This window comes from Bubalus kerabau, chromosome 2 (genome assembly GCF_029407905.1).
Source record: "Bubalus kerabau isolate K-KA32 ecotype Philippines breed swamp buffalo chromosome 2, PCC_UOA_SB_1v2, whole genome shotgun sequence".
In the NCBI taxonomy this organism is placed as follows: domain Eukaryota; kingdom Metazoa; phylum Chordata; class Mammalia; order Artiodactyla; family Bovidae; genus Bubalus; species Bubalus kerabau.
The window spans coordinates 134,286,278-134,430,456 of record NC_073625.1 but is presented as its reverse complement, the minus strand read 5'-3'; the positions used below and the strand labels follow the sequence as shown (position 1 = coordinate 134,430,456).

The 144,179-nt window shown below is 37.4% G+C and overlaps 2 protein-coding genes, 1 non-coding gene and 1 pseudogene across 3 annotated transcripts; 3 read left to right on the top strand and 1 right to left on the bottom strand.

The window, feature by feature from the left end:
* Positions 1-32,915: 32,915 nt before the first annotated feature.
* Positions 32,916-119,025, top strand: PIK3CA (phosphatidylinositol-4,5-bisphosphate 3-kinase catalytic subunit alpha). Its single transcript, XM_055568990.1, has 21 exons — positions 32,916-33,197; positions 85,956-86,383; positions 86,892-87,101; positions 88,813-89,063; positions 91,019-91,264; positions 91,923-92,008; positions 95,430-95,535; positions 96,002-96,154; positions 96,251-96,385; positions 103,317-103,441; positions 104,327-104,408; positions 105,169-105,333; positions 105,546-105,649; positions 106,660-106,831; positions 108,533-108,639; positions 109,163-109,284; positions 110,112-110,190; positions 113,618-113,788; positions 114,377-114,494; positions 114,600-114,751; positions 115,543-119,025. The coding sequence occupies exons 2-21, from the start codon at positions 86,032-86,034 to the stop codon at positions 115,811-115,813; spliced, it is 3,207 nt and encodes a 1,068-aa protein (XP_055424965.1). The 5' UTR covers positions 32,916-33,197; positions 85,956-86,031; the 3' UTR covers positions 115,814-119,025.
* On the top strand, positions 69,915-70,044 carry LOC129645156 (small nucleolar RNA SNORA20). The gene has a single exon (XR_008711244.1). It is a non-coding gene; the product is annotated as a small nucleolar RNA SNORA20 (small nucleolar RNA).
* Positions 119,026-122,108: 3,083 nt separating the features above from the next.
* KCNMB3 (potassium calcium-activated channel subfamily M regulatory beta subunit 3) lies at positions 122,109-137,317 on the bottom strand. Its single transcript, XM_055568996.1, has 4 exons — positions 136,699-137,317; positions 128,028-128,219; positions 126,079-126,277; positions 122,109-125,124 (listed from the first exon to the last, which is right to left on the bottom strand). Exons 1-4 carry the CDS (start codon positions 136,758-136,760, stop codon positions 124,726-124,728), a joined length of 852 nt encoding a protein of 283 aa, XP_055424971.1. The 5' UTR covers positions 136,761-137,317; the 3' UTR covers positions 122,109-124,725.
* LOC129644482 (60S ribosomal protein L7-like) lies at positions 136,935-138,645 on the top strand (annotated as a pseudogene).
* The last annotated feature ends 5,534 nt before the right edge of the window (positions 138,646-144,179 follow it).

Below are 144,179 nucleotides of genomic sequence, written 5' to 3'. Positions count from 1 at the left end.
ATCATTAACAATAGCCAAGACATGGAAACAACCTCAATGTCCACTGATAGATGAATGGATGTTTTACATATATACACTGTGGAATATTATCCAGCCATAACGGTGGGGGTGGGGGGTAATTGTCCAATTTGTGACAAAATGGATGGACCATGAAGGTGTTATACTAAGTAAAATAAGTCAGACAAAGACAAATACTGTACAATCTTCCTTCTATGTGGTATCTTCAAAAAACAAATAAAAGCCCAAACTCCTAGAAAAAGAGATCAGACTTTAATAACCATAGGTGGAGGTGAATGGGGAAGGGAAATTGGAAGAAGGTGGTCAAAAGGTACAAACTTCCAGTTACAAATAAGTACTAAGTGTGTAATATATTATACAACAGGATGATTTTAGCTAACATTGCTGTTCAATATATGACAGTTGTTTAGATAGTAAATCCTAAGAGTTCTCATCACAAGCAGACTCTTTTTCCTTTTTTATTTTCTTCTTTCTTTCCTTTTTATTGATTCTGTACGAGAAGATGATTCACTGAACCTATTGTGGTAATTATTTTACAATATATGTAGATTAAACCATCATGCTGTACGCCTTAAACTTACACACTGATGTATGTCAATTATTTTTTCAATAATTTGGGGAAAAGAAACATTACAACATCAACTTTATTACACTAGATGGCAGCAAATAATTAGAAGGGCCAAATAAAAAACATTTGAGTATCACACAATCACTGAAGCACAGGAATGAGTGTAGACATAATGGTAATATTTGAGAAAGAAAAACAAAACCTGGCTGACTCATAAACATTTTTCAAGATTCATCATTTACTTATTCCTTCATTCAAAAAACATTAACAAATTATTATACAAATACTTATACTACAACAAAATACTGTGGGAGGACTTCCTCTCTGCTGATTTTATAATTCTTAGAAACCAAAGAGAATTTACTTTGTTACTCTTGCACAAAGAGCTATGTTTTTGGTGTTTGAAGACTCCCTGTGTGCTACAACTTTGATACATAGTATGTTCTCAGATTTTACTTCAGTTACTTGCTAGTTTCCAGTCACAACACACTCTCTCTTATGGATGTAGTCTTTCATATGTTGTTCTCTACATCTGGAATTATGCCCAACTCCCCACCACACATACACACACACCCCTTTGAAATGCTTTCTCTTTTCCTAACCTTCAGTGACCATAATACACGTATCAGAGTTCACTCTTCTAAGTCCCCCAGCATTCTGAGAATGTCTATAATAGTGGGGAGTTCTGTGTTATACTTGACTGTCTTCACCACTAGACTGAGCGGTGTGTCATAGTTTTATACAATCTCTCACTGTCCAGCACAAACTTCTCTCAGACTTCTGTAAAATTTTGTTGAGTGATTTAGCTGTGTTACAGGGAATCAAACTTCTATGTTAGAGGTCTGTTTATGACTTACAAATGTAGATGCCAATATCTTATAATTCAGTGTGGTAGCATATGAATGGAGAAGACGATGGCACCCTACTCCAGTACTCTTGCCTGGAAAATCTCTGGTAGGCTGCAGTCCATTGGGTCGCAAAGAGTTGGACACAACTGAGCAACTTCACTTTCACTTTTCACTTTCATACATTGGAGAAGGAAATGGCAACCCACTCCAGTGTTCTTCCCTGGAGAATCCCAGGGACGGGGGAGCCTGGTAGGCTGCCGTCTGTGGGGTCGCACAGTCAGACACGACTGAAGCGAATTAGCAGCAGCAGCAACAGAGTAAATGGCAACCCACTCCAGTGTTCTTGCCTGGAGAATCCCAGGGACGGGGGAGCCTGGTGGGCTGCCGTCTATGGGGTCACACAGACAGCAACATATGGATAAGACTTTGTAAAAGTGGTCTATACACCAGAATTCTCTCCAAAATAGATTCAAGGTTCATGATGATACGTTGTTATATAATCCTAATACAAGCACATGTCTGAGATATTGTGGCTTCAGTTCTAGACCAGTGCAATAAAGCAAGTATCACAATAAAATGAGTCACCTGAAATTTTTAGTTTTCCAGCACATGTGAAATTTAGTTTACACATAATGCAATATTATGAGGGCAATAGCATTATGCCTAAAAAAGCAATATGCATATCTTGGGACTTCCCTGGTGGTCTAGTGGCTAAGACTCCACACTCTCAGTGGAGGGGGCCCGGGTTCAATCCCTGGTCAGGGAACTAGATCCCACATGCTGCAATTAAGAGTTCGCATGTCACAGCTAAGGGTTCCACATAAAGATTCCACATGCTGCAATATAAATATCCCTCGTGTTGCAACTAAAGATCTTGCATGCCTCACCATAGATAGAAGATCCCAGAATTAATACCTGATGCAGCCCAATACATAAGAAAATATTTAAGTAATATTCATAACTTAATTTTAAAATTATTTATCCCTAAAAATTGCTAACCATCATCTGATCCTTCAATGAGTAGTAATCTTTTTTGCTGGTGGAGGGGCTTGCCCTGATTTTTTTTTTTAATTTATGGCTGTGCTGCGTCTTCATTGCTGTGCACGGGCTTTCTCTAGTTGCGGCGTGCGGGGCTACTCTCTAGTTACAGTCCACAGCCTTCTTGTGGCAGTGGCTTCTCTTGTTGCAGAGCACAGGCTCTAGGGCACTTGGGCTTCAGTATTTGTGGTCCGTGGGCTCAGTAGTGGCATTTTCCACTACTAGTCTCTAGAGCATAGGCTCAATATTTGTGGTGCAGGGGCTTAGTTGCTCTGTGGCATGTGGGAGCTTCTCAGACAGGGGATCGAACCTATGTCTCTGACACTGGCAGGGGGATTCTTTACCATTGAGCCACCAGAGAAGCCCCTTGTCCTGATGTTTTGATGGCTGCTGACTGATCAGGGTGGTGATAGCTGAAAGTTTCTATGGTTGTGGCAGTTTCTTAAAATAAGACAATAATGAAGTTTGCCACATCTATTGACTCTTCCTTTCACAGATAATTTCTCTGCACCAGACAATGCTATTTGACAGCATTTTTTCCCACGGTAGAATTTCTTTAAAAATTGGACAATCCTTTCAAACCCTGCCAGTGGTTTATCAACTAAAGTTATGCAATACCCTAAATCTCTTGTTGTTATTTCAACAATCTTCATAGCATTTTCACTAGGGAGTAGACTCCATCTCAAGAAGCCACTTTCTTTGCTTATCCATAAAAGGCAGCTCCTCATCCTTTAAGTTTTATCATAACGTTGTAGCGATGCAGTCACATGTTTAGGCTCTACCTCCAATTCAGTTCTCTTGCTATTTTCATCACATCTGTAAATAATTCCTCCTCTGACGTCCAGGGTTCCTCCTTGACCCCTCAAAGTCATCCGTAAGAGTTGGAATCAACTTTTTCCAAACTGCTACTAACGTTGATATTTTGATCTCTTCTGATGAATCACAAATGTTCTTAATGGCATCTAGAATGATGAATCTTTCTCAGAAGATTTTCCATTTATTTTGTTCAGATCCATCAGAGGAATCGCTATCTATGGCAGCTATAGCCTTTAAAAAATATATTTTTTAAATAATAGGATTTGAAAGCTGAAATTACTCCTTGATCCAAGAGCTGCAGAACAGATGTTGTATTAACAGGCATGGAAACACTACTCTGTTGTACATCTCCACTGGAGTGCTTGGGTGATCAGGTGCATTGCCAATGAGCAGCAATATTTTGAAAGAATTTTTTTTTTCTGAACAGGATGTCTAAGAAGTAGGTTTAAAATATTCAGCAAACCACGTCATAAACAGAGCTGCAGTCATGCAGGCTTTCTTGTTCTACTTATAGAGCTCAGGCAAAGTAGATTTAGCATAATTTTTAAGGGCCCGAGGATTTTGGGAATGGTAAATGAGCATTAGCTTCAATTTAAAGTTATTAACTACATAGTCCCTAACAAGAGAGTCACCCTGTCATTTGACGCTTTGAAGCCCGGCACTGACTTCTCCTCTTATGCCTTGAAAGTCCTAGCTGGCATCATCTTTCAATATAAGACTGTGTGATCTATGAACCAACCTCTTTTAGCTTCAGACTTTTCTTCTGCAGCTTCCTCACCTCTCTCAGCCTTCATGGAATTGAAAAGAGTTAGGGCCTTGCTCTGGATTAACCTTTGGCTTAAGGGAATGTTGTGGCTGTTTTGATCTTCTGTCCATACTGCTCAAACTCTCCCCATATCAGCAGTAAGACTGTTTTCCTTTCTAATTATTCATGTGTTCACTGGAGTAACACTTTTAATTTCCTTCAAGAACCTTTTTGCAACTTGGCTAACTGGCCCAGGAGGCCTAGCTTTTGACCTATCTTGGCTGTCAACATGCCTCTCTCACTGAGCTTAATCATTTCTAGCTTTTGACTTAGTATGAGAGATGTGCAACTCTTCCTTTCATTTGAACACTTAGAGACCTTTGTAGGGTTATTAATTGGCTTAATTTCAATATTATTGTGTCTCAGAGAATAGAGATGCCTAAGGAGAGAGAGAGTGGCTAGGAAATGGTCAGTGCATGGAACAGTCAGAATACACACGATATTTATGCATTAAGTTTGCCATCTTATACAGGCATTTTGGTTTGTGGCCCTCCAAAGCAATTACAATAACATCAAAGATCACAGATTACAGATCACTGCAACAAATATAATAATAATAAAAATAAAATTTCAAATATTGTAAGGATTACCAAAATAACACAGAGACACAGAGTGGACCACTGTCGTTGGAAAAACAGTGCTAAGAGACTTGCTCAACACAGAGTGTCACAAACCTTCAATTTGTAAAACAAACAAACAAAAAAACATAATGTCTGAAAAGTGCAATAAAATGAGATATGCCTGTAATAAAGAGAAATATAAAGTGGAAAAGGAGAAGCAGAGAAGGAAAAAAAAAAGTGAGAATAAAGAGGAGAAGTAGGGGAAGCAGATGGAGAAGAAAAGGATGAAAGACAGGGAGGAACTTCCCTTGGTGGTCCAGTGGTTAAGACTGCACTTCCAATGCAAAGCAGGCAGGTTTAATCCCTGGTCTGGGAGCTAAGATCCCGCATGCCTTGTGGCATGACCCACTCCCCACCCCCTCCAAAAAAAAGGGAACACAGTGCCAGGCATTATTCTAAGAAATTTATCTCATTAAATCTTTATAACAACCCCAAGTGGAAAGTTGTAGTCACACAGTCATGTCCAACTCTTTGTGACCCCATGGACTGAAGCCCACCAGGTTCCTCTGTCCATGGGATTCTCCAAGCAAGAATACTGCAGTGGGTTGCCAGGCTCTTCTCCAATAACCCCAAGGTAGGGTCTATTGCGTGTGTGTGTGCATGCTCAGTCACTCATTCATGCCCAACTCCTTGTGACCCTATGGACTGCTATGATCTTTTGTCCATGGAATTTTCCTGGCAAGAATACTGGAGTGGGTTTCCATTTCCTCTTCCAGGGGATCTTCCTGACCCAGGGATTGAAACTGTGTCTCTTACGTTCCCTGCATTGGCAGGGAGATTCCTTACCACAGGCATCATTTGGAAAGGCCAGAGTCTATTATTATTCTCATTTTACAAAAGAGCTTCTTACCATTTGAAAAGCATACTCAAAATGACAAACAGTAGACAAGGCGATGGGGCCTACAATGATTCCATTGACCTTTAGCTTTGTCTGAAAACTACCATCAGATAGAAGTTACACATATCTACTATTACACAAGCAACATGTAGGTGTCCTTAACACAGCTGTGTAACACCCTGGTTTGTGGAAATGGCAACCCACTCCAGTATTCTTGCCTGGAAAATCCCATGGACAGAGGAGCTTGGTAGGCTACAGTCCACGGGGCCTCAAAGAGTTGGACACAACTGAGCGACTTCACTTTCACTTTGTCTATCGTGCAGCTTTAGGAACAGAAGAATTCAATTCAAGTGAAATAGTATAGAGGCACCATTGAGTACTTCTAACATACTATATTAGAAATCTTTGTGAAAGATGGTGTGGATTAAGGAACTTGAGTACTAATGATAATTGATAATATGATGAGCAAAACAAACTTCTCTAAAATATATTCTTACATCTTGTTCTCTTATAGGCTATTTAGTTTTTTTCCTTTTCCTTTATTTTTGATTCCTACAGCAGACATTGTGATGGTGGTTTAGTCCCTAAGTCATGTCCGACTCTTGTGACCCCATAGACGGTAGCCTGCCAGGCTCCTCTGTCCATGGGATTCTCCAGGCAAGAATACTGAAGTGGGGTGCCATTTCCTTCTCCAGGGGATCCACCCAACCCAGAAATCAAACCCGGATCTCCTGCATTGCACGTAGATTCTTTTACCGGCTGAGATACAAGAACATTAGCCACTTGTTTACCTCTTCTCCCCGACCTCGTGTCCAGAATCTGTATCCTCCTCATTCTTTTTGGCAATTTGTCACCTATGCTGAATCCAGAAAATAAAATTCAAAGGCATTAGAGACAATGAGGGACTTCCCAGGCGGCACTAATGATAAAGAACCTGCCTGCCAATACAGGAGACACAAGACATGCTGGTTCGATCCCTGGGTCCAGAAGACCCCCCTGGAGAAGGGCATGGCAACCCATCCCAGTATTCTCACCTGGAGAATCCCTATGGACTGAGGAGCCTGGCGGGCTACAGTCCATGGGGCCACAAAGAGTTGGACACCACTGAAGCGACTGAGCACTCAGGCAGAGACAATGAAGTGAGGGAAAAAAAAAAGCAAATAAAATTTAATAGTCTCCTGTGAAATTACAGGAGATAAGGCATCTGAAACAAGAATAGGATGCAATAAAAAGGAACATTCAGAAGCAAGATATGTTAGTTATCTATTGCTGCATGGACTGCAGCCCACCAGGCTCCTCCATCCATGGGATTTTCCAGGCAAGAATACTGGAGTGGGTTGCCATTTCCTTCTCCAGGGGATCTTCCCTACCCAGGGATCAAACCCAGGTCTCCCGCATTGCAGGCAGACATTTTACCATCTGAGCCACCAGGGAAGCCCGCATGACAAATTACCCACAAGCTAAGCAACTTACAAGAAACCTTTACTATCTTACACAATTTCTGTGGGTCTTGGAGCAAATTAGCTGCATGGTTCAAATACCAAGCGGGGCTGTGGGGCTTCTGGGCACAAAGCCTTTCTGTACTCCTCTATTTCTTTGATCATATGAAACAGCCTTCATTCAGCCTCCATGACCTTCCCTGACTTCCAGTGGGCAGATTCAAGCACTTGTTAATTAAGGGAGGGGATACCAGACAAGGGAGAAACAATCAAGAGCAGCCCTGGGGGGAGGACCTGTTTCCCCATCAACAGATACACACAACAATGTCTTTGAGCTGTTTTGCAGATACTGAAACCCCTTGCAGGTGGGAGAAGTTGAAATGGTGTGCCCATAAGCATGTAGACCCCAGACCATTTGGAACAGAAGGTTGATGATGTTGACTCTTACTTACCTCACCACCAACCCATCAGAAGAATGTCCATGAGCTGATCACACCTTCTTTGAACATTTACTATAAAACTTCTCACAATCTTCTCCAAGTTGGGACACACAGTTTTGAAGGCATTAGCCTGCTGTGGCCCCCTTTGCCTGGCAAAGTAATAAAGCTATCCTTTTCTACTTCACCCAAAACTCTGTCCTAAGATTCAATGTGGCACTGGTACACAGAGAAGCTGAGCTTTTGGCATCAGTTCTGGCTCAGAGTCTTTCATGAGATTGTAGTCTAACTATCAGCTAGGGTTGCAGTTTTCTGAAGATTTGACTGGGGCTAGAGGATCCTCTTTCACATGATTTGTTACATAGCTGTTGGCAGGAGCCTTTAGTTTCTCAGTCCATAGAATTCTCCATAACACTATTGTGTGTTCTCACAAATGGCAACTGGCTTTCCCTAGAGCAAGTAATCCAAAGAAAGAGCAATAAGAAAGCTACACTGCCCTTTATGAACTGGCATCCAAAAGTCACACATTGTCACCTGCACCTGTTTTCTTATTCATTAGAAGCATGTCACAAAGTCCCGCACATACTCAAAGGGAGGATTCTTACACATTACTTTTAGATGGCTGCATCAAGGAATTTGTGGAAATACTTTAACCCACCACAAAAGAAGAAAAATAACTCTAGGAAATTATAAACATGATCAAAGCATGACCATCAGAATAAAAATTTAATATCCAAGTTAAAAGGTTAAGTTGAGAATAGTTGACAAAAAGTCAGGGACGGTTACTCTCAAAAAAGGAAAAAAACATAATAAAGCTTTAATCCAGGTGCTCAAATTCCCAACTAAGTGGAATTTCAGGAAGAGAAAACATAAAAAAGTAAAAGGGGAGATAATTAAAATTTTTCCTAGAATTGAAGGACACACATCTCTAACTTTATGAAAGTTAAGAGTGGAAAGTTATGTCCACTGCCTAGCACAAAGCATGAAAAATGACCAAACCAAAACATGATAACACTAGAAATAAAGAGAAGATTCTAAAAGCTCCCACAGTGGATTTTTTTTTTTAGTTACAAGTTTCCAAGCACCACCCATGTGGTAATCAAATTTCAGTTTTTATTATTTGCATGGGACCAAAAGTCTTTGTATCTATTTAGCTCCCCAAGTGTTTTTTAAATATTAGTCAAATTTAGGGCTTCCCTGGTGGATCAGGGGTGAAGAATCCGCCTGCCAATGCATGAGACATGGGTTCAATCCTTCATCATGGAGGATTCCACAGGCCTCAGAGCAACTAAACCCATGCGCCACAAGTATTGAGCCTGTGCTCTAGAGCCTGGGAACCACCACTACTGAAGCCTGCATGCCCTAGAGTCTGTGCTCAGCAACAAGAGAAGACACTGCAGTGAGAAGCCTGCACACCGCAAGAGAGTAGCCTCCCCACCCTGCTCTCTGCAACTAGAGAAAAGCCCCCACAGCAATGAAGACTCTGCAGAGCCAAAAAATTTAATAATAAGTAAATTATTTTTTAAAATTAGTCAAGTTTGGAAATCATTGGTTTAAAGCGTTTTGAGGAGAGTGAGATAAATATTTTCATATTGAAGTATTATTTTTCTCTAAAGTAGTTGGATATATTTTCCCATTATTCTTCTATAAATGAATCCAGTTTTTTGTGGGTAGTAGAATTATCCTCATTTTATAGTATCATGGTGGAAAGAGGGGGAAAAAAATTTCTAAAGCACACCTACAACTAAATTTTAGTTCCATGTAAACTTTTTAGATTTACACACTAGAAACGGAAACCTCTTTTCTAACAGCATTAAAAAAGAATAAAAGGAAATGACTTAAACTAAACTACAGCAAAATAGCCTTTAGAGTAAAGAAGTTTCCTGACATTTGGAGATTTGTCAAACACTAACATGGGTTTCTAGGGATGTTATGAAATACTCACTTTGGAGAGTTTTTAGAAAATACTTCTCATCTGTCTGAGTTTAGAGGATAAACCTGAAGAGAAGGAGACAGCCAGGAAGACTAAATAAATTTGTTTACTCAATAAGTTCTTATTGAACTACCACTAAGTGTCTGGTACTATGCTAAATGTGGGGGGTATTTTTAAGATAGCATTTTTCAAATTTATTTGATCATAGAATACTCCAATGAAAATGTGCAAATAGATCTCCACCAAGAGGAACTTCTAATATATAATGCTTATTTGTATAAAAAGAAAACAAAAAAAGAGTCTCACAGATTAATTGCTACAAGAAAATAAAAAATAATATTTATTCACAAAATTAATCAAGCTTAAAACAGTTTTCATTTCATATTCTTATTATAAAATGATACACATTTATAAATTACATTTACATAAAATTACCAACTATACTCTTTCAGAACTTGCAGTTCATCAATGTGATCAGTATAAGATAAATATACAAATCTGTTCTTTTCTATAAACAGTTAGAAATATATCTTGTACTGATCACTTTGATAAATGGAGAATGGAAGTTCCAGTATTGTAAAATATCAGTTCCTCTCAATTTAACCTATAAATTCAAAGCAATTTTATTGCATATGGATGAGCAGGTGACTTTGTACAATATGGAAAACTGATTATAAGTTCATCAAGAAGAATAAATGAATCAAAATAGACACAAATGGATGACACATTGATCATAGAAATTAAAGTTCTCTTCTTCCAAAGTCCCACCTAAAAATGACATTAAATGAATTCTTGAAAAAGATTATAAATAAAATTCCAGGGAAAAGGAGGGCAATAGGGAAAAGGAGAGTGGCAAATGATACCAGCAAATTATTGGAAGATGGAAAACAATAGAGATGATAACAGAGAAGAGGATACCATAAGTTAAGATGCCTCTCAAAGAGAAGCATGTCAATTTACCTTACTGAATTCCTGACAGGCTCAAAATATGGATGAATCAGACACTGGTTATGGGGATGAAAGTCAGGGATGAAAACAGAGAAACTGGTCAAATATTTGTACGCAGAATAACTAGAATAGCAGGTTCTCTACGTCTGTGTCTCTACTTCTGTTTTGTAAATAGGATTGTCTATACCAATTTTTCGGATTTCACATATATGCATTAATATACAGTATTTATTTTTTCTCATTCTGATTCACTTCACCCAGTATGACAGTCTCAAGTTCCATCCACACCTTTACAAATGACCCAGTTTCACTCCTTTTATGGCTGGTAATATTCCATTGTATACATGTACCAAATCTTTTCTATCCATTTCTCTGCTGATGGACATTTAGGTTATTACCATGTCCTGGCTATTGTGAATTGTTCTGCAATGAACAGTGGTATGCGTGTGTCATTTGAATTATGGTTTTCTCTGGGTATATGCCCAGTAGTTGGATTGTTGAGTCATATAGTAGTTCTATTTTTAGTTTTTTAAGAAACTTCCATACTGTTCTTCATAGTGGTTGCACCAATTTATATTCCCTCCAACAGTGCAAGAGGGTTTCCTTTTCTCCACAACCTCTCCAGCATTTATTATTTGTAGATTTCAGGAGCAAGAGAAGTATGGGATGAATTGGGAGACTGGGATTGACATATATATGCTAATGATACTATGCATAAAATAGATAACTAATGAGAACCCACTGTATAGAACAGAGAACTCAATGTTTTGCAATGACCTAAATGGGAAGAAAATTCAAAATAAAAAACGAGGGGATGTATGTATATGTATAGCTGATTCACTTTGCTGTACAGTAGAAACTAATACAACATTGTAAAACAACTATACTCAATAAAATTTTTTTTAGAAAAAAGGTTATTTCCTCACTTCAGCACAGCCAAATCACTATCGTCCCAGAAGAAATTGGAATCAGAAAGTCTCTATGCTTAGACAAAGCAAGTACAGTGCAGTTGTAAAAACCTCAATTCTGAGTAGTGAGGAGCCAGGATCTTTCCTTCATCATAGGAATTCCAAGAATCGGACACATATCTCACAAGCAGAAGATTAGAGGATCCTTTTTTTTTTTTTAAGGAACTAAATAACTCTGGGGACAATTACTTACTAATACTAATGCTAATATCTAGGAACTCTAATAGCTGAATTACCCTACTCTGAAGCCTGCCACTCAGCTTTTTTAGCATCTCATTCTAAAATATAAATTTTATATACTTATATATAAATATATGAGAGAACTCCCCTGGTGGTCCAGTGGTTGGGACTTCACCTCCTGGGTGTGTGGGGTATGGGTTCAGGCCCTGGTCAGGCAGCTAAGATCCCACATGCCTTATAGCCAGGGAATCGAGGCATAGAGCAGAAGCAGTATTGTGGCAGTTTCAATAAAGACTTTAAAAATAGTCCACAACAAAAAAATTAAACATAAAGACTTCCCTGGTAGTACAGAGGTTAAGAATCCGCCTTGCAGTGCAAGGGACATGGATTCAATCCCTGGCCAGGAAACTAAGGTCCCACATGCTACCAAGCAACTAAGTCTGCCTGTTGCAACTACTGACCCCATGAGCCACAATTAGAGAGGCCATAGGCGCAACAAAAGAGCCTGCAGGATGCAACAAAGATCCCGAGTGCTGCAACGAAGACTCAACATGGCCAAATAAATAAATGTTTAATTAAAATACGAATGGATACTCTGGGTCACTGAACATTTGAGGACACTTTTTCAGGTCAGTTCAGTTCAGTCACTCAGTCATGTCCAACTCTTTGCAACCCCATGAACCGCAGCACACCAGGCCTCCCTGTCCATCACCAACTCCCGGAGTTTACCCAAACTCATGTCCATTGAGTCAGTGATGCCATCCAACCATCTCATCCTCTGTCGTCTCCTTCTCCTCCTGCCCTCAATCTTTCCCAGCATCAGGGTCTTTTCAAATGAGTCAACTCTTTGCATCAGGTGGTCAAAGTATTGGAGTTTCAGCTTCAACATCAGTCCTTTCAATGAACAGCCAGGACTGATCTCCTTTAGGATGGACTGGTTGGATCTCCTTTCAGTCCAAGTGACTCTCAAGAGGATACTTTCTAACAGGTAATAAATACTGAAATGAACAATACATAGAGGTGGGGAGTGAGTGTAAGGGGAAGGAACCCCAATTTAGATGCAAGAAAACATTCAGGCAATTTGTTGTGATCACTGATGGGTAAAGGGACAGCATTGTGTGTGTGTGTGTGTGTGTGTGATTTAAAAAAAACTTTCTCATTGGAGTAAGTTGATTTACAATGTTGTGTTAATTTCAGGTGTACAGCAAAGTGAATCAGTTATGCATATACATATATCCACTCTTTTTTAGATTCTTTTCCCATATAGGCCATTAGAGTATTGAGTAGAGTTGCCTGTGCTATATAGTAGGTCCTTATTAGTTATCTATTTTATATATAGTAATGTGTATATGTCAATCCCAATCTTCCAATTTATCCCTTCCTCCTCCCCACTTACTCCCTGATAATCAGAAGTTTATGAACAGGGTTTTTTTGTTTTTTGGTTTTTTTTTAGTAACAATCACAGGACAAGAAATAACTCTGCGGAATTTTAAACATAATCATAAAAACTAAAAATTCAATACAGGGATCAGATTGATACATTCCAGATGGCGCAGGAAGGCAAAGATTAAAGAGTCAGACTATAGTACAGATAATATTAAAAATATCAGATCAGATCAGTCACTCAGTCACGTCCGACTCTTTGCGACCCCATGAATTGCAGCACACCAGGCCTCCCTGTCCATCACCAACTCCCGGAGTTCACTCAGACTCACGTCCATCGAGTCAGTGATGCCATCCAGCCATCTCATCCTCTGTCATCCCCTTCTCCTCCTGCCGCCAATCCCTCCCAGCATCAGAGTCTTTTCCAATGAGTCAACTCTTCGCATGAGGTGGCCAAAGGACTGGAGTTTCAGCTTTAGCATCATTCCTTCCAAAGAAATCCCAGGGTTGATCTCCTTCAGAATGGACTGGTTGGATCTCCTTGCAGTCCAAGGGACTCTCAAGAGTCTTCTCCAACACCACAGTTCAGAGACATTACTTTACCAACAAAAGCCTATATTGTCAAAACTATATTTTTTCCAGTAGTCATGTACGGATGTGATGAGAGTTGGATGTAAAGAAAGCTGAGCACTGAAGAACTGATGCTTTTGAACTGTGGTATTGGAGAAGGCTCTTGAGAGTCCCTTGGACAGCAAGATCAATCCAGTCAATCCTAAAGGAAATCAATCCTGAATATTCACTGGGAGGACTGATGCTGAAGCTGAAGCTCCAATAGTTTGGCCGCTTGATGCAAAGAGCTGACTCACTGGAAAAGACCCTGATGTAGGGAAATATAGAAGGCAGGAGGAGAAGGGGGCAACAGAGCACAAGATGGTTGGATGGCATCATCGATTCAATGGGCAAGAGTTTGAGCAAGCTCTGGGAAATGGTGAAGGACAGGGAAGCCTGGCATGCTGCAGTCCATGGGGTCATAAAGAGTTGGACATGACTGACTGAACAATAAGAAATATTAACAAAACCAAAACAGTAGAATGATACAGAAGGTATAAATATCTGACTGAAAAAGAATTCCAAAGGAAGAAAATTGAAAAAAGAAAATAATCAAAATAAGTTTTTCCAATGGACAAGAATTCTCAGATTAAAAGAAGCTACTGAGTACCCAGGAGTATGAATAAAGGAAGATTACCCCAGTATCATTGAACTCTAGAACAAAAAATCATAAATTATGGTACATTTAGAACAAAGAGTTTAGAGGATCTCAGGGAGAAAAACAGATCACTTAAACAAAAATGAAACTATTAATTTAGATCATATTTTTAAATGGTGACAATTGAATCAGGCAAGAATTGACAAAAATTCTAAAGCTAGCAACCTAGATGTCCATCAGCAGATGAATGGATAAGAAAGCTATGGTACATATACACAATGGAGTATTACTCAGCCATTAAAAAGAATACATTTGAATCAGTTCTAATGAGGTGGATGAAACTGGAGCCTATTATACAGAGTGAAGTAAGCCAGAAAGAAAAACACCAATACAGTTTACTAACGCATATATACGGAATTTAGAAAGATGGTAACAATAACCCTGTGTACGAGACAGCAAAAGAGACACTGATGTATAGAACAGTCTTATGGACTCTGCGGGAGAGGGAGAGGGTGGGAAGATTTGGGAGAATGGCATTGAAACATGTGTAATATCATGTATGAAACAAGTTGCCAGTCCAGGTTCGATGCACAATACTGGATGCTTGGGGCTGGTGCACTGGGACGACCCAGAGGGATGGTATGGGGAGGGAGGAGGGAGGAGGGTTCAGGATGGGGAACACATGTATACCTGTGGCGGATTCATTTTGATATTTGGCAAAACTAATACAATTATGTAAAGTTTAAAAAATAAAATTAAATTAAAAAAAATTCTAAAGCTAGTAGGTGAAGTAATTTGAGAACAGAATAATTATATAGTCAAAATTTTTCACATATATTGTTTATTGATTATAAAAGGAAAAATAGTAAGTTTTAGTGGAGAGATTTGAAAGATACCATTTTAACCAAGCAACCAAAGTTAACATCACATGGTAGTTGCCAGGCAGGAGGGGATCGGGAAAAGGATGGAGTGGGAGGTTGGGGTTAGCAGATGTAAGCTTTTATATAGAGACTGGACAAATAACAAGGTACTTCTGTATAGCACAGAGAACTACCTTCAATATCCTATGGTAAACCATAATGGGAAAGGATATTTTTAAATGTGTGCATATATATATATTATACATATATATATGTCAGAGGTGCCTCAGTGGTAAAGAATCCTCCTGCAGTGCAGAAGACTCAGGTTCAGTCCCTGGGTCAGGAAGATCCGCTGGAGAAGGAAATGGCAATTCACTCTGGTATTCTTGCCTGAGAAATCGCATGGATGGAGGAGCCTGGTGGGCTACAGTCCATGGGGTCACGAGAATCAGACATGACTTATTAACTAAACCACCACCACCACTGTGTGTGTGTGTGTGTGTGTGTGTAACTGAATCACATTGTTGTACAGCAGTATTTAATACAACATTGTTAACCAACTGTACTTCAATTTTAAAATGTTAATATCACAAATAATAGGGCAAATTGACAACACATACCTCTTGATGAAATGTATTAAAAAGAACATTTATGTATTAGGTTGGTACAAAAGTAATTGTGGTTTTGCACTGTTGAAATTTGCTGTTTGATATTGGAATACATTCTTAAAAGTGGCTGTCATACATCATTTTAATGCACATTTCCCACTTTACATTTTTTTTTGCTAATGACTTATTACTTGCTGTTTATTTTATATTTATTTGGGACTATGGAAATGATGTTAGACAAAATGAAAATTCAAGTGATTTTCTTATTTGAGTTCAAAATGGGTCATAAAACAGCAGAGACAAGTTGCAACATCATCAGTGCATTTGGCCCAGTAACTGCTAACCTACATACAGTTAAGTTGTTCAAGAAGTTTTGCAAAGGAGACAAGAACCTTGAAAATGAGGAGGAGTCTAGTGGCCAGCCATTGGAGGTTGACAATGACCAACTGAGATGATCATTGAAGCTGATTCTCTTACAACTAAACGAAAACTTGTTGAAGAACTCAATGTTGGCTATTCTATGGTCATTCAGCATTTGAAGCAAATTGGAAAGGTCAAAAAGATCAATAAGTAGGTGCCTCATGAGCTGACCACAAATCAAAAAAAGTCATTTTGAAATGTCATCTTCTCTTATTGTATGCAACAACAATGAACTATTTCTCAATTGGATTGTGATGTGCAATGAAAAGTGGATTTCATATGACAACCATCAATAACCAGCTCAGTCGTTGGGCAGAGAAGAAGCTCCAAAGCACTTCCCAAAGGCAAACTTGCTCCAAAAAAAGATCATGGTCACTGTTTGGGGGTCTGCTGTGGTTAGTCACTGGTGGTCAGTCTAATCCAGTATAGTTTTCTGAATCTCGGTGAAACCATTACATCTGAGAAGTATGCTCAGCAAGTCGATGAGATACACCGAAAACTGCAACACCTGCAGCCGGCCTTGATCAACAGAATTCTTCTCCACAACAACATCCAATTGCAAATTGCACAACCAACACTTCAAAAGTTGAACGAATTGGACCACTAAGCTTTGCCTCTTCTGCCATATTTACCTAACCTCTTGCCAACACACTACCACTTCAGGCATCTCAACAACTTTTTGCAGGGAAAATGCTTCCACAACCAGCAGGAGCCAGAAAATGCCTTCCAAGAGTTCATTGAAACCCGAAGCATGGATTTTTATGTTACAGGAATAAACAAACTTATTTCTCATTAGCAAAAATGTGTTGATTAAAACGGTTGCTATTTTGATTAATATAGTTGTGTTTGAGCCTAGTTATAAGGATTTAAAATTCATGCTCAGAAACCACAATTATGTTTGCATCAAACTAACAGTATTCCTGCCAAAAATGTATAACCTGAATCAAAGTATGATGAAACATCAGACAACCCCAAATTGAGGGACATTCTACAAAACAACTGACCTGTTGTTTAAAAAAATGTCATAAAATACAATGTCAATTTCAATGTCATAAAATAAAAAGAAATGCTAAGGAACTGTTCATTATTAAAGAGAGATTAAAAACTTGGAAATCAAATGCAATGTGTAACCCTGGGTTGGATCCTGGTCACTTTTTAAAATGTTACAAAGGACATTAATAGGAATAATTGGTGAAATTTTAATAAAATCTGTAGATAAAAGTATTGTGACAAAGGGAAATTTCTAGATTTTCATAACTTCACTGCTGCTATTTAAGTGAATGTCTTTGTTTTTATGACACACACACTTCAGTATTTAATGGTAAAGGGATGTATTCTGTGAAATATACTCACACATGACTCCAAAAGAATGGAGATTAGAATGGTATCTAATTTCATGACAGCAATGTAGTTAGAAACAAATGGAGCATCCTCCTAAAATTCACAGGGAACGTGATTTCCCTCCCAGAATACTGTATGCAGCTGTATCATCAGTTTTCTATTGCTGCAGAGCAAACTGCCATAATCTCAGTCACCCATTTATTATCTCATTGTTTATGTAGGTGAAAAGTCTGAGCACAGAGTAGTTGGGTTTCTTGTTCAGGGTCTTATAAAGCTGTAATGAAAGAGTCAGCTGAAGCTCTGCTGTCACCTGAAACTTAAAAGTCCTCTTCCAATCTCATTTGAGCAATAGGCAGAAGTCAGTTCCTTGACATTATAGGACCAACGTCCTTGTTTTGTTACCAGCTGTCAGCCTGGGACTGCTCTTAGCTCCTAATAGCTTTCCCCCATGTCATGCTATGTGGCTCCCTCCTCTCCCAGTATAACAATTTGCTTCATCTTCAAGGCCAGTAGGAGAACATCTCTCTGAACCTTCTCTTAAAGAACTCACCTAATTAGGTAAGACTCAGTCAGGATAATCCCTCTTTTTATTCACTCAAAGTCAATTTATGAGTAAGTTATTCACAGGAATACTACCCCATCATATGTAGTAGTACCTTCCACACTCAACAGAAGGGTACTATGCATCGGGGGGGAGGAAATCTCGAGGACCATCTTAGAATTCAGCCTGCCACATCCACCTAAACCTTCATTTGGAGTTTAAGGGTTTTCAACCCTAGCATCACAATAGAATCTTCTGGGGAAATATTCAGTCTTAGTATCAGAAGTCTCATTTAGTTGGTCTGAGGCACAACCTGAAAAGATGCTGCTTTTGTTTTTTAAGGCTCTCCCATGTAATTCCAATATGCAACCAGGGATGAAAACCATTATGGTAGAATGAAAACCTTTTCAGATATCCGAGATCTCAAAGAATTTACTTCCCATTTGCCTTTTCTCAGGAAGCTCTGAAACAAGGCTGTAATCAAGGAAAGCACGGGATCCAGGAAACAAGGACTCTAAAACAGGAAATTACAGAGGGAAGTCCCCAGATGACAGACTGCAGGAGCCTAGGAAGTAACCAGTGTGAACTGGAAAAGGAGGATGAAGGACTCCAGGATGAGGTCTCAGAAAAAAACAAGTAGAGTTAGTAGATTATCCAGATTTTTTTTTTAAAGACTTTAAAAATGTGGACCGTTTGTTTAAAAGCTTTACTGCACTTGTTACAGTATTACCTGTGTTTTATGTTTTGGTTTTTTGGCCTTGAGTCATGTAGGATCTTAGTTCCCCAAACAGGGATTGAACCTCCATCCTCTGCCTTGAAAGGCGAAGCCCTAACCACTGGACCACCAGGGAAGTCCAAGTCATCAGATGTTTCTGATCACTAGATGAAGAGAACTAGTATTAGGCATATGACAGAACTGATATATAATTGGAAAAAATTGTAAAAATAGGTGCAAAGAAAATTTATACATTTGATAAATGATGTAATTATTTTCTTCAAGAAAAATTATAAGCTTTTCAAGACAGAAAAGTATGTACTACTTGGCAATGCAGTTAACAATATTAATGTGGCCAGCAATGGCAATCCACTCCAGTATTCTTGTCTGGAAAATCCCATGGACGGAGGAGCCTGGTAGGCTGCAGTCCATGGGGTCACAGAGTCGGACACGACTGAGCGACTTCACTTTCACTTTTCACTTTCATGCATTGGAGAAGGAAATGGCAACCCCCTCCAGTGTTCTTGCCTGGAGAATCCCAGGGACAGAGGAGCCTGGTGGGCTGCCGTCGATGGGGTCGCACAGAGTCAGACACGATTGAAGTGACTTAGCAGCAGCAATGTAAATATTGATCCTTAAGTTAAAATTATAATTACCTCGAGTGTATGAAGAGGGGAAGAAAGGATGTATGTATATCTATGTAAAAGAGCTAAATCAATAAATGGCAAAAAAAAAAAGAAAGAAATTTCAAAATAGAACTATAATACTAATTACAAGGTAGAAGGCATGGGGAACTACTGTTTTATATATAATCTTTTCAATATTACATTTTTTAAACTATGTGCATGTTTAAATTGCTAAATGTTTTAAAAAATAGGAGCAAAAGAAAGCTCGTGAATAATAATGTTAAAAGAAAATAAATTGATGTTTTTATTCAATTTTTTACTCAGTTCTTACTAAATACATTAGTAAAAGTTAAAACTTCTTACATGAAAAAACTTATGTGAAAAATTGTTACAAAAGGCAAAGGGTAATTTGCAACTGGTAGGATTGGAGAAGACTCTTGAGAGTCCTTTGGACTGCAAGGAGATCCAACCAGTCCATTCTAAAGGAGATCAGCCCTGGGTGTTCTTTGGAAGGAATGATGCTGAAGCTGAAACTCCAGTACTTTGGCCAACTCATGCAAAGAGTTGACTCTGATGCTGGGAGGGATTGGGGGCAGGAGGAGAAGGGGACAACAGAGGATGAGATGTCTGGATGGCATCACTGACTTGATGGATGTGAGTCTGAGTGAACTCCAGGAGTTGGTGATGGACAGGGAGGCCTGGAGTGCTGTGATTCATGGGGTCGCAAAGAGTCAGACACGACTGAGCGACTGAACTGAACTGAGAATGGTAAATTGGTATAGCAACTGGGGAAAGCAATTTAGCAGTTCAGCAAAATCAAAAACATAGGCACACTACTACCTAGAAATTTACATTCATGTATGAGCCTTAGAAGGATATCCAAAGCAGTATTTCTTATAATTTGGAAAAATTGAAAATAATTTGAACATTTATTGACATATCACTAAAATTCATTGGTTCATTCAGCACATGCTTTATGAAGTGGCTGCTATGTGCCAAGCACTGTTCTTAAAACTAGAAACATAGCAGTAATGGATACAGACTAAAATAGTTTACATTCTAGTAGAAGGAGGCATATAATAAACAAAAAAAGTACATAATTTGTTGGATGGCAATAAGAGCTATGGAAAAAAACAAAGCTTGGAAGGGTAACAGAAGCCCCGGGAAGGAGTGTGTGTTTAACTTTTAAAGGGGCGTTCAAGGAAATAAATTTTTGAATAAAGACTTGAAAGTGATCAAGCAAGTCAAATGAATACAGGAGTTGGGAGTGTGTCAGGCCTTTAAAATAAATAAGCTAGGTTGCTATATACCAAGGCAGACAGACAGATCTCAAAAAGATAAAGTTGAGTAAAAATGGCTATGAATGTACCAAAACACTATTGTTCAAAATAATTTTAAGATAATAATACTATTCCTTGTTCCCAGGTATAGGTAAGTAAAGTATAAAAATATAGAATTTTAGAATAAAACTAAGAAAAAAATACCAATTTAAAAATAGCAGTTGGAAAAAAAAATAGCAGTTGGCAGAAAAACAAACAACCCAATCAAAAAGTGGGCAGAAAACCTTAACAGACATTTCTCCAAAGAAGACATACAGATGGCTAATAAACACACGAAAAGATGCTCAACATCACTCCATATTAGAGAAATGCAAATCAAAACTACAATGAGGTATCACATCACACCGGTAAGAATGGCCATTAACAAAAAAAAATCTACAAACAATAAATGCTGGAGAGAATGTGGAGAAAAGAGAACCCTCCTTGCGCTGTTGGTGGGAATTCAAAATGATACAGCCACCTTGGAGAACAGTATGGAAAGTGAAAGTCACTCAGTAGTGTTCAACTCTACGAACCCCTGGTCTATACAGTCCATGGAATTCTCCAGGCCAGAATACTGGAGTGGGTAGCCTTTTCCTTCTCCAGGGGATCTTCCCAACCCAGGGATCAAGCCCAGGTCTCCCACATTACAGGGGGATTCTTTAACAACTGAGCTATCAGGGAACAGTATGGAGATTCCTTTAAAAGCTAGGAATAAAACTACCATATGACCCAACAATCCCACTACTGGGCATATATCCTATGGAAACCATAATTGAAAAAGATACATGTACCCCAGTGTTTGAGGTTTCCCAGGTGGCACTAGTGGTAAATAATCCACCTGCCAATGCAACAGACATAAGAGACATGGGTTCAATCCTGGGTTAGGAAGATCCCCTGCAGGAGGCCATGGCAACCCACTCCAGTATTCTTAAGTGGAGGATCTCATGGACAGAGGAACCTATCAGGCTACAGTCCATAGGGTCACAAAAAGTCAGACACAACTGAAGCAATTTAGCACAGATGCACTCCAGTGTTTATTACAGCATTATTTGCAATGCTGCTGAACCTAGAGCCTATTATACAGAGTGAAGTAAGTCAGAAAGAAAAAAAACAAATATCATATATTAACTCATATATAGAATCTAGAAAGATGATACTGATGAACATATCTGCAGGACAGCAATGGAGACACAGACAGAGAACAGACTTGTGGACACAGGTGGGGAAGGAGAGGTGGGATGAATCGAGAGAGCAGCATTGAAACATATATTTGTTGTTGTTGTTCAGTAACTAAGTCATGTCCAACTCTTTGCGACTCCATAGACTGCAGCATGCCAGTCTTCCCTGTCCATCACCAACTCCCAGAGCTTGCTCACACTCATGTCCATCAAGTCCGTGATGCCATCCAACCATCTCATCCTCTGTCACCCTCTTGCCTCTTGCCACATCTCATCCTCCTGCCTTCAATCTTTCCCAACATCAGGGTCTTTTCTAAGGAGTCAGTTCTTCACATCAGGTGGCCAAAGTATTGGAGCTGCAGTTTTGGAATCAGTCCTTCCCATGAATATTCAGGTTGATTTCCTTCAGGATTGACTGGATTGATCTTTTTGCAGTCCAAGGGACTCTCAAGAGTCTTCTCCAGCACCACAATTTGAAAGCATCAGTTCTTTGGTACTCAGCCTTCTTTATGGTCCAACTCTCACATCTGTACATGACTATTGGAAAACCATAGCTTTGACCAAACAGATCTTTGTCAGCAATGTGTTTCATGCCTTCATGGACCACGGCCTTGTTGTGGTGAAGGAACTTGAGTAACTCAATGAAGCTATGAGCCATGCTGTGCAGGGCCACCCAAGGCAGATGGATCATTATGGTGACTTCTGATAAAATGTGATCCATTGGACGAGGGAATGGCAAACCACACCAGCATTCTTGCCTTGAGAACCCCATGAACAGTACTGAAACATATACATTTCCATATGTAAAATTATACAGCTGGTAGAAATTTGTTGTATGACACAGGAAGCTCAAATCTGGTGCTATGTGACAACCTAGAGGGGTGGGTTGGGGTGGGAGGTGGAAGGGAGGTTCAAGAGGGAGGAAATACATGTCTACCTATGAGTGATTCATGTTGATATATGGTAGAAACCAATACAATATTGTAAAGCAATTATCTTCCAATTAAAAATAAATTTAAATTAAAAAAGAATGGCTTTCCAGTAATCATATGGCCTTTCCCATTGTTTGTTTAAAATATTCTGAAATATATAATCATTTTCCAGTTTTAAAAAATAAAATAAAAATAGTGCTGGTTCTAGGGATGAAAGAATTAAGCTTGGATAGAGGATCAATAATACTTATCTTTATTATAGTATTTTATTTATTAGATGTGAAACAATAAATTTCACTCAGATAAAACAGACTGTTAAATAACTGTTAATTCTGGGTAGAAGGAAAATGGGTGTTATATAATTTTTTTGTACTTTTCTGAATTTAAAATTTCTCAAAAAGATTAGCCAATACATTTTTGGAGAGAATAATGAGAGAAAAATTGATCTTTCAGATAACAAAATGAATAATAAAACTATAATGATTCAAATACTTCCATGCTAGCGTAGACAGAGAGATTAATGGAACAGAGTAAAGTTCAGAAATAGATTCAGAGGTATACAGGAATTTTTTATATGATAAATACGGCATTTCAAATAAGTGAAGAGACTAGAAAAATGACTAAGAGGTAGAATAAGTCATTTACCAAAGAACATGAACCTCAATCTTCATTCAAGTTGTGTGTATCAGCAGTTTGTTCCTTTTTATTGTTGATTCATATTACATGTCATGGGTGTACCAGTTTCTTTAACCATGCATTTATTGAAGGACATCTATGGTATTCTGATTTTTGACTATTTATTTTATACAAATTTTAAAACAAGTTTTGTGTATAAATATATCACACAAAAAAAAGACTAAAAGACAAAATGCTGGGAGGTATACCAAAGTAAAAATGACCTTTCTTAATCTTTTAGGGAGACTTAATTTTTTTCCTTTACACATTTCTTTATTATCATTTTTTGTTGTTTGTTTTTGGCCATGTAACATGGCAGGCATGTGGGATTTTAGTTCTCCCACCACGGGTTGATCCATGCATGGCCCCCTGCAGTAGAAATATGGAGTCTTAACCACTGGACTGCCAGGGAAGTCCTATTTTTATGTATTATTTTTAAAGAGTAAAAATAATATTTGAGTGAAGCAGTCTTTCAAAAATTACAATTGCCAACATTTAAGTGAGAACAGTAGTTTTTGCCTTATTATCATATAGCACCTATGTACTATCAGGAATGATGTCATTTAAATGGATGCTCTTACAGCAAAATTGAATCTATTCCTATAATTTGTTTTTATTGTGGCACGATATAAAAATTTTGTTTCACATGAGAATGGCACACCGAAGTGAAGAAGAAAATGAACTGCATGTCTTTCAACATTCAGGTATTCCTGAGTTAGGGTGCATTGAAAATCACTTAGCTATATTAAAAGATTTGTCTTACTCAATATTTTAATGTCCCTTCTATTAGAACCTCATGATACTATCCTTCTAATACAACTGCTTTAACTAATATAAGGGATTCCCAATACAAACATTCCTGTTGTTTCTTAGGTAGAAACATTTAAACAAAGTAGTGTTCAAATAGTAGATTCTACAATCTGGTCCCATCACTTCATGGGAAATAGATGGGGAAACAGTGGCAACAGTGTCAGACTTTATTTTGGGGGGCTCCAAAATCACTGCAGATGGTGACTGCAGCCATGAAATTAAAAGACGCTTACTCCTTGGAAGGAAAGTTATGACCAACCTAGACAGCATATTCAAAAGCAGAGACATTATTTTGCCAACAAAGGTCCATCTAGTCAAGGCTATGGTTTTTTCAGTGGTCACGTATGGATGTGAGAGTTGGACTGTGAAGAAAGCTGAGTGCTGTAGAACTGATGCTTTTGAACTGTGGTATTGGAGAAGACTCATGAGAACCCCCTGGACTGCAAGGAGATCCAACTAGTCCATCCCAAAGGAGATCAGCCCTGGGTGTTTATTGGAAGTACTAATGCTGAGGCTGAAACTCCAATACTTTGGCCACCTCATGCAAAGAGTTGACTCATTGGAAAAGACCCTGATGTTGGGAGGGATTGGGGTTAGGAGGAGAAGGGGACGACAGAGGATGAGCTGGCTGGATGGCATCACCGACTCGATGGACACGAGTTTGGGTAAACTCCGGGAGATGGTGATGGACAGGGAGGCCTGGCGTGCTGCGATTCATGGGGTCGCAAAGAGTCGGACACGACTGAGCGACTGAACTGAACTGAACTGAACTGAACGATGGCACTGAAAGTATCTTTGCAGCTGCAGAATTAATTTTAATCATAGCTATTCAGTATAAGAAAATTGTTATTCTTTGTGGTCTACATGCAAAATTTGTCTTTCTAACAATGTTTAATTTTTTAATACTGTAAAACTGATTATTTTTCCCTGAAGAGCTGTTTCTCACCATTGAACTTCATAAAAATACCTGCAAGGCATATTAGTAACTATGCTCTTTAAGCTAAAGACAAAAATTTGAAATGAATGAGAAAATACAGGTTCTTAGCAGAGAAAGCAGAGAAGGCAATGGCACCCCACTCCAGTACTCTTGCCTGGAAAATCCCATGGACGGAGGAGCCTGGTGGGCCGCAGTCCATGGGGTTGCTAAAAATCGGACAAGACTCAGCGACTTCACTTTCACTTTTCACTTTCATGCATTGGAGAAGGAAATGGCAACCCACTCCAGTGTTCTTGCCTGGAGAATCCCAGGGATGGGGGAGCCTCTTGGGCTGCCATCTCTGGGGTCGCACAGAGTCGGACACGACTGAAGTGACTTAGCAGCAGCAGCAGCAGCAGAGAAAGAGAAACCATAAAAAAGAGCCAATTAGAAAACTAAAAATTGAAAAATATAATATCAGAAACTTTAAAATTTCCTTGGTGGGCTCAAAAACAGAAATGAATATAAAAGAGATAAAAGTAAGTGAACTGAAAGACAGGTCAATAGAAATTATCCTGTATGGACAAGAGAGAGAAAATAGATCAAAACAAGGAACAGAGTCTTAGAGAGATGGAGGACAACTTCAAAATGTCTAACATTCTCATCACTGGATTCCCAGAAAAGGAGAAGGAAATTGGCAGGAAAATACATGAAGAAATAACTGCTGAAAACATCCCAAATTTAGTGAAATACATAAATTTTCAAACTCAAGATCTCAGCAAACCCAAATAGAATAAACTCAAACAAAACCAAAACAAACAAGAAAACCCTTCAGCACATCATAATCAAACCGTTGGACTCAAAAAATGTAAAATCTTGAAATAATCTAGAGAAAATTTTCTAGACAAATTACATATAAGGGGGAAACAATGGGTATCTGAATGACCACAGTCATAAGGGGAAAAATCCTGTTAAATCAGAATTCTATAACCAATGAGTATATTCCTCAGGGATTAAAAAAAAAAAAATATTCTCTAGTGAAGGAAAACTAAGAGAGTGTGTCAAATGGCAGGCCTGCTCTAAAAGAAATACTAAAGTAAATTCTTCAGGCTAAAAGTAAAAATTCCAATCCCAAAGAAAGGCAATGCCAAAGAATGCTCAAACTACCACACAATTGCATTTATTTCATATGCTAGCACTTTTCAGTTTCATGCACTGGAAAAGGAAATGGCAACCCACTCCAGTGTTCTTGCCTGGAGAATCCCAGGGACGGGGGAGCCTGGTGGACTGCCATCTATGGGGTCACATGACTGAAGCGACTTAGCAGCAGCAGCAGCAGCAACAGCAGAGTAATGCTCAAAATTCTCCAACCCAGGCTTCAATAATACGTGAACTGTGAAATTCCAGATGTTCAAGCTGGATTTAGAAAAGGCAGAGGAACCAGAGATCAAATTGCCAACATCCATTGGATCATATAAAAAGCCAAAGAGTTTCAGAAAAACATCTACTTCTGCTTTGTTGACTATGACAAAGCCTTTGACTGTGTGGACCATGACAAACTATGGAAAATTCTGAAAGAGATGGGAATACCAGACCACTGACCTGCCTCTTGAGAAACCTGTATGCAGGTCAGGAAGGAACAGTTAGAACTGGACATGGAACAACAGACAGGTTCCAAATTGGGAAAGGAGTATGTCAAGGCTGTATATTGTCACCCTGCTTATTTAACTTATATGCATAGTACATCATGTGAAATGCTGGGCTGGATGAAGCACAAGCTGGAATCAAGATTGCCAGGAGAAATATCAATAACCTCAGATCTGCAGATGACACCACCCTTATGGCAGAAAGCGAAGAAGAACTAAAGAGCCTCCCGATGAAAGTGAAAAAGGAGAGCAAAAAATTGGCTTAAAGCTCAACATTCAGAAAACGAAGATCATGGCATCCGGTCCCATCACTTCATGGGCAATAGATGGGGAAACAGTGGCAACAGTGTCAGACTTTATTTTTTTGGGCTCCAAAATCACTACAGATGGTGATTGCAGCCATGAAATTAAAAGACGCTTACTCCTTGGAAGGAAAGTTATGACCAACCTAGACAGCATATTAAAAAGTAGAGACATTACTTTGCCAAAAAAAGGTCCGTCTCTAGTCAAAGCTATGGTTTTTCCAGTAGTTATGTATGGATGTGAGGGTTGGACGATAAAGAAAGTTGAGTGCCGAAGAATTGATGCTTTTGAACTGTGGTGTTGGAAAAGACTCTTGAGAATTCCTTGGACTGCAAGGAGATCAAACCAGTTAATCCTAAAGAAAATCAGTCCTGAATATTCTTTGGAGGGACTGATGCTGAAGCTGAAACTCCAATACTATGGCCACCTGATGTGAAGAACTGACTCATTTGAAAAGACCCTGGTGCTGGGAAGGACTGCAGGCAGGACGAGAAGGGGACAACAGAGGACGCAATGGTTGGATGGCATCACCGACTCAATGGACATTACTTTGAGTAAACTCTGGGAGTTGGTGATGGACAGGTAGGCCTGGCGTGCTGCAGTCCATGGGGTCGGAAAGAGTCGGATACAACTGAGCGACTGAACTGACTGAAAAGTGAATAATACCAGAAGGAAACATGGGTTTTCAGGAATGAAAGAAGAGAAATGGAAATGGATGGGTAAGTCAAAAAGGTTATTTTTTTTTCCACACAGGCTCTCTAAAATATGTACAGAAATGTCTTAGAGATATTGTAGGTTCAGTTCTAAACCACCTCAATAAAGCAAATATCACAATAAAGCAAGTCAAATCAATTTTTTGGTTTCCCACTGCATATTAAAGTTCTGTTTACATGAAATATTATAGTTTATTAAATGTGCAATAGCATATCAAAAATGTACTAATGCATAGCTTAATTTTAAAATACTTTATTACTAAAATATGCTAACCATCATCTAAGCCTTCCATGAGAGCAGTAACAACAAAGATCACAGAACACAGATCGCAATATACTAATATTGAAAAAATTTGAAATATGAGAATTACCAAAATGCGACACAGAGACATGGAGTAAGCAAATGCTATTGTAAAAATGGCACCAATATACTTGTTAACTCATGGTTATCACAAACCTTCTATTTGTAAAAAAAAAAAAAAAAGGATATATTTGCAAAGTACAATAAAATGAAACATGATAAAATACAGTATGCCTGGCTAACTGTTGAAAGCAAAACTTATAAAATTATCTAATGGGGTTTCCACATATATAAATTTATACATATACCAATTATACCTTAAAGATCAGCGAGTGAGGCAAAGAGGGACCTCTGTGACTGCAAGGAGTCTTTCCACATTTTACTTGAAGTGATGTAATACACTCAGTGGACTGTGAAAGCTTATGTATATATATTGTAAGCCACAGAGCAACTATTAAAAAAAATACAAAGAGATATTTGTATCCAAAAAGGCAATATCCCAACTAATTAAAATGTACTATTAAAAATATTCAAATAATCCATAAAAAGGTAGGAAAGTAGGAATAGAAAAATATAGAGAACAAACAGAAAATAAACAATAAAATAGTAGGCCTAAATACAATCTTATCAACAATTATATTAATATTAAATGTAAATAATCTAAATACAGAAATTACAGAGATTATCAGACTGGATTAAAAAGAGAGTCTTATGTGTTGTCTACAAATAATTCATTTTAAATATAACAATATAGATAAATAAAAGATAGGAAATACATATATCATGCAAATGCTAACCAAAGAAGGTGGAGTGACTACATTAATATTAGAAAAAATAGATTTCAGATCAAGGATATTACAAGGGATTAAGATAGCACATAATGATAAAGAGTCAATTCATCAAAAACACATAAGTCTAAATGTATATACAGCTAACAAGAGAGCTTTAAGATATGTAAAGCAAAAATACACAGAAGCGAAAGGAGAGATAGACAAAGCCACAATTATAGCTGGAGACATCAATGCTCTTCTCTCAGAAACTGATAGAACTACTGCAGAAATCCAGTAAGGATATAGAAGACCTAACATTATCAACTAAGTTGCCATGATTGACGTAGAACATTGCACCCAATAACACACATAAAATGTTCTGTTATAGGGGTACAAACTTGTGTGCAGATCAAGAAACAACAGTTAGAACCAGATATGAAATAACCGACTGGTACAAAATTGGGAAAGGAGTTTGTCAAGACTGTATATTGTCACCCTCCTCATTTAACTTAGATGTAGAGTACATCATGTGAAATGCCAGGCTGGATGAATCACAAGCAGGAATCGAGATTGCCAGGAGAAATATCAGCAACCTCAGATATGCAGATGACACCACCATAATGGCAGAAAGAGAAGAACTAAAGAGCCTCTTGATGAAACTGAAAAAGGAGAGCAAAAAAGCTGGCTTCAAAACATAACCAAGATCATGGCATCTGGTCCCATCACTTCATGGCAAATAGATGGGGAAAAATGGAAACAGTGGCAGATTTTATTTTCTTGGGCTCTAATATCACTGTGGATGGTGCCTGCAGCCATGGAATTAAAAGATACTTGCTTCTTGGATGAAAAGCTATGACAAACCTAGACATCATATTAAAAGACAGAGCTATCACTTTGCCAATAAAGTCCATATAGTCAAAACTATGGTTTTTCCAGTAGTCATGTAAAGATATGAGAGTTGTAGCATAAAGAAGGTTGAGGGCTGAAGAACTGATGCTTTTGAACTGCAGCGCTGGAGAAGACTCAGGAATCCCTTGGACAGCAAGGAGATCAAACCCTTAATATTCATTGGAAGGACAGATGCTGAAGCTGAAGCTCCAATACTTTGGCAACCTGATGCAAAGAACTGCCTCATTGGAAAAGACCCTGATGCTGGGAAAGATTGAGGGCAGGAGGAGAAGGGGGTGATGGAGGATGAGACCGCTGGATAGTATCACTGACTCAATGGACATGAATTTGAGCAAATTCCCAGAGACAGTTAAAGACGGAAGCCTGACGTGCTGCAGTCCAAGGAGTTTCAAGAGTCAGACACGACTTAGCGAGTAAGCAACAAAAGGACATTTACCAGGATACGCAAGCAAAATAAATCTTAACAAATAGAAAAGAACTGAAATCTTAAAAGTATGTTTTCTGATCATAACCAAACTAGTAAGTGCTACATGGTAGTTCATTTTTGTTTTCCTTTGGTGTGTTTTTATTGTTTGACTTGTCAATTTTATAAATCCAGAGTATATTGCTTCATAATCAAGTTGACTCTTGTTTCCAAATGACTTCAAAGCTTAGCTGTAATTTCAGTGTTTGTTACGAGTATGTTTCAGTGCACAATACACATTTGAGTATCAGTTATCTTTATTTTCAATGGAAAAAAACCAAAAGGCAAGTAACTATTATTAAATACCTCCAATGTGTTAGAATGGAACAACAGTGTCACCTTGGACATTCTACCTCTTTACTTTAGAAAACAGCTCTTTAATTCTAAAGTATTCCATTTTTTTGTCTTACAGTCTGAGAATCACAATTTCAATTATTCCTGTAAAACATTCTTCTTTCAGTCTCAAGACCTTAAGCAACACATTTGATCATATAGAGGCCTAACATAAACACTGAAGAACAGTGCAGACACCTTCAGAAGCAAGATAAAGCAGACAACATATCAATGATCACCATATAAACCAAATACAGCAATTGTGACTTCAGCAGTAAACGTTAATCCTGTACCATTGCGTAATCACACAAGTACCAGGTATAACATTTTCTGTTGTGACCTGCATGCGTTCTAAGTTGCTTTAGTTGTGTCCGACTCTTTGCGACGCCATGGACTGCAATCCACCAGGCTCCTTTGTCCATGTGATTCTTCAGGCAAGAATACTGGACTGGATTGCCATGCCTTCCTCCAGGGGATTTCCCCAACCCAGGGATGGAACCTGAGTCTCAAGTCTTCTGCACTGGCAAGCAGGTTCTTTACCGCCAGCGCCACCTGGGAAGCATGACACATGTTGTGACACGTAATTTCTTAAAGGCAGATTGAAAAGCGGAAGAAAGTGAAAGTCACTCAGTCCTCTCGGACTCTTTGTGACCCCATGCACTAAACAGTCTGTGGAATTCTCTGGGCCAGAATACTGGAGAGGGTAGCCTTTCCAGTCTCCAGGGGATCTTCCCAACCCAGGGATCGAACCCAGGTTTTCCACATTGCAAGTAGATTCTTTACCAGCTGAGCAACAGGGAAGCCCAAGAATACTGGAGTGGGTAGCCTATCCCTTCTCCAGTGGATTTTTCTGACCAAGGAATCTAACCAGTGTCTCCTGCATTGCAGGCGGATTCTTTACCAACTGAGGTATCAGGGAAGCCCAAAAGGCAGGTTATCACATAACAAAAATCATATAACACATGTACCATCTTTCTATTAAAATAAATTTTAGAAAAAAACATGTATTTACCGCAATTTTTCCCCACTAAGGACCACCTATTAAAATCTCACTAAACTCTGGGCCTGGGAACACAAATTTGGGAAATGCTGCCTTAATGTTTCCTTTGACTAGTAATTCAATATCATTGCTTTTTGTTTGTTTAAATTCCTTTCTCTTCAGTAACACAGTGTTCTGAAAGTGCTGAAAAACACTGGTTCAAGAAAAATATTTAGAAACTTAGACCCCTGAAATATGAGATGAAAACCAGAGCTTAAGAAAAGACAGAAAGCACAGGAAATACAGAAACAGTCAAACGAAACTATGACCACATAAAGGAATGGTTCTTTTTTAGGATTGGTAAGCATGTGTGGTGTTTGAACAAAACTGGTTATCGGTCAGCTTTCTGCACTGAATGACAAGCTGGACCGTAACATCTCCAGGGCGGGTCACTTTCAAGTCCTCCACTTAAAATGCAAGAGAGGGCCCGAGTTTGAGGACTTGTATTGCAGATTTCTGCTAATCACTGTTTCTACGTCTTTTTAATACAATGAAAGGCCGCTAGGGGGAGAAACACGCCTAAAACCTGACCCTTATCAGTAGTGATCTCAAAACGTAACAGATTCTATAACTCTCCAGCAAAAAGAAGCTTCTATGGCACGCAGTATCAAACCACCACCCTGCATCGAATCTGGAACCAAAATGGTTTTTTTAAAGTCTCCGTGGGCACTACGCGAGAAAAGCACGTGTTCTGAATGGTCAGAATGGAATCCTACAAGCTGATTCAGATCTGAAAAAAGGACATTGCAAAAGGTCTCCCTGAGTGAGTCAAAGTATTGCAGAGGGCTATGGCAGCGCATTCCTCTTTCGGGACGGGCTACAACTTAACCTTACGTTGGCAAAAGGACGCGAAGCAACGTTTTGTAAAAGGCCTTCTTTCTAGTATCGATATCCATTTCTGGTTAGCCACTGACAGAGGCGGTTAGCCACTACGTCCCCTTCCCTCGCCCCTAGACGAGAGTAAGTCTCATTTCCTCTATGGGCGTAAAAGTGAATGGACCCGCTTGCTCCCGATACGCATCCCTGCTGTTCGTACACCTATGCCTCCACAAGATGGCAAAACAGCCTCGCCACTGCAAAAGACGACAGCGTTAAATACCAGCGCGGCACGAAAATGAGCCACAAAGCCACTCAAACTTCGGGCACAAAACCAAAGCGCAGGCGCACTAGCACACTGTTACCCGATTTGCCCACTTCCCCCTCCTGGTCTCCGCAGTTTCACTTCCCCTCGTTTGGTCCTCTGCTTCCGGGGCACAGTAGGCTCGGCCCCTCCTCAGCTCTTACCCTCCTCTACCCGAGGAGGGGGGAGTCGAGGGGGTGGGGAAGAGTTCGTTGTTTGTTTACACGATGTGAGCGGAAAAAGAGACCAATAAAGTTTATTCTGGAAACAAAAGGAAAAAAAAACAGGGGTGACAGAGAAAGGAGACGGGGGCGGGGGCGTGTGGCGGGGGCTAGCTAGGAGAGGCAGCGAGAAGGAGAAAGCGGCAGTTCCGGTGCCGCCGCTGCGGCCGCTGAGGTCTCGGGCTGCTGCCGCCGCGGCCGCTGGGGCTGGGGCCGCCGGCGAGGCAGGGCTCGGGCCCGGCCGGGCAGCTCCGGAGCGGCGGGGGAGAGGGGCCGGGAGGCGGGGGCTGTGCCGCCCGCTCTCCTCTCCCTCGGCGCCGCCGCCGCCGCCGCCCGCGGGGCTGGGACCCGATGCGGTTAGAGCCGCGGAGCTTCGAGGAGCCCCGAGCGTGAGTAGAACGCGGACAGGCCGGGAGCGGGCGCGGTCGGGATGGGGCCGGGTGGGTGCCGGGGACTCTCGGGCGCGCCCGCCGTCTTGGGCGGGGGCTGCCCGCCCGTCGTCTCTTCCAGCTTCGGCCCGCAGGAGAGTTCGCCTGCGATCCCCGCTCTCCTCCGCCTGCCGCTGGCCTCACCCAGATGCAGAGGCGAGGGCTCGCCGCTCCCTCTTTTCTCCCTCTGGCCGCCGCCTCGCTCTTCGTTTCCTTCCTCTCCCATTTTTGGGGATGGGGCGGCTAGAGACTGAGGAAGTGCGCCCAGGGCCGCCGCCCCGGCCGCGATGGCTAGGTCCCCCGCGCCCTTGCACATCCACCCGACCCGCGAGCACCGCGGCGTGAGCGATCCCGGGTGCCAAACCGTGAGCTCTTCCTGAGGGGCTGTCACGCCCGAGGACTCCGACCGCGCCAGCCCGGCGACCCTGCGTTTGCCTCATACTGGGTTTAAATCGCCCGGCTGGGGCTTGGAAGGCTACATCCCCGTAGCCCATAGTTCCTCTCCCACCCTTCCTCTCGAAGTTGTTTTTTTCCTTTTAACTGAGACAATCAAACGTATAAACGTATTGGATATTTCATTCATAGACCTGAGACATTGTCTCGCGATTTGTGTCTTTAGTAAGTCTAGTATGTGATGCCTGCTTCATAGCTCCTAAGTGGCTCGGAAAGGTAGGGTAGCGCCCAGAATTGGACTGTGTAAACACCAGACGTTCAGCCAGTGTGTTTTGATCGCGGCTTGAGGGGTTTATTTTAGGATGCTAAAGGAATAGTGGTGATGATGGCTAGTTACCAGGCTTAGGAATCGAAAGCTGTTTTGGATGTCAGTAATTGGGAAGCTGTTTACGTAGTTATATAAAGGGTAAGGGGAGCGCAATAAGAGGGGCTTCTGTGAAAAACAGCCTTCGTATTTTTTAATGAAGTAGAGTTGTGATTTCGTTTGGTGAAGCTTCCTCATTCCAGCACTGCGCCTTTGGGCATATGCAGTACATTGGTTTGCTAGATGATGTTTTGAATCGTAGTTTGTGAGGCCTGGGAGAACCCCTGGAAAACTTGGGTAGGTAAACTTCTGTTAACTCAAGTCATCGGGTAATTACTATGGCCACATTTGAACCACTGTGGGCAATACCGGTCGCATGTTTTCCTGCTCAGAAGCTGGTTCTCTGGGTATTTGCTTACATTGCACTGTACAAAATTTGTTTATGTACTGGATTGCGTGTTGTTAAGGAAAGACCTACAAAATACTTAAGATACCACGTTGCTAATTTAATTTGTATAAATCACAGCACGTCTTTATTAATGGATCCTAGAAGCAACTGTAGTGTAAGAATTTGTTAATATGTCTGTATTCAAGTTTTAACATTTTTCAAGACTGAATCATTGAATTCTGGTTGACAGCATAGATCTCTATCTAAACATCACATGTTCTGGAAAATTTTAATTATCAGATTAACTGTTCTGCAGTGTCATCAGCCAGAATTATCTGAAGAGGGCCCTGTGGGGGGGTGGGTAGGGTGGGGGGTATTTTGTTTGGTTTTCTGAGTTTTCTCATCTCACCTTTTTGGATAAAATTAAATTTCATCTAAGTTTTTTCAAAAGTTTCTTATAGGTTTTTCCATCATTGTAAAATAGAGTGTTTTCCTATTAAAATCACGAAATAGATGATTGAAAGAAGTGATAGCACATGCTAACAGTCATAGCATCATGGGGGAAATAAAAAGAAAATGAATGAATATTAACTTAATATTTTATCATTGATTTTATGAATATAAAGTTTGAAAGACATTCCAATCAGTTTAGTTCAAGAATTAAAAATGAACCACATATAAATGCAGAACAGTGTTTTTATATGTCTAAAGTTTTTTTTCTCAATTTTTAGTAAGTTAGATGTAACATTAAGGAGATGTCACTAAATACAAATGCTGTAAACCCAAGAATTACTGCGAGAGTGTATCTTCTCATGGGCTAGATATATGTGAAAGGAGGACTGTAAAAGAGCAATCAATGGCTTTGCCTGGGAACAACCTCATCTTAAAGCAGAGTTTCCTTCCTGTCAGTATAAGAGCCTCTCCATCCCAAATAAGTATTGCCTTAAAAAAAAAAAAGGTAAATTTACAAGTAAAATACTTAAATGGTAAAATAGGTCATACATTTCCTAAAAGAGTTCGCTTGTTTCCTTTATTGAATTAAGAATTTTTAACATTTACTATTACCATTTAAAAGTCATTTGCTCTGTTGATCTGTTTATTTGAAAAGGGCTAACTTAATCCTGTTTGATCTCTTTAGCAACAAAAATAGCATTAAAAGGATCACTTCTCTATTTTATTATTTAAATATCTTGAATTTCAAAGGAGGGGTGATTCTGTAAATGAAATGTGTTTCTTAAGCATCATAAAAGATTTTATCTCTGAAAATATTTATGATCCTTAAATTTGTGCAAGTTTAGAAGCATGCATCTTAGAAAATCAAGGTTTATATTAGTATAGTTATTGAGCTGTTTTTTTAAGTATGTTTATCTTGAGCTACAAAACAATCCTGTAGAGAAGGCATTATTGCTGTCTCTGAGAAATGACATTTTAATCTAAGGTCAGACAAGTATCAGGTGACAGACTCATTGACAAAATGAATGCTTTGTGACTCCTTTCGTTTTATTATGCTACCTCTAACTTGCTCCAGCCTGCTTTTTTTTTTTCAGCCTGCTTTTTTATAAAGAAACTAGAGCCCATAGATCACCTTTTCCCTTATTTGTAGTAATAAATGGATGTGTTTAATTCCCCCTATAGCTTAAACAGTGGTTTTTGATCCTGGCCACATATTAGAATCATCTAGTTAGCTTTTTAAAAATATCAGTGCCAGGGTCTCCTTCCTGGAGATTCTGGTTTAATTGGTCTGAGATGGAGCCCAGACATCTGTTTAAGTTCCCCAGGTAATTCTAATAGACACGATTGTAAAGCCCTTGCTTTCTAAGACCTGTATGATTTGTTTCTTTTCTTCTAATTTCATCTCTCCTTTTTCTTCCTACAGCTCCCTTGGCCTTTTCCTGCTTCACGTGCCAGTGCTATTTGCTTTTCATGAGACATTTGCACACTCCATACCCCTTGTTTAACTGGCTGACTCCTCATTTTTCATATCAATTCCTTTGAAAAGTCTAGTCTGGGTCAGGTGCCCTTGCTTCCTGTTCCCATAACATCTTGTGCTCCTACTGTCAGAGCATTGACTCAGTGCATTGGCAATTGCCAATTTATTTGTCTGTATCTTCCACCAAGATATAAATTTCATGAGAACGCTAGGGGTTTTATCTTACACAGTTATGTTCTCATTGTCAAGCACAGTAGCCAGTACATAATAGAGTTATTCACTGAATAAATATATTCACAACAGACTTCTTTACAACAATAATTTACAAATGCCTATTGAGTTTTTATACTATATTTGTTCACTAAAAATATACACCCCTAACCTGCCACACACATGTATTTTAATTGGAGACATTTGGGATGTTCTAAAGAACATATAAATTATATCAAGAGTGACACTCAAACTCCCCCCCACACACACACACCCCTCCACACAAATAATTAAACACAGAACTGTACTAGAAATCAGGAGATGAGAATTCAGATCCTAACCTCACCACAAGAGTGTGTCCTTGGGCAAGTCTCAATCTTTTGGGGCCTCAGTTTCCTCACCTGTAATAGAGAAATTGTACTGAATGCTCTACATGGTACTGCTCAGTGCTTTAGCCTTAAAAACCTGTGAGTACTAAAAATACTGACTTTGGAAAATCTGCACCTCCTGCTGGGCTGCCGTCTATGGGGTCGCACAGAGTCGGACACGACTGACGCGACTTAGCAGCAGCAGCAGCAGAACCTCCTTGGTTCAAACCCTGGCTTCTATGCTTACTGGCAGAATTACTTTGGACAGATTTCTTAATATGTATAATGAGAGTAATTACTACTCAACAGAGTTGTTATTGTTTTTGTTTTTGTTGAATTAAATGAGTGTAGATCCTGGAAAGTTTTGGCCAGGATCAGATGCCTAATACATGTTCATTTCCTTTCCCCTTTGAAAGTGTTAGATCTCATGAGTGGACTTATCTAAGATAAGAAAAAAGATAGTTTATGTAATATATCCTGTTTTCCACTTTGCTGACTGCTAACTTTACAGGTGTGACTAGGGACCAAGAACCACGTGGCTTTTAGTTTCATTTTCTTAGAACCTTATTCCACTGTCAAACACCCAGGTGTTAGTTAACCAGCCTGGGAAGTAATTATGCCTTGAAGTTTGAACCATGACAGGGGTGTCCCTGGTAGCTCAGTCAGTAAAGAATCTCCCTGTAGTTCAGGAGACCCAGGTTTGATCCCTGGGTGGGGAAGATCCCCTGGAGAAGGAAATGATAAACCACTCCAGTATTCTTGCCTGGAAAAATCCCATGGACAGAGGAGCCTGGTGGGCTACAGTCCATGGGTCCCAAGAGTCGGACATGACTTAGTGACTAAGCCACCATGACAGGATAGCAAGTATCAAGCTATTTATATATCATAATACATAATATGGAGGAAGGGAGAATCTGAACTGATGACCTTATACCATCGCCAAAGATCAGTAAAATCAGACTTGGCCATTCCAAAAAAATGGAACAGATTAAAACTAAGGATAATTTACAAAAAAGACTCAGATTTTGGTGAAGTCTCTGTTTGCCAGACCTTAAAATTCAGGGAGTTTTTTTATTTAGTAAATTTTAGTAAAAATTATTTAGTAAGTAGTAATTTTATTTAGTAATTTCCAGGAGATATAGGAAGTTTACCTCTGGTCAGGACCAATTGCAGAAGATTGTTCTCGACATCAGATTAGCAGTTACAGGTATCAGTTAGCAAACTGAAGTTATTGATATTTTTCTCTGGGAGCATTGTATCTTAATTTTATGTGTTTATTTTAACCTTTATTTATTTGGTAACCTTTATTTATTTGGTGACACAGTGTAACAATATCTCTGCTGAAGTTTCTTGATGCCAATCTTATTTTTGTATAAATCAAATTGACTTGTCTGAGTTTTCCCTTAAGTTTATGTCTTTGTTTTGTTTTTAATTTTTTAATGACATTAGCGTATCATTTATATATATATATATATATATATATATATATATATTTTTTTTTTGGCCACACCGCAGGGCATGTGGGATCTCAGTACCCCAATCAGGGATCAAACCCACACCCCCTGCAGTGGAAGCACAGAATCTTAATCACTGGACCACCGGGGAAGTCCCTTAAGCTTATGTTTAAAGTGAACTTTATTAATTATCTTTTAAGAAAAGATACTGTAATAAAAATTAAAAATAGTGGTTAGGAGAAACTGAAGTCCTAAGGGTGTAAAAAAGAAGCATGAGGCAACACACAGTGAAGTCTAAGGATTCGACTTAAAGGCTTGTGGTTTCCATTGTTCAGAAAGGTTATTCAGCCTTAGATAAACTGATAATGTTTTATAGCCACGTACGTTATTTGTATTTAATCCTTTATTAATATGAATCAGTTGATACTGGTTAACAAATTTTTATGTGTTCTCTCTCCCTGTCCTCAACTATACAGTTTGAGGAGTTTAATGTCAAAATAATAAAAAGTTTCTAAGTTTATAATAGAAGTGGTGGCTTAGAGCTTTTTCTTCAAGTTTAATGTTTCTTACAGTGAAACTGTTTTTAGAATGGATTATAATGCTTTGGTTTGGATGGCTGAAAGACCAAATTCCAATCCCAAACTGCTACTTTGTATTTGTCTATAGGGGAAAGGAGGCAGACCATATCACATCTTTGCCGCTCTTTAATATGCTACTTTATAGTAACTCATATAATTAATGAGATAATTTAAGTAATCCAAGTTCTATACAATTATTTAAAAGAAAATATATACATACTAATTATTTTAAATTTATACCTAGTTACAGGAATAACACACTTCAGCGTTTGGTCTGACATATCATTTTGCTAGTTAGCTTGATAGTTTATCTAAATTACAGTCATTTATAAGAGGTTAAGTTTTAGTATCTTTTAGTATTAATATTAATTGGAATTGTTACAAAGGAATCGCTGTGTTAGGGCCAGCATTACCATTTGAAATAAGTGTGGGATTTTAAAAAAGGTAGAAGTTAAGTATTCTTACAGACCATGCTTATCTGGTACACTTTATCTGGTACACTTCAGATTTTAAATATTTGTGTAGTGGAAACCAAGGAAGTCAGTGTTGTGATGTAAAAATAGCTGCATTAGGATAGAAACATTCTGTTCTGATGATATTCTCTTGCCAAACTCACCAGGGGTTAGTAAAATTCTGTAGAGAGATGCATCTTATAAAGCATTATAGAGATTTAAAGCAATATTATGAGGATAATTTTAAGCATAAAATTTTTTTTAACAGGAGGAGACTGTGTTCATTCTTGTATCCTTAGCACCTAGCATAGTACCCAAAAGTTGCTGCTGCTAAGTTGCTTCAGTCATGTCCGACTCTCTGCCACCCCTTAGACGGCAGCCCACCAGGCTCCCCCGTCCCTGGGATTCTCCAGGCAAGAACACTGGAGTAGGTTGCCATTTCCTTCTCCAATGCATGAAAGTGAAAAGTGAAAGTGAAGTAGCTCAGTTGTGTCCAACTCTTAGTGACCCCATGAACTGCAGCCTACCAGGCTCCTCCATCCATGGGATTCTCCAGGCAAGAATACTGGAGTGGGGTGCCATTGCCTTCTCCAAAGTGTGAAAGAGAAAAGTGAAAGTGAAGTCGCTCAGTCATGTCTGACTCCTGGCAACCCCATGGACTGCAGCCTATCAGGCTCATCGTCCATGGGATTTTCTAGGCAAGAGTACTGGAGTGGCTTGCCATTACCCAAAAGTAGGTGATCAGTAAGTGATATTTTTGCAGTGGAATCATAATTGGGGATCAAAACACTTATCTATCAGTTAGTAGCTGTATACTTTAAACTATCTGAAAATTAATAAATTGCTGTGTGTCAGTCTTAGTTGATCATTTACTGTGTAGAGATTCAAATTATAGGAGATATTTTTCTATAAGTAAACTAGTTGCATATTTCTATTGATGTTTGTAGACATGTTTAACAAAGATTGATAGGTTAGGAATAGCTATTTCCTAGAAGAACGCTGAATCAGGAGTCTGAGAATCTAGGTTCTATCTAGCTCTTTGGCCTTAGATCTTGACCTCTTAGCACTTGTTTGATTCCTAGCATTTTAAAGCCTATTTTTTATTTCAGAGAAGAGTAAGTAAGCCATTCCCTAGAGGGAAGATGGCCTATCTCAGTTTATTATTATCTTCAGAAGAGAAAATCTCTTTTATCTACTTGTTTACAAATTTGCACGTATTTGAAGGCCCTTCTGTGAAATTCTGACAGGAAAAAACTGCCATCAGAAAAGAATGGACTGGAAAGATTTTTTGCTTTCTCTCCAAAACTGTCAGGGACTTGGGAGGATCAAACTTACAGCAGGCGTGCCCTTTTTGGTTGCTGGCACTGAGAGCAGTTAAGTTTCTGACAGACATTGAGAGTAGATCATCCGTTGCACTCCAGTTGCCAGGGTTTTGAAGGCTCGCAAACCTGTCTCAGCACCCTTAATAGCCATTGGCAATCTTCCTTACTTTAGTTAAAGACTTCTAGGAAAATATGTCCCATAATTTCCTTTGGTAACCCATCCCACTAGTTGGTTTTCAGAAAATACATTCTAATCTTAGAAACATAATTCTAGAGGCATAGTAAGGCTCTTTTTTCTAGATGTGTCTGTCCTCTGTTGTGCGTAAAAATATATGAAAAGATGACAAAACTAATTGTCCTTAATCAGGAAACAGTGGTGTTTCCTGATGTGTATGCTATTGATTTGTTGTTTCTATAAATGTTCAAATCACTCACTTCCAACTTTTGAATAGGTTTTAACCAGCAAACCGTTCAGGTAACGAGATATTATGTAGAATTATTTTGATTATGTATTTCCTTTTTCAGCAAGCTAAGCAGATTTCTGTTGTTCTTCTTTGACAGATCATGCTTTTCCAAGTGCTTTTCTGATGGACTTACTGCAGGTCTAGACCTGAAAGTACTATTGCATTTTGAAACAATTGATTGCCTTTAGCCTGAAAGCAAGTGAATTGTGTGTGTGTTGGGTTTTTTCCTTAGGAGGTTAACCTCTTGACAGGTACAAAATCCTTCGAGTTTTCTGCCAAATAACCTACTATTTTGGAATATAGATTTATGGAACATGTCATCAAAAGTAAATCAGCATTAAAGGTAAAAATTATTGGGAAAAAGATTGAAATTAGGCACTATTGTAAAGTCAGTATGAAATCAAACTACATATGACAGCAAAGAAAGGAAAAATTATATTTTCACATTGTCCTTTTATACTTATTGCGAAGATTAATAGTAACATCATTTTATTTTCCATATGAAGATTTCCTTAAAATCTAGTGGCTTCTTTTTTTTTTTTTGCAATTGATACCTTGATAGGCAGCATCTTAAAGTATTTTATGAAAGTGATATTTGTATTCTTTTTCTATATACCAATTGTAAAAGTTGGACATGACTTTATCAAAGCAGTTTCTGTAACTGACAATTAACAGTGGTAGTAAAATTCAAAGCAGTCTATAATATTAGTAATGTTATGGTTCAGAGACTGGTAGTTTGTTTTCTCTTCAGTATAAGGGACCAACTTTCAACTTTCTTAGTGATATTGTAGGACTTAAGATTTACTCAAAATCACTGTGAATAATTTTGACTGTTTCTATGCAATGAGAGCCTAAAGCCTTGTGTTGTTCACAGACACTACTTATATACAGCTAAATGATCAACTGATGTGCAGTGACTAAAGCACAGCTAAATGGGTCGTGTGATGGTGTTTTGTTAAGTTTAAATATCAGATACATAAATCTGTTGAGTACATTCCTCTTGCAGATAATATTTTTCCCCAGTCACAATGGGGTCAAGTAGTCTTAACAACTGTACAGAATATTTAAAGTCAGAACAGTCTTAGAAAATCCATAAAATATGGTCAGTGTATGTAGGCTTGTTTAATTTTTCTTTTCCTAAATACATGTCACAATGGCTAAGAGCATGTGCTCTGAAACCAGACTATCAAAATTACTAGTTTTGTAATAGCAAAATTATTTACCTGTCTAGGTTAAATAGTGTCTTGTTCATTCACCAAGTTGTGTCTGACTCTTTGCAACTTCATGGACTGCAGCATGCCGGGCCTCTCTGGGTTAATACATAATTCCTTGTTTGTAGAAGAGGGATAATAACAGTACCTACATCATAATACTATAATGAAGGTTAAATGCCAAATACATGAAGGCATTTAGAACAATGCCTACTATCAGCCTACCAGGTTCCTCCATCCATGGGGTTTTCTAGGCAAGAGTACTGGAGTGGGTTGCCATTGCCTTCTCCGAGTACATAGTAAGCACTCAGCAAATATCTGTATACTACTTGAGAGCACTAACCATGTCATGCTCATTGGTTCATTTTGGAGTTTTAACATTTTGTAGTGAATTGAATCCTGGCCATTTTGAGAATTTACTAATGGAATCTATCTCTGAAGAATGAATGATAAGGTTCCTCTCTAACAAACGTCCAGAGAGGGCAATGGCACCGCACTCCAGTACTCTTGCCTGGAAAATCCCATGGACAGAGGAACCTGGTGGGCTGCAGTCCATGGGGTAGTCCAAGAGTCGGACACTACTGAGCGACTTCACTTTCACTTTCATGCATTGGAGAAGGAAATGGCAACCCACTCCAGTGTTCTTGCCTAGAAAATCCCAGGGATGGGGGAGGCTGGTGGGCTGCCATCTATGGGGTCGCACAGAGTCAGACACGACTGAAGCAACTTAGCAGCAGCCGCAGCAGCAGCTAACAAACTTCTTGACATTACTGCTTGCTTTTTTTTCTACTACCGTTTTTTAAAGTTTCATACTCACTCTGAGAATTTGAATTCAGTTTCATACCTAAGAGAAGTTAGCATATAGAGATTTAGCGTGATGGGAATGAGGGATTTGTAGACAGAAAGGAATTAAGTAAATGGACGTACATTTTTCACATCTAATCTCAGCTTCCTATGGATTAATTTTCCCTGTCCATTCTTAGAATCTCAGAATCCCCAACAGATAGCTTTTTTCTTTTTTTTATTGAAGTATGACTGATATACAATATTAAATTAGTTTCAGGTGAACAACATAGAAATTCAATGTTTTTCTAGATTATACCCCATTAAAAGTTTTTATAAAATATTGGCTATCTTCATATGCTGAACAGTATGTCCTTATAGCCTGTTTATTTTATATTTATTAATTTGTAGCTCTTGACTTCCTACTCCTATATTTCTCCTCCACTTCCTTCCTCCACACTGCAAGCCGCTAGTTCTCAATATTTGTGAGTCTGTTTCTGTTCTGTTATATTCTGGCGTTTATTTTTTAGATTCCATGTGTAAGTGATAACATAGAATATTTCTTACTCTTGATGACTTATTTCACCAAGCATAATACTCTTGAGGTTCATCCATGTTGTTGCAGATAGCAAAATTTCATTCTTTCTATGGCTGAGTAATATTCCATTGTAGGCATACATACCACATCTTCATCCGTTTTCATCTGTTGGTGGACACTTAAGTTGCTTCCATCTCTTGGCAGTTATAAATAATGTTGGTATGACCCTGATGGCTCAGCTGGTAAAGAATCCGCCTGCAATGCAGGAGACACAGGAGATGTGGGTTCAGTCCCTGAGTTGGGAAGATCTCCTGGAGGAGGAAAATGGCAATACACTCCAGTATTCTTGCCTGAAAAGTCCCATGGACAGAGGATACTGGCAGGCTATAGTCCAAAGGGTCCCAAAGAGTCAGACGTGACTGAGTGACTAAGCATGCAATAGTCATGAACATTAGGGTACATGTATATTTTTGAATTATAGTTTTGTTTTCTTTGGATATTATACCCAGGAGAAAAGGAATTGCTGGATCACATAACAATTCTATTTTTAGTTTTTTGAGGAACCTCCATACTGTTTTCCACAGTGGCCACACCAATTAACAGTCCCACCAACAGTGTACAAAGGTTCCCTTTATTCCACATTTGCACAAACATTTGTTATTTGTGGTGTTTTGATGATAGCCATTCCTCACAGGTGTGAGGTAGTATCTCAGTTGTGGTTTTAATTTGCATCTCTCTAACGATTAACAAGCTTGAACGTCTTTCTGTGTGCCTGGTGGCCGTCTGTGTGTCGTCTTTGGGAAATTGTCTGTTCAGGTCTTCTGCACACTTCTCATTTGGGTTTGTTTGTTTGTTTTTATTTTTTGGTGTTGGGTTATGTGAGCTCTTTATATGTTTTGGATGTTACCCCTTATCGGTCATATCATTTGCAGATATTTTCTCCTATTCTTTAGGTTGTCTTTTTGTTTTGTTGATGGTTTGCTCTGCTATGCAAAAGCTTTTAAGCTTAATTAGGTTTCACTTTTGCTTTTCTTTTCTTTGACTTTAGGAGACAGATCTGGAAAACGCTGTTACAATTTATGTCAGAGATTGTTCTTCCTATGTGTTCTTCTAGGAGTTTTATGTTTTCCAGTCTTACAGTTAGGTCTTTAATTCATCTTAAGTTTATTTTTGCTTATGGTGTGAGAAAATGTTCTAATTTCATTCTTTTGCTGTTCATTTTTCCCAGCACCACTTATTGAAGAGACTGTCTTTTCTCTGTTCTATATTCTTGTCTCCTTTGTTGTAGATTAATTAACCATAGGTGCATGAATTTATTTCTGGGCTCTTTATTTTCTTCCATGAACCTGTCTGTTTTTGTGCCAATACCTTGATGATTTGATAACTGTAACTTTGTAGTGTAATCTTAATAACTTCAGCTCTGTTCTTTTTTCTCAAAATGGTATTGGTTATTTGGGATCTTTTGTGGTTCAATATAAATTTTAAGATTGTTTGTTCTAGTTCTGTAGATGTCTTGGATATTTCGACAGGAATTGCATTATCTTCAATATCCTTCACCAGTGTTTTATAGTTTTCGGAATATAGGTCCTTCATCTCCTTGGTTAAGTATATTCCTTGATAATTTATTCTTTTTGACGTAATTTTAAATGGGGTTGTTTTCTTACTTTACAGTAGCTCATTATTCAGTTCAGTTCAGTTCAGTCGCTCAGTTGTGTCCGACTCTTTGCGACCCCATGAATTGCAGCACACCAGGCCTCCCTGTCCATCACCAACTCCTGGAGTTCACTCAGACTCATGTCCATTGAGTCAGTGATGCCATCCAGCCATCTCATCCTCTGTCGTCCCCTTCTCCTCCTGCCGCCAATCCCTCCCAGCATCAGAGTCTTTTCCAATGAGTCAATTCTTTACATGAGGTGGCCAAAGGACTGGAGTTTCAGCTTTAGCATCATTCCTTTCAAAGAACACCCAGGGCTGATCTCCTTCAGAATGGACTGGTTGGATCTCCTTGCAGTCCAAGGGACTCTCAAGAGTCTTCTCCAACACCACAGTTCAAAAGCACCAATTCTTCGGCGCTCAGCCTTCTTCACGGTCCAACTCTCACATCCATACATGACCACAGGAAAAACCATAGCCTTGACTAGATGAACCTTTGTTGGCAAAGTAATGTCTCTGCTTTTCAATATGCTATCTAGGTTGGTCATAACTTTCCTTCCAAGGAGTAAGCATCTTTTAATTTCATGGCTGCAATCACCATCTGCAGTGATTTTGGAGCCCCCAAAAAATAAAGTCTGACACTGTTTCCACTGTTTCCCCATCTATTTCCCATGAAGTGATGGGACCAGATGCCATGATCTTCATTTTCTGAATGTTGAGCTTTAAGCCAACTTTTTCACTCTCCACTTTCACTTTCATCAGGAGGCTTTTGAGTTCCTCTTCACTTTCTGCCATAAGGGTGGTGTCATCTGCAGATCTGAGGTTATTGATATTTCTCCCGGCAATCTTGATTCCAGCTTGTGTTTCTTCCAGTCCAGCGTTTCTCATGATGTACTCTGCATGTAAGTTAAATAAGCAGGCTGACAATATACAGCCTTGACGTACTCCTTTCCCAATTTGGAACCAGTCTGTTGTTCCATGTCCAGTTCTAACTGTTGCTTCCTGACCTGCATACAGGTTTCTCAAGAGGCAGGTCAGGTGGTCTGGTATTCCCATCTCTTTCAGAATTTTCCACAGTTTATTGTGATCCACACAGTCAAAGGCTTTGACATAGTCAATAAAGCAGAAATAGATGTTTTTCTGGAACTCTCTTGCTTAGTGTATTAAAAAAGCAACCGACTCATATAAACTAATCTTGTATCCTGCAGCTTTACTGAATTCATGTTCTAATAATTTTTGTGTAGAAACTTTAGAGTTTTCTATATATAGTATCGTATCGTCTACAAATTGGAGAAGGCAATGGCACCCCACTCCAGTACTCTTGCCTGGAAAATCCCATGGGCGGAGGAGCCTGGTAGGCTGCAGTCCATATGGTCGCTAGGAGTCAGACATGACTGAGTGACTTCACTTTCACTTTTCATTTTCATGCACTAAAGAAGGAAATGGCAGCCCATTCCAGTGTTCTTGCCTGGAGAAGCCCAGGGACGGCGGAGCCTGGTGGGCTGCCGTCTATGGGGTCATACAGAGTCGGACACGACTGAAGCGACTTAGCAGCAGCAGTGGCATCTACAAATAGTGAGTTTTACTTCTTTCCTTGCTTCTAGTTCTTTCTCTTGCCTGATTTCTGTGGCTAGGACTTCCAGTACTGTGTTAAATAGAAGTGGCAAGAGTGGGCATCCTTGTCTTGTTCCTGGTTTTAGAGGAAAAGCTCAAACAAAGCTTTTCAGCATTGAGTATGATATTACTGTGGGTTTATCATGCTGCTGCTGCTGTTTTGTCAGTAAGTCATGTCCAGTCCTTTGCGATCTCATGGACTATATCCTGCCAGGCAAGAATACTGGAGTGGGTTGGCATTTCCTTCTCCATGGGATCTTCCCAAACCAGGGATCAAACCCATGTCTCCTGCTTGGCAGGTGGATCCTTTACAACTGAACCACCTGGGAAGCCCTGGGTTTGTCGTAGATGCCCTTTATTATGTTGAGATATGCTCCCACTATACCAACTTTGCTGAGAGTTTTTATCGTGAATGGATGCCAGATTTTGTCAGATGCTTTTTCTCCATCTATTGAAATGATCATGTGGTTTTATCCTTTCGTTAATGTGGGATATCACACTGATCTGCAGATATTAATTATCCTTGCATCCCTTGAATAAAACGCACTGGATCATGGTATATGATCCTTTTGATATATTTGTAAATTCTGTTGCTAATATTTTGTCAAGGATTTTTGCATATATATTCATCAGAGATATTGACCTGTAATTTTCTTTTTTCGCAGTATTATTAGTTTGATTTTGGTTTCAGGGTAATGGTGGCCTCATAGAATGAATTTGAGAGTGTTACTCCTCTTCAGTTTTTTTGGAATAGTTTGAGAAGTAAGGATATTAGCTCTTCTTTATATAATTGATAGAATTCCTCTGAAGCCACTGGTTCTGGACTTTCGTTTGCCCCCCCAGCAACTATCTTAATAGCACTCTACCACAGGGCTTCCCTGGTGTCTCAGTGGTAAATAATTTGCCTGCCAGTGCAGGAGACGTGGATTTGATCTCTGGGTCAGGAAGATCCCCTGGGGAAGAAAATGGCAACCCACTCCAGTGTTTTTGCCTGGGAAATTCCATGGACAGCAGAGTCTGGGGGGCTACAGTCCATGGGGTCGCAAACAGTTGGACACGACTTAACAAATAAACAACAAATTGAAGCAGTAATTGTTACATGCTACTGGGTATTTCCTTTCCCTGTCTTTCTTCATGCACTAGATGGTGATTGTGTCATATTGTCACATAGCTGTTGTGTTGCATGGCTTTTGTAGAATTCTCATGTTGTGTTTTAAAGCTTCTCCATTATACTTCCTGTGAAGTCTTAATGAATACAGATTTAACTCTTGTGAATCATTCTGTTCGTTACCTAGTTTACACTGACTGGACATTGTGTAAACCTTACAAGTCATTTACATGAAAATAAGGATAGTGGTCATGTGTTCTGAATATTTTCATCAGTTTATCTCTTAAGTCTTTGCCTTAATCACTAAGGTAACTAGTTACCTGGCATCATGGATGGAAGTTTATGTGGCATCACCTACCTGGTTTCAGTACCATGGTTGGCACCGTATATAAATGAGACAGTTAGTATTTATGTTTTTGGTAACTTAACTCTGTGTGAATTTGTTTTCTTACCTCTTTTAGCTTTTAACAGTTTTAACTAGACTGCTCTTGATGGTCATACAACGTAATTTATTTTTCTCAAGTTGATGATCCCATAGTCGGTCTATCATATAACAGGAAAATAATAGCAGTAAAACCTGCACACTTTAAAAAACTTCATATATTATTGTAATTAATTTATATGGAGATTGCTTAAGAAAGTGTCTATCATTTTTGGCATAATTGTTCAACATTTTCCATTATTATTTGCTCTTAAAGAATTGTTAGCATACTCCCAAGCATTTTTTATGCATGTAAAACTGTATAGAATTTTGTGTCTCTGGGGAGGGGAGGAAATGATATGCATAATGAAGAGTTGTTTTTTTTTTAAATGGCAGTGGACTGCCCTTGTACTGACAAAGAATTAATTGACAGTCTGTGGGAGAAAATTTCTTTTATTTTCTAAATGTACCTATTAATATGTAAATTTTTTTAGTTACCTCAAACCCAGCAGCAGCAAACTTTAATATCATGAATCCGGGAAAGGGCAATGTTACGGACTTTATGCATGTTACTCCCTTAATCTTCACAGTAGCACTTCAATACACATCCTCTCTTCATTTCACAGGTTAGGAAACTGAAGTTCCACATCTAATCAGTACAGTGGAGTTGCATCACGTTCAATTTACAAGAATTCAGCTATACATATTAATACTAAGCCAAAAGTAAAAGCATGATGAAAGCAATCATTTAAATATTGCAGTCACATTCCACTACTGAGCTTCTGCTTAAAGTAGACATGAAATTAAAGATGTGAATTTGCTGTTACCTCAAACTGGTTTCAGTGTGTAGGTATGGACTCACTGTGTTGAGTGTGATTCTGTTATTCAGACATGTGTGATGTTCATGCAGTATAGCCTCTAATACCAGTTCTCTAGTGCAGAACTAAAGAAACAGCAACATGTTCCAGTGTTGAAAGAGAAACTTTTGTTTTAGACTTGCTGAGCAATTGTGTTGATTTCTAAGGTGGCCTGTAGACATGACCACAATAAATTTTCATCTCTCTGGTACATGCATGGACATGTGGAAATCCACACCATTTTAAATACTAGATATATTTTATATATTTTGTATATAATTTTGTGTTCTAAATTGATGTATATATTAATATATTATTATCTTTACACAAAACATATTTTTGTACAAGGTGGTATACAAAAAACATACGTTGTAATTTATGGGGGATTTAAGAGACTTTTTTTCAGGAAAGTGTTGACTCTAAATCCACAGACTATGTATGTGATGTTTGCTGCTATACACCCAGGACCTAGCATGTTACCAAGCACAAGGTTTATTGAATAAATGGGGAAAAAATGTTTAATCATTCAGCAACTTATGTTTTTTTAAATAAAAATATACATATGGTGATCACATTTTCTCAGCCCAGATTTTGAAGGCACTTTTGAAAAATCTGCTTTATCCCCCAGATGGATTAGTCTTAAATCATATTAGAACAATAAGAAAATAGAATATTAGAAATTACAACTGTCTCACAACATCTGGTCCTAATATGACCACTAGACTTACTGTTATTTATGTTTCTTTCCTTTCTCCCATCTGTTCTTTTACATGCATATGAATTTGCTGAAGGAAGTATAACCATACTAGACAGAATTTATTTTATGAAAACCTAAATGGGTTTCTGCTCTTTCACCTAGAAAAATGGAAAGACCAGAGGATAGAAAATATAAATAAGGTGACAAATCTATGTGTTATTCTTACCTCCTTATGTAATATTTATTCCCCTTGTACAACCCCTTCTTGAATTCCCATCTGGTTTGTGAAGGGAAGAAGAACTTCCCCTCAGTCCCTTGAAAGAGCTGAGCTGCCAGATATTATTCTTTTTTAGCTGGTCCAGAAGACATGTCTCCTGGGCCATGAAGACATGATCTCTTTCTTACATTGGCAGGGGAGGAAAGGCTTGATATAGTGAAATAGGACATTTGCTTGTAATGCTAGATCAGAACCAGAATATCTAACCTGCCTGCTAACTGCATGACATTGAATAAGCCACTAACGTTTCATAAGCCTGAAAAGTTGATGCTGTGTGGCTAGTGACTGAAGAGATATTTTCAGGGTAGTACTATGTTCCAGACGGAGAAGGAAATGGCAACCCACTCCAGTGTTCTTGCCTGGAGAATCCCATGGACGGAGGGGCCTGGCGGGCTGCGACTAAGCAACTAACACACACACACACACAATGTTCCAGAAGTGAGCTTATGCAAACAAACTTTAAGGATGTAGAAGTAGCTCAGTCATGTCCGGCTCTTTGCAATCCCATAGACTGTTGCCTACCAGGCTCCTCCATTCAAGTAGGTTTCCATTTCCTTCTCCAGGGGATCTTCCTGACCCAGGGATCAAACCCGGGACTCCTGCATTGCAGGCAGACATTTTACCATCTGAGCCACCAGGGAAGCCCCAAGGATGTAGAACTCAAATGAAATAGCAACTGTAAATAAAATAGGAGGGAAAATAAGTCAACAATATATTAAGTCTATTTTATGATTACCAAATAGAAATTATTCTAAAAATGAAGAGGTGGCTTAATATGAAATTTTATAATTCATAGATCAATAAATCCAATAAGGGAAGTAAAGATCATATCAATAAATATGGAAAAGAAAGTAATAATTTCCTTTTGTTTCTTTAAAAAGCAGGAACAAAGAGAAGTTTTAACAAAATACATCAAACTGAAAGCTGAAATAATGGTTTATGGTGAAACACTAGAGAAGTAAACATTTTTTAAAATTTGGAAACCCATTATCACTATATTATTATATAACATTGTTCTGGAACTTCTGACCAATACAGTGAGACTTGAAATAGAAACAAGAGGAGTAAATACTAAAAAAGAAGCCATACTGGATGCTTGAGGCTGGTGCACTGGGATGACCCAGAGGGAGGGTATGGGGAGGGAGGAGGGAGGAGGGTTCAGGATGGGGAGCATGGGTATACCTGTGGCGGATGCATTTCGATGTTTGGCAAAACTAATACAATATTGTAAAGTTTAAAAATAAAATTAAATAAGCCAAAAAAAAAAAAAAAAGAAGCCACACAGTCCCATTTTCAGTATGATGTAGTTGCATTTGTAGGAAAACTAATTGAGAAATTACTAGACTTAATAAGAAAAGAATATAGAGTAACTAGATTTAAGACAAATAGTTTAAAATTAGTGGTTCTTCTTTATGGTAGCAATAATTGTTTAGAAAATAATATAAAAGAAATAATTTTTAACAATATACCGAAGAGAGTTAAACTATGTTCATAAGAAATATATGCACTCATGTGAAGAAACCTAAAAACTAGTGAAATACAGAGTATGGGCACAATGAGGAGAGTGTCATTGCATCTGTTATAAGTACCAGTTTGTCTCAAGCACACCTATGAATTTAACATAATTCTAATTCTTCAAAATGTCAGAAATTTGAACAAGAGACTAAAACAGGTAAAATAAATTCTAAGTGAAAAATGAAGAAAAATGTCAGAGAGCTAATCCTATTGCCCTATCAGATATGAAAGTATACTATAAAATGCTAATAGTAAATCAAGGACTTGGATACTGGTATAAGCATTGATAGTGAAGTTGGTAAAGGAAATAAAGATCCCAGAAACATTCTGAATGTAAAAAGGGAGTTCAGAAATCAATAGAAAAAGGAAGACATTCAATAATTGTTTTTGAGAGGATTAATTGAAGGGTTAAGTGAAATAAATATTTTTATGCTAAGATCTTAATGACCCAGATAACCACGATGGTGTGATCACTCACCTAGAGCCAGACATCCTGGAGTGTGAAGTCAAGTGGGCTTTAGGAAGCATCACTACAAACAAAGCTAGTGGAGGTGATGGAATTCCAGCTGAGCTATTTCAGATCCTAAAAGATAATGCTATGAAAATGCTGCAGTTGGTATGCCAGCAAATTTGGAAAACTCAGCAGTGGCCACAGGACTGGAAAAGGTCAGTTTTCATTCCAAACCCAAAGAAAGGCAATGCCAAAGAATGTTCAAACTACCACAGAAATGCACTTATCTCACACACTAGCGGAGTAATGCTCAAAATTCTCCAAGCCAGGCTTCAACAGTATGTGAACCGTGAACTTCCTGATGTTCAAGCTGGTTTTAGAAAAGGCAGAGGAACCAGAGATAAAATTGCCAACATCCATTGGATCGTTGAAAAAACAAGAAAGTTCCAGAAAAACATCTACTTCTGTTTTATTGACCATGACAAAGCCTTTTGACTGTGTGGATCACCACAAACTGTGGAAAATTCTGAAAAGAGATGGGACTACCAGACCACCTGACCTGCCTCCTGAGAAATCTGTATATAGGTCAAGAGGCAACAGTTAGAACTGGACATGGACAATGGACTGGTTCATAAGTGGGAAAGGAGTACATTAGGGCTGTATGTATATGTCTCCCTCCTTATTTAACTTCTATGAAAAGTACATCATGCAAAATGGTAAGGCTGGATGAATCACAAGCTGGATTCAAGATTGCCAGGAAAATATCAATAACCTCAGATATGCAGATGATGCTACCATTCTGGCAGAAAATGAAGAGGAACTAAAGAGCCTTTTGATGAAGAAAATGAAAAAGCTGGCTTAAAATTCAGCATTCAGAAAACTGAGATCATGGCATCTGGTCCCATCACTTCATGGCAAATAGATGGGGAAACAATGGAAACAGTGACAAACTTTTATTTTCTTGGGCTTCAAAATCACTGCCAATGGTGATTGCAGCCATGAAATTAAAAGACACTTGCTCCTTGGAAGAAAAGCTGTGACAAACCTATACAGCATTAAAAAGTAGAGACATTACTTTGCCGACAGAGGTCTGTATAGTCAAAGCTATGGCTTTTCCAGTAGTCATGTATGGAAGTGAGAGTAGGATCATAAAGAAGGCTGAGTGTTGAAGAATTGATGCTTTTGAACTGTGGTGTTGGAGAAGATGCGAGAGTCCCTTGGATTGCAAGGAGATCAAACCAGTTTCAGTCCTGAATATTCATTGGAAGGACTGATGCTGAAACTGAAGCTCGAATACTTTGACCACCTGATGCAAAGAGTCAACTCATTGGAAAAGACCCTGATGCTGGGAAAGATGGAAGGCAGGAGGAGAAGGGGACAACAGAGGATGAGATGGCTAGGTAGTAGCACCAATTCAATGGACATGAGTTGGAGCAAGTTCCAGGAGATGGTGGACAGGGAAGCCTGGCAGAGTCGGACACCACTGAGTGACTGAACAACAATAACAAATCTCATTTAAGAAAGGTATTTATCTGGATGGGGAAGTAACTTCCAAACATACAAGAATGAGAGACTCTCAAAGAGAAAGTTTATTACGTTTGACTCTCATGTAAAACATTGGCATTTATTCTGTCTTTATCTCCCACCCCCACCCCCACTCCTATTCCACTTCCCAATACAAACAAACAAACTAAAAGAAGTACAAACTAGAATTAGAAATTTGCAAAAATGTAACATACAGATGTTTAATCTTCAAGATATTCATACAAATACTTTCAAAAACACCAAGATCCGTATAAATGAGCAAAGAACTTGAGAAAACAGGTTTGTTTACTAAAGAGAAAATAAAAACATATGGGAAAATTTTTTTCCCAGAAAGATAAAGAAGTGAAACTGTAAGATACAGTGATATATTTTTACTTTTTGAATTAGCAAGAAGTTTCTTGTTGCTGGTGAAGATGCTGGGAAATGTGCTTGTTCATGTATTTCTGTTGGCAGCCTACATTGATTCAACCCTTTCTGAAAGGAAGTCAGCGATGTTTTTTTCTTTTCCATTAAAATTAACATACCTTTTGATCCCTTAATTCCATTTGGGGCATTATGACAATAATGTCAATTTTAAAACAGTTGAAGTATTCAAGTAAGCTGTGCTATATCTTCCATAGAAATAGGCAGTGAGAAGAAGACTGTTGTTCATGAAGAATTTACAGTAATTTGAAGGAATGTTTTCAAAGTGGGGAAAAAGGCAAGATACAAAATTATTAGGCTATTTGAGCACAACTATATAAGCCATGAAGTAAACTACAAAATATGCATATTAAGAAATCTGTAAGAGACTGCATTGAAAAATGGTAATAATGGTTGTCTCGGTGTATTTTTTACTGTTGTGTTTTCCTCCTTGATTCATGTACCACTGTATTTTGCATAGATACAGAGCACAGTCCCATGGTCTTAATAGACATTTGTCAGTATTTAAGTGAATGAATATCTCTAATATGCATGGGTTACTTTTACTTTGACAGAAATATGAACACAATCCACATCTAAGTTAAAGACAATGTGGAAGGTGTTTTAGAAAGGAACTTGGTTCTATTTTGTGTGATCCTTTTCTGTTAATAACATCACTACTGCCCAAATTAGGAATTTCTATTCATTTTGGACTCATCGATAATATGTGACCTGTTAAATCCAACTGATGACCAAAATCTTGAATTTTTTTTTTTAGAAATGCCTCTTGGATTCATCTCCATGTGTTCTCATAGTCACTGCCTTAGTTTAGTCCTTTTCTTTACCACTGAAGTATCCCAACAAGTCTCTCCACTTTACTACTCCTCTTTTACCGTTACTGCCGCCAGAATTGTCAGACATGTAAATAATCAGCAGAATTTTGTGTATGTGGTATAATAGGTTGTATGGGGGAAAAGCAGGGGAGATTAACACTGTCAAATACACCATAAAATACAAAATTGATCTGCTTAAAACTTATTCCTTGTGACTTACATTGTTGCTTCTCAGACTTTAGGTGTATTAGGATCACCAGGGGGAACTTGTTAAAATATGAATTACCCAAGCCTAGAAATTCTGGTTAGATGGTTTTTTGGGCCTGGGAACATGCATTTTAAACAAGGCTTCCTGCTCTTGAGCCTCATCCATGTGATCCCAAGACTAGATATTGAGGAACACTGATCTTAAAGGGCTGTCTTATACATTTACTATAATTCTCACAACTTGGCACCAGCACACTTTCTGTACATTTTCTACGCTATCCCTTAAGAACACTTTTCAATCTAGCCATCTAGAACTGCCTCAGGGTCACCTAGGCCCTTCTGGACTCCTGCGCTTGTGCTCATACTGTTTCTGCTGCTCAGAGCCTCTTTTGCTATGGCTGCTCCTACCCAGTAACTTGTTAACCTGGCACACTGTCTTCAGCTTCTCTATGAAGTACTCCTGGTCTCAACTCTCCTAGGCAGAGTAGAGCTCTCCCTCCTTTATAGCCTCTACTTAGGGCTTTCATGCATTGCAGAAGGAAATGGCAACCCACTCCAGTATTCTTGCCTGGAAAATCCCGGGGACGGGGGAGCCTGGTGGACTGCCATCTATGGGGTCACAGAGAGTCAGACATGACTGAAGCAACTTAGCAGCAGCAGCAGCAGGGCTTCCCAGGTAATGCAGTGGTAAAGAATCCACCTGCCAGTGAATGAGGCGCAAGAGACATGAGTTCAGTCCCTGGGTTGGGAATATCCCCTGGAGTAAGATATGCACCCCACTCCAGTATTTTTGCCTGGGAATCTCATGGACAGAGGAGCCTAGGGGGCTACAGTCCAAAGAGTCAGACACAGCTGAGCACAGCAAAGCCTCTACTTATTGTAATACATACATGCTAAGTTATGCTTGCTTATTTATGTATCTGTCTTCCTCAGTAGACTGTGAGCCTCTTGAGGTCAGGGATGTCATTTTACTCATCTTGTACCTTTAGCATAAGCCTGGCACATAATTGCTTAATAAATGTTTGTCATATCAATAACAGCTCAATAAAGAAGGCAGGGAAGGAGTGGTTAGTCCCACTTTTCAGTGAGGAAGATGAGGTCTTAAAAAATTAAGTATTTGCTTAAAATTACCCAGCTTGTAAGTACCATACACTTGAGATTTGCCCCTAAGATACCTGGCTGCTTTTCTGGTTTTAGTCTACAGGAAAAGTAGACAGATTATCACTGTAAAACTACACACACACACACACACACAGCCTTTTAAGCATTTTTTCCTGTTTATGTATTTGTCATGTTTGGGGGAGGGGTGTTTTAATAAACTTTTTTATTGTATTCACAATTTATAAATAATACATATTCCTCTAGGGCAAGACCAGATTACTGGATATTCAGCTGTTATTGCTTGGTGTTATCCTCTGCTTTGTATCCCTTTCAGAAACCATAATATAGTACCTAGTGGGGTATCCACAAATACTTGTGTAATTAAATTCAGCCAGCACTTAATGTACTTACCATTTATTCTGCAGTAATTAAGGTAAAAATTATATATATATATGTATAAATATATACACACACGTATAGTACATATATAAGTATTCAAGTGGTTTTGCATTGTGTTTTTTTCAAGTTCAATTTCCAGAGTTTGGTTGTGTTCAGTGTTGGTACTTCAGTCTTGATGTGTTGATGGAAATCAACGACCAGCTGCAAAGTTCAGATCCAGTGTGCCATAGAATACATCTAGCTATGGCTTAAACCAAATGTTAGCAATGAAATATTTAGTAGCAACTGTTCTTTTAAAAGAAACATTTTAGATAATTAGAGTCATCTTGTAATATCCTTGCACCCCAGCTGTCAGCTTTTTACTTTTTCTGCCAGTATTTCTGGAACTAAAATCAAGAAAATGGAAATTAGGGTACCACACTTTGAAGTACACTAAATACTTGACAAACTGTTACATCTTATAAAGATTTCCAAGTAGAGTTCTTCAGTCAGTGTCTCAAAAGATTTTGTAAAAAGCAAATATCTAAATTAACCTCCAATATTAAGCTGAAACACATTAGTAAATATTAGCATTTGAGAAATTGAGCAGTTCCCTCTCTTAATAGTCACTGGACATGGAAATTATTAAATTTGAGCATTTAATTTTAAAAATTTCCTGTTACTGTTAATTTTGTTACCATGTTTAATCAGCATCTCACTATCCTTTTGTTCTCCCTTTCTTTAGCTTTTGTTGTTACTTTCTGCTTTTAATACAGTCAAATGTCCATTTTCTGTTGCATCAACTTATAATAATATTCCTCATATCCCACTGTTATACAGTGATAATAGTACCTTATCTTTCCTTTAAATTCTTGTCCCACCTTCCCTAACACAGTATACATGCAGCTACTTAGTACATTGTCAAGTAATGGGTAACTTTTACATTCTATTCTGTGACCATACTTAAAACTTCTTATGTTTTGACTCTAGGTAGATTGTAATACCTGATATTAATAGTATTTACATTAATTTGCATGCATGCTAAGTTGCTTCAGTCATGTCTAACTCTGCAACCCTATGGACTGTAGCCCACTGGGCTTCTCTATCCATGGGATTCGCCAGGCAAGAATACTGGAATGGGTTGCCATTCTCTTCTCAGAGGATCTTCCTAACTGAGGAATCAAACCCCAGTTTCTTTGTATCTCCTGTATTGGCAGGAAGATTCTCTACCACTTGTACCACCTGGTATGATTATATAAAAACGTTTCACTCCACAACCAAATAATAGATTTCTTTTTACATTCAACATGATGAACCACACAAAGAATATCTTTAGTACTTAGATCACATGGTTACTCTTTTTATACACGCCACAAGTTGCTCAAAATTGTGCTGTTTTCCTTCTTATTTTGAGCTTGATTTTATTATTGTTTTTTCCTCCCTAAAGTTTTTTCCTCCCTTTTATTTCCTATTGTGAAAATAAGCATGTATATTCTTCAATATGCCATTAATACTTTTTGACGCCTCATTTATCTGTTGTTTAAAAGCTGTGAGATTGTTTTTTCTGAATACTTTTTACTTTGGCCACATAGATTTCATTCTAGTTTGGGCTTATTACTATTTATGATTGGTGTAAAACTTTTCCTGGCATTGCTTTTTCTTAATATAAATAAGATTATGTGATTCAGCCTGTAAGTCAGTTCTATCATCTCTAGCATGTATCTTCCTCCTTTTTGGCTTTCATTTTTGGTTGGCTTGAGTAATAACTCATGTGCCTTAGGACTGGGTCATGGGAGGTAAAATCCATGGAAATACTTTATATTTTCTTTACATATGATAATTTGCTGGGTATAAAATTCATGGTCAGAACATTTTCCAACAGATTTTAATTGCTGCCTAGTTTTCGCTCCCTTTTTGCCTCCACTCCACAAACCTTAGTAAAATAGTAATAGAAAGCTGTTCCTTGATATATTAAATAGTAGCTATCTCAAGCCAGAAGCTTCACACAGGCTTAATTACAAAGGATTCACATTCTATTCATGTTATGAATAACATAAGGAACAGTAAGCTATTTTCTCACTTTTTTTGTATTGTATACGATACTGGTACAGTTAAATGAGGGAAAGGAGACAAGTATGATAAAAGAGGATGTAAATTATTATTTGCAAATTTTACTTTCTGTATTCATTTCTGTCTGTCCTAACCACCCACTCGTATCCTGCTCTCCAAAGTGTAGCCATTGTTAGTAACATATGATTAATTTTAAGGGGGAAATGGGAGGGAATACAGGAATATATATTTATATAAAAAAGATATATTTAAGCCAGAGTTTTAGTCTTATTAGTATAGAATTATAATCAACATTTTCTTGTTCAAATATCTTCTGAGTTTGTCATTGTATTCCCTTTTAAATTTTTAATTTTCATCATCAAAATAAATGTATCCTCTAGTAATGACAGTGTGAGGAGGTTGGGTGATTCCCCTTTGTGGAAAACAAGTATAAGAATGCTGAAGTAACTATATTAATATATCACCCAATATATTTTAAAGCAAAGAATAATACTAGAGATAAATTAGAAAGGAATGAACATAGCAGGGAAATGTGAAATTCTAGATACACGTGCACTTACAACAGACACAAAATACATGAAGTAACACTGCCAGAATTGAAAGTAGAAATAGGCAGTTAAATATTTAGAGTTGCAATTTTCTGTATTCTTCTTTCAACAACTGGTAGAATAAGTAGACAGAAAAGCAGGATATAGAAGACTTGAATAAGGCAGTCAACCAATTTAACCTGACGTCTACAGAATACAGTACCCAACAGCACATTCAAAGTGCATATGAAACATTCATCAGGATGAGCCATATAATGGCCCACAAACATAAAGTTTGTTAATAAATATAAAAAGATTGAAATTACACAATGTGTTGAAATTACATAGTGGCGATTTAATTTAAAGGAATTAAATTAAAAGTCAATACAAAAAGAAGGACAATTCCCAATATGTGGAAATTGAATCACATATTTCTGAGTAATCTGTGGATGAAAGAAGAATTCACAGGGGAAATTGGAGAATATTTTTAACTGAAGTAGGAAAATATTTTTAGCTGCATGAAAATAAAAATACAGTATATAAAATTTTTGGTATATAGCTAAAGCAGTGCTAAGAAATTAATTTATAGCTTTAAATGCTTAATACTAGAAAAGAAGAAAGGTCTAAAATCAGTTATCTAAGCTTCTTCTTTAAAGAGCTAAAAAAGAAATAGTTAAGATCAAAGTAAACAGAAGAAAGGCAATAATAAAGATCAGAGAGGAACTCAAGTAAATAGAAAACAGGAAAACAATGAGATGAAAATCTCATTCTTTAAAAGGGTCAGTAAAATTGATAAACCTTTAACTAGAATAATCAATAAAAAAGTAAATTAACAATATTAGGAATGAAGGAATAGATATCATTACAGATCTATAGGTACTTAAAAAGATAATGAAAGAATGTTATGAACAACATTTATACCAATCAGTTTGACAGCTTGGGTGAAATGGGCAAGTTCCCTGAAAAATACAAATGACTAAAACTGACTCAAGAAGAAATAGAAAATCTAAATACACTTATATAGAATAAGGAAATTCAGTTAGTAATTAAAAACCTTCCAACAACAACCATATTCAGGCCCCAATGCCATAACTGGTAATTCTGACAAACACTGAAGAAAGAAAAATTACAATTCCTACCCAGATTTTCAGAAAATACAGATGTAAGGAGAACATCACAACTCATTTTATGACGCCAGTATTACCCAGATATCAAAGTCAAACAAAGACATCACAAGAAAACTAGCAGTGAACATTGCTCACAAATATAGACACAGAAATCTATAACAAAATATTAGCATATTAAATCTAACAGTATATTGATATGAAAAGGAAACTGTATCATGACTATGTGGGATTTATCCCAACAATGAAAGACTGTTAACTTCTAGAATTCAATTCAATTCCGTGTAATACACAGTGCTAATAAAATAAAATTGAAAAACTGTATGATTATCTCAATGGATGCAAAAAAAGTATCTGACGAAAATTCAACACAAATGCATAAAAAGGTCAGCAGGCTGGGAATTGCAGGCAACTTTTCCATTCTGATAAAGAATATCTATGAAAACACAACCAAAATCATACCTCATAGTAAATGCATATGATTATGTCTTTTCTGGTACAGTTTTTGTTCTTGTTGCTGTTTTAATTAAATAATTAACTTATTTAAAAATTTTGCTTAGTTGAGGTTGCATCTGAGTCTGTCTTCCCAGAGGCGTCAAACCATCTTTGTAATAATAACTTTCACCCATAGGGTAATTAGTTTGATTACTTTTGTAAGATACCCTCCTGTGCATACTAAGTCACTTTAGTCATGTCCAACTCTTTGCAACACCATGGTCTGTGTCTGCCAGGCTCCTCTGTCCATGGGATTCTCTAAGCAAGAGTACTGGAGTGGGTTGCCATGCCCTCCTCCAGGAGATCTTCCCAACCCAGAGATCAAACCTGCATCTCCTATGTCTCCTGCATTGTCAGATGGTTTCTTTACCAGTAGTCCCACCTGGGAAATGTTCCTAGAGCCTTCAGTTTTTCTGATTTAATCTTGACCACCCCCTAGGTCTGTTTCACAGCTGTTGTCTTATGACTTTTTGCTCTTATCCTGGAAATTCCCTTCATCTGCTTCCTGTGTTGGAGCCTTGATTTCCCATGTCCCATACCTTCATGGTAGAGAAGGCAATGGCACCCCACTCCAGTACTCTTGCCTGGAAAATCCCATGGATGGAGGAGCCTGGAAGGCTGCAGTCCATGGGGTCGCTGGGAGTCGGACACGACTGAACGATTTCCCTTTCACTTTCCACTTTCATGCATTGGAGAAGGAAATGGCAACCCACTCCAGTGTTCTTGCCTGGAGAATCCCAGGGATGGGGAAGCCTGGTGGGCTGCCGTCTATGGGGTCACACAGAGTCGGACACGACTGAAGTGACTTAGCAATAGCAGTACCTTCATGGTGTACTCTCATTTATAAGAGCGTATTCTCTAGTGGTTTCTTGAAAAAGGATAGTTCAGTTCAGTTCAGTTGCTCAGTTGTGTCCAACTCTTGGTGACCCCATGGACTGCAGCACACCAGGCTACCCTGTCTATCAGCAACTCCCAGAGTTCGCTCAAACTCATGTCCATTGAGTTGGTGATGCCATCCAACCATCTCACCCTCTGTTGTCCTCTTCTCCTGCCTTCAATCTTTCCTGACATCAGGGTCTTTTCCAGTGAGTCAGTTCTTCACATCAGGTGGCCAAAGTATTGGAGTTTCAGCTTCAGCATCAGTCCTTCCGATGAATATTCAGGACTGATTTCCTTTAGGATTGACTGGTTGGATCTCCTCGCAAGGGTCTCTTAAGAATCTTCTCCAACACTACAGTTCAAAAGCATCAATTCTTTGATGCTCAGCTTTCTTCATGTTCCAACTCTCATGCCCATATTGATTACTGGAAAAACCATAGCTTTGGATGTTTCTTTGTCGGTAAAGTAATGTTTGTGCTTTTTAATATGCTGTCTAGTTTTGTCATAGCTTTTCTTTCAAGGAGCAAGTGTCTTTTAATTTCATGGCTGCAGTCATCATCTGCAGTGATCTTGGAGCCCAAGAAAATAAAGTCTGTCATTTTCCATTGTATCCCCATCTATTTGCCACAAAGTAATGGGACCAGATGTCATGATCTTTGTTTTTTGAATGTTGAAAAGGGATAACTTAGGGGTAAATTTTTTGAAATTTTACATACCTGAATATGTCATAATCTATTCCTGCAATTATGTGATATTTTAGATGCGTGTACAACTCTGTAGATTGAAAATCATTTTACTCAGAATTTTTTAAATATTGCTGCTCTACTGTCTTTTGGCATACTGTTTTGCTATTGTGTGATCAGGTGCCATTCTGGCTCCTGATCATTGATTTGGCTTGAGGGTGGTTGTTTTTGTCTTTAGAAATTATTATTATGTTCCGTTCAGGCCTGGTGTTATGAAATTTTATGGCACTGTCTCTTGGTATGGGTTTCTTCCTTTTTTATGTGGTGTACTCAGTAGGTCCTTGCTTTCTGCAGACTTACATCCTTCAGTTCTTGGAAATTTTCTTGCCTTTTTATATTTTATCTTCATTTTCATTGTTGTTTCTGAAATTCCTTCAAGTCAGATATTAGACTTTCTGAATTGCTTTTGCTAGTTTTTTACCTTTCCCCTTATTACTCATCTTTCTTTGTATTCTGCCTTCTGGAAAATTGCCTTGACTTTAAATGCCTATTGAATTTTCTTTTCAGCTCGTATTCTCTCTTACTGGTTCCTCTTCTTGTTAAATGATGCAATATTTTCTCTTTCATGAGGATATTTTAATTAGTTTCTTCAACATTTTCTTCTGTCCCATCATTCTGTGTTTCTCAGCACTCCTGTTTTATCTTGGTCTCTGTCTTTAATATTTGGAGACTTTCCTCAAATATATGAAGATCCTTGGCTGTCATTCATATTTAAAAAGCATTAAAAGCTGATAAAAAGTTCTGAGTTTGAGGCAGGGCTCTTGTTTGTTGGTGGACTGTGCTTTAGGAAATACTTAAATGTCATGATCTTTCTTTAGGTTAGTCAGTTTGGGATCCTTTTTTTTGGAGAAAAATCTACTATCTCTTATGTGGGACTACTTATGTTTTAGAGCTTTACTGAAGAAAAGAACTTTGAAACTCATTTAAACTTTCACATTATCCTCTGGTTTTATTCACAACTTTACTCTTAGCTATTTCTGTATCTGTTTCAGTCCACAGTCTTTTGGGTTTATTTTTTCCAGAAACTATGCCTTCTGATTTCCGAAAGATTGGCAAGTCATCGACTACGTTTAGTGAAGTTGGAGACCTGAAATTCCAATAGTTCTCGGTATTTCCTGTCCTGAACCTTTCTGAGGTTCTGTGAAAGTATTAGCTTGTTTCTTACCTATAGGCACTTAAATTTAATATTCCTTACCTCACTTATCATTCTTTTTTTCCCTTCTGAGCTATTTGTAAATTACAAAAAAAAAAAAAAAAAAAAAATTAGCCCTTTGTCATATATGTTGCAAACACATCTTCCCAGTTTGCCAGTGGTCTTACAGTTTGGTTTATGGAAGAACTTTCACCAGAAAATCTTTGACTTTTTAGTCATTTTATCCATTTTTTTCTGTATGATTTCTTGGTACCATAACATTAATATATAAACGAACCATAGTTTTATTCTATATGAACAATAACCAATTATATAATGGAAAAGAAGAACTCATTCACAAAACTTAACAAAAAGATCATTTATCTACAAATAAACTTAATAAGCCATAACAACTTACATAAAGAAGTCTTTTAAAACTCTACTGAGGAGGCAAAAATTTCTTGGGCAGAATATGGGAAACACTAATTATAAAAGAAAGATAAATAGGACTAACAAAGTTAACATTTTTTGCTTATAAAAAGACAATAGGAAGATGAATAGACATACCACAGAATGGAAAAAATATTCTTAATATTTATTGCCTTTGCTCAGTCATGTCTGACTCTTTGCGACCCCATGGACTATAGCCTGCCAGGCTCCTGTGTCCATGGGATTTTCCAGGCAATAGTCCTGGAGTGGATTGCCATTTCCTTCTCCACTTAATATTTATAAGTGACATAAAAAACTTATTTTCAGCATATATAAAGAATCTGAAATCAACATTTTAAAAAATCAGCTACCTAATATAAAAATGAAGAAAAGATACCAAACATTTCATGGAAGTTATACAAATAGCCAGTAACACATAGAAAGATTTTAAACATCATTTGTCATTGGTAAATGCGAATTAAAATCATTGTATGTTTATTTGTAGAAATATCACTACCCACTAGATATCAGCTACCCACTAGAATAGCTAAGATTAAAAACTGATACTACTAAATATTTATGAGTATGTAGAGCAGCTGGAACTCTCTTTTATTGCTGGTGGGAATGCAAAGTGATCAACTACTTTGGAGAACTGGTAGGCCATTTCTTATAAGGTTAAACATAACATTTGCCTCCTGTGTCAGGAGTTCACTAAGACCAGGTTCAGTGGTTTTGCTTAGAGGACTCACAGGACTCAACATGTGGTCATACGCATTGCTGTAATTTATTATAGCAAAGGATGCAGAGCTCAGTCAGCAAATGAAGAAGGTACATGGGGAGAAATCCAGGGGAGAGCAGGTAAAGCGTACAAGGGACCTCTCTCAGTGGAGTCATGCAAGGTACATTAATTTCCCCAGTGAAGAGTTGTGACAACACTGAAGTGTATCCAACCAGGAAAGCTTAGAGATTCAGTGCACAGGTATAGCCTGAGAGGTTAATCCTGCTGCCCAGCACATACCCAGATTCCAGACGGAAAGCAGGTTATTAGATGCAAACCATATTGTTTCCATAAACAGCTCAGACACAGTGAGCCACTCTTAACCGGTTAGGGGTTGAGAATAATCCTCTCAGTATCTAAGATCCACTTTCCCAGATGCTAACTACGGGCCAACTTTGTAAGCAGGCCTTTTTAGGGATAAACAGCCTTGTAGAACCCAGCATTTCACTTTTAAGTATTTACCAAGAGAAATAAAAGTATATGTCGACTAAAACAAAAACAATAAAATCCGATGTAAAAATGTTCATAGCCAAAATTGGAAAAAGCTCGTATATTTAACAACTAGAGAATGAACAAACTAGTTGTAGTATATTTTGGAGTACTACTTGGTGATTTAAAAGAATTGACTAGTGATACATTAACAGCATGTCTAAATCTCAAAAATAATATGTTAAGTGAAAGAAGCCAAATGCAAAAGAGTATATACTATGTGATTCAATTTATATGAAGAACCAGAAATACTAATCTGTAATTAGATTAGTAATTAATTGATTAAAAATCAAAATGTGGTTGGGACAGAGAGAGAAGTTAATTGGAAAAGAGCATGAGGGGATTTTCTGGGGTTATAGAAATAGTCAATATCTTGTGTGGTGTTTACATAGATATAAAATGTTAAAAATCATCAAACTTAACATTTAAGATATAAGCAGTTCATTGTATGTTAGTTATAATTCAGTTTAGGCTTCCCTGGTGGCTCAGTGGTAAGGAATCTCCCTGCCAATGCAGGAGATTAGAGTTTGACCCCTGAGTCAGGAAGATCCCCTGGAAAAGGAAACCAGTTCCCCTGGAGATGGCAACCCACTACAGTATTCTTGCCTGGAGAACATCATGGACAGAGGAGCCTGGTGAGCTGCAGTCCATGGTGTCACGAAAGAGTCTGTCACAACTTAGTGACTAAACAACAATGTAATTCAATTTTAAATGTAATTACTGGGGAACACTGAACAATAGTTAAATGGAGATACATACTTGTATAGCAAGATTATTTTGTAAAAATGTCAGTACTGTCTAAGCATAAATCAAGTATTCATAATCAAAATATGACCAATTTTTGCTTTGAACTTTTTTTTGAACTTAACAAAGTGGTTCTCAAATTCATTTGGAATTGAAAGCCAAGTTTAATGAGACTGTGTGGAACTAGAAAGAAGGCATTTGTGTTGAATTTAAGGAATAATTGAAATGGCAATAAATAGACACAGAAGAAAGATCCTGGACTTTATTTACAAATGCAAAGAAAACAGAAGAGAGAAGATTGATCCAGTAAGGTTAGAGTTTGGAGGGTGGTTAGAGAGTGGGAGAGTAGAGGCAGAGCATTGTTGTAATGATTTGTGAGACTTTGAGTTTGAGCTATATCTGTAGATACTAGGGATTCATCGTATTATTGTAACTGAGTAATTGTCGTGACACTGGGTGATGAATTGGGGAAGGGAGAAATCAAATAATGTATGCTTTCAGGGCTTTTTGCCTTAGTTCCTGCTGCCCACTTAACCTGCTGTGCCCACTGTACCTGTCAGACATTCTTTTCATTTCATCTTAGAAAAAGCACTTGCTTATGAATGCTTGTGAAAACTCTTTAGGACCTAATAGTGATAGAAAAAAAAAAATCCCATGGACAGAGGAGCCTGGCTGGCTATAGTCCATGGGGTCTCAAAGAGTCAGAGCGACTGAGTACACACAGTGACAGAAGATGGCCAGAAAAACACAAAAGATGGGTTTAAGGACAGTTTAGTGGGTGGAAGTGGCATCATGCAAGAAACATCTCCAAAGTTTCTAACCTTGGAGACCCCACATTTGCATAGTAAGCTGAGCAAGAGTTACCAATGAAAGAAGCAAATAAAGAGACTAGAATAAAATCACAGAAAGATTATTTTGACTTTTTATTGGGGAAATTTGGGGAGAAAACTTTAAATCGTTTATAATATTAATAGCTTCTTAACTTTGTAATTTTAATCTTCTAATTTTGAAGGTATTTCAAAATAAAATGTAACGCATGAACCTGGGAACTTTTTGACAATTACCATTGTAGAAATAGTCACTTTTAGAGTGTTCTCATACTGTCTTGTAGTAACTTTGTAATTGATAGTGAGATCTGTTACAGAGTTTCTACAGATAGATAGGTCAAATAGTGAGAGAGGTAGAGGATGTATGAGTGAGTGCCTGAGTGTATGTGTCTTTTTTGTCCTGGGAAATGACATCCTGACAGGACAGAAGAACAAAAGAACAGTATTGAAAATAGCTAGAGTAAAGGTTGTTTTTTTTCTGTCACCACACAGCAGATATGGAGAATAGTAGAAGCAGACAGATGGACAGTTATGCTAGTTTTGGAGTGTTCTAGTAGAGAAAAGAAACTTTCTGTTCCTTTTATTCAGAAATTGAATTTCTAGGCTAACTTACTAGTTTCAGTAATAAGTTTCATATTCTGACCAAAGAAACATTATCTTTTTTACCCTGGGGATAATGACTCATGCTCTTCTCAGAATTTTGCTTTTGTGGAAACTGAAGTGCAGTCATAAATATAGCACTGTTATTTGGATCTTAGTGCTAATGATACTATTGTAAGTAGACTAGTGATGGGTAAGAACACTAGTGTTGTAAGGTCAGTTGTAACAAAGGAACCACAGACAGGTTTTAATTAGCTGATTCCTAGAGATATAAAAGTATTTAGATTTTTTTTTAAAAACTGATAAAGATAGTTACTGTGATTTTGTTGATTATGCTATAAAAATAGAACACACTTTAATCTTTTTTTTAAAGTACTTCATTGTTTTGAGGACTTTGTGACAGACAAGTAAATTTCTGACTTCCAATAGTGACAGTGGAGAGATTTTAAAGAATTTTTTTCTGCGCATTTTTTCATATACCACTCAAAATTGGCATGAGACCATCAAGTTATAATCATATAGACCATAAAGTAACTCTCCAATAATAGAGATTCTTAATGTTGCTGGAGATGACTCTTGAGAATCCCCTGGACAGCAAGGAGATCAAACCAGTCAGTCCTAAAGGAAATTAGTCCTGAATATTCAATGGAATGACTGATGCTGAATCTGATGCTCTAATACTTTGGCTACCTGATGCAAAGAGCCGACTCATTGGAAAAGACCCTGATGCTGGAAAAAATTGAGGGCACAAGAAGGGAGCAACAGAGGATCAGATGGTTGGATGGCATCACTGATTCATTGGACATGAGTTTGAGCACACTACAGGAGATACTGAAAGACAGGGAAGTCTGGGTAGATGCAGTCCATGGGGTCACAAAGAGTTGGACATGACTTAGCAATTGCCAAATTCAGACTTAAAATGAAGAAAGTAGGGAAAACCACTAGACCATTCAGGTATGACCTAAATCAAATCCCTTACAGTTATACAATGGAAGTGAGAAATAGATTCAAGGGATTAGATCTGAGTGTCTGATGAACAGAGTGCCTGATGAACTATGGACGGAGGTTCAGGTGACAGGGATCAAGACCATCCTCAAGAAAAAGAAATGCAAAGAAGCAAAATGGCTGTCTGAGGAGGCCTTGCAAATGGCTGTGAAAAGAAGAGACGTGAAAAGCAAAGGAGAAAAGGAAAGATATACCCATTTGAATGCAGAGTTCCAAAGAATAGCAAGGCGAGTTAAGAAAGCCTTCCTCAGTGATCAATGTAAAGAAATAGAGGGAAACAATAGAATGGGAAAGACTAGAGATCTCTTCAAGAAAATTAGATACCAAGGGAACATTTCATGCAAAGATGGACTCAATAAAGGACAGAAATGGTATGGACGTAACAGAAGCAGAAGATACTAAGAAGAGGTGGCAAGAATACACAGAAGAACTATACAAAAAAGATCTTCATGACCCAGATAATCATGATGGTGTGATCACTTACCTAGAGCCAGACATCCTGGAATGTGAAGTCAAGTGGGCCTTAGGAAGCATCACTACGAACAAAGCTAGTGGAGGCTATGGAATCCCAGTTGAGCTATTTCAAATCCTGAAAGATGATGATATGAAAGTGCTGCCCTCAATATGCCAGCAAATTTGGGAAACTGTGCAGTGGCAACAGGACTGGAAAAGGTCAGTTTTCATTCCAATCCCAAAGAAATGCAATACCAAAGAAGGCTCAAACTACCACACAATTGCACTCATCTCACATGCTGGTAAAGTAATACTCAAGATTCTCCAAGCCAGGCTTCAATAGTATGTGAACTGTGAACTTCCTGATGTTCAAGCTGGTTTTAGAAAAGGCAGAGGAACCAAAGATCAAATTGCCAACATCCAGTGGATCATGGAAAAAGCAAGAGAGTTCCAGAAAAACATCTATTTCTGCTTTATTGACTATGCCAAAGCCTTTGACTATGTGGATCACAATAAACTGTGGAAAATTCTGAAAGAGATGGGAATACCAGACCACCTGACCTGCCTCTTGAGAATTCTGTGTGCAGGTCAGGAAGCAACAGTTAGAACTGAACATGGAACAGCAGACTGGTTCCAAATAGGAAAAGGAGTACGTCAAGGCTGTATATTGTCACCCTGTTTATTTAACTTATATGCAGAGTACATCATGAGAAACGCTGGTCTGGAAGAAGCACGATCTGGAATCAAGAGTGCCAGGAGAAATGTCTAACCTCAGATATGCAGATGACACCACCCTTATGGCAGAAAGTGAAGAAGAACTAAAGAGCCGCTTGATGAAAGTGAAAGAGGAGAGTGAAAAAGTCGGCTTACTTCCCATTTATTTGCTGCTATAGTCCTTCAGTGATATGAGCAGTTATATGCATGGGATAAAACAATACTGGGCCCTTGTAAATGGAGGTAAAGTTGCCATTTCATCTCTTCTCCATGGTCTAGACATTGCTTCCCTGTCTAATGTCCTGTGTAAGTAGAAGTGAATTTCTTCATGGAGTTACTACTGTTGAATTGATATAAGACTGTTGCTATTGTTTTATATAGCACTAAGGGTCGTACCTCTGCATCGGTCATCTTACGTGGGGCAAGTGATTTCATGTGTGACGAGATGGAGTGCTCCTTACACGATGCCCTTTGTATGGTGAAGAGAGTTTTGGAGTCAAAGTCTGTGGTCCCAGGTCGGGGTGCTGTATAGGCGGCCCTTTCTATTTACCTTGAGAACTACGCGACCAGCGTGGGCTCCTGGGAATATCTCGCTATTGTGGAGTTTGCAAGATCTCTTCTTGTTATTCCTAATACTCTGGCAGTTAATGCTGCCCAAGACTCCACAGATCTGGTTGCAAAATTAAGAGCTTTTCATAATGAGGCTCAGGTTAACCCAGAATGAAAAAATCTAAAATGGATTGGTCTTGACTTAGTCAATGGTAAACCCTGTGACAACAAACAAGCAGGGGTGTTTGAACCAACCATAGTTAAGTGCTTGAAATTTGCAACTGAAGGTGCAGTTACCATTCTTCGAATTGATGATCTTATTAAATTAACACCCAGAAAGCAAATTTGATAAGCATGGAGGTTATGAAGATGCTGTTCACTCTGGAGCCCTTGATGACTGATCTGTTTTATTTATAACAACATTAGATGCAGCTTGCTTGTATCTCAAATATCACATATTAAAGTGAAACAGGCTGCCGGAAAAAAAAAAGTTGGCTTAAAGTTCAACATTCAGAAAATTAAGATCATGGCATCTGGTCCCATCACTTCATGGCAAATAGATGGGGAAACAGTGACAGAATTTATTTTGAGGGGGGCGGCTCCAAAATCACTGCAGATGGTGACTGCAGCCATGAAGGTAAAAGATGCTTACTCCTTGGAAGAAAAGTTATGACCAACCTAGACAACATATTAAAAAGCAGAGACATTACTTTGCCAACAAAGGTCCGTCTAGTCAGGGCTATGGTTTTTTCCAGTAGTCATGCATGGATGTGAGAATGGACTATAAAGAAAGCTCAGTGTAGAACAATTGATACTTTTGAACTGTGGTTTTGGAGAAGACTCTCGAGAGTCCCTTGGACTCCAAGGAGATCCAACGAGTCCATCCTGAAGGAAATCAGTCCTGAATATTCATTGGAAAGACTGATGTTGGAGCTGAAACTTGAATACTTTGGCCACCTGATGCAAAGAACTGACTTAATTTGAAAAGACCCTGATGTTGGGAAAGATTGAAGGCAGGAGGAGAAGGGGATGACAGAGGATGAGATGGTTGGATGGCATCACCGACTCAGTGGACATGAGTTTGAGTAAACTCCGGGAGTTGGTGATGGACAGGAAGGCCTGGTGTGCAGTCCATGGGGTTGCAAAGAGTCGGACATGACTGAGCGACTGAACTGAACTAAACTGAACTAGCAACTGAACAACAGCAAGATGAAGTTAAAGTTTATGTTCCAGTTTAACCTTAATCTTGCAGTTTAAGAAATAGAGTTTTAAATGTGCTATTTATGTTCTATAATAGATGCTGTTATGCTGAATTTTCACCACATCAGGATTCTCCATCAAGGTATCCATTCTTGTAATGATTGTTATTGGGCACATGCGCATAAGTCTCTGTTGATATCTCCTATAGTGGCTCTCTTTAACCCAGGAACTTTCCCTTATCTCTCCACAGTAAACTTTGCAGTCATTCCTTTTCTTGAGATAATAGTACTCCCTAGTGAAGTTTTAGAATTTTAGCTAAGTTCCCTTTTTCAAACTTTCTTTTATCTCCCTCTGTGCATTTATTTTAATTTCAGCAAAATTAACTAATGAATCATAATGTGTGAAGCAGTTGTTTGATAATAACTTAATGACTTATGTTAAATAGTCAGTTTTAAAGGTTTTGTCAGTTGATACAGATTTTAAAAGTGCTTTAAATTTTGAATTTTATGGTAATTTATTGTTTAACTTTATGTGTCAGGCAGTTGACTGGTGACATACTAAGCAGCAATGAATAAAATGGAAATATTCTACTTACTGATCCCTTATGTTGCTGTTTATACACAGTCACACCCACTTCAGTTTGTCATTCTCATTGCTCTCATTTTAGAGTACAGTAACTATGATTTCCCAGGTGCTTGAAACATTGTACTGTATCAAGTATAAATGAATAGTAAATGTTTGAAAGAGCAAAGTGAAATGCATCTACTAATATAATCCATCATTAAATGGACTCTAAGATATCTTACCTATATGGTGTTGGCTGAAAAATCGAGTTTTTAAAAAGCAAATCTGTGCTTACATGACTCCACATTGTTGCTGCTGTCATTCATAGGACTACTTGTCTTTACATCTTGACTAGGGGATGATTGTGCTGAAATTAAGCTGCCTTCTCTCTGATTGCACACTGGAAGATCTGTATTCCTTTGCTTGCCAGACAGCTCTCCTGCATTACTCCAAATCTTTTTTTAGTGAAGTAGCCTTTATACTAGAGAGCAAATACTTCAGTATCTGATAAATCACTACTAACTTGGTTAATAATTGCTTGCAGGGGAGTTTCTCTGCATTACTAGTGTAATACTAAAGTATTCTGTTATTGCCAGAAAATGGACCAGATGGCAAGCAGTTACACCAGAGTATAGTATTATTATTTGGTCTTTAACATTGAAAAAGAACACTTTTATCAAGTTTCTACTGTATTTCATGTCTTCCATCCAGTGTTGTAGCATTCCTCTTGAACTGTATTGGAGATAGACTTGGGTAGTATTCACTAAACAAATAATACCTATGTTACTTTTTTTAGAGTTTAGTTTGAAGAAAATGGAACATATTTACAAGTAGCTCTCTCTGGATTTATTTGATTAAGTTTGGTAAAATGAGGGACTTTTTGTTTTGGCCAATAAATTTGGCATGTGGAATAAGCAGATTAAAAATAGACATTATATGATCATCTTAAGTGAAATTTAATGAAATAAAAGTCAGTGCCCTTTGCATTCTATGCTCTGTATCTATTTGTAAGAACGCCAGTACTATATCAATAAGTATGGTATAAAAGTAAGAATGCTTGAAGAGATTGTAGTAGTGGCCTCCAAGAAAGGTAATCAGTTCAAGGACAAAGGGTGGGAAGTGATATTGGGACAAAAGGATAATAGCTAGCATAGATAAATAGCTAGACAAAAATGGCAGGGACCTGTGTATTGATATGACAACCAAGATTATGCAGTACATCTTCAGTCAGATTTTCCCAGTGTAATCTAAATCAAATCTAAATTAAAAACTAAAATATGTTTTCATGACACTGTATTGTACTGATGCTTAATTTTGTAATACAGACATTGGGGAGTATGCCTTGAGATGAATGAAGCTAAAGGTAAGGTCTTCCTAGTATTTTTAGTGAAAGTTCATTAAATTATATCTATTTCCACAGAATATATGCTAAAATTAGAATGACAGCAGAAGACTAGTTCTGGTCCCTGTGTAAGATTGATACACATATGCAAGAAGTACACCATAGTTTTATGTTAATGTTTTTATTTGATTCACTTACCAGCAGGCCCTTTTCCTGCCATAAAGGAAATTGGCAGAGTCCATTTGTACTTTCTCCTTAGCCTGTGAGTACTAGCAGAATCGCCACCACGATCGTTGCAGTGCATGCTAGACCTTGTCATTTGATTTTGAAAATAGTCTTTGCAACAGCCAGTTATAGCAATGATATATAAATATATGCTTTGTTCGTCATTTGTGCATGGTAGTATATGAGAATAGACACAGATACCATAGCTGAAGTTTTATGACACTGCATAAAACTCAGGAGATTGAGAAATCCACTGGAAACTGTAGACCATGATGAAGCTTTATGATTGGCCACTCATTCTCTCTTCTAGATAAGTTTGGGCTTGTGACAGATAGTATAAATCTATAAAACTTGAATAAATTTTGAGTTGATCAAAAATGAAAATAATGCTGTGCAGAGATTTTCAATGAGATATATCTGGAAGCATTTAGGTGAATATATTGTATGCTAGTATCCCCAGTCAAAATTGCTAGCTCCATCTTTATTGGATCAAACTAGAGTGAAAATTTACTATTTGGGGATTTAGGTTTCTCTCTCTCTCTCTCTTTCTCTGTGGACACCAAGAGCTTCCCTGGTGGCTCAGACAATAAAGAATCTGCCTGCTGTTCATTCTTGATAAAGAGAAGAAAAGACAAAGAGGAACAGTGTGAAGCAGATGTTTTCCAGAAGTTCATCCATCCTCACCCTTAGTAGCAGGAGACTTGAAAGACTGTTGAGATATTTAAAGCTATGGAAAGTCTTGTGAAGGCATTATGCTAAACCAGAGAGAAACAAAAATGAAAGAGGAGAAACCAGTTGATAAATTTTAGAAAGAGAAGTTCTCATTCCTGATGACTTATGGAAACATCTTGCCTTCAGCTTATTACAGGTCTTTAAAAAGAATCAAGTCAACACTGGAAGACACATTGCTAGTGTTACCTTTTACTAGATGTTTTAATTTGATTAAGATGTTTACTCAGGACATCCTTAAACTCTTTAATGAATTTCTCTGGATGGGCCCTGGATGATGTACTCTTGTCTCTTCAAAAGACTATATCGGAGTCCTGGATAGGTGTTAGCTTCATTAGAATAATAAAGAGTGAAGTTATTTTTGGTAAAGCACCCAGGCTTTTGAGAGGGAAATGGGAGAGTAGAGCCCTTTTATACTTTTCGAAGTGAACCCATCAATCAGGAAAGGAATGGTATGTGGTTAGCATCATCATCCAAATAACGCCAAGTAATAAACAGATTGTCTTCCTTAAATATATGGGACATGAGTCTCATTTGAAAAGGGAAATTAGAGTCTGTGGCCATACCACCCTGAATGTGTCCGATCTCAGCTGAAAAGGGAAATTAGAAAGTACTGTGAGCCCCATTTTTTGGTTATCATCAGTAGTAAGTTTGGTTATAAACTTTGACTTGGTGTAAAAGATTAAACTTTTAGGACCTTTTCTCTTCATCTTTCATGGGCTAAAATTTTGGCTTCGTAGAAAATTGGAGTAACATTTCTAGAACCCCTCCATTTTTTGCATTTTCTTATAGTGGGTCATGCTTCCTTACTGGGCTGGTCTCTTCACTGATCTCATATTGGTTGAATTTTCTTGGAGGCATTCGTGCATGATTAGGCTTCTATTTTCACTGTTGTTTTGGAGTATACTCTAAACCCTTAAATGGAGATATAGCTGTCAAACTTAAGTATCATAGAGCTGTTTCTCTCTTTGTATAAGAGATACTACTTTTTAACCATTTTTCAAGGAAAGTATCTTTTTTTCTCATTAAAAAAAATCACCCTGTATATTATACCAAATTTCCTTTAAGTATTGCTTCTGTGAACTAAATAGGATCTTAATAAATGTTCATGAGCTGTATTGTTGGTTTTTAACCCAAAAGATCACCATCATCCCTGCTTATTTCTAGTCAATTCAGATATGATTAAAAGGCATTTATTTTAGCATGAAGAGAAATTTGATAGTATAGTCTATTTCATTCCTTTTTACTACTTGCTTTTCCTCACTGGTCATTATTTTTTTTCAGTCCAAAAAGCCAAAAATATTTGTTATCATGAGTTTGCATTTTTATTTCTATTATTCATTGCAATTTTTCCCTTTTCTTTAAATAAGAAAACCAATATAATTTCATGTATAAGCTTAAAGAAATAGATTTTTCAAATAATGTATAGTATAATTCTAAAATAACCGTTTTTTCTATCTCCATCTGCTTTTTTAGAATAATCTCTTGTGTTTTGTCATTGTTAGAATGTGTCAGATGACCATTTGATGTTTATGCTCTGCTGAGAGTGTACAGACTGAGTTAAACAGATACAGGCTTCATCCTTTAGGGGTTTCATGTTTGAATAAGAATACAGAGACAAATATAAAGATGAGGACAGAGACATCTGTTCAGATACCAAATATATCAATAAAATTATTCTGCATCAAAAAATATTTTTTAAAATATCTATCATCTTCTTACACTAGACCTGCAACAATAAAGTTCTGTCCCTTTCTGGATCTTACAGATAAAAGAGAGGGAAACCTTATTGAATTTTTATGTTCCAAGCACTATGCTAAGGATTTTTTAACATGTATTATCGTATTTAATTATTACAACATCACTATGAGGTAGTAACCTTTTTTTTTTTTTTTTTCACTTGGTGCTAATAAGGAACTGCCCGAAATTTCCTGAGGAAGTCTTAGTAATTGCAGAGTTCTCCATAAGGTCAGTAATGCTGAGGGTGTTGGAGTAATGATCTGAACCAAAGCAAAACCTTCAGTTTAGACCATTTCTGCTCTGCTGTTAGAACAGCATATATGTTCTCTTTGCTACTAAATACTGAATAATAGCATAATTGAAAAAATGTAGAGGTTTCTAAAATATTTCTGGTCCCTTCGTTACTCATTTGCTACAGGTGTTAAGATGTTAAGGCTTCAGTCACAGTTAGATGCTCTTAATGGAATGGTTAGCTTGGCTCTTCCCTTTGGGCAGAAGGAGGTACCCCTAATGCTGTCCACCTGTCTTACCAGTGCTTGCTGTTAGTCACAAGGTAGCCTGATTAATAAAGAGGAATCAAAGAATTAGAATTTACTATTTTCTACAACTAGAAAAACAAGGCAAACTATTAATGTATTTTTTATTTGAAGTATTAGTCATTCTTTTAGTTCTACATTTCAGAATCGTAATTTAACCACATACGGCTATCTTCATCTGAAAAGTAAGTGGGATTTATAGAGTTACCTGATTTGCAGTTTACTTCTGACTGCTGCTGCTTGTTTTATGTGAAGCTATGATAATCTGTTTTGACTTCATCACAAAGATAAGAAAAATATTTCCTGGAAAGCTACGTCACTATGGAATCATTTGTCCTATTAAACTGTGTGTTATTATGAAACATCTCTTATTGTACTTTCCACATTGTTTAAGTATGTTTACTTCATAATCTTGTCCTTCTGATTTTCACCTCTGTTAGTTAATATTTAGTTCCTTTTGAGCTTAAATTTTAAGCAATTTTAATTTATCCTGTCACACTAAAATTTGAATTTTTGTAGGTTCAGATTAGGGAAATTAGTACTATATTTTGAGATTTTTTGTTTTCTTCATTTACCTGTATAATATTTGAAAATTCATAATTCAATAATCTGAGATCAAATTCTTAGATTTCAAGATTTATTAATCTGTATTTCACCTTATTAATGCCTTTTATGTTTAGCACATTTGATTCTGCCTCTCACACTGGATTCTTTTAACCACTTTAAAGTTCTTGTTCATTTTTATTGATAATCAAAAGTCTATATCAGTATAGATATTCTTGACCTAGATGTCATTATTTTAAAAATCCATTAGCAAAACCGTTCCTAAACCTGTTTGTGGACCTCATGTTAGGGAATGATTATCTTATATAATTGACTTCTCTGGTGGCTCAATCGGTAAGGAATTCGCCTGCAGTGTAGGAGACCTAGGTTTGATCCCAGGAAGACCTGGGATCTTCCCCTGGGTTGGGAAGATCTCCTGGAGAAGGAAACAGATACCCACTCCAGTATTCTGGCCTGGAAAATCCCCATGGACAGAGGAGCCTGGTAGGCTGCAGTCCATGGGGTCACAGAGTCGGACACGACTGAGCGACTAAGCACATCTTATATAATGTATTAAATCTCTGAAATGTAGTGTTATAACACCTTTTTTTATAGCACTACACATTTAATAGTGAAAATCAATTGCATTCTCTTCTAAAGGAATTTAAATTTTCTATATCCTGGTCATGAGAACTTAATTTTCCAACCTGATTTTCTCTTAATCACTAAAAGAATGTTAGATCTGTTTTCTCATGATCTGCATATAAAGGTCAATGAAGGATAGCACTTTGAAAGAAATGGATTATGTGCATCCTTCCAGAGCTAGTGTATATTACAGCTGTGCCTTTGGACTCACTTCAACAACAGTTCAGTGACTCTTAGAGGAAGAGAATTTTAGAGGCCCTAACTGGGACTCAGAATAATTGTACTAAAAGACACTTGCTTCCCATGCCTGCATAACCTCTGCAGTGAAATGTTTAAAATTATTCTTCTTATCCCTCAAATCCTATTGGTCTCTCAGTGCTTTTGATTTTCCTTTACAAGGTATCTTCATCTGTCTCTTTTTTGCTTTTTACTAATTGCTACCACTTTTTTGTTCAGGCCCTTGTTACATTTTCCCTGGGATAATTTCAACATATTAGTTTTCCTACTTACTCATTTATGCTCTAGGATTATAGTGGCCCAAATAAAAACCCTATCCTGGAAAAGTTCACAGTCTATCAGGAGTCTAACGTGGATGTAGGTAATTTTAATAATAACATATTAAGGTACAATTACAGAAATACATGTAAGAAGCTGACTAACATTAAGAAAGGAAGTAGTTAACTCTGGAAGTAAATATTAAAGAGAGTAATCAGACCATGGAATTATTGAGATTTTGGTCATGTTTCTGTAGCAAGTGTAGAGGCAAGCTTTTGTTCTCTTGTTCTAAATAAAGATTCGTTTGTAATTTTTTTAAAACAAAAGAGCATAAAATTTCCAGTTTATGAGCAAATAGATGCAGCTGAGATGCAACTTTGGCAACTGAGTTAGCCACAAAACTAATGTTTCTCTATTGACTTATCTGAGAATGGGGTGGAAAATATCTTGTCAGTATATGTCTAAGTAGATACACATTTGTTAATGTGTTAGTTAAATCAGATAACATGTTAAATCTATCAGTTATAAAAAAATGTAAAACCTTTGGTCATTCAGCATTTATGCAGCTTCTGTATTTGTGGGACATGTATATATATCTATAAAATACAAGGTGCCTGTTGTAGCAAATTGTGGCTGTTTGGGCTTCTCAGGTGGCTCGGTGGTAAAGAATCCACCTGCCAATTTGCCAGAGCCACAGGAGATGTGGGTTCAATCCCTGGGTTGGAAAGATTCCCTGAAGAAGGAAATGGCAACCCACTCCAGTATTGTTGCCTGGGAAATCCCATGGGCAGAGGAGCCTGGCAGGCCACAATCCAGGGGCTTACAAAGAATCAGACACAACTGAGCGACCAAGCACACATAAGGTGATTAAGCTACAGTAGAGTCAGTATAGATATCCCCTAAATTTGCAAGTGTATACTTCAAGATAGCGTTCTTTTTTTTTTTTTTTTTTTTTTAAACTTTTTATTTTGTACTGGGGTATAGACGGTTAACAATGTTGTGATAGTTTCAGGTGAACAGCAGAGGGACTCAGCCAACATGTACATGTATCCATTCTCCCCCAAACCCTTCTCCTATCCAGGCTGACCACAACAGTGAATAGAGTTCCATATACAGTGGATCCTTGTTGGTTATCCATTTAAAATATAGCAGTGTGTACATGTCCATCCCAAAGTCCCTAACTGTCTCTTCCCACTGACAAGCAGAATTTTGTTCTTGAAGTCTGTCTCTTTCAGTTTTGTAAGTTCATTTCTATCATTTCTTTTTCAATTCCACATATAAGGGATGTCACACAATATTTCTCCTTCTCTGACTTAACTTCACTCAGTATGACATTCTCTCGGTCTGTCCATCTTGCTACGAATGGCATTATTTCATTCTTTTTAATGTCTGAGTGATATTCCATTGTACATATGTACCACATCTTCTTTATCCATTTCCCTGTCGATGGACATTTAGGTTGCTTCCATGCCTTGGCTATCGGCTGCTGTTAACAGTGCTGCAATGAACATTGAGGTGCATGTATCCTTTTATATCATGCTTTTCTCCGGATATATGCCCAGGAGTGGGATTGCAGGGTCATATGGTAGCTCTCTCTCTAGTTTCTTAAGGAACCTCTATACTGTTCTCCAAAATGACTCTACCAACAAAAATAGCTTCCTTATTTTTAGTGATTTTCTGATGCAGATGTAACATTGATATTTTAGAAACAAATAATTTTTAAACATAATATACTTCTGAAATTAAAATTTAAAATATATAAGATATGCTTTATATATATTTTAAGTTAGAAAGTCTCTGCTATCTTAGCCAGTGTATATAGACTTATAATCCACAGTTAACAGTTATCTGTACTCTTCCTTAATGATATTGACTGTAGAGTATTGTACTAGATGTTAGTTGCTGCATTTTGAGGTGAATATTATCAGCAAAAGAATACATCCAGTGATGGCAAAGAAGACAACAAGCTATCTCACTTGAATTGTGGTTAAAGGAATTGGGGTTAAAAGAACTAGGGAAAATTTTTAGTCTTTGTCAATATGTGAAGAGATAGAAGGCAGACTGTTGGAATAAAGAAGTGTAAGAATAACAACCTTTAGGAATAACTTTAGAAGTGCTTCACAAAAACTTCTATATCAGATAGGTGAGCACCTAACACTGAAAATTGCTACCAAACTTTAATTAGGTGACTTATAAGGTACTTTAGTGTTTTAAGATTTTAACTTGACTGGCTTAACATTTGGAGAAAGAAATGGCAACCCGCTCCAGTACTCTTGCCTGGAGAATCCCATGGAGGGAAGAGCCTGGTAGGCTACAGTCCACGGGGTCACAAAGAATTGGACATAACATTAATCTCTTTGTTTTCATAATATTTAGATTGAAAGTGTGGGATTGAGGTTGCAAAGGCATGGTTGGGATGACTTATTAGCCAGTGATTATTTAGAAAATTCTCTAGTTGATATCAAGTAATTCTGACATGTTTTCAGAGGTAGCAGACTTTTTCTGTAAAAGGCCAGATAGTAAATATTTTAGATTTTGCAGGCCACATGGTCTCTGTAGCACCTGCTCAACTCTACTGTTTTTGTGTGAAAGCATCATTGATGGTACATAAACATGGTTTCTTGGCTGTGTTTCAGTTGAACTTTATTTACAAAAAGCAGGTGGTTAGCTGGGTTTAGCCTGTGGGCCATAGTTGGACAACTCTTGCCTTAATTGATAAAATCTGGAAATACCATTCTAATATAAATGGAGAAAGGCTTTCAGTTAAGGAGTTAAAAACCAAATTGTCAAAATGTCATTGTCTTTTTGGCTGGAAGAGTGCACGTCTGGTGTTCCAAATACTGAATTGCCCATTGAATTAAGAAACCTTTTGCTATAAAAGTCAAGGGACAATGGAGAGTCTGAGACTGTTTTCTGCTGTTCATTTCTGCTGCATATTTTGTCCTTAAAGGTGTGTTTTTACACCTTGGTTTACTGTTTATTTGATTATATCATTTATTTGAAAACAAAACTTTTAAGAAATCTGAATTTAAAAATCATGAAAAAATGTCATGGTATTCTTTTGTTCAAAATACTTAGAGACTCCCTTTTACTTAGAGTATACTACATAGAATTCAAACCCCTTCACTTGGAGTCTGTCCACTTTTCTTGTGCCCCTGTGTATCTCTCAGTCCTCCTATCCCCATGCATTTCATACTCAAGTAGTAAAAAAAAAATCAAACTTGTATTGCTGGTAAAGGCCGCATTTTTTTCATGGTCTTTGCACACACACTTTTATACCTGTCTAAAACTCCCTCTTCACCTATCTGCCCCAGGTCCAAGCCACTTCTCTGCAAAATCCCTATTAATCTGTAATGCTGTACATAAACTTCCCTGGTGCCTTCCCTAGCCTCCTCAGGCAGTTGGAGATTTCTTGTGACTTTTCCAAAGTTCCTCTTCTGCCTTATAACAATTTTCCATTGTTAAAGTTGTTCCTGGGTCTTGTTTTTCCCCAACAAACTCAACAACCAAAGAGAAAGCATGTATTTACCATTGTTTTCATACTATTAACCTAGAACCTGGCACAAACAAGTATTTCTCCAAAAAGGGTGATTAAGCCAGGGATTCCTTACACCTAAGCTGTAAATAGCTATTCTAATTAAATAGGGATACACAGGATCTGGGGAACAAGCCACAGTTGCAAAAATCCCAGCATCTGAACCACTTGGTACTGTTCCAAATTCGTCTTTGAATCTTGCAGTTCCGGTTCTGCCTTCGGGCTTCAGCACTTGACTCTGGTACTGCTTTGTGAAGCTGAAACGCCTTGTTTACTTGCCCCCCTCTGTAAAAGAACCCAGTCCTCTTATTCCTATCACTAACTGATGCCCTTCTTGAATAATTCATAAAAACTTGAAAAGATACTATGGGTATACTTGACAGGTTTGTTAATTATATTTAACATTTTTTGAGTGCTTACAGTGTGCCAGTCTCTTTGCTTACGTGGTTTTCATATATTACCTCATCGATACCATGGTCCGATGAAGTGTATGCTATTATCCCAACTTAACAAATTGGGGCAGGGGGCCAGGGTGGTGGTGGTGGTGGTGATATAAGGTTTGGTGAGATGAATTGAACTGCTTAAGGCCATACAACTATTAACTAAGGCAGACAGAATCTGAATCCAGTGTAACTTCAGAGCCTGTTCTTTTTATTCACCATTATTCACCACCAGTGAATATTCCTGCCATAACTGTATGGTTATAATGTGTACTTTGAAATCATGTAGACCTGGATTCAAAATATTTAATATTTACTGGTGGCAAATAACTTTACTTCTCTGACCCTCAGTTTTCTCATATGTAAAATGTTTATTACTTACCCCAAAAGGGTTATTGCATGCCTAAGTGCAAGATATCTACTAAATAGTGAGTGTTAGCTCCATTTGTCTCTTCTACACTTCTTGTGAAGTAGTAGAGTACTGGGGTACGAGGACAAATAAGAAAGTTAGCTTCCTCTCCCTCCTGTAGAGTACTACCAGTGTGGACCAGTGCCTGCTTTCCAGGATCTCCCAGTATTTTATGGCTATGATCACATTTATTCTCTTAATGAGAAGGGTGTGTCTCAAGTATTTCATAGTTGTTAATTGCCCATAAATATACTAAAGTAGAATAAGGATTAGAATCAGTGATCTCTTGGGTACTAGACGTCTCTTTCGCTAATTCTTAGGAAACATATGGGACTTCGGGAGTTGTTATTTATTATATAAAATAGTTGCCCTCATGATTCCATAACATAGACCTGTTAGTGCCATTCAACAAAGAAAACTGTAAACACAGCTGCTGTTTTGGTATGGTTTGTGGTTTGGTTTTGTTTTTATTTGAACTTTTTTCTGCAGGCAGATCATCACTTAAAAGTAATCATTTGGCATTTCCCCTTGCATTCTTTAAATTTTTTTGTGTGTTTTTTAAAAAGCATAGCCTAACTCATTTCTATAATTATGCTCTCAGATTGATCCATCTGTTTTTTTTTACTGGCCAGTGAATTTTCTTTTAAAAGTATAGAGAATAGGATAATTATATTTTAAATCCTGTAACCTCAGTGAGTCTCTTATAAATTTGAAGAAGATATTTTCAAGTATTAAAAAAAAATTGTACATTCCTTATTGTCTTTCAACTGATCTCTGTATTTCCAGAGGTAGGGAGGGGGCTTGAAATTCCTGCCAATTTATTCCTCATCTCCTTCTTCATGTGTTAAAACTCTGAAGCATACCATAAACACTTGTTTGCAACTGAGAATGGGTACTGCAAACACATCTAATCAAAATATATCCTATTGCTCTCTCTAGGTTTCATAGGCTGTGTGGAGAAAGAGGAATTGTAGGGGGCAAATGGAGATGTAGTAAGACAGTTAGGCCTTTGCAGTGGTCCAGATAAGAAATAGTAGTGGACTGACCCAAGACATTAAGAAATTCAAGGTATAGAATTAACACAATTTGTTGATGAATTAGATACTGGCTTCTACGCAATAAAGGAGTCAGAGACAGTTTCTGGATTAAGTATATCCTGCTCTTCACCTCTTTCTCACTGTGTGTGTTCCACTCCTGCTTATCCTTAAAGAATTTAGTTTAAATGTTACCTTCTATGGAAAACTGCCTCATTCCAACTTCCATTAAGTTAGGTGACCACTGTATGTGCTTTTATAAGCACCTGGTACTTCTTCATGAGAGGTTGTTTGTTTTTTTTTCCTGTTTTATACGTGTCAATTTTTTACCCCACACCAGCATACACATAACCTTCACACTCTCGATGTTGTCTTGTGAGGGCAGAGGCCATGCCTGTCTTATTCATCATCATCATATTCCCAGTACCTAACATGGTCCTGGGGACAGCACCAATACATTGTTGGTGAATAGGGTCATTTATAGCTATTGTCTATAGTGCCTGATAAGAGTAATTGAATACAGTAAGTTGTCTGGGGTTTTTTGAATCATTTCTCTGACTTAACTTTTATTTCTTTTTTATTTTCTTAGTATCTCTGACCTTATTTTTTTCTTATAGTTTTATAGTTTAGCTTACTGAATAACAAAATATAAACCACAGTAAAGAATATGCCTGCAATGCGGGAGACCCAAGTTTGATCCCTGGGTTGGAAAGATGCTCTGGAGAAGGGAATGGCAACCCACTCCAGTATTCTTGCCTAGAGAATCCCATGGACAGAGGAGCCTGGCAGGCTCCAGTTTATGGGGTTGCAAAGAGTTGGACGCGACTGAGCGACCAACACTACTACTTTTTGGTAAAAGGAATGGATCATTGCAAATTAATCATCCTATCTCAAGGCAAATGCATTGATGACACTTTTATTATACTGAATATATAACCAAATTATACTTAAAGACAGAATCATCAAAGGTATCACTTAGACAATAATCAATACAAAAAAAGGAAATTACAAAGATTTTTCTTTCTTAAGAAAGAAAAAAGTACTAAACTGTGCAAATTCTAGTTACCACAGAGTAGAAGTAGTAGTGTAAAAGGAAAAGGATTTGACTTCTGTAGCCTTTACTTTACTCATCTTTAAAGTAAAAACAGTGGTGGTGGTGTAGTTGCTAAGTCATGTCTGACTCTTGCAACCCCTTGGACTGTAGCCTGCCTGGCTCCTCTGTCCATGGGATTTTCCAGGCAAGAGTGCTGGAGTGGGTTGCCATTTCATTATTCTTGCCTAAAAGCCTTTACTTTACTCATCTTTAAGAACAGTGGAACCATGGTCTAAAAGGTCCTTTCCAGGCCAAATTCTGTTGTTCCATAAAATAGAAAGGAATGATATATAATGGGAATTTTGGTTTCAGTTGCAGCTTACTATTTATTCTCTCCATAGCTCCAGCTCTGTCTTGATAAGATCTGACCTTAAAAATCCATTCAAATAAGAATTTTTTATTGAATGAATTTATTAAATGTGGTTAAATGCAAATAATTGTTTTTTCTAATTTCTGGTTTGGAATCAATTCTTTTAGCCTGTGCTAAGGCGATGGCACCCCACTCCAGTACTCTTGCCTGGAAAATCCCATGGACGGGGGAGCCTGGTAGGCTGCAGTCCATGGGGTAGCGAAGAGTCGGACACAACTGAGCAACTTCACTTTCACTTTTCACTTTCATGCATTGGAGAAGGAAATGGCAACCCCCTCCAGTGTTCTTGCCTGGAGAATCCCCATAGACAGAAGAGCCTGGTGGGCTGCCGTCTATGGGGTCTCACAGAGTCGGACACGACTGAAGTGACTTAGCAGCAGCAGCAGCAGTCGCTCAGTTGCATCTGACTCTTTGCGATCCCATGGACTGTAGCCCACCAGGCTCTTCTGTGTATGGGGATTCTCCAGGCAAGAACACTAGAGTGGGTTTCCATGTCCTCCTCCAGGGCATCTTCCCAAACGAGGGATCGAACTCAGGTCTCTTCTGCATTGCAGGCAGATTCTTTACTGTCTGGGCTACCAGGAAAGCCATCTTTTAGCCTAATTAGGAACAATAATATAAGATGAACTATAATTACTTACTCTAATCATTTCAAACTACAGAAAATGAAATTTTACATTTAGTAATGCCATATGTGTATTCTTTGATGGTTCCTCCTTTAACATACTTTTTCTTTCTTTGATTTAGATTTCTGCTTTGGGACAGCCACACATCTAATTCCTTAAAGTACTTTTATATGTAAAACTTGTAAAGGATCAGAACAATGCCTCCAAGACCATCATCAGGTGAACTGTGGGGCATCCACTTGATGCCCCCAAGAATCCTAGTAGAATGTTTACTACCAAATGGGATGATAGTGACTTTAGAATGCCTCCGTGAGGCTACGTTAATAACGATAAAGCATGAACTATTTAAAGAAGCAAGAAAATACCCTCTCCATCAACTTCTTCAAGATGAATCGTCTTACATTTTCGTAAGTGTTACCCAAGAAGCAGAAAGGGAAGAATTTTTTGATGAAACAAGACGACTTTGTGACCTTCGGCTTTTTCAACCCTTTTTAAAAGTAATTGAACCAGTAGGCAACCGTGAAGAAAAGATCCTCAATCGAGAAATTGGTATGATAAAATTTTGAAATGGCATTGTCATCCCATTCTAAATGCAAATAACTGTGAAGCTTAACTGTTTTCTCATTAATAAAATATTTTGTCTGAACTGGTTAAATAGATTTCAAAATAAAAATCATTACAATTCTAAAGTATTTTTTGACTGTTAGGCTAAGGGACTATTTTTAACACCTTGGTATTATTCTGTAAAGTTTTCTTTAAGAAGTATCATATGAGGGAATGAGGGATAATTTATATTTGCTATATCCCAGTTTTGTTTTGTTTTCTAAAAAATAATTGATAATGAATAATGTTTGCTACTTTTGTTCCAAATTACTGAGCATATCATATTTTATATATTAAACATATTTGAGACTTTGTCAATTCTTACTATATGTATTCATCAAAAATTTTATTAACACAGAAAATTCTTTACTGTGATCGTCCATATCTACCAAATTCCTTGTTTATAACAAGCATGGTCTTACTGTGTGTTTAACAGAATGTTATATCCTTTAAGGTTTTGCTATCGGCATGCCAGTGTGTGAATTCGATATGGTTAAAGATCCAGAAGTACAGGACTTCCGAAGGAATATTCTCAATGTTTGTAAAGAAGCTGTGGATCTTAGGGATCTTAATTCACCTCATAGTAGAGCAATGTATGTTTATCCTCCAAATGTAGAATCTTCACCAGAACTGCCAAAGCACATATATAATAAATTGGATAAAGGTAAGAAAATTATTTATCTACCATAAATGGCCACTGTAATGAAAACTTCTGTCTGTACCTATATCATTATCCAGTCTTTTTGCCCTAGCTAGATGATAAGCTTCTTGAAGACAGGGACTGCTTATACTGACAAGATATAATAATTGACTGCCAAGTACACAACTTGTGTGCAATAAGTATTGATTGAGTGAATGAATATGTACATGTGGTGCTGATCCCTTGGTGAATTATCTTAGAATAAAACTGAAAAGAAAACGTTGAATTTCAAATTCACTGTTAACAGAATTACAGCTAATTATATTTTTACAAATAAAAACAACTATAAATAGAAGTATTATATTTTTACAAATAAAAACAACTATAAATAGAAATATTTTATGAAATTATGGAGAAAGTTAACACATTCTTACTATATACAAAGAAAAAGTAAATGTTAGATGCAGTGTTTAACTCTGATCATAATGAGTGATAATAATGACTTGACTATTGACAGTATATCAGTTTCTAGAATTAAGTGAACATGAGAGTATTTAAACTGCGTTGTTTTAGAAATGAAAATATCATGTATCAGATAAATATTTGTGTTTTTCAAGGTAACAAAGTAAAGTTTTTAATGGAAAATTATAGAATAGGTTTACTTATTAAACATAGTATTCTGTCAGGAGAATAAATTAAGGCATCTTATTATTATTTCAGCCATATTATTCTAAGTAGTTTAATGATTATATAACATAAGATCTTCATTTAAAATTCATTTCTACATTAGCATAGTTTTTAAAATGGAATGATCTTTTCATTTTTTCCTAATACTCTTTATGAAAATTTTCCAACATATAGAAAATCTGAAAGAATTTTACTGTGTATACCCTGGCCACTCCAACATAGTTTTAATCTTTTCATTTTCATCTTCTTTTTCTTGGTCCCCTAGCTTTATACTTCATTAATCTTAAAGGAAAAAAATAGAAAATTTATTTTCTTCCCCTTCGCTCCACCATCTTTTCTCTCATTCTGATTCAACATCTTTCTTTAAGTCTCCATGGTTCTTCCCCATAGTTACGAGACACACTTGTACTTAAAGTACTGTTGAACCTTTGATGCCATCATGAATCACTCTTCAGAGGGGTTGTATGTATGAAGTATGTCATGCAGTTTAGAATGGAAATTAGCTTGGTCTCAGATACTTGCAACACACAGTAGTCACAGTTTTGTGTGCTTGCCTTAAAACATGAGGCTGGGGCATGGTTTGTCAGCCCTATCAGATTTGAAGATTTGCTCTTTCTACCTGACATTTACCTGTATTTAATTATGGTTGATTATAAGTTATTTCCAGAGAAGGCAATGGCACCCCACTCCAGTACTCTTGCCTGGAAAATCCCACAGACGGAGGACCCTGGTGGGCCGCAGTCCATGGGGTTGCTAAGAGTCGGACACGACTGAGCCACTTCACTTTCACTTTTCACTTTCATGCATTGGAGAAGGAAATGGCAACCCACTCCAGTGTTCTTGCCTGGAGAATCCCAGGGCTGGCGGAGCCTGGTGGGCTGCCGTCTATGGGGTCGCACAGAGTCGGACACGACTGAAGCGACTTAGCAGCAGCATAAGTCATTTCTCTTTGTGGTTAGAGTAATGGTACTGCATACTTTTTGAAACTTGTCTCTTGAAAAATGAAATATATGTGGTGATTGCATTTAATATTATTTTTCTATTTTAGGGCAAATAATAGTGGTGATTTGGGTAATAGTTTCTCCAAATAATGACAAACAGAAGTATACTCTGAAAATCAACCATGACTGTGTGCCAGAACAAGTAATTGCTGAAGCAATCAGGAAAAAAACTCGAAGTATGTTGCTATCATCTGAACAACTAAAACTCTGTGTTTTAGAATATCAGGGCAAGTATATTTTAAAAGTGTGTGGATGTGATGAATACTTCCTAGAAAAATATCCTCTGAGTCAGTATAAGGTGAGTAACAAGTTTTAAAGATATTAATTTTAAATTTAAAAGGTAATAACATTGGGAACTGGTATCTGTATTTAGGATGCAGTTTTTGAAAATTTAATTTTTTTTGGCCACACTACTTGGCTTCCAGAATCTTAGTTCCTTGACCCAGGGATTGAGCCCTGGTTTTGGCAGTGAAAACGCCAAGTCCTAATTACTAGACTGCCAGGGAATTCCCAAAACTAAATAATTAGTATTAGTAAATAGCATTAATAAGTTCATTTTTTTACACTATATTTAGTTTGAGAGACTGATGAATTTCAGAGGACCAGTGCTATGCTTTTAGATTTTATATGATTAATATTTGGGGACCTGACTACATGTATATGGGTAAGCTGAGTAACAGTTTACAGTTGTAACAATAGTTATGTCATTATTCAGATACAAACATTTGATGACAATTTAATTGTGCCATGAAGTAAGATATAATAATGTTTCAGGTGTTTTACAAAAAAATGCATTATGTGCTTTTTCTGGATAGCTCAGTTCTATAGTGGAAATACTTTTATAGCCAATAGAAATTTTAAATAACATGAAACTTGCCCAAAAGGCTTTTCATGTGCCATACTTTTCAAAAAAGGGCTTGTATTTGAATACACAGTGTTAGCAATAAAGTAAATGTTCTTTGTCAAAAAAAAAAAAAAGGCAGTTACACTAACACCCAAATTGACTCGACAGACATGAGTCTGAGTGAACTCTGGGAGTTGGTGATGGACAGGGAGGCCTGGCGTGCTGTGATTCATGGGGTCGCAAAGAGTCGGACACGACTGAGCGACTGAACTGAACTGAACTGAATGATTTTTATCCCTTTCCAAACAGTGGCACTAGAAGAAATTAAACATTTCAAAATCCAGATCTACAGTTAATTAAGATGCACTGTTAATACTTCTCTACTCTATTTTTCTATTCATTAAATAAATACCTATAAGAAGCAACCATATTTGTACCAAGCATATGTCAAGTACTGATTTACAGTACCTAGTAAGACATGGTTTTGGCTTTTAGTTTACTTACATTGTACTAGGGCTTATGGGTAAGGAGGCAGGTTTTTGTAATATGTGTACAGTAGTGCTATGTGTATATGTGCTTAGTCGCTCAGTTGTGTCCAACTCTGTGTGGCCCCAGGGACTGTAACGCCCCCAGGCTCCTCTGTCCATGGAATTTCCCAGGCAAGAATACTGGAGCGAGTTTTCATTTCCTTCTCCAGGGGATCTTCCAAACCTGGGGATCGAACCTGTGTCTCCTGCATTGGCAGGCGAATTCTTCACCTACTGAGTGATTAGGGGTATACAGTAGCATTTATATTAAAATCTGTATCCTGATTATCATTTTAAAGTTCAAACCAATGCATTTTAATATTTTTTAAAACATATTTCATAATTATTAGTCTCCTCTCTTTGTGTGTGTGTGTGTGTGATTTTTTTTTAAGAAATATTTCTCAAGAAATGTTGGGACAAAAGAACAAGTGGGCAGCAGCTCTTGGATTTTACATCAGTATGACTTAATACGTTGAATGACAGAGACTTTCTAAATATGTTGCTTTTTCCTTTAACAAGTACAGTGTTTTCATAATGAGTATGTCCTGATCCTTATTTTTAACTCTTTCTTCTTTCTTTTTTTTTTTTCCAGTTGAAGGTAGAACTATAGTCTCAAAAGCTGACCTTGATTTTTCTTTTCTTTTATACAATTTATATGCCAGGAGGTGCTTGGCTTATCTGTGCTGTAACCTAACTCCCAAATGTTAGTGTTTTAAATGTTATAAATATAGCAACTGCTAAAAAAAAATCTGTAATGTTTGATTTGTTTAATCACCTTTGCAGATTAGTATGTAAATTATCTCATAATACTCTTTGCATTTTGCTTTTAAAATGAAACCTTACAAAAAATGGCTTCTCCCCTCCCACCTTAATCTCTTACAGTATATAAGAAGCTGTATAATGCTTGGGAGGATGCCCAATTTGATGCTGATGGCTAAAGAAAGCCTCTATTCTCAACTGCCAATGGACTGTTTTACAATGCCATCATATTCCAGACGCATCTCCACAGCTACGCCATATATGAATGGAGAAACATCTACAAAATCCCTTTGGGTTATAAATAGTGCACTCAGAATAAAAATTCTTTGTGCAACCTATGTGAATGTAAATATTCGAGACATTGACAAGGTAAGGTCAAGTGTTGCTGTTTATAATTAATATAAATTATTTTATATAAATCTTTTTTATTGAACTATATCATAATCCGTTTACCTGCAGTACGTTTTCAGTTGGCTAGAAAACATCTACCTTAGTTTATAGTCCTTTTCTGTAATTCTAATAATTCTAATATCTGTAATTCTGAGCTCTTAAAACCAAACTTTTATAGAATTCATTTGGCAGGAAAACCTGACCTAGTCTGAAGCAAGGTTTTTTATAGTCTTTATCCCACTTAGTGTAAATATCCATATGTTTTGTTGTAGAAATATTAATAATTTCTCTATGAAGTGCTGCTCTAACTGCTAAGAGTACTAAGTAATATTTAGTATATGTACCAATTTATTGTTCTGAAATTTGTAAAACTGAATTACATAACTGGCCTAAAAAGGGATTGTGGGCCTGCGTTGAAGGCAGCAACATATTGGTGAAAAATCTACATCATTTATTAATTTACTATATATGGGAAGAAAAAGAGAACAGAAAAGCTACATCTGAACAAAAACTTTTAGTTGATTCTCTCATTCATATCAGTTAAGTTGTTTTGATAATGTTTAATATTGGTCTTGTCTAGTATATGTATGTGTATGCGTATATGTATGTGTATACACATAACTTTTTTTCCCCTTAGATTTACGTTCGAACAGGTATCTACCATGGAGGAGAACCCTTATGTGATAATGTGAACACTCAAAGAGTACCTTGTTCCAATCCCAGGTAAGGAAGTATATGAATTTATATTTTCAAAAGTCGTATTAGTGTTTAACAGTATAATAAATAAAAGTAGCATATTTTACATTATTAGTTTTATGCAAGTCATATATAATTCCAAGACATTTAATATAGAACATAAGGACATTCCATCAAATAAGTATCTTCATTCGGGATCACTTTATTTATATTCTCTAAAATGTTACTGGAACAGTTTTTCTGATTCTCTCTTTCGTTGTGTCGAGGAGAAAACAGAATGTGGTTATAGTTTTGTGCTGATGATTCCTTACAGTAGGTCTAAAAACCTTGCATTTTATTCCTTTTTAAACTCCATTTCCATTAAGAAGTGAGAGTTGGCAAATAACTTCAGAGCTGTACTAATCTGAGGCAGTTTCCTTTACAACACTCCCAAGAATACATGTTTATCACATTCAAGTAAAGAATTTTGGGGAACAAACCAATTTCTTAGTGGGAGGAGGAGTTATTGGAAATGTTTAAAAATGATTACTGCCTAGATAAAATGAAGAAATAAAAAAGGTAGTATAATTCAGCAGCTTTCCATCTTGCCATTTCTTTGCCTTTGTTTATAGAATCATTTGGGAATAAAAGTTTATTCCTGAATATAGTAGTATTTTAAGATAACTCAAATTGGTTTTAAATGTTAAAGTAGACTTTTTAGACTAGCAGTAGAGCCGACTAATGGATCTTCCAGAAGTAAGTTTCATAATGAATTCAGACTGAGTTCTAGAAGAGTCAGGGAAAAGTTCTGGTCTTGTCATTGCTAGAGGTGCCACCCTTCTAGACCATAGGTAAAGTTCAGAGAGATGGTAGCCTTCTCTACCAGGAAGAAGGAATATAATTGCCATCCTGCCTGAACCATTGTATGTCAGAAAGCAGGTTAGAAGTTACGCTGTGGCAATAGACAAACCCAGAATCTTTTAAAATTTTTGTTAGACCAACAAAAGTTTGTTTCTCATTCGTACAGCATATCTGTCACAGGTTAAGTGGGTGCTTTTGCAAGGAGCATAAAAACAATATTTGAGGAAATAATAGCCAGAAATTTCTAAATTTTGGTGAAAACTATAAAACCAACAACCTAAGGGGTTCAACAAGCCCAAGGAAAGACCCCAAAATAATGTTAGATAGATTTATCTTAATTCTTTCAAGTAACAAAAATAAACAGACTTTAGAAAAGTAAAAGGTAAATTTATTTAATAATATAAGATCAAAATGTCAAAATTTAATATATTAAAGTAGCTATTTAGAAAGGATTTCTGTTTTATTATCTTTTCTTTAAGAATATCTATAAGGTAAAATCCCTATGGAAGTAGTATAAAGACTTAAGTAAATTGTTGAGCTTTTCTGTACTTAAAAATCAGAGGTAAAAATATATGAAGTTATTAGAAAGATGGAATCTTAAAAATTCTTACTGAGATTAAATGAGTTTTCCAAATTTGTGCTTTCTATATGCTAAATAAATTAGATACTTTATGATTTCCATATAAATGTTACCAGTTATCTCCCAAAATCAGAATAAATTTGGAATATATATATATAAAACCATTGCTTAAAACTAAAGGACTTAATGGGGTGGTGCGTGTTTGTGTGGACTTTAGAAGAAGAAAAGAATATGCTTTAGTTGGTTAGCACAGTACTGAACAACTATAATACATTAATAAGACAGCTCTCTTAAAAAGTGTGCAGAAAATTTTTCATTAATTATGAGCAATTCAGAAGGTTTCAATGTCGTAAAAAGCACTAGGTATGTTTGAGATACACCATCTAATTTTTCTTGAATTACTATGAACTTAACAAAGCTTACAGTATTTCTTTTCCCTGCATTTGTTGTTTGCTTTCCCTTTAGATTTCCTTCTAGCTCAGTTTCCCCATTTTAAATGTAAGTCTTCTCTGTGTAAATGGACCCTTGAGCTTTTAATATGGACTAGTTACTGTTCTAATTTCTTTATGTTATCTCATTTAATTTTTACAACAGCTGTATGAGAGTTGGTGCTGTTATTAGTCCCACTTCACAGATGAGAAAACAGAAAAAGCAAGGGTTACACATTTAGTAAAATAGTAGAAACAAGATTTTACTCCAGATAGTCTGACTTCTGAATTCATATTTTTAGCCATTACTGTTTTTAATTAAAAAAGAACTACTTATTGTATTTGGTTCTTTATAAGTATGTATACCAAATATAGACATAATTTCACATGTAACAACAACCAATAAGTTAAAGGGAACTTATGAAAATTTGAATAATTTATATCACTTTTTGTAGTAACTTTTTCCTTCTCATTATGTCAAGTTTTATTACTTCCTGTGAAGTACTCTGAAATTTAAATACTTTCTCCTTATGTATCTTTTATTTTATTTATCTACTGACTTATTTAAATTAACGGGCTCTTCTGAGTGAAACTACATCATACATAAGAGTAATTAAATATAATTTTAATCATAATAGGAAATTAATTTTATCTTTCTGTTTTTTAGTTTTTAGCTTTTTACTTTTTAGTTTCCTTTTTCTATTTCCATTTTCTATAAGTGAATTTGTTTTTATTTTTACCAAAGTATAGCACAAATGCATAAAATTATACAAATCATGATTGTGTAGTTCAGTGAATTATCACAACATGAATACCTGTATAACCACTATGCTGGTCAAGAATTAGAACATTTACCCACGTTCCAAAAACCCCTCCTCAACTCCTTCCCAATCCATTAATCTTCTCTCCTTCCCAGAGGTAACTGTTCTAATGCTATTAGTTTTGGTTGTTTCTAAATTTTATATAAATGGACTCAAGGAGTTGATATTCTTTTGTTCCTAGCTTCTTACAGTCAATATTATGTTTATAAGATTTCATCTATATTGTAAATAACTAGCATTCATTTCCATTGATATACAGTATGCCATTATATGACCATACTACCATTTATCTATTTACTGTTAGACATTTGGATTTTTTTTGAAGTTTGGAGATACTATATATAATTCTGTTAGCATTCTGTTCAGGATTGCATACATTTGTGTGGTTTTATACCTAGAAATGGAGCCTAGTTATGGATCAGTTTTAGTAGATTATGGTTTCCAAATTGGTTGTACAAATTACACCTCCCCTAGCATGTATGAGATTTTCTGTTAATGCACATCCTTACCACCCCTTAGTATCATCAGTCTTTATCGTTTTAGCCATTCTCTTTTCTAGTGTTATCTTTTTATTTTTGCATTTTCTGGATGACAGATGATACTGACTACTCTTTCATGTCTATTAGCCATTTAGATTTGATCTTGTAAAGTTTCTGTTCCAGTCTCTGAGCTGGTTTTCCTTTGATTTATCTTTCTCTTAGTGATTTATAGGAATCATTTATATAGTCTGGATAAAGTCTTTTTTGGTAAATTCTTTTTTTCTTTAAAATTGTTCATAGGTGGAATGAATGGCTGAATTACGATATATACATTCCTGATCTTCCTCGTGCTGCTCGACTTTGCCTTTCCATTTGTTCTGTTAAAGGCCGAAAGGGTGCTAAAGAGGTAAAGTATCAGAAAGAATGGTAATATTCACTCCTAAAAACCCCTGAATATACTGCTGATTGAATTTTTCAAGAAATGGATATTTTTTCCCTTACTTAAAAATTAATAAATCAAACATTTAAAAATAATATATTTATTTAAAGAAGAATAACTTAGTAGAGCTTCCAGAATTTATTTTATGATGAATATGTCCTCAGTTCATACTGATAAAACTTTTAATGTGCACAGTGACTACACGTAAATATGTCTTGCTTGCTTTGATTCATATTTCCCATTTATAATTTTAAAAATATGTGTACTTTCAAATGGGGAAAATGAAACTACACTTGGAAAAAAATTAATGTGACTTGTTATAGATACAATTTAAAGGCAGTTGTTGAATTCTCCTTTCTGGCAAAGAAAAGTATTTTGAAATGCGTTTTATAATTTAATCTACAGAATAGTGAACATTTTTCTGTTTCTTAAGGAACACTGTCCATTGGCCTGGGGAAATATAAACTTGTTTGATTACACAGATACTCTAGTATCTGGAAAAATGGCTTTGAATCTTTGGCCAGTACCTCATGGACTAGAAGATTTGCTGAACCCTATTGGTGTTACTGGATCAAATCCAAATAAAGTAAGCTTTTTATTATCATAAATTAGATTTTTTTTCTTTTTTATGTGTGTGACAGTCAGGTATAATATGTATAATAACTTTTGTTCCATTTCTTAGGAAACTCCATGTTTAGAGTTGGAGTTTGACTGGTTCAGCAGTGTGGTAAAGTTTCCCGATATGTCAGTGATTGAAGAGCATGCCAATTGGTCTGTATCCCGTGAAGCAGGATTTAGTTATTCTCATGCAGGACTGGTAAGGCAAATCACAGAGTTTTCCTTAAGTATCAGTCATAATCAGTGCATTTGCATACCTGCTTTTACTCTTTGAACGGAAAAGGTTTCATGTGTTTTAGTTACACTGACATCAGTATTACAGGCTCTAGAACAGTATTGCAATAGAATACAATTCTGTATGCTAATATTTTTTCTGCAGTCTGCTTCTTAGTTTAGCCTGCATCGTTTAACAAATATTTTATTTAATACTGACTACACATATATATTTACTATACAATAGGTTGTTGTCCAGTCACCCAACCATGTCCAATTCTTTGTGACTCCATAGACTGCAGCATGCCAGGTCTCCCTGTCCCTCACCTTCTCCTGAAGCTTGCCAAAGTTCAAGTCCCTTGCATCGGTGATGCTATCCAGCCATCTTATCCTCTGATGCCCTCTTCTCCTTCTGCCCTCAATCTTTCCCATCATCAGGGATTTTTCCAATTAGTCGGATCTTCACATCAGGTGACCAAAATGCTAGGGCTTCATCTTCAGCATCAGTCCTTCCAATGAGTTTTCAGGATTGATTTCCTTAAGATTGACTGGTTTGATCACCTTACTGTCCAAGGGACTCTCAGGATCTTTTCCAGCACAACAGTTTGAAGGCATAATTCTTTGGTGCTCTGCCTTCTTTACGGTCCAGCTCTCACAACCGTACATGACCACTGGGAAGACTATAGCCTTGACTAGACGAAACTTTGTCAGCAGAGTGATGTCTCCACTTTTCAACACACTGTCTAAGTTTGTCATAACTTATCTTCCAAGGAGCAAGCATCTTAGTTTCATGGCTGCAGTCACCATCTGCAGTGATTTTGGAGCCCCCAAAAATAATGTCTGTCACTGTTTCCATTGTTGCCCCATCTATTTGCCATGAAGTGAGGGGACCAGATGCCATCAGCTTAGTTTTCTGAATGTTGAGCTTTAAGCCAACTTTTTCACTCTCCTCTTTCACTTTTATCAAGAGGCTCTTTAGTTCTTCTTCGCTTTCTGCCATAAGGGTGGTGTCATCTGCATATCTGAGGTTATTGATATTTCTCCCGGCTATCTTGATTCCAGCTTGTGCTTCTTCCAGCCCAGCATTTCTCATGATGTACTCTGCATATAAATTAAAGAAGCAGGGTGACAATATACAGCCTTGACGTACTCCTTTTCCTATTTGGAACCAGTCTGTTGTTCCATGTCCAGTTCTAACTGTTGCTTCCTGACCTGCATACAGGTTTCTAAAGAGGCAGGTCAGGTGGTCTGGTATTCCCATCTCTTGAAGAATTTTCCACAGTTTGTTGTGATCCACACAGTCCAAGGCTTTGGCATAGTCAATAAAGCAGAAGTTAATGTTTTTCTGGAACTCTATTGCTTTTTCGATGATCCAACAGATGTTGGCAGTTTGATCTCTGGTTCCTCTGCCTTTTCTAAATCCAGCTTGAACATCTGGAAGTTCACAGTTCACATACTGTTGAAGCCTGGCTTGGAGAATCTTGAGCATTACTAGCGTGTGAGATGAGTGCAATTGTGCAGTAGTTTGAGCATTCTTTGGCATTGCCTTTCTTTGGGGTTGGAATGAAAACTGACCTTTTCCAGTCCTGTGGCCACTGCTGAGTTTTCCAAATTTGCTAGCATATTGAGTGCAGCACTTTCACAGCATCATCTTTCAGGATTTGAAATAGCTCAACGGGAATTCCTTCACCTCCACTAGCTTTGTTTGTAGTGATGCTTCCTAAGGCCCACTTGACTTCACATTCCAGGATGTCTGGCTCTAGGTGAGTGATCACACCATCAAGATTATCTGGGTCGTGAAGATCTTTTATGTATAGTTCTTCTGTGTATTCTTGCCACCTCTTCTTAGTATCTTCTGCTTCTGTTAGGTCCCTACCATTTCTGTCCTTTATTGTGCCCATCTTTGCATGACATGTTCTCTTGGTATCTCTAATTTTCTTGAAGAGATCTCTGATCTTTCCTTTTCTGTTGTTTTCCTCTATTTCTTTGCACTGATCACTGAGGAAAGCTTTCTTATCTCTCCTTACTATTCTTTGGAACTCTGCATTCAAATGGGTGTATCTTTCCTTTTTTCCTTTGCCTTTTGCTTCTCTTCTTTTCACAGCTATTTGTAAGGCCATCCCATCCACTAGTTTTATTGACCACAGTGCTTCATAAGGTCCACTTGACTTCACACTCTAGAATGTCTGGCTGTGAGTGACAGATCACACCATTGTAGTTATCTGGTTCATTAAGATCTTTCTTGTACAGTTCTTCCATGTATTGTTTCCGTCTCTACTTGATCTTGACACAGTAGGTACCAGGTAATAAAGTTGTGACCTGAAGAGACCTCTACTGTTTATACAGTGTGCTGGTGAAAATAGGCCTGAGACTGGTAAAAGCAGAAATATAAGATTACAAATTATGCTGAGTGCCATAAAGGAAATAATAGTGTGTCAAGAATAACGAATTGTTTGGGGAGAAAGGATAGTGTACCTTGGGCGCAGGAGAGACCTCTCTGGGATAATAACTTTGAACTTGAAACCAAGATGTACGTGTGTTGTTAACTGGGCCTAGAAGCAGAGGAAATAGCATATCACAATAGTCTATACGGGACTTCCCTGGTTGCTCAGTGGTAAAGCACTCAAATGCCAGTGCAGGAGATGCAAGTTCGATCTCTGGGTTGGGAACATCCCTGGAGAAGGAGATGGCAATTCACTCCAGTTTTCTTGCCTAGGAAATCCCATGGACAAAGGAGCCTGGTGGGCCATAGTCCATGGGGTTGCAAAGGAGTTGGACATGACTTAGCAGCTAAACAACAACAATAACAACATAGTCTCTGCTAGAAAACAGTATATATAAAATGGAGTTTAAATATATCTGTTTGTCTGATCTTGGCTGTAGTTTTAGAACCAGAATGTAACTGGGTTAAAGGATCATAAACTCTCCCTTATTTTTCAAGGCAAAAGTGTCAGTACTGAGAGAAGAGAATATTTTTGTTCTTTGCTGTCTCTTTTCCCAGGTTCCTAATTTTTCACCTTTTTCTTTGGCCTAATTAAAGATTATAGATAGACCATTCAATGAATGTGGGTCCTGAAACATGCCTGCCCCCAGTAATAGTGCACCCAGAGGCAGTCTGGAATCCTACACTTAGAAACTTTATTAGTTTAACTTTATTATTAATAGTTGTGTTCTCAGTAAGGAGTTTATCAAACTTTTGTAAATGGAATAATAATAATAATAATAATAGTGATAGTAATCTTCCTGGCTGTGTACTTTCAAAGCTATGTACAAAATGTTTTGTTAAGTAGAAATTAATTTAAAATCATTTCTGAATTCTGTCATTTACTAAAAGTACAGTTAGCTTTTTTGACATTAAAAAAGGGATTCTCTTGCTTGAAAAATGTAACCACTACTTTGTACGTTTAATTCCTTGAATATATTTAACATGTATTAAGTGCTTACTATGTACTAAATGCCATTCCAATTACTTTTCACATATTACCTCATTTAATAAGTAGTCTCAATGAGGGTAGGTGCTATTTTAACTCTTATTTTACCAGAAAAGAAAAGGTTTAAGGAGTTTAAGTTATCCAGTATCACTGTTAAATAAGTATTAAGTCTTTTACTCTTAACCATTCTAACTTAGATAAACAGGATAATAAGCTTGATTCCTTAATTTTGAAATTAAGCATTTCTATAAAATGTCCATAACTCTATCCAATTAGTTATACCTATAAATTAACTGAATTACTAGAATTAGGTCACATACTTGAAAGCACATTTATTTCCTATTTTATTCATATGTTAGTCATTGAACTCAGTTTGCCACAGCCCATTTTAGCTTTTGAGTTTCCTTTTTGAGCAGTTCTAAGTTTTTTAAGGATTGATATTTTATGACATTTTCTTCCTAGAGAATTTTTTTTTATATCAAAGAAAAACTTTATTTTTGTAATAGAATAAAACTGATTCTATCTTTCAATTACCATTGTATCTATTGAAAACTTTCATAAACCTAAGATACAACAAAGGGATTCTTAGTTTTCTTGTATCTTAAGACATTTTACTATTTAATCATTATTCATTAATTAATTCCAACTATGCTAAAAAAATATATAATATGGAAATATAGAAGAATATAGAATAGAATAACTAGAAGGATGATACAGTAGTGAGGTGAAGCATCACTTTTACATCATCCTTCAGTCTTACTGCAATGCTCAATGTTTTCCGTCATCTTTCCAGATGGATAAAGAAGTGTGCAAGCACCATCTTTGTAGTTTTTTGTTTTGTTAGTTTTTAGGCTTTCATTGAACACTGTTAATAATTTAGAATTTTTCCCTTTCCACTCACAGTGACAAAGAGAAGAAAACTTGACAGAGAAAAATATTTCACAAGTATTAAATCAGAGTATGAATGCAAAGAAATGGATAATAGTGCTTTAAAGCAAAGTTTCTCAGCCTTAACACTGATGACATTTGGGGTCAAATATTCCTTTGCTGTAGGGACTGTCCTATTCATTACAGGATGTTTAGCAGCATCCCTGGCCTCTACACACTAGATGTCAGTAATATCACCACCACAGCTTGTAACAATGATAAATGTTATGTGTCCCAGCACTATCAGTGGTTCCTGGGAGGTGGATGGGACAAAATCACCCCAGTTGAGAACCACTACTCCAGACTTAAATGATGATGTTAAAATTGATCATATTAAGTGAAACATCAGGTGACACTATCCTAGATGAATTTTCTCAAACTCAAGAGACAGTGAGTGAACAGTGTATCTCCAAGGACAAAAAATGACTAACGCAAGTTAGTCATTCTGCAGGAATGACTTTATCACACAATATGTCTTAGTAAGAACCTGGACCACAAAAAAAATTTTAAAAATAAAAAAAACCTGGACACCACATCTTTTCCAGTATGCTTTTTAACTTTTATGATGTTGTGCACCAAAATTTACTTTGTAAGTAGCTAAATGCTACAGACAGTTGTGTATAAAAATAACTGGAAGGAAAAAATTAATGTAGAAAAGTTTTAACTCCTTGGATTGATTATTCTGACTGATATCTATAAGTATAAAAAATAGAAATGTTTTGCACTTACGAAGCAAAGAAGATGGTTATCCTCTCTTCAACAAAATTATGAGTCATCAAAGTTTTCAAAAGTATTTTGAAAATGCAAGTATGAGAAGAAAAACCAAAAGTAATAATAAGCTAGAACTTAGGAAATATGTATTTGAAATCTGGAATCAGTATTCACAAGATGGATATGTTTCAGGCTCACACAGGACAGTTGATTAGCAAGTTTGTTGCATTGAACATATGTTGCCCATTTTGGATTATAAATTTGGTTTTACTATGTTTAAATTCTTATTAAGATGTCTATTAAATTGTGTTTACCATATTTTATTCTTCTCTAAATTATTTTATATTAAAAACAAAAATAAGTAAAAGAACTAAGAGTCCATTGGAACCCAAATGATTAATGTTAATGACTTCTTTTTCTGATGAGTTGAAGATAAAGTATTTATTCTTTTACCTTGACTATTACAGTAGCTTCCTATCTGGTCTCCCACTTATCCCAGAGCAGCCAGAATAATAAAATTATAAAAGATAAATCAAGTATTAATAACAATATTTATCCTGTAAATAACTTTCACTAAAAGTAAAATCCAAACCTTTTACCCTGACCTGCAAATTTTACATGCTGTGACTATGACCTCCTTTCAGTCCTCTCCCTCATCTACTGGACTTCAGATGCACTGATCTTCACCAAACTCTTTCTGTCCGTGGGGCACTTTTGACTCTTTCCTTCTTCTGCGGTTATCTTTCCCTGGTCTTAGTGTGGATGGTTCTTTCTTGGCATTTGGATAACAAATTAATATGTTCTTAGAGGCCATTTCTGAACACTCAGTCTAAAGTAACCACCCCATCCTTCTCTGTCACATCACTCACAGCATCTGTCTATGTTGACTCTCCAATAGCTTTATTCATTTAATTTTCCACTATAATAGAGTCTCTGTTAATACAGGGTGTTTTACTATTTTCTGAGCCCAGCAGTAAGAATAGGACCAAATTACACAATCCATGTAGTAAACATTTGTTGAGTGAATATGTGTCAGTAATATTTTGTTATGCTGTTGGATAAATTAACAATATTTAAATATATAAAAACCAGGGGCTCCCCTGGTGGCTCAAATGATAAAAGAATCTGCGTGCAGTGCAGGAGACAAGACCTGGGTTTAATCCCTGGGTCAGGAAGGTTCCCTGGAGAAACAAATGGCTACCTACTCCAGTATTCTTGCCTGGGGAATTCTGTGGACAGATGAGCCTGAAAGGCTACAGTCCACAGGATCCAAAGAGTCAGACACAACTGAGTGACTAACACTTTGACTTCTTAAATAAAAACCAAGTAGCATGGATGTCTGCTTTCATCTTTAGCCATTAGGAATAAGTATAATCCATCTTAAATGGCATGTGTTTTTCATCATATATTAATGTGTTCATAGTTATTCATTATGTGGCTTATATATTTGTATTTAAAGGGAATAAATACATTACTTGGAATCTTGGAATTACACCAAAAGTTATGGTATTTTCATTTTAGTTTCCAAAATTCAGCATGCAGTATTTTAAAGTGGGTTGTTGTGTTTGTTTGTTTTTCCTGTTTTCCCCTTATTTTTACTTTTGAAATTGGAAAGCCTTGCGGTGATTATAAGGATATATTTAGGCAAGGGTTATGAAAGAATTTAAACGAGTTCTCCCCTATCCCTGAAAATAAAGTCTTATAATGAGAATAAACTTTTTCAACAGTTAATAATCAATGTAAAGGTTATTGAAAGTTAATCTTTTTTTGCAGATCACTCATAAATCGAGGGAGAGGGTTAGGAAATACGACAAAGAAAATTATATAAGATACTACTTTATTTTACAGAGTAACAGACTAGCTAGAGACAATGAATTAAGAGAAAATGATAAAGAACAGCTCCGAGCAATTTGTACACGAGATCCTCTATCTGAAATCACTGAGCAAGAGAAAGATTTTCTGTGGAGCCACAGGTAAGCGTTAAGATAGAGTCTCTGTTTCTTCTATTTCACAAGAAAGAACTGACTTTGGCTTGATCTTGCCATGTTTCTGTCATTACCTATTAAGAGTAAATAAAGCATAATTAATACTTTTTTTTATTATAAGCATTATCCTTTTTTAAATTATGGATGTAGATCAGTATTTCTAGAAAATCATGATGCATTAGTACTAAACTTGCAGATTAAAGGCTTTTTTAAAATTCTAAATCCTTAACATGACCTTTTCTTAGATTTGGTTTTTTGGTTTTGTTTTCAAATAAAATTTAAGATCCACCCCCTCAAAAAGTACCTGTAGTTTTAGACCCATTTAATTCTGATTTAGTTAGCCTAGATATTTTCCATTTTTAAGAGTTCCTTCCATTTTTCGTATTTTCTTATGCTTCCTGAAAGTAACAATGTAATGCCCTATTTTTACTTTTGAAGAAATTACCCTACGACTTGGTAAGTGTACATTGGTTTATTTAAATAAAGCTGCAGTGCATTTCTGCAGAAAGTTCATTTAAATGTAAGTTTTGTCCACTGACCACAGTAGAAGTGGGAACTCTTCCCATGGTTCATGATTAATAATAGAAACTATGTAAAGAATGTTATAAATTTATAATTTTTCCTAAGTAGTTGTCCTCCATTTGGATTTTCCTTTTGTCTTCCATGCCATTTATAACTGTCTCTAAATATATTTAGGTGCAGCTATAGTGTTAAACAAAGATTTGTTTTGATTTTAAGAAAGGCTAGTCATGGTAAGAAATTTTAAAAATGTTTGGAACTTCTTAGAGATTTCATAGTTGAAAATTTAGACATTTAGGTCTTTTGGATAACATGTAAGAATGTTTTTTGTTTTGTTTTGTCTTTTCCACATAGACACTATTGTGTAACTATCCCCGAAATTCTACCCAAATTGCTTCTGTCTGTTAAATGGAACTCTAGAGATGAAGTAGCTCAGGTAAATGCATGTTTGAAATTACTGAATAACTGTTGCACAAATTTGGTATGTCGTTCAAATTGTTTTCTCTCAGAAAATCTGTATAAGTGTAAGAGATGAAGTAGACTGTGTTTTAAATTAATTAATAATGATAATACAGATGGTCCTCAACTTACCATAGTTCAACTTAAGATTTTTTGACTTTACAGTCGTGAGAAAGTGATATGCATTCAGTGGAAACTATTTCAAATTTTGTATTTTGATCTTTCCTCAGGTTAGCAATATGTGGTAAAATAGTCTCTCCTGATACTGGGCAGCAGTAGTGAGCCACAGCTTCAGTCAGCCAGGTGATCATGAGGGTAAACAACCAGTATCCTTACAACTAGTCGGTACCCATGCAGCCGTAATAAAATAGGCTTTGTGTTAGATGGTTTCGCCCAACTGTGGGTTAATATAAGTGTTCTGAGAATGTTTAAGATAGTCTGAGTTAAGCGATGATGTTCAGTAGATTATGTGCTAAATGCATTGAGCTATTTTCAGCATATGATAAGCTTATCAAGACATAAGCCCATTGTAAGTCAAGGAAGATCTGTGTAGTAAAAAATACCGCTTACATAACTTTCACTGAAAAAATTAATTAGAATTAAACATTTTAAGCACTGAATTCATCAGGGGGGCTTTCATCTAATTTTACAGTGAGAAATTAAGACAATGTCTTAGAGGGTTCATTCACAACTATTTTTGCTTTTTAAATATAATTTATTATCTCACTCATACACAGATGTACTGCTTGGTAAAAGATTGGCCTCCAATCAAGCCTGAACAGGCTATGGAGCTTCTGGACTGCAATTACCCAGATCCTATGGTTCGAGGTTTTGCTGTTCGGTGCTTAGAAAAATATTTAACAGATGACAAACTTTCTCAGTACCTAATTCAGCTAGTACAGGTAAAATAATGTAAAATAGAAAAATAATGTTTTATTTTAAATCCGTGCAATTTGCAAAAAATGCTGTATTAGCTGGTTTTATACTTTTGTAAAAATCAGTTTTATCATCAAGAGTATTTTCTTCCTAAAAATTTTTTTCTTTAAATTCAGCAATGAAGAAACTTACACTGATTGATGTGGCTTTGCTTTTATGTATGTTTTTACTGACATAGGTACTAAAATATGAACAGTATTTGGATAACCTGCTTGTGAGATTTTTACTCAAAAAAGCGTTAACTAATCAAAGGATCGGTCACTTTTTCTTTTGGCATTTAAAGTAAGTCAAATTATTTTTCCATTTAATTCTTTATATAAATATTACTTGTATTCTAATGTATAATGTATACATGTATTAATGTATACTTCTGTATTACTTATCTACTATTGTTTTTGTTTATCCAGAAGAGTTTTCTATACTGAAAGTATATTGTACCATGAACTTTCTCAGCTTTTTCTCTTTAACATTAAATAAGCAGTAAAATTAAAACTAAATTTTATACAGGAATGAGAGCTGAAATATTTTTAAAGACTTTGATTCTACTTTAAGAAAAGTAAAATTTGCCAGGTCTAGATTAATGTTGCAATTGATTTCACTGTATGTGTGGGTTAAGATATTCCTTAACCACCCCCCAAAAAAAATCTTCCCTTGGAATTCAGAACAATAATGATGAAACCTTACTAGAAAATAAGATAATTAAGAACAAAGATATTTTGCAGAATTGATATATCTAATACACAAAGTTAGAGGTCATAAACCATGCACGTTTTTATAAATTCAGAAACAGGTTTATAATTAACATGGTTTTTTTTTTAATATTAAACCAAAAATTGAATCTGGAAGCTAGGTTTAAAATAACTTAAATTCAGGCACAGTACAGAAAAGGGACATTATATGTCAGAAGAGTCAAATAGTGTTCACGGACCTCTTCATTCCCTCCCTGTTCGTTTTATTATTTTTCTGCCTGATTTCCTTTTTTCATGTTTATATATTTTGTGCTAAGACTAGTAAATGAAAGGTAATTGAAATAAACCTAAAATTCTAGATTTTTTAAAATTTATATTTTCAGGAACTACCTGAAACTCTTTAATTGTTTTGCTCCTAAATGATAGGCTTTATAATTAGTATGATTATATAATATTTTTTGAATTTAGAAAATGGGTTTTCTTATTTTCCTACAGAAGGTTCTGTGTATACTCATTTACAGTTCTCTCTCTCCCTCCCTCCCTGCCTCTTTCTCTCCCTCCCTTCCTCTCTTGCTCTCTCGTTCGCTTGCACTGGTCTTTTAGATCTGAGATGCACAATAAAACAGTTAGTCAGAGGTTTGGCCTGCTTTTGGAGTCCTATTGCCGTGCATGTGGGATGTATCTGAAGCACCTTAATAGGCAAGTTGAGGCTATGGAAAAGCTCATTAACTTGACTGACATTCTCAAACAAGAGAAGAAGGATGAAACACAAAAGGTATGGGACTCTTCAGTGTGTTTTTGAGACTCCTTCATTGCAATAGAGCAGAGTTATTTGAGAGCCCAGTATATATGCCTTAGAATTAGGCAGTTTAAGATTTTGATCCAAGCAATATAATGTTAGATACATTAGTCTCTTGAGATTCGTTTTCCTCATCTATAAAATGGGACTAATACATTCCTCATAGGGTTGATGTGAGAATTAAATCAAACCAGGTACACAAAGTACCTATCATAGTCCCTAGAACATGGAAGGTGCCCAGTAAATATTAGTTCCTTTCTCTTTACATTCCTTTCTCTTTTATATAGCCCTTTTTAATATTCTTTTCCATTATGGTTTATCACAACATACTGAATATAGTTCCCCATGCAATACATTAGGACCTTGTTGTTTAGCCCTAAGTGTTGAAATTGATTTTTCCTTACTCTGTGTCATTTCTTTTCCATTAGTAATGACCCTGAAAATGAGCAAAAAGAAATTTAGTTTCTGTATTTCTAAGCTTAAAATGGACTCAGTCACACAGTGAATAGTTCACACATTCAAGTCATCTGCAGTTATATAAAGGTTTCTCATAACCTTTTCCTCCTTCTTATCTATTTTTCAGTCCAACACAACCTACAGTAAAAAGTGAGATTATCCCTCACTTCTAGTGAATGAAAAAAAGAAAAGTCCAGTTTATTAGGTGGTCCCCAAAGGACAATGTAAATTAATAGTAGTGAATAACTTTTTTCAACATCATCACTAATATTGCTTGAAAAGAAACAACTTTAAAAGAAAGTTAGTGTATTAATCTAAATATCAGTATGTAACTGAGTTGATTTTATTGCAATTGTAGTATGTAAGTTCAAATATAGGTTATTAGAAAATAATTGTACTGTTTCTGCTGCTGGAATTGTGAGTGAGAGGAAATTAGACTACTTTGAAATAATAAAATTTATTTTATTGTAACTAAGGTAAGAAAAAAGAAATTAGATGTTAAATTTGTAAATTTAAGTATTCTTCTAAACTGAAGTTTTCATATTGATTTGTTGGCTGTGATAAAGTAGACTAAAAAAGTGATTTACAAAGGATGTTTCTTTCCAGCTATGTACTAGAACTTAGTAGCATGAAAGTTTTCCCAACAATCCCCTAGATCTTCTTTACTGAACAAAGAATGTGGTGTTTTCTGAAAAAGCTTAAAAGTTAGAGTATTAAGCTAAGCTAATATGTCTCCATAGTTTTTCCTCTAGAAGAAAGATCTGCAGACTTTTTCTTAAAAAATCAGATAGTGAATATTTTAGACTTGGCAGGCCACACAGTCTGTTTTAACTACTCAACTCTGCTATTCTAGTATAAAAGCAACTATCAGAACGAATAGATGTGACTGTGTTCCAATGCAGTTTGACTCAGAAAAACCAGCAGCTGACTTACAAGCCATAGTTGACCGTGCTTTGATCTAGAGCCAAAACATAGCCTCTGTCAGGATGCAGTACCTTCTTAGAGGAAGGTACACAGTACTGTAACTCTCACCTCTCTGCCTGAGTTGTGCTGCTCTGTGGTATAGAATGTTACAGAGACCCTTCTAGTTAGAATGCAGCCAGTCCAGGATATGGATTCAAAAATTACACACTGATGAGGTTCCAATGCGTAAAAGATACTAGCAGTTAGTTTTACCTTTTATCAAGTCAACTTCTAACCATGATTTTGCTTATCTATCAGGTACAGATGAAGTTTTTAGTTGAGCAAATGCGGCGACCAGATTTCATGGATGCTCTCCAGGGCTTTCTGTCTCCTCTAAACCCTGCTCATCAGCTGGGAAATCTCAGGTAAGGAACTTTATTGGCAGTTTTATTGATATATTTAAACACATACTTTCTCTGAAGAAAATCTTGGAAAAAGTCAAAATGTCCATAATAATTGTATTCAATGATATATGCATCTCTTTCCTTTTCCTACCCTGTAAAACAAGAGTAATAATATTTTCTTAAGTTCAGAACTGCATTTATTCAGAATGAGTTTTTACTGCTTTAACAATAGAATTTAAAACTTTCTATGGCCAGAATTTGTGATATCATTGGATAAGAAACAGAATGTAATATCTGTAAAACTAATGATTATATACCTATATTTGTGGAAAATACATATTCTATGTAGAAGTTTTTAAGCTTTTTGTTATGTATTTTTTCTTTATATGCCCTTAGAAATTATTTCATACGTAAAACTGAGGAGAAAGTTTAAAATTGCTATAACAGTTCAAAAAGCTATATTGTATATGTATTTTGAAATAAATTGAGACTATAAAGAATAACAAAGCTAAGGTTCCGAGTAAAATTTTCAACTCTGTTAAAGGCTTGAAGAGTGTCGAATTATGTCTTCTGCAAAAAGGCCACTGTGGTTGAATTGGGAGAACCCAGACATCATGTCAGAGTTACTCTTTCAGAACAATGAGATCATCTTTAAAAATGGGGATGGTAAGAGTATTAATGGGCTTATGATACATTAACTTAGCTATATTTTTATACACAGGATATTTATGAACCATGAAGATTATTGAAAGCCATTTAAGGAATATGCATGTGGTAAAATATGTGATATTAAGCAGATGTCATAACATTTAGTATTTATAATTCTTGAAATGAAAAGATGTATTCAATTTAGAATCAGAAGGCCTGAAAATCATTTTGCTTAAATGTATATCCATTCACTCCATAAATATTTGACATGCTAGGTCCTGAGGTTGTAAGAATACACAAAATGGAATCCATGCCTTCTTAGAGTTTATAGTCTAGCAGGGAAAGGAGAGACGTTGAACAAATAACTACAGAAACAAAACTACAACCTGGTAGATATAGTCTGCTAAGGAGTCATAAAAGAAGGTCCTAATTCATTTGGAGAATAGGCTGTGGGGGAATATATTTTTATATTCTATATTCTATATACATTTGAAATGTATCATGGATAGGTTTCCATTAGGAAATGACCTTTCAGCTCTGAACTCTGTTAATCCAAATATTTTAATATAAACATATTCAAATTTAAGGATTCAGAAAAATAAGTAATTTATATATTTTAATTTTTTTGTGAAATATGTGCCCACTTATCCTACATTGTTATACAGATGTGTTTATGCAGATACTTTAGAAATGGGTTAAAAACTCAGATTATTGCTTCCTTACAGATTATTTTGAAGAGCAAATATAATTCTATATATTTTCTGTTTAAAAACATTGTGACGATGTGATACTCAAATTTGTGCTTGTGGCATTAAGTGGTGCTGTACATATTATTTGAATTTCAGATTTACGGCAAGATATGCTAACCCTTCAGATTATTCGCATTATGGAAAATATCTGGCAAAATCAAGGTCTTGATCTTCGGTAGGTAACCAGTAAGGCGACATGTATGTTGAAAGTTATCCTGAAAAAGTAAACCATTAGTAAATATTAATTGTAAGCTATATTAATTAGAAAGAATATAGTCATATATCTATAAATGTATAGAGTAATAACTAACACTAGTTGAGTACACTGTGGTACTTTCCATTTGTCCTCTTCTTCCTTGGCTCAGAATGGCTAATGAGATTCAGCTAAGTTAGAAGAACTGTCTCTGATAAGCTGGTAAAGACTCTGCCGTTGCCTTCATACTGTCACTAACAGTCTTCCCTTGGTATCTGCTGTGGATTGGTTCCCAGACGCCTGCTGATTCCAGAGTCCATAGATGCTCAAGTTCCTATATAAAATAGCATAGTATTTGCATAAAAGCTATGCACATCCTCCTGTATACTTTGTCAGTTCTAAATTACTTACAATACCTAGTATCATTAAAGGCTGTGTAAATATTTGCCTGTGTGTAGCAAATTCAAGTTCTGCTTTTTGGAACTTTCTGGATTTTTTTTCCCCCAAATATTTTCCATCTGCAGTTCGCTGAAGCCAAGTATCCAGAACCCACAGTTGTGGAGGGCCAACTGTATTTAGAGACACAAAAGGCCCCAGTTTTCGTTCAGAAGTTAAGAATTTAAAAGAAAGTTTCTTTCATGATATTAATTTTCTAATTCTAAACTTTATAAACTCTTTAATCTTGAGTCAAATTGCAAATTAGTGACTGTGCAAAAACAGCATCTGAATTTAAGCGAGCTATATTATTGAAAAGTAAGGTGGATCTTTGGAAAGTTATTATGTCTTTTAACTTAAGTAAATTTAAATTTAAAGTTTAATTTTTTAATAATAAGCCTTATAGGATTATGTAACCCTTTAGAAAATCCTTATTGGATTATGTAATCCATTATGTAACTATGAGCATGTTCAATAATAATAATAAAATTAAAATAAGGGAAAATGGTCAGGAGTACCACCTTAAGAAATTCCTGTATTTACCAGAACAGATAGAAGGAAAGATCACAGAAGAAAAATGATCAAAAGGGTAGGAAGACCAGAGTAAGATTCACAGAACCCAGAAGAGGGGAGAGAATTACAAACAATTTACAGTATCAGTTGCTTCAGGAGTTTAAGAACATAAGGACTATGAAAAAGCCTTTGGATTTGATGATTCATGGTTAGTTTTAAGAAGAGTCAGTAAAATGGTAGGCACAAGGTTACAAGGAATTAAGTGAGAAAGTGAAAATAAGTTAAACTCTTTGAGGAATTTAAGAAGTAAGTAGCCTATGAGAACAACAGAGCAAGAAAAAACATACTTTAGTACTTATGTGACAGTTGGCATATTAGATACTTTTTTTCATTGTCTCTGTAAATCCTCACATCTCTGTGCTTGAGACTACATTGTCCTTTTTTATATTCTATGTGGTGAATGGGAAGTATCCCTAAAGCACTTCTGCTTCACATCAAAGTATGCTTACATCAAGGAAAAAGCATTGATTGGTTATTTGAGCTGTGAGCTAAACTAACTGCTTTTATCCTGGAACATCATTTTGACTTAAAGAACAACTAATAGAATGTGGTTATTCAGACATGGATGTTTGGCAGACATTTTCTTGAGCATGAACAATTTCTTGAGTGTGAACAATATGAGTCTCTTCAGAGAAAACAACTGACAGCATTTGTTGTCAAGGATCAAATTTGAGCTTTCAAGCAAAAATTAGAATTTTGAGAACCTTGTATCTACTGCTGTGAGCTTCCCCCAAATTAAAGATTTTTCTGATGAGATCAGTGACAATGTTAGCAACTGTGATTTTTTTTTTTCAGTTGATATAATTTAAAAAAGTACCATAATTTGAAAGATCTCCATATCTGAGTGAACTAATATCTTCCAAATGACCAGTGTAGGATATTATTAAGTCATGTATGGGTAAAAGTTCCATTCAGAGGCAAGATGAACAAATGGGTGGGTCTTCATGTTACAGAGTATGAAAAGTTTACTGATACGGTTTCACTTTCCATACTGCAACTTGAGAAATTATCACTTATCAAGTTTTAAAACAGTGTAAAAGAAAAATTATCTGAAAAGACTACTACGATACTCCTTTTTCCAACTACATACCTGTGTGAGGCCAGATTTTCTTCATATGCTTCAGTTAAAACTTTGCATAAGATTGGTGTTTTTCTTTCTGGCTTACTTCACTCTGTATAATAGGCTCCAGTTTCATCCACCTCATTAGAACTGATTCAAATGTATTCTTTTTAATGGCTGAGTAATACTAACGCATATATATGGAATTTAGAAAGATGGTAACAATAACCCTGTCTGTGTACGAGACAGCAAAAGAGACACTGATGTATAGAACAGTCTTATGGACTCTGTGGGAGAGGGAGAGGGTGGGAAGATTTGGGAGAATGGCATTGAAACATGTAAAATATCATGTATGAAACGAGTTGCCAGTCCAGGTTCGATGCACGATACTGGATGCTTGGGGCTAGTGCACTGGGACGACCCAGAGGGATGGTATGGGGAGGGAGAAGGGAGGAGGGTTCAGGGTGGGGAACACATGTATACCTGTGGTGGATTCATTTTGATATTTGGCAAAACTAATACAATTATGTCAAGTTTAAAAAAAAAAAAAACTTTGCATAAGATTGAATACAAACGCGCATATGTGAGAAGCCACCTCAGTGCTATTAAGCCAGACATTAAAGAAATTTGAAAAAATGAGAAACAATATCACTCTTCTAAGGGTTTTTTGTTTTGGTTTTTAAGGTTTTTCTTTTGTAAAAGATAGTATTTTTATGTAAAGAAATATAAATATTACTTTAGATGAATTAACAAATATTGAAATTTTTAAATTTTAATTTCTAGTGTCAGTAGATATAACCCACATAAATAAAAGCTCTTTTGTATCCTTGATGATTTTTAAGAGTTCAAAGGAGTCCTGAAACTAAAAACTTAAGAACTGATACCTTAAGGTATCATTTAAATGTCCATTAAACATCTTTAAGTTCACCCATATTTTTAAAGTCATAAATGTTTATATACTTTGAGTTGCCACAGTGATCTTCATGCTTTTCTTAAGTACAGTTAAATGCTTTCACAGTTGAAGGTTGCAATAAATGATTGCAGATAATTTGAGGATTTTTCTAGGAATGTTTGGCATTCTGTAATAAAAGAAAATTAAAACTAGATTAAAGGAGTAAGGGTCCCACTTGATAAATTTGCACATAGAATATTCCTTTATTAGCCCATTAAAATACTTGCTATTTGGGGGAGCACGCTTCTATTTGCTAGATGGAATGCCACTTGATTCATGAATCTCCTAATGAAGCCAATTAGATCTTCACATTAAAAAAAAAGAAAGACAAAATATTTGCTGTTTTAAAATCTCATCAACTAATTGCAAATATCTTGATCCTTTTTCAGAATGTTACCTTATGGATGTCTGTCAATTGGTGACTGTGTGGGACTTATCGAGGTGGTGAGAAATTCTCACACTATAATGCAGATTCAGTGTAAAGGAGGCCTGAAAGGTGCACTGCAGTTCAACAGCCACACACTCCATCAGTGGCTCAAAGACAAGAACAAGGGAGAGATGTGAGTTTATTATCCTTTTCTTCTATGTTAATCTAAGTTTTCAATAGATAAATTTTTTAATGGTTGTGTATATTTCGAGTTAGACCAGAAGAAAAAATTGTATTTACTTTGGAAAAAGATGTGTTCAGCCTTTGAAATGTTTGAGGTTACTGCATTTAAATGATCAAAATTGTTTATAATTTGGTGGACTCCAAGAATCTAAAATCTGTTTTTCTTAATGCTTGTTCTTTTTTTAGAAGTTAATGTTAAATTAACATTAAATTAATAAAAATGAAAATGAAAAATTTTACTCCCAATTCATTGTTAAAATGATTCAAAAATTTTATTTTAATGACACACTAAGTATTTTTTCACTATAAGAATTATGCTTTGGTCAGAGAATATTTAGAAGTTTTCTTAGAAACCTTTGATAACTTCAGAATCCTAAAGTTCATCAGATTTTTTAACATAATTAACTTCCTTCCCCTAACGTCAGTGATTGTTTTCGTTGTTTTAATACAGACTTCACTAGAGACCCTGACCACGTTTTCCCAGTTTGGACTGGATCATTCTGTACTTCCATACTAACGCATGCTTACTTCTTTGTAGATATGATGCAGCCATCGATTTGTTTACACGATCATGTGCTGGATATTGTGTTGCCACCTTCATTTTGGGAATTGGAGATCGTCACAATAGTAATATCATGGTTAAAGATGATGGACAAGTAATAGCTTCCTCTTTTTAAATATGTTGACATTCTTAAATTTACTAATTTGGAACACTGTATTTCTGCGTTTGTCAAACTAACATAATTTCTTATTTTTGGAAGCTGTTTCATATAGATTTTGGACACTTTTTGGATCACAAGAAGAAAAAATTTGGTTATAAACGAGAGCGCGTGCCGTTTGTTTTGACACAAGATTTCTTAATAGTGATTAGTAAAGGAGCCCAAGAATGCACAAAGACAAGAGAATTTGAGAGGTAAGCTGAAGAAATCAAAAGCACATGCTAAAGAATTCTTGCTAATGTGCAATTGATATTTTTCAAGCAATTTAAAATAATATATGTTATGTTAACATTGTAGCATAAACTGAATATTTCATGTGTTTATTGTGTAATGCTGTGAAAAAAATGGAAAGAAAAACCAGTTTAACTTATTGAATTAGTTAAGGCCTAAAAAGAAAGTGATCTTTAAATTTCTTCGTACAGTAAAAGTTTTTCTTTACTGCTGTTTAAAAATTGGGAGTCCACCTTCTCTGTATTAACGAATCATGTATAGTGCGCTACATACAATACTTTTTTAGTCATACAGTGTGAGGAATTCAGTCAGCCATGAATATCGTGTTTGTTCATAATTTTTCTTACCACCTTATGGAGTATCATTAGTCTATCTGAAAACCTTAATGTACTTTTAAAAACCTTTTATAAAATTATCTTTTATGTATAGCTCAGTCCTGGTCCTAACCTAACCCTAAAAGCTTTAGTATAGACCAGTTCATGCATTTAATAAATCCTATTCTATTCCTAATGTGCCAGGCATTATTTTGGGGGTTGGTGACAGCAATAAACAAACTCCTTATGGACTCATAGAGTTCACATTCTAGTGTCAGGTCAGGGAATAGAAAGTGTTGGTAAGAGGAATAGGGAGAAGAATGCTGTATGTTATAGTTTTGTCTAAGAAGGCCTCGATAACTATGTGACATTTGAGCAGAGACCTGAAGGTATTAACAGGATTTACTCCATACTGACCAAACTGTTCTTATTACTTGTAGGTTTCAGGAGATGTGTTACAAGGCTTATCTAGCTATTCGGCAGCATGCCAATCTCTTCATAAATCTTTTCTCAATGATGCTTGGCTCTGGAATGCCAGAACTACAATCTTTTGATGATATTGCATACATTCGAAAGACCCTAGCTTTAGATAAAACTGAGCAAGAGGCTTTGGAATATTTCATGAAACAAATGAATGATGCACATCATGGTGGCTGGACAACAAAAATGGATTGGATCTTCCATACAATTAAGCAGCATGCTTTGAACTGAAATGATAACTAAGAAACTAAAAGCTCAGTATCTGGATTCTACACTGCACTGTTAATAACTGTCAACAGGCAAAGACTGATTGCATAGGAATTGCACAATCCATGAACAGCATTAGAATTTACAGCAAGAACAGAAATAAAATACTATATAATTTAAATAATGTAAACGCAAACAGGGTTTGATAGCACTAAACTAGTTCATTTCAAAATTAAGCTTTAGAATAATGCGCAATTTCATGTTATGCCTTAAGTCCAAAAAGGTAAACTTTAAAGATTGTTTGTATCTTTTTTTAAAAAACAAAACAAAAAAAAAAAAACCCAAAATATATAGAAATGATGGAGAAGGAAAAAGGATGATGTTCTCTTTTTGTCTTGCAAATGTTTTCTGTTTTGAAATGTGGACACAACAAAATCTATTATTGCATTAGGTCCAAGTAAACTGGAGTTTGATGTTAAATTACTTTAAGATTGGAAAATAATGAAAATTTCTTATTTTTCCATTGCTGTTCAATTTATAGTTTGAAGTGGGTTTTTGACTCCTTGTTTGATGAAGAAAAATGCTTGGGGTGTAAGGGACTCTTGAGATTTCAAAAGAGACTTTTCTTTTTTAATAAATCAAACCTTTTGATGATTTGGGGTCTTATCTGCAAAGTTTGGGAAGCAGTCACAAATGAGACCTGTTACAAAGTGGTATTTTGAGGTTTTTTTTTTTTTTTTCCTGGACAGTATTTACAAGAATCTGATTCTTATTTCCCAGGGAAATTCTGGGCTCCCTCAAAGTAAAATAATCATCGTAGAGAAAGAATGAGCAGGAATAATTTTTGCTCCAGAATTGTACAGTATTCACCTTAGATTGACTTTTTTTTCTCCTTTTGCAATGAATTGAATACATTTTTCATGCATGTTTTCCAGAAAATAGAAGTGAGTATTAATGTTATTAAAAAGATTATTTTTTTTATTAAAGGCTATTTATATTATAGAAACTATCATTAATATATATTCTTTATTTACATGATCTGTCCCATAGTCATGCATTGTTTTGCACCCCAAATTTTTATTGTTTGTAGCAGCATGGTCAGCTTTTTTCTTGATCTGTGGGTAAGGTTCAGGCACTATCTCATACCAATGACTAGTATATAACTACTTAAGGAAAACAGATTTAAAAGTTCTCTTTCCTTTTATTGTCTTCTGTTTTCACTTGAATCGCCCATCTTCCATCCTCTTTTATAGTTGAGAATGCCTCAGTCATATGAAATTAGTTGCCAAATTAACACAATTTAGACTATCTTCCTAATTGCTTTACCCCTCTACCCAAGTAGGCTCATGAATAATACTTTATAATAAGGGGAATAGAAATCATGAACTTTTTACCTTTTAAGGCTATTTACTCAATATCTCCTTAGTAAAATTAGGACCTTAAACCATTTTCAGATCATGTCCCATTTCTAATCAGGGCTCACTTTCCAACTTTATTAAATAGCATTTGAGCACAAGATACATTCTTAAACATTTTGAAAAACATTAACCCAGAATGTAGGGGCTCAGGCTAGTCATCACTCTACAATCTGATATTTTACTGAGTATTTGAAATGAATGATTAATGCCCTAGGAAATAGCTTTAGCAAGTGTCCAGGTGCCACACCAGAAAAAGTGCAATAATTTACTGACAGTTTTCTAGACTAGGCTTATTATTGGAATACAACATTATGAAGAGTGCATATTGTATACAGCATCACTTAAGAATATCCACTTATGAAATCAGACCTATAGTAGAAGTCTTGGATAGTAAACAGGGACTCTAATACAGATACTCTTAATATTTGGCTATTTTAGAACCCTTAAAGGGCATAATTATTGGAGACTTAGGTACCTCACTAAAGTGTGTACATAATATTGCCAATAAGAAAGATTAATTTGAAAATTAGGGAAACTTCTCTAAACTGTCTTGGAATAGTTAAGAATTTAAACTCTGTTTTAAGCAGGAGACCAGATAGATTCTTTTGCAGATATCGGAAATTTCAAACTTATTAAAACTTTGTGATTAATGTTTTTTGTCTTTTAGATTTATTCAGTTAATACATACTAACATCCCAGTATTTTCTGTATTAGGGATTAATTACAGGAACGCTCAGTAAAATAATACAATTCCGAAAGAAGTTTTGATGGTGGAAACTGAGATTTTAACAGAGAACTAACTGTGTTTTACTGAGTGCCAAAAAAGCTTTGAGCTTCCTTGTACAAAGTTTATATAATTTTTGCATTTTTCACATCAGTCCAGATAGTCCCTTCCCCTAGGACCTCTCTGCCACTAAAAGACAAGCCACATAGCTTATTTTATCCCAAATTTTAAGAGTTATTACAACCAAATTAATTCCATTGGATGAAATGTAGACAGATTCTATAAAGACTATAGATTAAGTGAACTAGCTAAAAACAAAGTATATTTCAAACATATCCAAGCAGAGTTTATGCAAACAACATTAAAAATAAGGAAAAAGGGGACAGGTAGTACTCAGAAGGCAAGGAACCAAAAATTGAATTAAATATTACATGGGATGACTAGGATATGTTTCAAGTCAGTGATAATATAGCTACTTCCAGGTACTTCAGTATCAGAGATCAGTTCCTATCGGCCAATTTCTATGACCAACCGTCCTTGTCATTGAATGTGGTATAACTGACTATTGACCTGACAGGTTCATTTGGTCAGTTGAGCAATATTTCCTTTAATGACTATTTTTGAGAAAAGAAAAATAGGTTTAAAGAAAATAAAACTTAAACACATTCTCTCAAGAAATAATCAACTATTTGAAAATCATGCTTTAACTTTTTATCATATTTTCAGCTATATAAAATCATTTATTTTGAAGACTTTCAGAATGCTGTTAATTTGAAATCTGTTAATCATGTTGTAGAATTTGGTTTTTTAAAAAAGATGTTTCTAATTGGATTTTTTAAAAAAGAATGGAATTTGGTCACTATTTTATGATAGAACCTAAGCTTTTTGTGGTTCTTAGTGTCCTCTGTAAAACTTAGTGTCGAAGTAATCAACTTTTGAGGTTTTCCCTTCTAATCTGCTTTATATTACAAGCCCTTTAGGAAATGGGAACCTGGTGAATATATAATGAATTGTAAAATATTTTAATGTGTAACTTTTTCAACTGTGAAACTATGACTATTGGTTTTTTGAAGAAAACAGCTGCTGATAAAGTATTTTGTGTAAAGTGTAGTTCTTATTAATCAGGAAAATAATCAATTACTTGATTAGAATGTATATAACCTCTTGGATTTTATTTTAAATGGATTGGTGATTTTCACATAGGTAAAACACAGTCCATCTGTATTCTTTTTCCATCAAAAATCTAGTGATTTGGCATTTATTTAAAAAAATTTATGAGCAGCCTATGTATGTTAAAGGCACCATGGAAAATTCACAGTACATAAACTTGGATTTGTTTCTTAGTGATTTGTAAATCCATTTAATTCATATCCTGATCAATAGTCCATGTTTGCCACATTTTGAAGAAATATAATTTCCAGCATTATTTTAAACATAACAAGTTAACTTTTTCTGAATGTTATAAATTCCTTTTGTTTCTGTTATCTGCACAAACTGCAGACCTGGGCTGGACCCACACATTCAGAATCCATCTTAAAAATTTATTTTGATGTCCAAGGCATCACTAAAATATTTCAGTTTAAAGACCATATGTGGTGGTAATGGATTGTGGTGCTTCTACTATTTAAAAACAACTTTCATACTTCAGATATTTTTGAGAAGAGGGGAATGTGAAGGGAGGGGGCAGAACAGGGAGGAGTTGCTTGAATGAGTTACATTCTTCATATCCGTCTTGCTCGGATCGGGCACTAAGAAGGCTGAAAGCTGTGAGAGTATATTGTGCACACCATGAGGGAATTAATTCTTCATCAAGGATGGGATTGTGAAGGCTGAACTATACAAATCAGCACTGACAAAATCTTCAGATAATAATTCTTGGTGATAGAGAATAATACAGCTGGGCTGTTTTTTAAAATATAAAGACAAACCATTTTTATTTTTTAATTATCAAATTAAAAATTGTAAATGTATCTTATGTACCATGGCCTGGGAAGCCTTTTTTCTTTTAAGAGTTATTTTCACTTTCTGAAAAGAATATAGGGTTCAGCTCAAGATAACTATGGTCCTGATAAAATTGGATGGGTAACTCTACCTCAGAAGGTTAATAAGGAAAAAAAAGTACATGAGTCACAATTCAATACTTTTGGCTCTGATATCACAGAAATTTGGAGAGCACTGTGTTTTAGATTTATAAGGCAGAGTTGATTTATAAAGTCACAGTTGGCATGTCCTGTTTTTAATGGCATTGGATACATTTAGAAAAAAATGGGTTAAAATTGAATCATTTCTCCAGCCATTTGGAAAAGGCAGTAGTGCTAGGAGGTTCATGGTACTAGGTTCCTGAGTTTAGCATTTGAAATTAGTTTTTTTTTTTTTTTTATTGTTAGTGAAATTGATATGTGTATATTTGCAGACATTTATATTTGTATACACAGTACTTGCTAACCCTAGTCAAGAGACATCATTTATAAAAGGTGTAAACATCAAGGTTCTAAAATTCAGAAGAGTTTAGAATCAATTAGGAGTTTCCCAAGTTGGGGTGTTAGTTTTTACAAGCTTATCTCGTTCAAGTACTTCACTTGAGTAAGGGTTTGCACTTCTTGTCAATGCAGCGCCATTCCTTTTGCTTGGTTTTAGTTACATTCATATTTCAGCCATGCTAGTTCGCATAAAGAGATAGTTATGAGCCATAAGAAAATCTTATGACTTAATTTTTACACAACTACGCTTAAGAGTTTTAGCAACAAAGAAAAAAAGATCAGTCCACTGTACATATTAGCATAGATGGGTGGCTGGTTTTTACTACCAACAGTTGACTCCAGTCCTCCTGTTGGTAAGAATGGGAAGGATAATGCATTTTGTAAGCATTAAGTTTATGAATCTATCTAAAATATTATTTAATCTCTCACTATAATAATTCTGTGGTTATGCTAAGAGCTGTGTATATTTCTGGTGATTCTTTTGTTAATCCTTCTAGGATAGCAAGGAGGCAGAACCTTCACTGTTCTATTATTTTCTCAGAATATCTTTAATAAGACTAACCTCTTTAATTCTAGTGCAGATTTCCAAATGTGGTCACTAGCCATTGATTTCATAAGGAAAAAACTCATCAGCTTTATATTCCTATTGGAGAGCTTGGCCTTCATGATTTCTAGAAATGTTTTTGGCTATGGAACCAAAGTTCCAAATGCAGTTAATGTTTTCAGTGTGGTTGGTTGAATAAAATCTGAAAGAATGTATCCTTTTAGAACATAACACTTCAACATCTTGGGAATGTGACACTACCATAGACTACTGACACCTCCAGTGTTGACTTTGGAAGCTTCAAAAAGGAGCTCCCATCACCCTCTTTAGCCCCATTTATTGTCACAAATCTATTTCTCTATATTTGTCTTTCATTGAGTTAGAGTCGTGTAGTATACCACATTAGTTAGGAGGAAAATGTTTTAAATGTTCTTTTAATGATGGCCCAAAAAAGTATTTGACACAGCAAGTGCATGTGTTACTGTACTGAGAATACAGAATAATAACAGTGTCACTAAATTTAAGACCTTGTCCCAGTCATGCTCTTCCTGGCAAGAAGTTTGGCCTGTGACTGCACTTATTGTTTGTGCTCATCAGAAACTGTCAATGTCTGCTTTAACTTTGCAGTCTGTAACATCACGCTGTTTATTAAAAAAAAAATTACTTTAACTTGTGTCCAAATAATCCTTAGTGTACTATATGTTGAACAAAAAAACTGTGATAATTACACTTGCCATTTAATACTTAATAGCAAACCATCTTTTTAATACTTAACAGCAAACCACTGTTGGTAATAATCAAAATTTAGCTGAATTTTTCTTATCAACAATGACTAAGTATAGTTGATTGAAAACCTGAAACTATTATGCCTTAAAAGCCAATTTTTCTGTCGCAGTAACATGATGAATATTGAAGAAATATCAGTTTAAATATTAACTTCCTTTAAACATGAAGAATTATATGCTTGTATTTTAAGCAGAGATTACATGTGTACACATACACGTATGAATGTGTCTGTATGTGTGGACAGATTTTTTTCCCAAGTCAGTTGATGACCAGAACCTAAAAGTGAAGTTCGTCTAGAAGCAAACTGGTTTTGCATTCAGCTATCATAAACCTTGCAGAAGGTAAGTCTGGGCTTTTCTTGGACCAGTAATGCACATGGGCATTAATATTTAGTGCTTCTAAGCAATTCACAACGAAAAATTGCTAAAATTTTCATTTGCCAAATGGTTTGAGTTAACGTTGTAAGTTGACTTTGTTCTTCAAGCATAATGTCTCTATTTCCTGAGATGAGCCAAGTAGCTACTATATAAATGGAAAGCTATAGTATTTGAAACACTTCAGGTTTCACACTTTCATACGCTTTAGGTTTCCGATTGTTTTTAATTTGTTGGGAGAAAAATCCAAAGAGCTGCATATTGTTAGGTGGGTGTCAAACTTACTAAGAAATGGAATAGATATGTGACCTTAATTTAAGAAATCTAGAAAATCTCAATTTGTGGAATGACTTTAAGTGTATGCATACATGTATTTTATTACATGGAAGTCTTTGGCATACAAAATAATCTACTACAGCCTTCTAAAAGAGCATGTTCCGAACTCTAGATACATATCATACTTAGCCAAGAAAAAGTGGGGAGGAATCGGCTCCTGCATTTCCTTACCCCAGCCCCTGTTCCAGCTGTCCAACAAAAGGTACCAAGACAGGTTGAATTATTTTATTTTTAATAAGAACTGTACATACTTAAGGTTTACAATATGGTGATTTGATATACATATACATAATGAAATGATTACTATAGTCAAGCTAGTTAATGTATCATTCACGTAGTTACGTGTGTGTGTGTGTGTGTGTGTGTGTGTGTGTATGTATGTGTGTGTGTGATGAGAGCACCTAGACTCTTCTCTTAGCAAACTTCTGGTACTCAATGCAGTATTATTAACTATAGTCATTATGTTGTACATTAGATCATGAGATTTATTCATCTTAAAATGAAGTTTGTACACTTTAACCAGTGTCTCCCCTATTTCCCCCACCCTGCCCCTGGTAACCAGCATTCTGCTCTCTGCTTTTTATGTATTTGACTCTCTTAGATTCCACATATAAGTGAAATGAAGTTTTTTTCCTTTCTGTGTCTGGATTATTCTTAGCATGATGCCCTCCAGGTTCATCCATGTTGTTGTAAATGTCAGGATCTCTTTTTCAGGATGAAAAATATTCCATTGTATGTATGTTTACACACACACACACACACACATATATATATCACAATTTATTCATCCGTCGATGGACACTTAGGTTGTTCCATATCTTGGCTGTTGTGAACAGTGCTGCAGTGAACATGAGAGTACAGATATTTCTTGAAGGTACTGATTTCATTTCCTTTGGGTATATACCCAGAAGAGGAGTAAGGCTAACTAAAAATTGAAACTTAGCAAAAGTTTTGTTATCTATCTACTAGGTACCAGAAACCAACCTAGGTGTTTTACATACTTTGCATTTTTCTTCCCTAAAAATAACCTCATGAAAGAAAAGACCCATCCCCATCTTACGGACGAGAAGAGTGGCTCAGTTCAACTGACTTGCCCAAGGACACGTATCTGAAAAGCTGTAATTATGGCCTACAAATTAAAAAAAATCGTATTCTGAGACACATGTTCTCTCCACTATTCCACACTAGCAGGAGAAAATACCCAGATTGTTCACTGCTGGTCAAGTCAATATTGCTCTATTATTCAGTTTGTTTAATAATGTGTGACTTGCAATTATTGCTAAAAGGCATTAAACTGGCTTAGAATCAAAGTTTGTTTTGATTACATCTATGTATCAGAGTTGCTTCAAAAGTCATCCTTTTTATTGTCCATGATGTAAGTTTTTTAGTAAAATTGTAATGATACTTTGAGGAACATTGGTTTTCAAAATGAAGTCTGTTTTCAACTCATATTCAGCTTAATCTGAAAAGCACTTGTTGGGAGAGTCTTGTGATACTATTTCATAACCATGGTTGATTGATTAATTAAAGTACGGACAATTGTTGACTATCCATGTGGGACTTTTCTATGATGCGGATTATCTGAGATGAATGTTAAATTCTATCCGGTACAGCTTCTCCCTAACTTGATAACATTTCTAGCCACCTCTCCCACTCCCTCCAGAGTGTACACAAAGAGCAAAATGAACTTATGGGAAGCATAATTAACTAGAAAGAAATGTTTCTAAAAGAAAAATCACATGGTACATAGCAAGGTTAAGTACAGATAACACTAAGCTTAGTGAATTTCCCAGGCAGCAGCTTTCCTCTTTTCTCATGGACGATGAGGTAAAATGGTAGGTCCATGTTTTCTGAAATTACCAGATTATTATCTTCCTGTAGTGTATGAAATAAGATTTTTTTGACAAGTGTTTTAATGTACACTGCATTGCATGGAACTAGACTGCCTGTTCAGTGCTCAGCAGGTTAGAAACTTGCATCACTTATTTTGACAGTGACAGGTTCTAACGGGCTGATACTAGACGAAGCACAATGACCGTGAGCTCCTTTTACCCTGTGGAAACAAAAGGTGCTTCCCTGGCTCATGTGGAGAGATTTGGAATAAAAAAGATGGTGAATTTATATTTATTTATCAAATAGAATATACAATGAGACTTTTTAACATTTTTCTTTCCCACATGAAATAACCATGCTTTGTTTCTACACGGTTAGTTTGCAAGTAGGCATAATCAGGCCCTCAAGTGCAGACTCTGCAGGAATCTGAAGGCCAGGACTTTAATTTGGCCACCATCTTAAGGATTCTCTGCTCCTTCCTTTGCTCCTCCCAACACGCCACAGTTTGAATTGATGCTGTGCCACGTGAAGAACTTTGCCACTTACCTCACCTCTGAATGCAGTGCTGTGTTTTTCACACAAGAAGGACAGGTACTGTGTTAATCTCACCATGCCAACTATCAGGACACCACCCAGCAGGGTCAGCGAAGGCCAGAATAAACAGTGGAAGATCACCATCTGGTCGTACTTTTTTATGAGAATGACATCTTCAGATTGGCTGTCTGGACTGTAGAAGCATGAAAACGGGGTCCCATTTTTGTGATCAAAGAATTCCTTTATGTCCAGAGCACCACTGAGCAAATCATTTCTATCCCGGTGGCACTTAGGTGTATAGAAGCACTAGGAATACAGAGGAGGAAGAAAAATGAGGGCGCTGGCTCTGAAATCAAACGCTTTAAAGTTTTAATTCTGAAATTGTTTCACAGCTGAAGCTATTAAGAGTTTTAATCTCTGAAGGTGATAAGACCTATTACATAGCTCATGGGGAAGGGGTGCCAGGAGAGCAAATAGTGAACTGGCCATTTCTGAGCACTAAAGATGTGGGAATAAAGACACTGAGGTTTATTACCATATCCACTAAGCACTCAAGACACTCTGCCGTCGGCCTGCAAAAACATTCGAGACCTTAAAGGTTATGGCATCCAAAACAGAAATCACCAGATTGAAACCAGTGCTTAAGTAAACACAAAGAAGTGTAAAATGTCAACTAATTTAAGTCAACTTTTTATAGTTAGGTGAAAATGTACTTTTTAAATCATATGAACCTGTTGCTGCTGCTAAGTCGCTTCAGTTGTGTCCGACTCTGTGCGACCCCATGCACTGTGGCCTACCAGGCTCTGCCATCCATGGGATTTTCCAGGCAAGAGTACTGGAGTGGGGTGCCATTGCCTTCTCCCATGAACCTGTTGAGTATCCTTTAAAGGATAATCTTTAAATTTCTTCGGTAAGAATGATTGTTTGATTTAAGGTGGGCTGTAAGTTCATTTTAACATTTTCGATACGATGAGGAATGGAATCTCCCAACAAGAAGTTAAGACTACTTACAAATAATTTTGTTCACTGTCTCAAGTCTTTAAATTCCAGACACCAACATGAACTCTCTTTTCTATATACCCCATTTTCCTCCAAGAATGCTTTTAGCTTCATTTATCCTGATTGGGTCACTATTGATACGTTCACTGGAAGAAAACAGCTTATCTAGAGATGGCCCTAGGTACTGCACCTTGCTAGGGACAGTCTGCCATGGGAAGGTTGCTATAATTAGAACACTTTCACACATGAAATTTACAGTACCTTGGAATTTATCTGGACAGCCTCTTCATTATAACGTAGGAGCACTTTATGACCTGAATGGGTGAGGTTCACAAACAGCTGGAGACACGGGTACTTGCCCTGACCTCGGCAGTCCATCCCACAGGTAAATGCACAGTCCATCCAGTCATCCATGATGTGCGCATGAATGATAGTGCAGTTCGATTCTTCTCTCTGAGTGCTTCCATTGGGAAAAGTAAATAAATGATTTTCATCCCTAGAAAATTTAGTCCTGTATTTCTAATGTATTTCAAAGCAAGGTAGGACCCATCACAGAAGGCATTTAGCGATTCAGGAGCACAGAGAACCTTGCAACGGGATAAACAGCAGCAAGGTACCAAGTTCCATCTCAGTTATGACCCTTCTGGCATATTTCTCACTATAGATCAATGATTTTCGAATTTCAGAATCACCTGAATGGGTTTGTTAAAATGAGGAATTTGTTAAAACATGGGTTCTATGACTTCCAGGGATTTGGATTCAATTGGTCTGAGTTGAGGCCCAGAAATCTGTGAATTTACCAGTATTTAAGGTGCTTGGGGAAACATACTTTTTAGTAATATTAGCCTAAATACTATAACCACAGAAATTCACATTCAGAAATCTTACCATCTCTTCCTGCCTCATCAACTCAAGATCTGCCCACTGGCTTCTCCTGGTGAAAATGTGCCTTTGGAAGGAGTCCAGCCACAGGGCTCTTAGGCAACTTGGCCATTCCATTTACCCTCTCTAAGAGGCAAGTGCAAATCATATGAGGAATCCCATTAGAAAACTTGCCTTATTTTAACGTTAGTAAATTCCTTAAGGTCAAGAACTATATCCTCTGCATCTTTATGTTCCTCAAAGCAGAAAGCACAATGCCTCTCACATAGTAGAGGCTCAATAAGTGTTGTACTGAACTAAATTTTACTTGGCTTCCCTGGTGGCTCAGTGGTAAAGAACCTGCCTTCCAATGCAGGAAACACAGGTTCTATCCCTGATCCAGGAAGATTACACATGCCTCGGAGCAACTAAGCCCCTGCACCAGAACTACTGAGCTTGTGCTCTAGAGCCCAGGAGCTGCAGATACTGAGCCTACGTGCCACAAGTACTGAAGCCTGGTGCCCCAGAGCCGGTGCCCCACAAGAGAAGTCACAGCAATGAAAAGCCCGCACACCACAGCTGAAGAGTAGCCCCACTTGCCGCAACTAAAGAAAAGTCCACGCAGCAACAAAGACCCAGCATAGCCCCAAATAAATAAATAACAATTATTTTTAAAAATATTACTTGGAAAACATTCCTTGAGGATTTACACCACACGCATAGAATGTCATAGATAGAGTGAGAAGGGGTAGACAAATGTCCTGCCCCTGAAGACTGTGGTGGTATTAACCTTGGGTATTTTCCTTGGCCCTTCTGAGCCTGAGAGTTCTCATTCATAAAGTGAAAATCAAAATAATAATGCTTCCTTCATGGACTTGCTCTAAGTTTATATGGGGATAAAATATATGTTTGATATATAGTATATATTTAATGGTAACTTATTACATGTGTTTAATAAGGAAACTACTTAAAAGAAAACTAATATTTATTGAGCAACTACAATGTGCCAGGTAGATATTACCAAACTCAAAAACTCAGACTCAAAAAATTTTTGTTATGTTCATGCAGAAACTCATGCTCATCTCCTTCCCTAGGATGCTAGTGTATTAAAGAATGTATTACCTGCAGGGATATCGAATATGTGGACCCCCTATTGAAAGACTTTGGAGACTTGAGGAGCAGCAAAGGAATGTCTTTCACTTTCTCACCACCCCTTCCTCCACACCCACCTGCCTCCCAGCACTAAGAGAAGAACAGGGATTCTGGAGAAAGCAAAGCCAGCCTCCCCTCTCTTCTATCATTGTGCCTACACCTAGGATAAATGTTCTGTCTCCTCTCTCTGTTCTCACCTGAGCAAGAAGGGCTTCAGGATGGTTACTCCAAGCACGAAGAACATTAGGACCGAGAAACTCATCATTGCAAACCCTAGCAGCGTGGCCCGGTCCTCTCCAGCACTGGATGGCAGCTTCCTGTGCACGTCTGGGGGGCCTCCATCATTGTGGTCTGTGTTTCTCCTCGTCCCTGAGGTAGAAAAGGCTGGCCTTCATGGGAACAGGGAAGGAGATATTTCAATAAATTGGGACCCCAGTTCTCATAAACAGTTGGGAGCAGTAGTGATTATTTTGCATGATATAGAAATGTTGAATCACTGCATTGCACACCTGGAACTAGCATAGTGTTGTAGGCCAATTATACTTCAGTTTTTAAAATTAAATAAACAGTATTTGTTTTTAAAAGCCTGAGTTTAAATTCTAACACTTCCGGAAGAAAGCATAATAGAAATCCTTTATGACCTTGGTGTAGGCAAATATTTCTTAGATACAACACACAAGCACAATCTGACACACAGGCACAAAGAGAACTGATTAGTAAACTGGACTTCATTAAAACTTCTGCTCAAAAAAACACTGTTTAAAGAATGAAAAACAAGACCAGACTGGAAGAAAATATTGGCAAATCATTTATCTGATAAAGGTCTTGAATCCAGAACACATATAAAGAACTCTCAAATTCAATAATGCCACACAACACGAGTAACAGTTTCAACAGCCACTTCAGAGAAGGTATATACATAGCAAATAAGCACATAAGATCTCGTTAGAAACTTGTACATTAAAACTACACCAACATACCACATCATCCCCACTAGAATGGGTTAAACCAAATCAACAGACTGTATCAAGTATTGGAGATGATATAAGGAACTAGAACTCTCCTGCACTGCTGATGGGAATATAAAACGGTATATCCACTTTGGAAAACAGCTGGTATGTCCTAAAAAAGTTAAATATATAGGGGACCATATGACCCAGGTGTTCCATTTCTAGGTATGTATTTACCAAGCAGAATGTAAGCACACGATCATACAAAGATGTGTACACAGATGTTCTTGGCACCCCAACTGTAAGGATCCCAAAACTGAAAACAACCCAAATATATGATATACTTTTATCAATAAGTATAAATTCTTACATTTGTATAAAGGAATACTATGAAGCAACAGAATCGATAAACACAGTATTCATCATATCAGATCAGATCAGTCACTCAGTCATGTCCGACTCTTTGCGACCCCATGAATCACAGTACTCATGCTGCTGCTGCTGCTAAGTCGCTTCAGTGTGTCCGACTCTGTGCAACTCCATAGACGGCAGCCCACCAGGCCCCGCCGTCCTGGGATTCTCCAGGCAAGAACACTGGAGTGGGTTGCCATTTCCTCCTCCAATGCATGAAAGTGAAAAGTGAAAGTGAAGTTGCTCAGTCGTGTCCAATTCTTAGCGACCCCATGGACTGCAGCCTACCAGGCTCCTCCATCCATGGGACTTTCCAGTCAAGAGTACTGGAGTGGGGTGCCATTGCCTTCTCCCCACAGTACTCATAATGGACCTCAAAATAATTATGCTGAGTGAAAAATGCTGAACAAATTAAAGAGGCCACAGTGTATAATTCCATTCCAACAAAATTCTAGAAGATGCAAACTTACCTTTAGTGACAGAAAGCAGATTAAACAGTTACCTGGGGGTTGGAGGACATGCTATGGGCTTCCCCTGTGGCTCAGTGGTAAAGAATCCGCCTGCAATGCAGGAGCCACAGGAGACGCGGGTTCGATCCCTGGGTTGGGAAGATGCCCTGGAGGAGGAAATGGCAATCCACTCCAGTATTCTTGCCTGGAGAATCACATGGACAGAGGAGCCTGGTGGGCTACAGTCCATAGGTCCCAAAGAGTCACAACTGAAACGACTTAGCATGCAAGCAGCATAGGGGACATGCTAAGGGGCACAAGGAAACCTTCATGGTTGTAGGTGACGGGTATGTTTCTCATCTTGACTGGGTGATGGTTACACACATATGTCAAAACTTACCAAGTGGTACACTTTAAATATGTGCCATTCATCATATTTCAAACATAAAGCTTTTTTCTTGACAAATGTTGGAAGAAAAAAAGTGGGACATTTACCAACCCATGGTGAAGGGATGATCCCCTCTGCCGTTTACCTGAGGGGTGTGGGCAGAGTTGATGCAACACAGTGAGATCTTACATTCAGAGCTCAGTCCATCTAAACAAGCTAAAATGACACGTTATAATTTTTTTTAATGTAACAAATAAGACTAAGGAATGTTGCCTGGGTAAAGTCTTTAGAGATCTGTTTAATCAATGACTAGGAAAGAATCACCTGTAAGTAGCTTTCATGTAAACTTACTTATCTCTCAGGGATATTGTATACTCCCCCAGAAAATATTTTTTACATTCCTTTATGAATTCCATATGGGAAGAATGACTCCGCAGGCTCCCATTTGGAATTAACAGCATCCTGAAGGAGGATCTGACTTGCTCTTTCATGTCCAGCTGCTGGGAAGACAGCACATCCAGGGCTTTCTGGCCAGGGGCCCAGTCTGCTCAGAACAGCGAGGGTCTCGCTGTGGCTTCTCCCCTTGCCCACCTCTTCTCTGTCTTCACACAGCTCCATAAACAAGGCCCTCCATCTCTTCCTTCTCTCTGCTCTGTACTAGCAAAGGAGGTGATAAATTCTTTCACAAGGGGGCTGTCCAGCAAACCAAGTCCAACACAAAGGTCACCAACTGGTGGCCCGTGGACAGCGTCCAGCCCACAGATGTGTTTTGTTTGGCTTTTCCTGTGTGTTTTTTTAATTGTGGGATTAGCTGCTAACACTTTAAAAATCATGACATTTCTCACACAAATGCAGATTTCTGCTTTTGGAAAAAATCACAAAGGCCAAATCACTGCCTATGAACAGCTGGCTGAGTTGAGCAAAGACTGCCCCTGGGGACAGGGGGGTCTTCTCCAATCCATCCGCCTGTCCCACCACTGCCTATGGACACTGTCACTGTTCCCTGCTCAGCAGGCATTTCTGTCCCAGAGGTATTTCCATTTTAAGAAGCTTAACGAAATCTTAAGCCAAACAAATGCAGCCATAATGGTAAAAACGCAGGCTCCGTCAAGCTGTGTAAAAAGCTTACTAAAATTTTGAAGTGAAGCAAAAACCCTGTAGAGGGAATTGCTAGTTGTTGTCTTCTGAAAGCGTCTTTTATACCTTATCTTTCATCCTTCCTCCTTTCTCTCCCTAATTCCCTTTCTCCTGGCAATATCTTCAGACAAGAGTGAGATTGGAGGGGATTCCCTGGTGGTCCAGTGGTTAGGACCGTGTGCTTTCACTGCTGAGGGAGCGGGTTCAATCCGTGGTTGTGGGACTGCATTCCTGTAAGCCTCATGGCTCAGCCGAAGAAAGAGAGTGTGAGTGAGAGGGAGGTGGGGCAATCCAGTTTGTTCTGGGGGTCTGCTCTGGGAGGCACTACCCTCAGGAGATGATGACAACTTTGTTGTTACACTGCTTTGGGAATCAGAGTCCTGGTTTGGGATTTTTAGTCTCCTTTGATATTTTACTCACCCTCTATCTATCATCCCACCTTCAGAGAATGGGCAGTGGAGGAAAATTTAATGACATCTGAACCAGCATATTTTATAGTTTCTCAACAAATATGATAGTTTGATTAAGAGTTTTAGCCCTAAAGGAAGGTTTGGCTCTTTTCCATATTCCCATTAGTAAAGAACCTGCCTGCCACTGCAGGAGACACAGAGACAACGGTTGGAATCCCTGGGTTGGGAAGATCCCCTGGAGAAGGAAATGGCAACCCACTCCAGTATTCTTGCCTGGAGAATCCCAGGGACAGAGGGGCCTGGCAGGCCACAGTCCATGGGGTCACAAAGGGTCAGATACAACTTAGTGATTAAACCACCAGGTTACCAATACCCAACACCCAGCATTTTCCTCGTGTTCTGAAACTGGGCTTTAGTTGCTCTATATTGTAAAATCTCCAGAGGCTTATTGTCAGATATCTGTGGAATCCAGGCATGAAGAGGCTTATTATGAAGCCTCTCTGGCCATTTCTGACCTATTGATTTAACATACCCAATTATACCTGTGATGTACAAAACTGGCATAACCTGGGAATAAGACCTAGTAGTATAATAGACTATTCTTTCTAATATTTCTGTCCACTTTGTTTAAAGGCTTTATGAAAAGCTGAAAACCTCAAAGACACCTTGTGAAGAAATTATTTCATATATGGAGGGAAAGATAATAAACAATAATTGCTAAAAACGAATACACAGCTATATTTTACTATTATAACAATAACAAAAATCTTCTATTTCTCTAGTAAAATAAACTAGATAACACTTTAACTGTAAATAATAAAAATCCTGGTCAAAGCTTAGGGAAAAAAAAGAGTTTGAAATATGCAAAGGACAAAAACTATGTGAAAATAAGAATCTAGAGGAGAAAGTGGACTGGAGCACAAGTTGATCTTGAGGGCATTTGCAGAACCTGGTGACCCTGAGATTCAGTCTCATGGTTTGTGGGAAGGACACAGGGACAGGAGACAATGCCCAGAGCCCATCCAGGGTATCGGAGTTAACGCTCTCAGCTAGAGCTGGGATCCAAAAGACCTCATACTCAGTGTGAGGTGGAATGGCAAGTACCCACCGTCCACACACAGCTCTCTAGGAGACTGCCAGGAAAGAGCCTTTCTCACACCCTGACACTGCATACAGGAGGAAAACTACAGTCTCCCCTGAGACTTCACAACCTTAAGGAGAGCCTCAAGAGTTTATGACCAGAATTCACACTACTTGGGAAATCCAGAAACCTCAAGCTGAGAATTTCATTCAGTCTTCTCTCGAATAGTTGGTGCCCTCTGGCAGCAGGCAGGAGCCAGTGTATACCTTCTCTGGAGGAGTTCTCCTCCGACCTAGGTCTCCAGGGAGCCCTACAAAGTTTCAAGGAGCGTGTGCTGTCATTCCAAAGTCATAAAACACAAAATTAGGGCCTTGGAGTGAGAAAAATACACACCAGAGTCAGATCCCCAAAAAACCTTCTGATACTGGACAATATATAAAAATATATCTACAATATGTTTGAAAAAATAAAGGAGGGGGTAGATATCAGAAAGAGCAAGAGACTCTAAAACATGACCAAGACAGTATTTAAAAGAACCAAGTAGAATTTCTAGAAATGAAAAAGATATAAAAATTCAATGGAGAACAAGGACCTACTGTATAGCACAGGGAATTATATTCAATATCTTATAATAACCTACAGTGGAAAAAAATCTGAAAATATATATATACATATGTGTGTGCATGCTCAGTCATGTCCAACTCTTTGTGACCCCATGAACTGTAGCCCACCAGGCTCCTCTATCCAAAGAATTTTCCAGGCAAGAATACTGGAATGGGTTGCCATTTCCTACTCCAGGGAATCTTCCTGACCCAGGGAGTGAACCCTTGTCTCCTAAGTCTCCTGTAAAGGCAGGCAGATTCTTTACCACTCTGCCACCTAGGAAGCCCATATGTGTGTATGTGTGTATATATATAACTGAATCACTTTGCTATATATCTGAAACATTGTAAATCAATTATACTTCAATAAAAAAAATTAGTGGATAGATTTAACAGTGATTTAGATACATCTGAAAAGATAATTAGTAAACAGTTTGATCTGCAAAATAGCTAAAGTATATAATACAGAGATTTCTTTACTGGAAAATGCTGAAGAAAGGTTAAGAAGCATGGAAGACAGACAGAAAGGGTCTAGCATAAAGTCTAGTCAGAATTCCAGAAAAAAAAAAAAAGAGAAAAAAGGCCAAGTAATATTTTAAAAAGACAATAATATTAAAGAAATTATGAAGGTCCAGTCCACAGATTCCAGAAGTCAAGTGGGATAAAATAAAATGAAACCCATACCTACATACATCACAGAGATTTTGCACAGAGACAAGAGAAATTTTTAAAAGCAGCCAGAGAAAAAGATTAACTTCAAAGGAATGACAATTAAGCTGAGCGCTTACTTCTCTATAAGAACAGAAGCCAGGAATATTGCCTTTATGCTGAGAAAAAACAGAACTCTATACCCAGCAAATAGCTCACAAGAGTTAAGTAAGAAATAAAGGCATTTCAGACACACACAAAGCTGAGTTTGCCATCAACAGACCCCCACTAAAGAAAAAGGTGAAGCAGTTACTTCAGGCAGAGAGAAAACAATCCAATCTAAGAGCCGAGACTTAGTCAAAAATGAAGAGCAATTACAGGGTAAACAGGTAAGTAAAGATACTAACCTCACAAAATAATAACAATAAAATTTCCATATTTAAATTTTTTAATTAAAATAATGATAAAGGTGATGACAATGACTCTTCACTTACTGGGTTATTCCCTTTGTCTATATTGTTTAAATAGAATGAGAGCAGCAACTTCCTGGTGGTCCTGTGGTTAAGACTGCACTCCCAGTGTAGGGGGTACAGGTTGGATCTCTCACTGGGGAACTAGGATCCTGGGGAACTAGGATCCTTCAGGAAGCATGGCAAAGCCAACAAATTAATTAATTTAAAAAATAAATAGAATGAGATCATACTGGATATAATGGGTTTTTTTTTTTAAGCTTGTCTTTTTCACTTAACATAATAACCACTTTCCCATGTTGGCAGCAATTCTTTGTAACCCTTCTGCTGGGTACATAATATTTCATCAGTTGGATACACCATAATTTCCTTAACCATTTCCCTATTGTTGGATATTAAACTGTTTCCAGTTTCCCCAGGCCATAAATTAAATTTATGGTATTTAAATTTGTGATTTAAATATGTAATTAAATTTGTGGTATTTACAAGTACCTTTCATCCAAGGACCTCAAAGCGCTTAAGAGTGATCTAATTTTGCTCTTCAGCCAATAAGATGAGTGAATAGCATTTTCATTCCTTTTTGCCAGCAATAATCTTCACTTCTAACCAATGTGTGTACCTGGAGGGATTTTATTCACAGTCATGGCAGTACCCACCCCTTCCTGTTGCTCCTCTGCTTTCAGAACTGACTTTCCCACCTTCCTGAACTACCACATTTGCTATGGGTGCTTTCTGGCTTAGCCTGAGGCAAATTCAAAGAGCTTGAACATGTTCATCTGGTTGTGATCCCTGAGGAAGCCAGCAGCCTCTCCCTCCAACACTGTTACTTGGGTAGACTGTTCCTTAGAAGGATGCTGAGGTTCATCAAGGCTTGATAGTTCTGCTGACACTCATCTCACATATGTATGTAATTTTAAGCACTGGGTATGTTAAATTAACATTTCCTTATAATTTGCGCTGCAGAGATGTGGGTAATTATTTTTACACTTCTATTTTTTTTTAATTACAAATCTATATCACAACTTCTTTTGCAACAGCAAAGGAGGTTGAGGAAAGTCAATATGGTCTGTGAAGTTCACCATGAGGCAAGGTGGGTGATCCAATTGTGCATATCAGAAGTGGAAATGGGACACTGTATTGCCTTGGGGAGAACACAACTGCTCTTACTGCTAGTTGACTGTGTTATGAATGGGGCATTAGAACTTGTTCCCTTGCATGTTAGTCATTTGATCTTCTGCCTTACAATGATTCACTTTAATTGTCTTCTCTCAAAAGCATTAGTTCATTTGTAAGGGAGAAGTGTTTTTGCCTCGGTCTCTTTCTTCTGTTTGTTCCTTCCTCCTCCAGCCCTGACCTCCATCCAAACCCCTCTCTCACTTTCCTGCATTCTCTCTCTCAAAGGTGCATGAGCGTACTTACAGAAGACCAGAGTGAGCGATGTGATGACCATTATGATCTTTATACTGTTTCCACTTTCTCAGCTCCCAGCTCCACTCAAGCTGCTAACAAACCACTCAGGTTTCCAGATACAGTGAGCAAACATAGCTATGAAATGTACCCTCCCAGGAGTAAGCTGGCAAGCCTTAATATCTCAGTCCTCAACACCCTCAGGCATTGCTCCTCTCTCCAGGTGGGTGCCCACTTCTCAGTGCCCTACTGCTCCACTCCTGGGGGCAGGCAGATGTACAGCAGCTCTGCTTTGCATTCCCCTGGGGAGGAAAGAGGTCCTCAAGATAACCGGTCTCACTTCCCCCTTAGATAGTAGAGGCGGGTGGCTAATAACAGCAGCTGAAATGTAAAACGGTACAGTTCAGAACGTAGCACTGGCTTTTGCACTAAGGCATGCGGAGACCATCACTACCTCCATCAGCAGACAAGGGGGGGGCAGAGAGAGGTGAAGTGACTTGCCCACAGTCAGGCAGTCATTTAAGGGAGCTGGATTTGAACCCTGGCTGTGACACCAAGATCCAAGCAGTTTTCACCAATGAAACCAATGCTGATAGTAACTTCATTCAACTGACAGACATTCATTGAGCACCAACTGTGTGCTGGGCAGAGTTCTACTGCTGCAGAGCCAGGGAGGTTAGAGTCCTGGCCTCCAAGAACTTGGCATCTAGAGGAGGAAGCCGACAAGAAAGGATGCATCCTATGGTAGCAGCGCTGCTGGGGCAGCCTCCAGGCCCCCTCGGGAGGCATGACAAGTGGACACCCTCTGAGGATAAAGACCAGACTCAACCCCCGAGCTCCTTGAGGCCACTCTTCTTCTAGCCAGTTGTTCAGTGAGATGTCCATAAAGGCTGAGAGATTCTGGGGGTTACTTACCTCCCCTGGCGTCTCTGGCCGCCCTGGAGTGTAATTTGAACAGGGATGCTGAACGGCTCCATGAGACCAGGGGCCTAGGCAAAATGGACTCCTTTCACCAGATTCATAGCCTCTGAGGGCGCCAGAAGGGTGAAGTTTAAACATCAGCGGAAGTGGGGTCCCAGGGGAGGTCCTCAGGCGCATCTGTGCCTCCAGAGCTACCACCTGGGGGTGTGCCGCGCCCGCTGCCCTGGCGAATGGGGAGGTTAGGACAGGCATGTCCAGGCGGCTCTGCAGACTCCTGGCAAGGCAGAGCAGTCCGTCCAAAAGGCTCAGGATCGACCCTCCATGGCTTCTGCGGCCAGACTTTCTCCCCAAGCTCGCCCAAAGCCTGCCTCCGCCTTAACACCTGGGCTTGGTTTCAGCTGTTATGCATCGCCATAGAGACCGAAACGCTTGTGGAAAGTTCGGAGGCCCAAGGGACCCTTTGTAATTGGTGAAGGGCATATCAGTTCAAGGTTTATAAAAAGAGGAAATGTTTTGCCCTGTCCATATTTCCTTTTTTCAAGTTTTTCCATTAGAATATACATTGAAAGTGCTAGTTGCTCAGTCGTGTCAGACTCTTTGGGACTGTACTGTCCATGGGATTCTCCAGGCAAGAATACTGGAGCAGGTTGCCATTTCCTTCTCCAGGGGATCTTCTCTACCCAGGGATCAAACCCGGGTCTCCTGCGTTGCAGGCAGATTCTTTTACCATCTGAGCTTGTGTATGTGTGTGTGTGTGTGTGTGTGTGTAGAATATACATTAATAGATAGCTAATGGGAAATTGCTATATAACACAGGGGAGCTCAATCCAGTGTTCTGTGACAACCTAGAGGAGTAAAATGATGGGTGGTGGGAGGGAGGTTCAAGAAGGAGGGGACATATGTATATTCACGGCTGATCCACGCTGCTGTACAGCAGAAACGAAAACAACATTGTAAAGCAATTATCCTCCAAAATTAAAATAAATTTTTAAAGATTTCTGTTAGAGTGCAAGCTTAGAGGATGGATTTTTCTTGTTAACTGCATTTTCTGATTAAGAGGATTCATTTCTAGACCATATGTGATTTAACAAATTTTTAAGACTCCAAGGGTCATAAAATAACTCACCCTTAAAACTACATCAAAGTTCAAAACAAACAAAAGCAAAACTGTATCAAACCTCTTTCCCAGCTGGAACCATGAAGGGCACCAGAAGAGGAGAAAAAGAAGGTTCTTGCTGTGCCAAAAACCCTTAAGAAAAAGTGAAAGAATTTTGCAGAATTTAAGATCAGGTGCCTGAGGAAGAAGCTTGCCCAAAAGAAGCTACAAAAGGCAAGGAGGAAATTTATCTATGAAAAAGCCAAGCAGTATCACAAGGAATACAGGCAGATGTACAGAACTGAAATTAAATGACTATGGTGGCACAAAAAGTCGTCAATCCGTGTACCGCGGAACCCAAACTGGCATTTGTCATCAGGATCAGAGGCATCAGTGGTGTGAGCACAAAGGTTTGAAAAGTGTTGCAGCTTCTTCGCCTCTCACAGATCTTCAATGGCACCTTTGTGAAGCTCACCAAGACTTCAGTTAACATGCTGGAAACTGTGGAACCATACATTGTTTGGGGGTACCCAAATCTAAAGTCTGTATATGAACTGATCTGCAAGCGTGGCTATGGCAAAATCAACAAGAAGCGAATTGCCCTGATGGATAACATGTTGATTGCTCGATCTCTTGGTAAATATGGCATCTTCTGCATGGAGGATCTGATTCATGAGATCTGTACTGTTGGAAACTGTTTCAAAGAAGGAAACAACTTCCTGTGGCCCTTCAAACTGTCTTCTCCACAAGGTGGAATGAAGAAAAAGACCACCCATTTTGTAGAAAGTGGAAATGCTGACAACAGGGAAGACCAGATCAACAGGCTTATTACAAGGATGAACTAAGGTATCTACCATGATTATTTTTGTAATTTGCTCGGTTAATAAGCACTGTGCTCAGTCACTCAGTTGTGTCCTCTGCCTCTCTGCAACCCCATGGACTATAGACCACCAGGCTCCTCTGTCCATGGGATTTTCCAGGAAAGAATACTGGAGTGGGTTGCCATTTCCTCCTCCAGGGAATCTTCCTGACCCAGGTATTGAACCCACATCTTCCAGGTTTCCTGCTTTGCAGGCAGATTCTTTACTGCTGAGCCACCAGGGAAGCCCCTAATAAACATTGACTGCTTTCAAGTTGGGAAAAAAAAAAAAAACACTGTATATTCTATCTTTGTTTGATAACTAAAAGACATGTGGGGGATCTTTCAATACCACCAAATCATGAACATAAATTACTATTACATTGCAGCTCACCAAAATGACGATGACAGAATGCCAAGTAGACTACTTTTGCTGACTTTTTAAGTAAAGGTAATATTATCTTGAGGCTTCCCTTGTAGCTCAGTTGGTAAAGAATCTGCCTGCAATGCAGGAGACCTGGGTTCGATTCCTGGGTCAGGAAGATATCCTAGAGAGGGAACTGGCAACCCACTCCAGTATTCTTGCCTGGAGAATCCCATGGACAGAGGAGCCTGGTGGGCCACAGTCCACGGGGTTGCAAGGGTCGGACATGACTAAGCAACTAAGCCACCACCAATATTATCTTAACATTTTCCAAAACGTTGGTGTTGGCAAGAAGGTAAGCATAATCTCATCTATAAACATCATGTATATATAGCCATATTAATTAGTACCTGCAACTGTATTAATATCACTTAATGTAAAATATATATACTTCTGATTTGTATTCATTTTCTACTAGAGTTATGGACTACTTCCTTTGTAAATTATTTGTTTTTAATAAACTGATACAATTTGGAGTAAAAACTGGTAGCAACTGGATTTTTTCCCCATCTACCTCCTGCTTGTAACAGCCTTATAAATATATAAGAACTTTCTTTTTCAGATTAGATGTGCTAATAAATTTCCCTGCAATTTAGTATGTAACTGTCTTTGAAGAAGTGAGTGAAAAAAAAAAAAAAGAAGTGAGTGATTTACTGCTATTTTTATGCATTTGGATCAACTTCAGAAATATGGTCGTTTTTGAGCCTTTGAGACCTCCTATTTGAATTTGCACCTGCCTGGGGCTTCCCATTTTATGATTCTAGTTCCACCCAAGTGAAAACACTCATGTAGAATCTTTTAATAAAATCATCTTAAGAGGGTGTGAACAAAGAAAGTGAGTTAATTTAAATTACTTTCAGTTCCAATTCAAAAGTTCTGATAGATCCAGGCAGATTTATTTTGGGTCCTGGACAAGTCTGGGCCTGGTATGTCTTAGAAACAGCTGGCACAACTGGCCATCTGAGACTGACCTCAGATCTAGCCTGTGCTCAGTTTTTTTCTTCCTTTTTACATAGGGTCATGATGGTAAGTGGCTTCCCTGGTGGCTCAGAGGGTAAAGCATTTGCCTGCAATGTGGGAGACCTGGGTTCAATCCCTGGGTTGGGAAGTTCCCCTGGAGAAGGAAATGGCAACCCACTCCAGTATTCTTGCCTGGAGAATCCCATGGACAGAGCAGCCTGAGAGGCTACAGTCCATGGGGTCACGAAGAGTCAGATATGACTGAGCGACTTCACTTCTTCTTCATGATGGTAAGTGGAAAGGAGTAACCTAACCTGTTACCCTTTGATTTTCTTCCTGGTGCCCCTTTACTTGGAAACGGATTGGCCTCTCTGTCCACCAGTACCCTCCCACCCTTACAGCAAGTGCCCATTAACACACTCCACCCAAGAAGAACCTAGAGTGGTTGGTATGACTTTCCATCCCAATGCATCCATTCAGGAACACACAAGCTAAGCCACAAGAAGTACAGTGGTGAGAGAGGCCAGGTGCATAGACCTTCACTGGACACAGAATCTCTAGTCCCCACTCCTGGTCCCTGAGACCCTCCCTGAGTCCCTGGTCCCCACCCTTGGTCTCTGAGATCCTTCCTGAGTCCCTAGGATTCATGTATCCCAAATAGATGGGGAAACAATGACAGACTTTATTTTGGGGGGCTCCAAAATCACTGCAGATGGTGATTGCACCATGAAATTAAAAGATGCTTGCTCCTTGGAAGAAAAGTTATGACCAACCTGGACAGCTTATTAAAAAGCAGAGACATTATTTTGCCAGCAAAGGTCCATCTAGTCAAAGCTATGGTTTTTCCAGTAGTCATGTATGGATGTGAGAGTTGGTCTATAAAGAAAGCTAAGCACCAAAGAATTGATGCTTTTGAACTGTGGTGTTGGAGAAGACTCTTGAGAGTCCCTGGACTGCAAGGAGATCCAACCAGTCCTTCCTAAAGGAAATCAGTCCTGAATATTCATTGGAAAGACTGATGCTGAAGCTGAAACTCCAATACTTTGGCCACCTGATGCAAAGAACTGACTCACTGGAAAAGACCCTGGTGCTGGAAAAGATAGAAGGTGGGAGGAGAAGGGGATGAAAGAGGATGAGATGGTTGGATGGTATCACTGACTCAATGGACACAAGTTTGAGTAAACTCCAGGAGTTGGTGATGGACAGAGAGGTCTCGCGTGCTGCAGTCCATGGGGTCACAAAGAGTCAGACATGACTGAGTGACTGAACTGACTGACTGAGTCCCTGGTCCCACTCTTGGTCCCTGAGACCCTCCCTGAGTCCCTAGCTCACTCTTTCAGAGTAGCTGGGGATCACTTCCTACTCCACAAAAGCCATGAGTCAACCATCAAGCCCACTATTTGGGCCCCCTCCCTCTCTGGACCGGAGGCTTTTCCCAGTTTTGTAACTTCAAGCAACCTTTTATACATTCCCTACCCTGGTTTTCTTTAGTAAAAAAATAAATAAAATTCTGTGTGAGTGGTATGAGTAAGATGAAACTTAATTAGTGCCCACAAACTGCCGTGAAATCCGAAGATGAAAGGGGATGTTATTGCAAAATGCTGGCATCATGGATTCCTGGCTCCACACTCATTTTCTTTTTCCTTGAACAGATGCTTTACTCAAGGGGAAAAAAAAAACCATCTCTCCCTTTCACTAGGCTGGAGAAACCACTTCCTCATTCATTTTCATATTCTCTCAATTGCATACTACCTACTGTACAGTTAAGAATTCTTTGGTAGCTGAAATTCTCCATGTTCATGAGAACTATATTTGTCTTCAAATTTAGAGATGTACAAATCCCAAAACCTAAAAAGTATACAACAGCTTATGTTCTTTGTGAGGTTCCGTGTATTTTTCAGAGATTAAATAAACCCCAAACTGAATAATTATCCTGGTATGAGTAGTTTTTGCTGGTGCAAGCAGCAATTTAAACTGCCAAAACTAAGGTAATAAACTCATCTTATATTCTCTTTGTAGGAAAAACAAACAATAAGGGAGTATGATCTATGCTACACATTTACAGAGTCTCAGACTGGATCTTTCTTGTCCTTCATAATAATGACTAACTCCAGACATCTTTGCTAATCAAATGGACACGGACCCTATGATCTAGGCTTGTGTCAGAGAAATCAGTGCCACCTCTCTACAGATGTTCTTCCTGCTCAGATGAGTGAGAATACTAATGACTAACACTCACTAAGTAGTTACTTTGAGCCAGGAACAGTTCTAAGACTTTACAGGCACTAATTCATTTCTTGGGCATTTTTAAGAGCAGAGAGCTACAGGGAGTTACACAACCTCACAAGAGCCACAGAACTGGGCCAACCTGGTATAGAAAAAGCTCATTGTATAATTGAAGTGGAAACTAACAAACAATAGCTGAAATTGTTAGATGGTTCAAGAGCCCTTGATTTATGGTCTTGTTTGAAATCCACTGTGACCAAGTCTTCACCAGGTGGCACTGGGGACAGACATGTTTGATAATAATGTACGTCAAGGTCACTGATCACTTTGTGAGTGGTACTTGATTTCAAGGGTGACCTAAGGTTCCCAGGCCCCATCTTTAGAGATTCTGATCAAACCATTGAGGTGTAGGACCCAGGAACCTGCATTTTGAAAAGCTCCCTCATGTGATCCTAATACGGGTGGTCCTACAAGTCACGCACTAGAAAACCCTGGATCATGGGTTATGGCTTTAATAGGTCTTGGAGGCCTGGTCTTGGGATCCTAAACACTGCTTCTGGTCCAGATCACAAGACCTCCCTGAAACTCAGCTTACTCCTCTGTGCAATGCAGGGGTTGGAGCAGATATTTAAAGAATTTTCCACGTTTCAGTTCAGTTCAGTCGCTCAGTCGTGTCCGACTCTTTGCGACCCCATGAACCGCAGCACGCCAGGCCTCCCTGTCCATCACCACCTCCCAGAGCCTACCCAAACTCACGTCCATTGAGTCAGTGATGCCATCCAACCATCTCATCCTCTGTCATCCCCTTCTCCTCCTGCCCTCAATCTTTCCCAGCATCAGGGTCTTTTCAAATGAGTCAGCTCTTCACATCAGATGGCCAAAGTATTGGAGTTTCAGCTTCAACATCAGTCCTTCCAAAGGATATCCAGGACTGATCTCCCTTAGGATGGACTGGTTGGATCCCCTTGCAGTCCAAGAGACTCTCAAGAGTCTTCTCCAACACCACAGTTCAAAAGCATTAATTCTTCGGCGCTCAGCTTTCTTTATAGTCCAACTCTCACATCCATACGTGACTATTGGAAAAACCATAGCCTTGACTAGACGGACCTTTGTTGGCAAAGTAATGTCTCTGCTTTTTAATAAGCTGTCCAGGTTGGTCATAACTTTCCTTCTAAGGAGCAAGCATCTTTTAATTTCATGGCTGCAGTCACTATCTGCAGTGATTTTGGAGCCCCCCAAAATAAAGTCTGTCACTGTTTCCACTGTTTCCCCATCTATTTGCCATGAACTGATGGGACCAGATGCCATGACCTTAGTTTTCTGGATGTTGAGCTTTAAGCCAACTTTTTCACTTTCCTCTTTCATGTTCATCAAGAGGCTCTTTAGTTCTTCTTCACTTTTGCCATAAGGGTGGTGTCATCTGCATATCTGAGGTTATTGATATTTCTCCTGGCAATCTGGATTCCAGCTTGTGCTTCCTCCAGCTCAGCATTTCTCATGATGTGCTCTGCATATAAGTTAAATAAGCAGGGTGACAATATACAGCCTTGAAGTACTCTTTTCCCTATTTGGAACCAGTCTGTTGTTCCATGTCCAGTTCTAACTGTTGCTTCCTGACCTGCATACAGATTTCTCAAGAGGCAGGTCAGGTGATCTGGTATTCCCATCTCTTTCCACCTTTAAGATCCAATAAAAATATGAAGCTTCTCTGGTGGCTCAACCAAGTAAAGAATCCACCTGCAATGCAGGAGACTGCTTACAATGTAGGAGACCCAAGCTCAATCCCTGGGTCAGGAAGATCCCCTGGAATAGGAAATGGCAACCCACTCAAATATTCTTGCCTGGAAAATCCCATGGGCAGAGGAGCCTGGTTGGGTATAGTCCATGGGGTCATAAGAGTTGGACACAAT

Coding starts and splice junctions, on each gene's coding strand:
- PIK3CA (XM_055568990.1), top strand. CDS start 86,032: ATGCCTCCAAGACCATCATCAGGTGAACTGTGGGGCATCCACTTGATG. Junction 104,409..105,168: donor CTAGAGATGAAGTAGCTCAG/GTAAATGCATGT, acceptor ACTCATACACAG/ATGTACTGCTTGGTAAAAGA. Junction 108,640..109,162: donor CATCAGCTGGGAAATCTCAG/GTAAGGAACTTT, acceptor ACTCTGTTAAAG/GCTTGAAGAGTGTCGAATTA.
- KCNMB3 (XM_055568996.1), bottom strand. CDS start 136,760: ATGGAGCCGTTCAGCATCCCTGTTCAAATTACACTCCAGGGCGGCCAG. Junction 128,220..136,698: donor GGCCAGAGACGCCAGGGGAG/GTAAGTAACCCC, acceptor GTTCCCATGAAG/GCCAGCCTTTTCTACCTCAG. Junction 125,125..126,078: donor CTGTCCAGATAAATTCCAAG/GTACTGTAAATT, acceptor CTGTATTCCTAG/TGCTTCTATACACCTAAGTG.